We start from the raw sequence: 142,958 nt of genomic DNA, 5'->3' as shown, positions 1-142,958 counted from the left end.
CTTCGCATTGCATTCTGGGATGCTCCTGTCTACCATGTGATCGCTCACGTGACCCCAAGAGCATGCGCAGGACAGGTCCCAAAGCAGACGACGGGAGTCGTGATTGTCTTGCAAGTTCAGATATCTGCACTGTGATGAACGCCGCACGTCCAGTTTTATTTGTGTGTTCGGAGGTTTACACTAGGTTTACCCTTATACCACAAGATCAGTCACGGTCTGCAGGACAAGCACGCAGGACTAGAAACATCATTCGTGGCAGCTATGACGACGTGGACACGTTTTGTGTGTTTGTTGCTGAAGTGGTAAAGCATGCCAGTAATCGAACTTGTACAACAATGGAGGTAATCAAATGAATCTGCAGCTGTAGCACAGCGCCAGCTTGCAAACGAACGGTCCAAAATGACTCTCACAGACAGGGGTACGAAACAACCGATCAAGTACGTACTTACGAATGAAACGTTATTCCCGTGACAGAGCTGCTTTCTGTTGAACGACAGCCGCAACCGCGGTAAGAACACGTTATCAAAACGTTGTTTCCGCAATGGTGCTCACATTTTAAGAGTAAATGACTTTGGAAAAGCATAAAAGCACGAAAAGCAGCGCGAGCAACAAAGCGTTGCTAAACCGAAAGTTTAGAGAGGATCACGTGGTGGACAGGAAGTAATGGCGGTTCCTCCATGCTCTGAACGAACGAACTCACCCGCTTCTGCTCGCCGCTAGGGTGTCTCTGCCCAGAGAAAATACGCCGTCCGCGCGTTCCGTAAACTTTTGTCCAACACTGTACAATCAAACCATGGTCCTTGTGGCCAAGGTGAATGCACTTTACTTTTTGTTATCCCGCGCTCCGGAGGGGGTATATGCGTTTATCTCGAAAAGGTCAGCCTGACCGAAAGTCGGATTGCTATTCCTAAAACAAAAATATAGTACAAAGATGCAAATCCCTTCACAGTAATGGCGATTTCAGGTGATGCACCTGGTAATCCGAGCGAGAGCGCCCAGGGCCAGTGCATGCTCTACACGGGAGTCGCTCTGGGGCAGTCATCACCCGAATTTATCGGACGCTCTTCTGCCAGGGTCGCAGCGCTCTCTACGCATTGTGCGTAGTCGTGTTCGTGAACTTCCGGCATGTCGTTGGCGTCGTCGCGCACTTTCACCTAGGGTTGCCACCTTTCGTAGTGAAAAATACCGGCTGAGGGAGAGGAGGTGGAATAGATGGAAAGGAAGAAAGGCTCGTGGAAAAGGGAAAGTGGGTGAGGGGTGGACGAGCACACACATATATATAGAGAGAGAGCGTGCTCGCTCAAGATAGTACGAGGAAACATATGTTCTGTATGAGGAAACATATGTGGCTGTATCATGATAATAAGAATGAATAACTAAGAAAACGACCTGGTGAGCGCGGAACTGGGTTTGTGTTCCCGATTTATTCAAGCTGTAGTGGAATGTTGAACTGAAAGCCCGCAGAAGCCCCTATGAAAGGTCTTGAGCCACAAATACCGGCAAAAGGCTGCCGGTATCACCTTCCTACCGGCAACAGGCAGAGCGCCCAAATAACCGGCCGTGCCGGTATAATACCGGCCTGGTGGCAACCCTATCTACACTTGACCCACCTTCGTTATCTTATATTCGGTTTTGCTCCGTCTCTGTGCTATATTTTTGTTTTAGGAATAGCAAGCCTACCTTCGGTCAGGCTGACCTTTCCGAAATAAACGTATATCCACCCCCACCCCCTCTGCAGAATGCCAAGGCGTTAACATTTCAGAACAACAGCAGACAGAGCACCTTTAACCGCCATCGTTACAACAGCAAGGCGCGTGGGGTCGAAATTCTTGTTTCTCTTTTTAAATTGTATTTGTTCACCCTTAACAATGTGCTCTCGTGCGCACTCACAAGGCTTCCCATGCATTTTAATCAAACTATCATGTCAGGTCATGCACGTCCCACGGAGAATGCGGATTAAGCATTACAGTGCTTCCGACGGGTGAGAGAACTTGTACTTGAATCCGCGTTTTTCCTTACCGCTTCTCGCATATTATAAAGTGTCTTCATATGCGACTGCGATAACTGTCGTTGCTTGCTAGTTGCAGTCTCTTATTTCAGGTTATCAATAGCAAGCGCATAAAAGCAGGTTTAGCAGACCGTTTGTAAGGTTATCATGCTTGTCGGTGCCAATTTGCAGTTATGTAAGGCTCAGAGTCTTGTCCACTGGCAAGCCACGTTCAGGCAAGCCACGTTATGAACCGTTTGCTAAAATTTTCTACCATGTCCACCCCATTCCACAATAAAGCGAATAGGACGCCCACAAAAATACAAGGAGAAAGGCGATTATCTGCGGGAAACATCACGGACGTTTGCGCGACTCTACTCTTGGTGCGGCGAAAGGAAACTTTGATATGACGACCGTTGCTCCCTCATCTTATCACCACAGTTTGCGATTGCACCTTTCTTCCTTCTTGGTTTTTCTCGGGTTCTCGTATTTGAGCATAGTTTACCCAACACCTCCAAGATAAGGAGAAGGCCCGCGCCCTACGTCACACAGGAAGGCCCGCTGTTACTATTGTGGATGCTGCTATGAAGTAAATGAAACAGCGAACGAGAAGAAAGCTCGAAGCAGATCGCAAAGTATAGGAAAGGCCTCCATAGGTGACGTAAGCGCGCAGCCCGCCGCTATCTAGGAGCTGTTGGTTTACCAATCACTTTTTGTTCCGAACGTGACTCTGCTGCCCCCTATACAGGGTGTCCGAGAAAACGTGTCATTGAATTATAATAAAAAAACTACGCCACCTAGAATCCTGCGGTCAACAGCATTTGTTCTTATTAGGTTTTTGCCACCTCCTAATGTGAATGTCATGTACTCCAAGTTTAATTATGTAAATATTTGCGAACTGAACTCGGAAATTTGCCAAGTAAAGGTCACTTTTTTACCCCACCAATATGAAGAGCGGGCCGAATTCACTCAAATTCATGATAATTCACAGTGATATTCACGAGCTATCCCATCGGAAAAAATAGCCGAATACCATGCTATTCGGAGCACCGGACCATAGCGCGCGATGACTTTTTGAGCGCAATCGCTCTCAGTGCGACGAAAGGAGGTTCCGAAGCCAGCCCACAGAGTGATAGTAGAAAAAGTAACAGTTCCTAAAATTGGGAAAGGGAAAGCATTATCCCAGCGAAAGTCGGACGTGATAAGCCATGCCTGTTTTATCTCTTTCTGCGACGTCGGGGAGGGCTGGGTTTCCAACCTCCTTTCGTCGGACTGACAAAGATTGCGCTGAAAAATTCATCGTGCGCTATTCTGTGCGACGTCCGTAGAGCATGATGTTCGGCTATTTCTTCCGGTGGGATAGCTCCTGAATATCCCTCTAAATTATCATTAACTTGACTAAATTAGACACGCTCTTCACATTGGTGGGCTAAAAAAGTGACCTTTACTAGGCAAATTTCCGACTTAAGCTCGCAAAAATTTACATAATTAAACTTACGCTACACGACATTCACATGAGGAGGTGGCAAAAACCCAGTAGGAACAAATGCCATTGACCGCATGGCTGTAGGTGGTGTAGTTTTTTTATTATAATTCAATGACACGTTTTCTGGGACACCCTGTATAGATGTTCTGAAAATAAGCACTCTTCCGCTTGCTTGTTTGTTTGTTTATTTTCATTTTTTAGGGGAGGGCGTTGGTAGCCAACAAGCCTTCTTGATGGTGACGGGAAGAGACCATAACACGCAAAATTTGGAACTAAGCATTGAAAGGTCCCCATGATAAGGCCGAGAACAAACTGAACTGTATGATACAGTGATAACGGAGTAACAAGGTACAAGTAACAAAGTGAAGTGCAGTTACTGAATTCGTCTTAGTAGCCTATGGAGTTTTTTTCTTCTTTTTTTCACCATAATGTAGGGTAATTTCTGAGGTTTTCTTCCGACTGTGACACACATACGCAGGCACAGCCCCTTAGAAGTCGCCCCAGGATGCACATTTCTCATCGTCGACGGCATCCCCATTTCCCACAGAGAGAACAAAAATGTATATTGACCAGCCTTACGAGTGCCGGTCATCCCGTTCCACATGCTACGAGTAGCAGCCCAGAATTATGAGCAGCAGTACAGCAAAGAAAGGATTGGAAAGTTATCAGAACTGATTATCACGTTTTCATTCTGCGTTAGGAAATTGCTGCTTATAGCCAGGCTCCGCGCGCGATGTCTGGTGTTCCCTTTCTCGTCTGCCCACGCCTCTTTCCATCTTCCTTCTTCCTCATCTCATACTTTTCTTTCAAGTTGGATTTCCTACATGTTCTTCTGCTATCAGACAGAACCTGCATCAAAGGAGGTGTCCCTGAATTCTGGTCATGATCAAGCGGGAATGTAATTAATGTGAATTTACGATATCGGCAGTGCGAATGAGCGTTTTCTTTTCTTTGTTTACAGAGCTTTTGATGGCAGTGAGAGGGGGGGGGGGGCGGTTCACGTTTACCCTGCTCCGGGCGCAAACTCGCCTCGCGACGGCTCTAGGTGTAAGTGCTTGTTGCATATTCGAGACGTATCCATCGGGATGAAGTTCTCTCTGCCATCCACTCTTTGGGCGTTCTCTTAACTCTTGGGAATCTGTAGAACCAAACCGCCCATAACTTGCGCAGTGCGAGAACGCGATAACTTGTGCAACAACGCACAGCACTGCGACATTTCAAATAGTTTGGAAGCAAACGACAAAACGAACGCGAAGGCACATCGCATATGCCACTGGCCGTGCGAATACGAAACCAGCTACCGTTCTGGCACAACGAACGCTTGTGCGGGGGGAACCGGAAGTTGTGAAAGCGGATATTATCCTACAGAAATTACCTTTTAGAAAACCTCGCTCCAGTAGACCCAGTGGACACCGTTATTCGAATCGCAGTGCAGCCACACTGGTGTTGCAGAAAAACCCTTTCGCGACGCCAGGGTGCTCCAGCGCGCGTCAGCTGGATTTGTACCCCGTGCGTGAGCTTTCGGGTTTGCGCCTGTTCACCATTTCGCCGGTTCCGCGCCGCTAGAGTGCGCCAGCGCCGGTCAACGGAATTTGTACCCAGTAATTAAGTCAGCAAGTGAAAGGGTGTGAAAAGCGAAACAGTGAAACAGAAACAGAATATATTCTTACCGAAGTTTTTATTACTGACATACCACTTGCAGTCGACTTTGCGGTCGACACTATGCATGTTCTTGAGTTCTGAACAGACAGCATTGCGTGTTCAACGAACGAACGAAATTAGGTAAATTAGTAACGTCGGGTCAGTTGAACCGGTATTTATGTCCAAAAGGTACACTTGCGGTTGGGGTTCATCGTAGAGCTATTCGCACACTGAAATGCCTCTGCGAAGTCCCTAGACTGTTGCAAGGCGAAGTTGCACCCGGCCTTGTTTCTGACAGAATAACGGTTGTATCCGGTGTATGAGCACGCTGCGAAACAGTAGGCCACGAAAAAGAGCTGAGAAGGGCTATAATGGGTGAAGTTCACCAACGTCTGCAGGTGTTTTTCCCAGTTTATAGAGTCCTGAAACGCCTTGTAAGCTGCCTCGAGGCCAATTGAAGCCCACATCGCATGAGTATTCTCGGCATCCTGGTAGCACTTGAACTTTTTATCGATTGTCTTTAAAGACTCGTCGGACATCCAAGACACCAGGCGATTCTCGCTGTCGAACATAATTCCGGAGTAGTCGAAAGCATGTGCAATTGTCTCGGCATACACAGCGCCCAACCCTGCATAGTTAATGGCACCGGCGAGATCCTTGTGGTACATCGGTTGGAAGGTTAAAGTCACAGGCAGCTGTACACCATTGATAGCGTGCAGGTACCTGAAACCTCTTGGGTCAGATGTAACAATGTACTGCACATAGTCGAATGTGTTCGACTTACTCCACAGAACCTTGTTGCATTCGATCCAGTTGAGGGTGAAACTGCCTTCCATGTAGGGGAACTGCATGTAAAATCGGTCGAGGGTGGAAAGATAGTTGGTCAGTCCACGAACCCACACCCAACGAATCATAGCATCCAGCTTCCTCCGAGCACCAATAACTGTGTCTGGTGTCCAGTAAGTGTTCCGTAGCATGTCTTTCACCGATTCAGTAATATTTCCCATAAATTTGTCAGTGGTGTTCCGCTCGCTATCCTCGGCGATATTCATAGTGTAGTTTGCCGACAGGGCGAAACCGTATATTTCTTCAACGAAAGTGCAACAGTAAAAGTTGATATCGTAGGCAGTTTGGATCTCATTTATGGACGAGGACAGAATGAGACCGAAGCGTTCCACAAACTTCCACGTGATGAAGCTGACTAATTGTGTGTGCGGTAGTTGGAGTAAGTGGTCTAACGCTATCAATAGTCTTTTGTCAGTCACGAACAGAATAGCATTTTCGTCTATGCTTCCGTCGATGACGAAGTCCCCCTTGTTTACGTGCTTCTCCAAGAACGACGCCCAAGTAGCTCCGTCGATAACGGACAGGTTCCGTTCCTTCACAAGTCTCATTGGAGACAGTACACTTGGATACTTAAGTGGAGATGTCAAGGACGTCACGACACGTTGCACTTCGTTCTGCGTCGTCACCAGCTGAGTTATCGTCGTGCCACTTACTGACTGATCAAATAGCTCAGCGTGTTTATTGACATAAGTGTCGAACTCGTCCAAGGGAGCATGCGTCTCGTTCAAGTGAGAGATGTGTGCGCCGGGGTACAGCATAACAATGGTTGATCTGTTTCTGGAAGTCAACATTATCCTGAAGATGAACTCCGTTCTCCACTTGGCTGCTAGAGTAACGATGAGCTCCAAGGGATGAATCTCCACTTGTGGAGGAACCGGCCAGCTCATATTGTTTTCCGCCATAAACCTTTTGAGGTAAACCACATTTTCTTCAGTTCGTGTATGAGCACTCAAGCACGCTTTCAACATGTCAGCCGCTTTATTCGTCGCCCTGCCGCGGCTTATCGTTGGGTGATTCTTGGCCTTCGAAATGATGCCTCGCATGATTTTTATGTACAAACCATCCCCCACAGAGACCTCGTGTTTCGAAGTTGGAAACCAGGAACCACACACGTACTGGTAGAAGTCGTCGCAGGGACTGGTTTTGATGTTAATAGAGCTCTCTAAGTAATAGGCGTATCTAATGCACGGTGACGTTTTGCAAACCAGCGGTTTGCCCTTCTCATCAGCGCCACTCCACGAAGGCAGGAAAATGACACCGAGTAGAAGGGCAATAATTATTGCGCTAGTGGCCATGCCAAATATAATGATGAGGACGTGCGATCTGGACGTTACTGGAAGCCGACGGAAGAACAGAAGCTGCAGGGAAAAAAATGCAACAGTCATGTTGACACCCTGTTACACCAGATATTGTTTTTAAAGCCGCAGCAAATGCATTATCCCATTCTAAGGCAATTAAATAATATCGGCGCCACTTTTGGCGAATTAGGGTGGTCATTTCGTGGCAACACTTTTTCTGCGAGATCCCGCCTGCTCTCGCAAGTTTTGCCACATTTCCCATGTTCGCGTGGCGCTTTTCGAGCGCCACGAAGTTGCCAGGTAGCACTTTTTTCCCCAGCCTGGATACATCTGTCGGGGGTTGCCCAACTATATCCCATACCGTCACGTCTGCACCAAGAGCGTGGCGAGGGCCTGCATTGGCCCGCACGTCGAAGATCGTGTAGGTTAGCAGACGACGAGCGAGACGAGAGCCCGTGAAGCCCCTAGCGTGATCCATGCCGCTAAAACAGCTAGTCCTGACACTCATGTCCAGGTGGCAACGGCCACGCGATCCATCGCTGGCGCCTACCTAGCAATTTTCGAACGCTAGGCCGTGTTGCCATGAAATGACCACCCCAATTTGCCACCATTCGAGTCTACGTGGAACACATATTATATACATTTCTCAATGTCATGTACAATCCAGAATTCTTTTCGTATTTCGATTGTTCGCAAAGGGACGTCCTTTTGTTAGTGCGGCTTTTCTCAGTTTTGCATTCAGGGAAACATGTCTGACGCGTTCGTAACAATGGCGCATTTTCGTTGGGTTATGTAGGCCAGTCGTTTGTCAGAACCCCCGCTACAACCCCACACACCCTCATGTTTTTGTGCGCCCCCTACAGGGAGCTTCTGGTATTTTAGCTTTAGACACATGTTGCCAATGATACAGTAAGCCGTTACAACGTTACTGTATTAATCTTGTATTTGTGTTCGAGGAACATGGCTGTGATCCTGTCCCAATGTTGCAGCAGCATAACACAAATGCTGCCTCAATATTGTATTTGTGCTGGAAAAATATGGCTGTAACGCTGTCTCAATGTTGCAGCAAAATAACACATGTGTTGCCTTAATATTGTATTTTTGTTGGAAAAGTATGGCTGTACGGCTGTCTCAATGTTGCAGCAGCATAACACAAATGTTGTCTCAATATTGTATTTGTGCTGGAAAAATATGGCTGTAACGCTGTCTCAATGTTACAGCGAAATAACACAAGTGTTGTCTTAATTTTGTATTTTTGTTGGAAAAGTATGGCTGTAGGGCTGTCTCAATGTTGCAGCAGCATAACACAAATGTTGCCTCCATATTTTATTTGGGTTGACGGAATACGGCTGTGACGCTGTCTCAATGTTGCGGCAACATAACGGGCATGTTCATTGCATGTTTTATTTGTGTTGAAGGAATGTGGCTGGGACGCTGTCTCAATGTTGCGGAAATGTTCTCCAGCCTCGTTGCTGGCAACAAATTTTCAAGGGAACATTACCCACGTTCGCGTAATGTTTGAAGGAACATTTTCACAGCTGCCTTGCAAAATGTTGTGCGACTACAGGGTACGGTCAGGCGCTTGGATGAGTAACGTTGCTCAGGAACGTTCAGACACTGTTCCCTAGCAACACTGGAGAAACATTGCACTGCCATGTTGCAGGAACATTGTAAAATGGATAATAACGTCGGCTCACTTTAGGTAACATTATTATTACAATATTGGCGAATGTTGCAAAACGTTGCTCCACATTGGACAACATTTGCATGTTGCTTCAACGTCACGGCAACAATGTGTGCTACTAGTGCGATAAGCTATGCATGTGCGCCTGAAAGTAGGGTGACATGTCTAGGGAAGCGCACTAGATGTTAGAGGGAACATCGGGTGGCTGTGCCATGAGCAAATCGGAGACATGTGAGTGTTACACATGTTTTCACAACAACAAGGTGTTTTTAAAAGATGACGCCTTGATGACGCAATGACGGCCGGCACCATGGATTAGTGCCAATAAAAGTTTCCCAACAGGTTTGTGAAGAGGTGAGAGGGCAACGGTCGGGAAACGGTCCTTGTTATCCTCAGGGATGGGCAGTATTTAAATACATTGTAATTAAAATACTATTTAAAATATAAATACACGTATTTATATTTTGTTTTTAAATACAGACTCGAAAAAATATATTTGTAATTGTATTTAAATACAAATTTTTGGGTATTTATTCTTGTAAATACTCTGTAAATACTTCTAAATACCGAATATACTGACTCATGTCTTAAAGTTGCCGTACATTTGACCTTCCGGGAAGAAGGGAGAGTTTGAGGCGCAGTGTTTGAGCTAGTATGCATGCGACAAGCCATTGTAGACGGCGAGTTTCTCGCTGTTGTTGCGACAATGGTCGCGGCTGATTACCTTGTTGTACAAAGCATCATCTTCAAATTTAATACGAGCCTTTGTTCACCGGCACCTGTGGAGATGCTCTTCTCCTTTGCAAATCTGATTGTACGGCAGAATAAAAGACGCCTAAAAGATTGCAGTCTTCGAGAAAATTCTAATATTAAAGTTGCCATGATAAGCTAACAAATAAATGCTATTGTCCCTTTCTGATTTGTTGTTATGATCATCGTCATCTATGTAATTCCAGATGACATCCTCCTCAGAGTATTTATGGTAGTAGTTACGGTATTTAAATACTGTATTTATATTTTGTATTTAAATACTCACACTGGAAAGTATTTATGAAGAGTATTTAAATATCCCTTTCAATAAAGTATTTTGTATTTAGATTTAAATACTAAAAAAATGTATTTATGCCCATCCCTGGTTATCCTGTGGTGTTCACCTCCCCTATTCTACTCATTCGGCGCTATGTAACAGTTTGTGCACCTCAAGAACTACCCACGAGGACACTGCATCACGGACACTGACACGGACATCAAGTAGACTGAAGCAAACACGACGTCAGAACCCACCCAAAATCTACCTACCGCAGGGTCTTCAATTACTAGCAAGACACTAGGTCACGTTGGATCGAACTGCGTTGTGCCACATCGAAAGCGACGAGGACCGGTGAAAAGTGAGTTTATAAAACTTTGTTCCTGTGTTTTAGAGACACGCATTGCGTTACAGGTAGTCACGAGGTACATTTACTACAGCTGACCACCGACACACGTCGCGGAGGTCATGCACACTGGGCGACATATATCCCATATGTCCCAGTAAACCACAAACGTCTGCTGGACGTACCAGAAATATACAAATATCTACGGTGGAGGGAACCTCCACAAAACGGTGGAGGAACGTGCATTGTACACATGTTTTAGACGTCCTCTGTGCATCCATGTTAGTACTGTGTACAATGAACGTGTCACGGATGCTGTACAAACTTGAGACGTTTATGGAACGTTGTTCAGACTGTCAACTTCATAGTTTTTTGTTTTTTTTTTGCATTGTGCTAGAAGCAAGCGAATAGAAATTTTGAGTGCTCGGGATATTGGGGAGCGAGTAAAAGCATTAAAGAAGCACTGAGGCGACCCACAATTGTTTTTTTTTTTTCGGTGCAGAGTGTTCTCCAACGAATAAAATGAGTTCCTGCGAAAGAACGATGAGCGTAGGTTGCCTACAGAGCGAGCGGGAGGGCGTTCTTCCGCACACCTTTGAAAAATTATCATCGTGAAAAAAGCGCATCGCAGAACAAGAGGACGTCGTGACGTATGCTACCTCCCTCACGTGACAAGTCACGTACAGCGACACGTACAGCTCCAACATGTATAAGCGACGCCTGAGCTGCGAAGAAAACAACAACAACAAAGCAACAAGGCACGAAGCTTTCACAAGAGCCTCGTGTCGGCCGTCCGCGGCTGCTTTCTCGGACTGTTTTTTGCCAAAGCATTTACATAACATTATTCAACCAGCACACGATACCTATCAATTCTACAGCTCCACCCAGCCGGAAACCTCATCATGGACGATAACCTGAATTATAAACACAGTATTTGGCAGGAACGGACGTCAGAAATGTTAGCGGGTAGTTTCACTCGTTGCAGACCTATGAATTAATTGCAGAGGTGCATCCGTGTTACCATTACCAACGTATTAGTCCCCCACCATACTTAACGAACGTGCCCAAACTATTGGTGTTTTAATATATTCTCCATTCAGTGCGCCAATAGAGGCTGCAGTTTATGTTGGACGCTTGAATTGCGTAGACCTGCTTCGATATAGTTGTATTCGTGCTACACCTTTATTTATTTTATTTTATTTATTTACTATATATATATATATATATAGTAAATAAATAAAGGCGCAAGTGCAAGTAGATAAAGGTGCAAGGTGAGGTGCACGTATATATATATATATATATATAAGGCAACAAAAAATAGCAGCAGGAGCTCTTTGGCTGCACGTATAGCATATGCTTGTAAGTCAAACGTCTCCATGCCAGTACTGGACAGCTGTTTCGGCCTTCTTGGGTCTCATCAGCAGTACGCAGGCAGGCAACGTTTGAGCGGATGGCGTCAGAAGGTCACGTGGCACGTGATGCCTCCCGTCAGGGTGTCCTAAGGCACCTCTGAAAGCCCAGTGCAAAGCCAGTCAAGTGTATAACGGAACAAAAAATAGCTCTATTTTTTGTTCCACTGGGCTTTCGGAGGTGTCTTAGGACACCCTGACGGGAGGCATCACGTGCCACGTGACCGTCTGACGCCATCCGCTCAAACGTTGCCTGCCTGCGTACTGCTGATGAGGCCCAAGAAGGCCGAAACAGCTGTCCAGTACTGGCATGGCGACGTTTGACTTACAAGCTATATATATATAAGTATATATTTACTTTATTTTATTGTCTTCAGACGCAATGAAAAATATTCCCTGTATCATACTGCATGACATGTACAGAGGCAGACGTATTTGGAACGTCCGATGAGCATCTGTACCTGTGCTTGGGACGTGCATCCAATACAGGGGAAAACATCCAGCCGAGATATCTCCGCGAAGTACCAGCAAGCATGGGCGTTCCCAGGACTTTTCCCAAGGGGGGGGGGGGGAAGGTGCTTCCACGGGGCCCCACCTCTTTTTCTGGAGGCGGACTTTGGGGGTGTTCAGAGGTTCGTATTATGACATCTGAGAGTATTCATTACGACCTATAACTAAAGAGCGCACTATTTCACAAGCAACCCTGGAGCTCCAGGGAGGGGGGGTACATGGCCCCCCTTGCCCCCCTTCTCGGTACGCCCATGCCAGCAATGGGTTCTGATGGACAAGCATTCGATCATCTACAGTACGTCTGTTCAGCCTATTCTGGACATCTAATGAACATACTAAATGTCCCAACTGAAACATCCTCTAGACGTCTAAAGGACATATGTGGTATACTGGGGTGATAGTCGAATAGCATGTGTTCTCTAACGTCTTGCACAGTGTAGCTATGCTGTGGTGTTGAACATTAGTCAGAAACTGTTGAACAACATATGAACAACGCTTACTCGCTTTTCTTCTGCCTCCGTCGACGGCTTATGATCTTTCCGTATAAAACGCATCTTTCATCAAGCAGGACCCTTCGAAACCGATCTGCACTCCTCTTCTTCGTCCTCTTCCACCTCAGACAATGGCCGTTATCCACCAACGGAGATTGGCCAAAGCTAAGCTAATACATTTTTATGTATGTATGAGGTATCCGGGTTCGAACCCGGGTGCCGGCTGTGCTGTCTGGGGTTTTTCCTGGGTTTCCCTCAGAGCTTTCAGACATAAGTATGTCAGCACAGTTCCATTAGAAGTCGGCCCAGGACGCACATTCCTCCAGGGCGTAAGTCGTGACGTTGCCCACCTCTGTGCGGCGGACAACGGCTAGCCCTTTCACCACATTTATTTTTACACATGTCGGCACAGTTCAATTAGACCAGCTCCCGTGGCTCAGTGGTTAGCGTGCTGGCCATGTCACGTCGAGACTGGTGGGTGCCTAGGTTTGAATCCCGGTGTCGGATGTGGTGTCTGGGTTTTTCCTGGGTTTTCCTCAGACGCTTTCAGACATGTGTCGGCACGGTTCCCTTAGAAGTCGGCCCAGGAAGCACATTCCCCCAGGGCGTCAGTCGTGACGTTGCCCACCTCTGTGATGCTGGCAACGGCGAGCTGTACACATTCGAGTTGTACACTGTCTAGGGACATTTCATAGAAACACCGAACAATAAGAACGAACGAAGATTCCGAACCTAAGTGTGGACACTCCTTTCTAAAGCTCGAGGTCAACGGATATCCTAAAAAAAAAAGAAGGTGGAATGAGTTGGTTCACTGAAGGTCAGGGAGTGCGCAGGTCAAGCCAACTTTAAGAGGGGGTGTCCCGCAATTCTGGGTAGTGCAAACGTCCTTTTGAAGCTAATGACTTAAACAGAGGTGAAATAACACACTACTAGCAATGTGACCTACTGCGTCGTCCTCAGGACACGCTGAGGATTTGGTTGACAAACTGGGGATAGCTTATAATAGCGCTCCACCAAAACGCATGCAAAAAGGGCATATCGGCTTTCAGAGAAGTCTCGCTGCCAGACTTGCGTACTGCATCTCGAGCTGAGTCCGTTGCCGTATCTTCAAGGGTGATGTCGCGAGCTTTTCGCAAACTTTAGGTTCGCAGTCGAACCCCGCTGGTTCGCGAGGTTCGATGAACTTTCGTATTTCAAGCCAGATTCGCCGAGCTTCGCAAAGGTTTGCAGACTTGGCCCTTGGGAAAAGTTCAAAATGCTGTGATTGATATAGCTCTTCAAATTGAAATATATGTGTGCCAAACATGACAAAACATTGGGTAGGCTTGTCAGTATACAGGATCACGCCCAAGCAAAAATCTGGACTGGTCCGAGAATGGTTCCAGTTGAGTCTGCACTGGTTCCTGTTGAACGTGGGTGGTCCCGGAATGGTTCCTGTTGAATCTGGGTGGTCTCACCTAGATTACAAAGTGAGGTGGCTGGTTCCACCTTGGTGTAATCAGTGGTACGGCTCTGGCCTCAAATGGCTCCAGAGGTCCCAGTGGGAGCCTCACAGGTACATTTTTGTTCCCAGAATGGTCAATTGAACTACTTGAGATTCCAAGCTTTGCAGCTTCCCCAAGCTTGCGGCTTGCCATATACCCTTCTGGTTTTGTTTGATCTATCACTTTGATCTATTTTAGCACTACTCGTTAGGCTTGTATAGCTTTTAATACTTCGTCCGGAACACTTCCAGAACGGTCTGTCAGTAGCATTATTTGAAAAAGTTAGCTGTAAAAAAGTGCTTTGAGGCGTACAACTCCAGGTACATTAGCACAATCTTTTCCATCACGTTGCACACGCAGCTCGACAAGCTAATTGGCCTGAAGGATGCCATATCCCTGGGAGATCTCCCCGGTTTCAGCAAGGCCGCCACTCTGGAGATTTTTCATATCGCAGGAAGTTTGCCCTCATTCCAGCTCTTATTAATTATACTTCATAAAGTCTTTTGAGCGTTGATGTGTAAGCTACCTATATGCTTGTAGGTAACGCCGTCGGGACCTGGAGACGATGTGCATCTTCTTGAACTTGAAGCGGCGTCAAGTTCTGTTCAAGTTCTTCGGCTGAAATCAGCATCCAAGGCCGCGCACCGCGCGTTATCGGTCAACACAGTACTCCGTTTGGCATTTCCCACTGACACATGATATGCAGTTGTTGTGGATAATCGAGATGGCCTAGTAAACAGTTTGCAAAATTCATTTGCGGTAGACTTCTCATCAGTATCGTGATGAATAGCCAGAGCCCTGAAAGGGTAAGATTGCGAGTTTGCTGCCCCAAGCGACCGGACTACCTGCCATGCAGGCGTCATGGGTGTGAATGGGGAAAGTGTAGAACAGAAAGACCGCCACTGTTGCCGAGACAATCTTTGCAGGTGACAACGTATTATACGCCAGTCGATTCCCTATAGTCGTCTGGGTTTCCGGATCGTCGGAATCTCGAAATGGACAATTTGAACAGGTTGTATAGCTTAATATAATAGCGATATAAAATTCAGAACGGTATCATTTGTATGTTACTCACTCAACGCAAAGTTGTCCATTCTGTCAGCCCTTTGGAGTTTCGGAAAAAATGACCGGCCACCTTTCGAACTCGTTCAGACCGGCCGTACAGTCTCAGCCCATGCTTATTACGACAATACTGGGACTTGATCCGTCGAGCGCCTAGGAGGGAAACCTTGTCTGATTCGGAACTTTGAAGGCCCTGGGTGCATCAGGATTCACACTCACACGTCGTGCTGTGGTTGCTATGTAGCCTGGAGCCCCAACTGACTAAAAATAGGCGATGACATTTCCAGAATTTGACTGTCCTTGTCGAAAAATCGTAGTCCAAACATGGGCCCTGCGCGAAACTCGACGGAATCCCCATAGGCGCAATGCATTAAAATTCATTTGGCCAGGGTGCACTAGGTTTATATTCTGCTACTGTCTTTCATGTCTTCAGGGGTTCTTTGCATTGTGTTCTTCTGTATTAGACGATGACATCTTAAAATGTTTATTCTGCTTTGCTGTTAATTGGCATAAACGCTGTCTCCTGTAGAGGAGGTGTTGTCCCTCTACATGAGTCCAGACCGGCGATGATGGTATGCCACGGAGAGGCGATGACGGTGGCCTATCTCCATAGCCGCGCTGGTGGAACTGAGGCAGGTGCTCCAGGCGCGTGGCCATCTTCGTCATTGTCCACGGCCCGCTACATCACTCCCCCCCTCAGACGCGGAGCGGCGATAAAGCAGATGATGTCCACGACTTCACTAGAGGAGGGCAGCGAGGGCGACCGTGGTTAACATGCACGGTTGAACAGGATGACGGCACGGCACATGGTGGCGAAGCATCACAGCTGATGAGGCATCACGATGCGTTACTGCGAGAAGAGCGGTGAAGAGAGTGAGGCGCTGGCGAAGTGGTGGTGCTGGGGTGCCGCTACCGGCACGGGAGCCAAAACTCCCAGGGGAGTCCCAGGGGAGGAGAGGGTGAGGCTGTGCGAGTCGTTGAGAGATGCCGAGACGCCGGCTGAAGCGTGCCGTGGCGTCGGCTGCCGCGACTGCCGCGACCGGCAGGTGAGCGCGAGGCTCGAGTGTCGCGGCCGGCAGTGAAGGAGCGCCGGGGTGCGGTGAACATCGGGCAGAAGTGATGGTTGATGAAGCTGTGAGGCGCGTGTGTGCCGGTTGGTCGTGCTTTGTAGGAGGGAGTCAGTAGGTCGGTATGCAACAGTTCGTTTGCCGAGCCCAGGAAGCAATTCAGGAACGAGAAGAGGATGTTGAGGACGGATGAGAGCGGTGTCAGTGGGTCTGGACAGTTGAGGTTGAGGATACGTAGAGAGCGTCAGGCTCGATCGATTGCCATATCACAGAGCCACCACAGCGGTCCATTGTAGCGTCGGACAGTATTGTGTGTGTGTGTCGGACAGTGTAATTGTTACAGATACATTTTAGAGGGGTGGAATGGGTAAAAAATGTTTAAAAAATGAGCTTGGTTTGCATTTTATCTTATACATTTGCGAACATGTGGCATCATTGCCGGCATTGACTTTCTTACATTTGCTTCGGTGCTCGCTTTATTTTTTTTAATTTCTCTTTTTTATTTTGTTCTCAGGTGCTTCTTGTAACGTGTTTTCAGAAGACAAATAACTGGTGCAAGCGGTGAACAGATACAGGGCACACCATCTAGAGTCAGCCGTGTGACCTTCAGTAACTAGGACTTCCTTCCCTGTCTTGCGGTCAACACAGCGCGATGATTTTGTGATATGTTCTGTCTTAAAATGAAGATCGCAAACTGATGTAGAGATGTTGAATTTTCACAACGAATGCCTTGTACGCAGTGCTGTACTTCATGGACTAAATACGTATTGATATATGTGTGCATCTCCTTCTTCGATAGGCAAGGTCGAGCGATAGTTGAACGGCAAAGAAAATATCATGGACACAGTTGACAGCTTTTGTGATTACTTTAGTCCTTGAGGGCTCAGAAGGATTTAAATTCATCCGTTCATACTTGTCGGTCAAACGTGCTACATTGCTAAGAAGCTCATTCGCTACAACAGCGGTTTCAGTGTGTATGCATTAAAGTGTTGAAGGCCGGCTCGAAAACTGTGTCGGTCATCTCGGTGTACCACTGGGGTTTTGCTCAACCGAGTGCTGAATCCCTTAAGAAACTTCGTGCTTCTTGTTCTGGACCTTTGATCATCTGCGGAGACTTCAATGCCAGCCACACTCTGCGGGGCAGCCACAGGAATTGCAGAAGGGGTAACGCCATAGCTAACTACCTCTCTACCAGTGACCTAGTTGTCATCAACAATGATAATCCGACGTACATAATCCGTACATATGAATGCCATTGCTCTCGCACTGATTACCCTGGTAATCACCTTAAAGTGGGAAACTGAGCCCGACACATGGAGTTCGGACCACTTCCCTATTGTGCTGTCGCCCCCACGTCGGAATAATGTGCCCAGGGAAACGAAGAAAAGTTACGAACTGGGAGAAATACAGACAGAGATTGGCCAACTCCACGGCAGATGATCTGCTTGACTGTATAAAGACGTCCTTGGCAAATAGTACGAAGACAGTATTTTACCCCGCCTCAATGCCTATTCCTGACCTTAAGTATCTCAATCTCCGAGCCGTGCGACGTCGGGCACAGAGAAGAACAATAAGAACTGGGCTCGAGGTCGACTGGATCTCGTACAAGCGGATCCCGGCTACACACAGAAGACACGTATTAAAACTGAGGCGCACACAGTGGAAGCAGTTTAGTGAGTCCCTTAATGCTCACACCCCTGTCACAAAAGTATGGAGTACTCTGAGAGCCATTGAATGCCTCCCTCAACCGTCAAACCCTTTGGTCACGCTGTCCGTTTCATCCAAAAGAGAATTAAAGACCCTGCAGAAGAGTTTGCCACAGAACTAGCCCAAGTGGCCAGCACCAATGATCCTCGTCCGTCGCTAAGGGATTCAGCTTCCGATGGTTCCCCAACGGATGATGACATTACCATGACTGAGCTACATGAGGCTGTCAAGGGTTTAAAACGACGCAGCGCCGTTGGACCAGACGGAATATCGAATCAGGCCCTGAAGGACCTAGGCGACGAACAACTTGTCTCTCTCTTGCTTTTCAACAAGGTCTGGTGTTCGGGAAGCATACCCCCTGATTGGAAACACGCCCGAGTCATCCCTATATTAGATAAGGGCAGACCGCCTGAGTTGTCCTTGTTCTCTTTTTTTTTTCAATCATCATCATCATCAGTTGTCCTTGTATCGTCCCATTGCTCTCACTTCGTGTGTTGGCAAGCTACTGGAAAGAATTGTTCAAAAGAGGCTGTCATGGGCTTTGGAGCAAGGTCACCATTTCCCTGAACATATCGCTGCCTTCAGGAAAGGCAGAGGTACATCGAACGCAATTGCTGAAGTGGCCACAGGACTAAAGCAGGCGAGGGAGTCAAATGCATTCGCCCTTGCCCTGTTCTTAGATGAGAAGAAAGCATACGATTCTGTAAAGCGCTCAGCCTGTTTATCGGCGCTAACTGAAGCCAGGATCACTGGGCGTCTCCTGAGATTCATTGTAGATTTTTTGTCAGACAGAAAGTTCCACGTGTCTGTTAGCGGCCACATTAGTTCCACAAAATCTTTTCAGCGAGGGGTTCCGCAGGGCAGTGTACTGTCCCCCACGCTGTTCAACTTAATCATCACTGGGATCCACAAACGAATACGCCCGACACCGTATGCGCCAGAACTGACCATACACCCCGATGATATCTGTCTCCGCATAGCAGGAACGAACAAGGAGAAGATTCTCGACTCAGCCGACGTAGCACTAAACGTCATCAACGAGGCCTTATCGGAGAGAGGGCTGGAGATATCACCAGAAAAGTCCCAATGTCTTGCTGCATCCCCTCAAGGAAACACGTTGGTAGGGACTTCCCACGTCTAAGCATCAATAACATCCCTGTTCCAAGATGTAAAGGATGCAAATACCTTGGTGTCACTATTGACAGCGCTTTACGCTGGACGAAGCAGGTGAACGAAACCATTGCTAAAGGGAAAAAATCCCTAAATTTGCTCAGACGAATCAGTGGCAAAGCATGGGGCTGTAATGCACGATCCATGCTCACTTTGCACAGAGCTCTTATTCTATCTCGGATTCTGTATGCGACGCCGTACGTTGACCTGTCGCCAACACAATGGCTGAACCTCGAGCGTCTCCATCGGGCAGGTATACGAACAGCGCTTGGTCTACCCCTTCTCCAGCATTACCTATACCTATCTGGAGTCAAAGGAAAAGCCCGTCAGCATCCATTCAAACCTCAGAGGGCTCCAGTTCATAGACAACGCAACACTTCTGGGCAAGAAACAACTCCTCACCTGTCTTCAAAGCAACCTCACCACGTCCCTAGACCGCCTGGCGAGGTCGCACGCCAATTGCCCCCTACCGTACGACGAATCTATCCCACAGCCTGCTACTCCATGGCGTGAGGTAATGCCCAACATTTCGTTGCACATCCCAGGGCTAAGAAAGAAGGGCGAATCCAGCTCACTGGAAGCCAAGGCAGCTGCTGAGGTTCTAATTATAGTGACATTCGTTACGCTCACACTCTGGTGTTCACAGACGGCTCCGTTGACGCAGAGCGTAGGAGTGCTACTTCCTCCTTTTATATACCATCATTAAATGTGGCATGGCAAGGAAAATCAGTTCGATACCCAATATGCTCTACGACGGCTGAGCTTCTCGCAATATTACATGCAGCAGCTGCGGTACAGGTCAAGGGAATCACCAAGGCTGTCATCCTCACGGACTAGCGTAGCGCTCTCCAAATGGTGATGAACCCCACAATAGCATTCTAGCAAGGTGTATCAGAACGTCATGTGCACAACACAGGACAATCGGTGGAGACATCTCCCTGCAGTGGATCCCCTCCCACGTCGGCATAAGTGGCAACGAAAAAGCGGACCAACTTGCATCTGCTGCACACCACAGCACTAGCCCTAGTTTGCCAATTCCGGGAGACAGCGACAGAAAATTTGTCATCAATGAGATAGTTCTTATGCAGCACCCTGGGATCCGGGACATCCTGGAAAATCATCGACTTGATCTCCTGCTGAAAGGACTTTCCCGCTGTACACAAACCCTGCTTTTCAGGTTGCGAACAAGAAGCGCTTTAACTAAATCACAATTATTCAAGATTGACTCTCTAGACAACGCAAACTGCATACATGTGTGGGAGAGATTTACTGAACGAATTTCGCATGGGGTATCCAACAAGCACAACACACACACACACACAATATCAACGATACAGGACGATGCAAAATGCGGCTATTAACAAATGAGAGGCAATGAATGATAAATGATCATGAATGGGGGAAAATATGGATGGGGAAAAATATGTACAAAATATGAATACGCTTATGACGGGACACCAGCGATGGTGACGAGACCGCCGACAGCGCGGACAGAAGGGTGATGGCTCCAACGGCGCACAAAACCACCCTCCCCTAGCGCAAACAGTTCCCTCTGGAGGACGCTGACGACACGTACCCGCAAAGATCGCACGAGCAGGAAGATCGAGACGTCGCGCCTACGCTGCGCCACAGTCATACATCTGGCACCCCACAAGACCTGGGCCCCACAAGCCGTCACAAGCACACTGTACCGTTGGCTGGCACGTCTGCGGTCAAGGGGTATTGGGCACATAATGTTTGTATGCTGCCTGACTAGCTGCCAGAATATGCGGGCTATGTGGCAGTCGAAGAGTACATGACGGTTGGTCTCCCCACACACACCCGGCGCAATATGGGCAGATATTCGTCGGAGTGATGTTCCACACGTGGAGGCGATCACGCGTCGGCTGTATGCTCCACGCAAAACTCCATAGTGTGTCGAACACGGAAGGAGGGAGCCACGAGCACACAGACCTGCTCCACGCGATGGTGTCCACTTGTCGACGGTAGTGGGCCCCGATTGCGCTGCTGCACACCTCGTCCCACAAAACTGCCGGCGACATATGAGCGGTGCTGGTGGAGTTCGGGTTCACAGGGGGAGTAATCCGAGCCAGCATACGATGGTAAGCGTGAATGACAGCATGGAATCGCCGTGGTGATCGTGCTGCCGGGCGTGACGGTTCAAACAACTCCGGTGTACATTGCCAGCAAACTGAAACTATTTAGCACATCCTACTGCATTGCTGTGCATATGCTGCGGTGCGGGAGAAATACCTTGGCTATTGCAGGAACTGTGCGGTGGATGATGTCCTACATCCCAGAGGCTCTTTCACGGAAAGACACTCCAAAATTCGCAGCCTCGTCTGCTTTCTCCAGGAATCTGGCCTCGCTCAAAGGCTATGAGTACTGTTCGGACTTCTCGGCAAGTCTGCAGTGACTGCCCTAGATCTTAACTTTCGGCCGTCATCATTCCTTCATCCGCGATATCTCATCCTGGTTACAGACGTGACGCAGCCCACATACGTGAGGCCAACATCGGCAAGCCGGTTTCATCACCACCACCGCCACTATTAAAGTGTCGAAAGTAGCGCCCTGTGTGTGTGTGTGTGTGTGTTGTCGTCTTTTTAGTGAATGAAAGCTCATTCAGCCATAAAATAATCACGCACGCAGTGGGACGCGGGCACCTAGCAATGTAGAATCTCGCGGCAGTAAACGAAGCAGCGAGACGGGTTTGCGTGACGTCAGGGCGCAGGAGAGGGAAGCATGGAGAGGCCTTGTGTGTCTAGGTGGTGTTGGCTTTCCTCTCTCACTTTATTGTTCGAATCCACTAGTTGGTCCTGTTTGTTAACTAAAAAGTTTCTGTACTAACTCTGTGGTGTACTCACGCTGCTTGCTTAGAAAATGATTGCCTGAATTAATTACTGATTTGACTTTGTTTCAGATGTTCACTCGATTGATATTAATACAAATATTCTATGAGTTGGGAAAGCCTCGTTTGCGGCTTCTGATTGCAGAACTTTCTGTTGCAAAGATATCACAAAAAATTGATGTAATTAAATTTGTTTCTCGTTTTCTGGTTGAGTATTGTTTCTATCATTGAATAATTTGAACTTTCTCTATATGTTCAATAAAAAATATCGCATCTGTACAAGCTCAGCCGACTTGTCCTCCGCTTTGAAGAAAAACTTTCAAGGAAAGAATGTGAAAAAATAGTGATCCACGCCTGGGCTCAAGGAAAAAGCTGGAGATAACTAGCCACGGTTCGTTATTGTATCGTATGTATTTTCTCTGTATTAGTGTGGATACCTCCATCAAAGTCGTCCCCATATCATCGTCATCATGTATCTCTGTCTGTCTCCATCGAAGTAAGGTTTATAGTGTCTGTTAGAATGAAAATTGCATTTCATAGTGTTCGCCTAGCTAAGATCACGAGGATGATTTAATGGTGCTTCAGGTGACGCATTGTTTCCCTCTGTTGTTGTGCCGCTTAGAGAAACCGGTTCGCTCTGATATTGTTGACCGTTCTCTACTAGTGCTAGCTGTTGGTTGTTTTCCTCTGTTCCTCATCATCAAATTATTTTCTTACATTTGCGCTAGTTTATTAAAGTCGTAATGTTTCTCGTTTTGATTGAGTATTGTTTCGCTAATGTTAGCATAATATTTCTCGCTTGCTTAAAAATGCTTGTCTAAAATCGGTTTGTTCTGATATTGATGTCTGTTCTTAGATTTTACTGGCTATTGATTGTTTTGATAGAATTCTCGTTGTGTTCCTCAGAATTGACTACTGCTAGCGTCTATTTACGATAATTGTACAATAAAATATATCGCCGCTGTACAAACTTGGCTGGCCATGAGAAAATCCAGGTTTTGGGGAAATGGAATGTGTAAGACAGCTAGTCACCCACCCCTTGCTTGGAGTGACAAAGCATGGCAGTTTCTTCGCTTTGGCTGTATAGGAAGAGAGATAATGTCTCCCCGCTTTGAGCAAAAGGAGGGAAAAGCGAAATATAGATGGCTTGGTTTTTTCTCTCTCTCTCTCTCTTCGTAGCATGTCTATTTTCTGTGTGTCGGATACCTCCATCAATGTCAGGTTTGTACTGTCTGAAATGAAAATTGTATAGTGTTCGATTAGATTAGATCACGAGGATGATTTATGGTGGTTCAAATGATAGATTATTTTCCCGTGTTGTTTACGTGCCGGAGAATGCGCTGCTTAGAGAAACCGGTTCACTCTTCAGACTTGTAGGTATCTTGAGTACCGTATTCTAAATACTGTATCCTAAATACTTTTGTTGGTATCTTAGTATTTTACTGAGTACACTTCACGAAAAGTATTTGTACTGTAATTAAAATACTTTCTGCAGTATTTAGTACTCAGTACTCAGTTTTTTTTTTTTTTCCTTTTGCCGCGTCTGACAATAGCTGATCTTTCCAGGTCGTTTCGACTTTCCAGGGAAGTCCACGCTGTTACCATCTGGCTTAAAACACGCCATGTGGTTTGAGCTTAAACCGGCCTCTCGGTGCAATGACTTCTCTTTTGTGCTGATGTGCCCGATGTGTCCTCCAAAAGAGCTCAGTATTTCATTGTCCTATTGCACTGCGTTCCTACTTCAACTTCTAACCTACTTTTTTGCGTGTTACCTTCTGGGAGGCGGGGGCCTCGCGGGCTCTTCACCCACTGGCTCCTGGCACCTGACTCACTCATGACTCACAGTTGCTGCAGATTTTTGGCAATTTGTCATTGGTGGGTTTTCTCACCATTATGTCTGTGGATTTTTCGTGTGGAGCATGTTCTTGAGAGATTCCCTCAAAGCAGTTTAGTCCGTCAGCGCTGTAAGATTGAACTGTGATATGGGCAGTAAAGACGTTCCTCTCCTTCCATGGCCGTACCTGAGGCAATTTTTTGAATGCGTCCCAGAGAGGGACCATAATCTTTCCGTGCTCTGCAAGCTATGCTTGCCGAAGGGAAATGTCATGTCCGTTGGAAAGACGTCTAACTCCAATCGAAGGAAGCACATTAAGATACTTTTTGTGTATTTTTTTAGTACTTTAAAAATATCTTAAATACATTTCATAGTATTTACTACTCTACTCTAAATACTTTCATTTCTAACTATCTTTACTCTATTTTAGATACATTTCTAACTAGGTATTTAGTAATGTATTTTAAATACTTTGTTGTTGTATCTTCTACATGTCTTGCTCTGATATCGTTGTCTGTTCTCTATCAGCGCTGGCTGTTGTTTGTGTTCCTCTGCTCTTCAGAGTTAAGTTTGTGCTAGTCGCAGTTGGGAGTTATTAAATTTGTAATGTTTCTTGGGGGGTTTTGATATCGCAATTATTTTCCTGCATGTATCTGTTGTTTACGTGTAGGATGATGCATAGCATTGGCTCTCTATTAGTGCTAGCTGTTGATCATGTTTCCTTACGTTTGTTTCCTTACATTATTTCCTTACGTCTGTGCTATTCAATTAATAAGAAAATGATCAATTAAAAGTTGTATCGTGTTGGAACAAAACATATGCAAACTTAGATTGTGCTCGAAATTCCTTACTGCACTTAATAAGAAACAAGATAATGAGGAAATGATTAGTGTTGCAATTATGGTGATCACGAATCATACTTTTTATAATAACACAATTTTGTTTATAATCGTATTGATTAAGATTGTCTTCATTAACGAAATGTAGTGTCCTCTGTTATAGTTTCTATTTCCTCTTGTGTTCGTGTCGTCCCTCTGTGTCTCCCATGCTCTTGCAGGGTCTCTGTTGTGCGCAATTAATTACTTTCATCTAACGGCACTCGTAATTGAAATTAAAACCTCGCTATTGCAAGGACTGTGACGTTTTATCATGAAACTTGAAGTTTCGATTGTTATCATATTGATTAAGAACATCTTCTTTGATTAAAAGTCACGTCCATTTGTTGTTGTGATAGAACATTGTTTCGCTATTATTTTCCTACGTGTAACTCTTGTTTGCGTGTTGGGGGATGCGTCGGTTTTGTTTCTCATATAGCGCTAGCTATTGATTGTGTTGTGTTGATTCGAATTATTTCTTTGCGTCTATACTATTCACTTAATAAGAAACTGATTAATTAAATTTACGTTTTGTTGGAATAAGGCATATTCAACTTAGCTTCCCTATTATGCTCGAAATTACTTACATCTATTAGAACTTGTAACTGAAACTGTAACTCTTTCTGCTCAAGAGGTATTTATCGGAAGCTACATTGGTACACGGACCTTGATGGCAGAGGAAGCGACCACGTACCCATATAGGCCTGTTCGGCTGGAGTTTTGGGGGGGGGGGGGGGGCGACAGCAGCGCTGCTTTTCCCCCTGGTGGGCCAGTCTTGCAACTCTGCAAAGTACACCAGCATTCGCTTCAGCTACAGTCGCACGTGTTGGTTCAAGTTTTTCGCTTAATCACTACCGTTCGTGCCACAAGCGTTCGTAGGATGAGCGAAAACGTTCCTCCAAGGAAAAAGAAGACAAAGCCAGTTTACTGTTGCGTTGTAAGCTGTACGAACAGTACACTCAACACAGTCGGCGCGTCACCCCCCGTCGTTTTCCACCGATTCCCGGGAAGGTGGTACGAGAAGAAACGGCGGGAAGCATGGGCAGCTGCTGTCCGCCGTGCAAAGTAAGTAGTTGGACACATGATTGCATATCGCTTTAGTGTAATTATTATGACTGCTCAGTCCAGATGGAACTCCGTGGCAGCCACAACCATGGTCGATGATTTGCAGCCAGCACTTCGTCTACAATACTGTCAGCAATGTCGAGAGTGATGTATCGTACGTTCCGACGATCTTCCCATCAGTTTACAGGAGGAAGAACGTTGATGGCCAACGTCACAAGAGGTGTGGTAATTTTCAGGAATGTGTTCAGCTTTATGGCAGTTTGATAAGCAGCGTCAATTTTTCATAATTTTTAATAACACAGGTGGAAAAACCGTGCAGAACACCAAGCCTGCACGGCACTTGCACCAGCGGAAGAACCCCCTGACCATGTGGAATTCCATGTCGAGGAGGAGGAGCAAGATCTGACAAGTGAATTTGACCTGTCGTCTGCAAATGAGGGCGGCTTGGAACTTCTTGCTGATGTCGCATCAGAGGCGACAACCCTGGCATCGTATGCAAACATGGTAACCAAGATATTTTGTGCTTCAACTGTAGCACCACTTACATACTGTTAAAGCAGCAGCCGGCAACAAAAAGTGCACAGAGATACTGCTGATGATATTCAAGGCACATGAAACTTATTTGTGAAATATTCGTCAGACACGCGGTATACGTATAGTTATACTGTACGTCATTTAAGTTCCCTTTCATGCACGGCAGGATACTCAGACAGATGACCAAATGGACACTGGTGACCTGCAGCTCTTTGTGTCTGTCACTGCTGGATCTGATGCTTCTTGTCAGGTTAGCCATGCCGAGAAGCCCCGTAAGGTATGCACTCTTTTGTTACCACAATATTTTTAGTGTATATGTGTAACATACATCCACATGTCATCATTATGCTTAGGAGTGTGACTAGAATGTGACCTGGAGGAGGGAATGTGGTTTTCGCGGCTTTGCCACGCTTCAAACTTCTGAGCAGGCACTTCATGACCTCTGCGGGGTCACCATGTCAGTGTTCACTCTGCTGCTCTACCTGCTTCCAAGCCAACGACAACGGTCCTCAGGTGTGACTCGAGAGGACAGGCTTGTCCTCTTCCTCATGAAGTTGAAACTTGGAGTAAGCCTGACAGCACTTGGGGCACTTTTTGGTGTTACAAAATCTACAGCTTCACGAGTGTTTCGTCTCACGCTGGACCATCTCAGTACGAAGCTTGAAAAGTGGATTTTTGTGCCCCCTAGGACGACCATCAAAGAGACAATGCCGGCATGTTTTACTGCTAATTACCCAAACTGTATAATTGACTGTACCGAAGTTAGGACCGAGACTCCGTCAGACCCTGAGCAGCAACATTACCTTTATTCTCACTATAAGGGGGGATACACTCTTAAGTGGCTTGTGGGTATCATTCCCAATGGCATGATTGCGTTTGTTTCTGAGCCCTATGGGGGACGGCGCTCAGATTCTCTCATAACAAGGCAGTCTGGTTTTCTCACACATGTTCTGCCTGGAGACCTGGTAATGAGCGACAAGGGCTTCCCAGCCATAAAAACTACAATGGAGGAACAGGGAGCTGTTCTCCTGATGCCACCATTCAACACTGGGGGAGGTCAGCTTTCTGTAGAGGACATGCATGAACTCCACATTTGTCATAGCACAAGTAAGAATCCATGTAGAGCGTGTGATTCAGAGGTTGAAACTGTATAATGTCTTGAACAACCGCGTACCGCTTTCCTTAATTCCCCACATGGGTAAAGTAATGAAAGTGTGTGGGGCCCTTGTCAACCTCCAGGCACCGATCATAAAATCATAGCTATGTTAAATGTCCTACTGCCTTGCAAATGTTACCAAGGCCTGCTAAACTTCCATGGAAGTGCGGTGCTGAGAGACGTGAAATAAAACATTGAGAACATCTTGGTGGACCCTGTATTTTAATCTTCAAGTGATGCATGCAATTTATATACAAGTAGCTCTACTGGTTGCAACTAGCGTGTCCCACTGTGCTGAGCAAGCTCATGCAGAAGGAATGTAAAATAAAAATATTCTAGCTTCGGTACCATCTCTGCCAGGAAGCTCTCGTCTTTAGTAACCTCTATGGTCACAGTTTGCCTCAGAGAAAATACAAAAAAAATCCCTTGCTGACATTAAGGATGTACAGCTGGAGCTGCAACTGTGTGAAGTAGCAGTGGCTGCTGTGAAGAACTAGCCGGTTGCCGACGAACTTCAAGTAGTTGACATTCGACGCTTTTGTTTCATAGTCCACAATCGTTGTGTCTCTGCATCTGAAGGGGCACTTGATTTCTACCACAGCAATGGTATCGCCAAGCTTCACGACGCCGTCGGGGCTACAACATAGCCATGGCTGTTGGCCTGTGACAACCAGACCAGTCTGCAAAGGCAAATTATTTTTAAAAAACGTCCCAAAATTTTTCATCGTGTCCCAAAATTTGTCCTGATTTTTCCAGTCATGTTAAAATTCCCCGACAATTCCCTGTTTTCCAGGTTGGTAGGCACCCTGAATAGTCTGTCAATCACTGCAATTGCCACTAGCCGTAGATCCCTCCCAAAATATTTCTCTCTATGGCAGTGGCAGTTGAGCATTTTCTTTGCTCCACCCTTTCACTGGCCACTTCCTCTTTCCATTTCGCTGCTGGACTTCACCTCATGCAGCATACTTGGCCGACACAGGTGTAGAAAAAGGCTTACGTGTGGTGGTGTTATTACTCACACAACCAATCGTAATGATGACATTGTTTCAAGAGACGAGAAGCAATAGAGGATGTACAGCACTGACACCCCAAGGTCCTAGGGACAAAGAAAGCATGCAAATAATCACTACAGTGTTATAACATGCACCACATCTCCTATGTCATAAACAACTCCGCAACTCAGCTGTGTAATTGGTACACCTAGCTGATTCTGGAGTACGTCACGTGCACGGCTTTCATTTGCAGTTCCTGCAGAAAAAGCAATAACGCTCTCTTATTATCCAGCATTCACTAGATTCAAGGGCATGCTGTGCACGCTACAAGCACACCTGTCCTGCATCACATACCATATTGAGTTGCAGCAGTTGAAAATGCTTGACGTGTTGCCATGCTCACAGCCAGTTCCTTCAACTTTGTCCGTCTCGTTTTGATTTGGTGCGCTGTAGAGCTTGTGATCCTGCATCTACGCTCCTGGAACCACCTGCAGATAACGATACCTCATGTATCTCTCAGCATGTTTCCTGTGTAGCTGGAACAGCATCATTTTGTTCGGCCTATAACATGTTTCTAGTGTCCTGCACGAATTAAAGATGACCACATACTGCCTGTTCTGGGGTTGACCAAGTGTGCTCGCTGCGATATGTAAAACGTCAGATTTCAAGAGGTCATGATCACGGTAAAACTGTGTGGATTCCGTGTCCAGCAAGGCCAGGAAATCCATTGGTGCGAGGATGAGCCGCTGATTTTCGCTGGCTTTCCATTCCATGAAATGCCACGTTGTCGTACGCTGTCCCATGGCTGAAAGGTATCGTGCGAGGCTCTCTTTCACTACATCCAGGGACACCCGGGACACCAATTCCCTGATTATGGCTTCACACTCCCTCTCTTCTTCAGACTTCTTCATGGGGTCCAACACTTGCAAAAGTGAGCACTCTATCGAGGGAAAGTGCTCCATAACAGTTGCTGGGCACTCTGCCGTCTCTGCGCCACATTTCAAGGGTCCAGCTGATGATGAAGTATAGGTGTTATTGCATGAGACAGCAAAGGGGAAAACAGAATGTGTATATAAATGTAGGAGTGAAAGGATATACAGCGTGGAGAGAGAGTATGGCAACACTTGTGCAGATGGGAGAAACAGAAGACAAGTTATGTAGTTATGTATTGGTAACTAGCACACAAGTACATCACATTCGGGGGAACTGCGTGGACTAAAAAAATGTATGTATTGTATTGTATTGTATTATTGTACGAATTCCAACTGCACACAGATCTTGAAAACTTTGCCCGTAAACTGCGCCTGAGGGAATTTTTCCACGATAAAGAGAACTCCAGACAGACGGCTTCCCCTTTCAAAACAGGTTCCAGCTGGTCACCCCCTGAACACAGGGACCGCCATCTCGATGATTACATCCAAGCTGTGCAAAAGGATATCCTCAAAGTAACGTCCAAAAAAGGACCCCCACGACACAATCTGTCAAGTGAAGAACGCAAAGCACTCAGCGATCTTGAGAAGCGAAAGGACATTGTCATCAAACCCGCGGACAAGGGAGGTGCTATTGTGGTCATGGACACTGACGCATATATTCGCGAGGGAGCCCGCCAACTGGAAGACACAACGTTTTATGAGAGGCTTGATCGCGATCCCACACCAGACTATGCGTCAAAGATCGAGAGGACCCTAACCGACCTCCGTGATAACAAAAAAATCACGCCTGATACACATAAGCAACTCCTTCCACAATCTCCGAAACCTGGTCGCTTTTATCTGTTACCCAAGATTCACAAGCCGGACAATCCAGGCAGACCCATCATATCTGGCAACAACACAGTGACAGAGAACTTGTCAACGCTTGTGGACTACCTCATCAAGGACATCCCCCCCACCCTTCAGTCATATGTGAAAGACACCAACCATTTTCTAAAGACCATTCGCAACCTCAAACTACCTGAGAACTGCTTCCTTGTCACCCTTGATGTAGCGTCCCTCTACACTAATATTCCCCACTCTGACGGCATCGAGGCGGTCGTGGAAGCCTACACGAAATCACCGTCGGACAGTCCCTACCACGTGGACAGCGCCACACTGAAGGTACTATTGGAAATTATACTAACGCTGAACAACTTCGAGTTTAATGGCCAACACTACGTCCAGATAAATGGCACAGCTATGGGCACAAAAATGGCCCCAAACTACGCGAACATCTTCATGGGTAAATTGGAAACATGTTTTCTGTCGCGGTGCCACATCAGACCATTTCTCTATAAGAGGTATATCGATGACATATTCATAATCTGGGACAACACTGAGAGTTCACTACTGGAATTCATTCGGGACTTCAACAACGCGCACCCCAGCATCAATTTCACCCACAACTATTCGACCACAACTACGAACTTTCTGGACGTCACAGTAACAGTCAGGGACCAATCACTGGAAACTAAGGTGTACCGAAAACCAACTGACAGTCAGCAATACTTACACTTTAATAGCTCACACCCCCGTCACTGCAAACTCTCTCTACCTTATAGTCATGCATGCAGATACCGGCGTATCTGCACAGAGGACAGCGACCTCGAACAAAACCTAGGTGATCTACGGCACGCATTCACCGATCGCAACTATCCTCCCGATGTCGTTAATGACGCAATTGAAAAAGCTCGGCGTTTAGGTCCCAACCAGCCCACAGCTTGCTCAAAAACCGATGAGTACTGCGCGCCGAGCTTAACTTTAACCTACAATCAAAATGTAGCTGGCATCGGATCCATTCTGAAACGCCATCTCAATATTCTGCACCAATCTGAACATCTTCGGGAAGTCTTCCCAGAGGCTCCCAAGATTGTTTATAGACGACCGCGAAACTTACGGGACGTACTGGTGAACTCAAAAGTCACGAGGGAACAAAAAGAATTCCTTGGCTGCAGGCCTTGCAAAAAACCCCGCTGCAAAATTTGTCCCCTCATGTTGTCAGCACGGGATGTTACCAGCACCACCACAAACTTCAAATTCCATATCAATGGCACTTTTGACTGTGGGACTTAAAACGTAATATACCTTCTACATTGCACCATATGCCAAGCTCAATACATTGGACAAACCTGCACATCATTCAGAATTCGCTTCAACAACCACAAGTCCCACACCAAAACAAAACCGGAACTCCCGCTGTCTAGGCATATGGCCCTTCCAGAACATGCGATTGAGAAACTCTCTATTGCCATATTACAATCCGGATTCAAGAGCGATAGGGATCGTGAAATGAAGGAATCATTTTTAATACATAAATTCAATCCGGCACTAAACGAACACCCGGGATCGCTGTCCACTGTGAAAAACATGAAGAAATAATAACGCCTACAACACAACAAGAAGCTACACCCGTTTACGCGACGCAAACGAGTCCTTTCCACACAAATGCGTCTTAGGGAAAGACCCCCCCCCCAAAGCCCCCACCCACGTGCGAAACACACTCGACAACCTCAACGCACTGCGATTTCCCTTCCCCCACCACTGTCGAAGCACACGAAAGTGAGTGTTTTCTGTTTGACCAACTCATTATATCTTTTCACTTGAAAAAGAACGGTCCACCGTTCGAAACGTCGTGTCTGTGTAATTTCAAAATGAATTAAATGAAGTCATCTGAAAATATTCCTTTGGTGGTGCTCTGTGCGAACTTATTTCTTCTGTATATATATATATATCTTGAAAAGTTGTAGTTGGATCGGACGGCTACGTAATTATAGTTGAAATAAATGGGAGACAGAAGGCGAAAGTAGGGGAAGTAACAAAAAAGGGGTTTATTAAAACTTAAAAATCATAAAAGTTAGGGAGGATGTCTACGTTACGGCGGAAGCTCCGCCTTCTTCGGGACAAAAGAGCTAAATGTGGCCACGAGGCTGATAAGGGGCTTGAGAATGACGTGGTCAGTTGGGGGAAATTCCCGCCACCTGGCGGTTGTCAATTGGGGAAATTCCAGAGCGTTTCTGTGTCAGGTCCAGGAGTGGGGTCATCGTCCTTGTGGGTCAGTGGGGACCTTGATCTGGCTGAAACGAGAAAAGGCAACAGGGTCTTATCTAGGTTGTTAGACTTCTTATTGTTGACAGCCGCTTTGACAACCGCCAGGTGGCGGGAATTTCCCCCGACCGACCACGTCATTCTCAAGCCCCTTATCAGCCTCGTGGCCACATTTAGCTCTTTTGTCCCGAAGAAGGCGGAGCTTCCGCCGTAACGTAGACATCCTCCCTAACTTTTATGATTTTTAAGTTTTAATAAACCCCTTTTTTGTTACTTCCCCTACTTTCGCCTTCTGTCTCCCATTTATTTCAACTATATATATATATATATATATATATATATATAGCATCTTTTTAAATTAAATTCTGATCTTTTCACAAAGAAGACAGTATGTACCAGGTGTTCCAGCTAAGTACAGACAAGGTATCTTACAGAAAGCTCTCCCATGACGTTTGTGTGAGAAACAGGCTCCTCTTACAGTGGAGCAGACGTTTGCAGCACAAGTCTCGCCTGTAGGGCTACTTCCATCTGAGGTACTGTTCGCACTTGGCTGGGACACACTGTAGATATGTGTACCATTCTCTGTTTCCGCTTAATACATTTGCGGTTGTAGATATAATTGTCAATTGTGCGGTGAAGACGGTCGTCTTAATTGTTACCTGGAAACAGGGTCGGAATCATCTTGTATGGATCCCGGCGCGGCTTCTCGCTTGGTTTGCCCCACGCCTGAGGCCTACTGGTTCGGGATTCGACCTCGGCACTGTTAACGTAAACACACAAAGCGGCTGCATGCTTGCACTTCCCTTGTATTCCAGCTTTACAGGTGGACCGTCCTTCCGACAATGTACGCGATACATTGTCCAGCTGAAATACGATGTACGGCATTGTTGACGGACTGTCATTCACCAACGGCAGCGTACAATTGCAACGTGTGACAAATAAAACATGCTGACCTTTAGAACAATGTCGTAAACAACGCTGTCTTTAACCTGAGACACGCACTTTCCGTGGAGGGTGACATCATCACCTGAGATCCTTTCTTCTGTTGCAAAAACATGCTTGACGAGTAGCGTCCCTTTCTTGACATTTGCAGGAGAGAAAAAAAACGTCAATCCCGCGCACTTCAGAGAACGAGCAAAAGAGCCGAAGCATATCCCAGCCGTACGAAATACTGTGTGGCTATGCTAGAAAATGCAGCTAGAAAATGCCAGCTATGCAGCTAGAAAATGCCATTGTCGATGCCCTTGCCTCGTCCTCTAACACAGTCGACGGGTGTTTGGCCACTTAGGTTCTAACCCTCGTATGGAGCAGCTACGTGCTGTCCGAAGACGCGCTGAGCGTAAAGCTCGACGGACAGGAAATCTTTCTGATATACAGGAAGCAAGATGCGCGAGTAGGCTTGTACAGAAAGCACTCCGAGACCTTGACCGTCAACAGTGGCGGCACTACTGTTGCTCCTTATCACCGTTTGAGAACACTGCTCGGGTATGGAGAGTCGCAAGAAGTTTAAAGGAGGACCCTCCAGTTAGGAACCCACTTGGAGCTCTTGCGCTCCTAACATCTACGTCTGAGAAAGAGGTGGCCAGAGAATTATGCCGCGTCATTACGAAGGGAGCCAATGTGACCAGCACCGACGAGTACCTGACCCACACAGCCCATGTGACATCTGTTCTCGAGCATGCTAACCCATCAGCAGTCCCGGCCTTGGATATGGACTTCTCCGTGGCAGAACTTTCATCGGCCAGGACGGCGTCTCCAGGCCCGGACGCCATTACATACACGGTGATTCGAAACCTTGACCCTACTTCCCTTCAGGCCCTGCTGAACATCTGCAATCACTCGTGGAGGCACGAACAGGTTCCTAGGTAGTGGAAAGTCGGCCAAGTGGTACCGTTGCTAAAACCAGGAAAACACCCATCCCAATTGGCACCATTCCGCCCGGTAACTTTGACCAGCTGCTTGGGGAAAGTTATGGAAAGAATGGCCTTGCGTAGAATTGAGTGGTGGTCCGAAAGCCCTGCCTTCTTCCCTCAAGAGCAAACTGGGTTTCGACGGCACCGCAGTTTGATAGATTCTGTCCTCGACTTGGTCACGTCGGTGGAAGAGGCACGACGAGGCGGGAAGATCTCGGCCGCGGTATTTCTTGTTTGAGAAAATTTATTAGATGACTCATACTATAGAGTGGTATTTCTTGACGTTAAGAGAGCTTATGACACCGTCAGTCATCCATCAATCTTACATGCTTTATACGGCGCTGCGCTCTCACGTACAACGTTGCTTTGGATAGCTGATTTCCTCAGTCAACGATGTATTTTCGTCCGGTCAAGACAAGGCGACACAGAGAAATTCCCCATCTCTCAGGGGGTACCACAAGGAAGCGTCCTAAGTCCGCTTCTCTTTAATGCCGTTATGACGGGCATTGGAACCTGCATTCAGTGGAAAGTCAACTTGTATGCCGATGACATCTGTATTTGGACTACAGGCACTTCTCGTCCAGCACTCCGTCAGCGTCCTCAGCGCACGTTAGATGCCATTCGCCTCTATTTACTCCAGGCAGGAATAAAGATATCGGTAGAGAAAAGCGCAGTTCTAGCCTTCACGCGCAAAGACATGCATAGATGTCGCCTGTATATTGGTGGAAGCCCACTGGAGCAGGTGACACATCACAAGGTTCTCGGCGTCACTCTATCATGGAATTTGTCGTGGAAGCGCCACATAGACGTTCTTGAAAAGAAAATCCAACGCTGGGTCAACGTCATTCGTCACTTCGCAGGTATGAGATGGGGGCGAGACGAGAAGGATCTTCTCATGCTGCACAATGCCCTGGTTCGTGGCTCAGTAATGTACAGTCTTCCCGTCCTGCACGGACTTCCTCAGATACTGGTACAACGGATTCGAGCCCTGCTCGCGCGAAGCCTTCGGGTATGTCTCGGGGTCCCGCGAGGCGCTGTAACCAGCCTAGTAGTGGCTGAGGCCAGGGACATCCACATTGAGGTTATCCATACTCGGGAAACTGCACGCCACTATCTGCGTCTACGTGCCTATCATAAACGTCACTCTCTGATTCGCAAGCTTCGCGCTAGACGGAACGCGACGGTTCATGCTGCTGTAACATCATTCAGACCTAATATCCCCAAATTCATAGTCGACCCGACGGCACCCAAAGTGCCTCCATGGACGTTGCCATCGCCGCTTGTCACTGTCTCCATACCCTGCCTCATGAACAACAAAAAGAGCTCTCCTGATGTCATCGTTAGGCAACTTAACCTTGACTTCATGGAGGCTCAATACTGCACTGTTCTGCACATATATCTGTTGTTGTTGTAACTGAAATTAAAGCTGCACTATTGCAGTTATGGTGCTCGCATATAGGAATATTAGACATTTTATAACAAAAGTACTGATTGTTGTAAATTTTAATTGTAATCGTATTGATTAAGAATATTTTCTTTGACAGTTAGTTAGTTAGTGCTATTATGCTATTATAAAATGTGCTATTCCATTTTAATTCTGATTCATTGAAAACTTGTGTGCATGATTAGCAGTAATAATAAAAAATAATAAAATAATAAAAAATATTGTGTTTGATTCTTTCTGTGTGACACCTCTTCAATACTATTGCATCATACCTGTAGTAAGTATATCCTTTATTATGTGAATTGTATTGTATTGTGTTTCTTCTGTTTCAGGTTTTTTCGGCTTGATTTTTCCACTTCACAGATTGGCATTACGCCATTGGCATTAATAAAAATATTTCCACTTGTACTTTTGTGTATGATTGTCCTTTGCATGTCTGTACTTGCATGTAAACCGCCCACTGCACAGCTGTTATAACGAAAAAAAAATTGTGAGTGATGTCAGCCCAGTTGCGATGGTGGCATCGCTTGGCGGTGTTGCCAGCGTGCATGTGCCTACTTGCATGTAAACCGCCCACCGCACAGCTTTTGTAGAGGGAAAAAAATACGAATGAAATCGGCCCAGGCGGAAAAATTGTGAACGAAGTCGACCTAGGTGTGACGGTACCATCGCTTGGTGGGGTTACAAGTGTGCATATCCCTACTTGCATGTAAACCGCCTACCACACAACTGTTGTAGCGGGAAAAAATTACGAATGAAGTCAGCCCAGGCAGAAAAATTGTGAATGAAGTCGGCTCAGGTGTGAAGGTACCATCGCTTGGTGGGATTACAAGTGTGCATATCCCTACTTGCATGTAAACCGCCTACCACACAACTGTTGTAGCGGGAAAAAATTACGAATGAAGTCGGCCCAGGCGGAACAATTGTGAATGAAGTCGGCCCAGGTGTGACGGTACCATCGCTTGGCGGGTATGGCAGTGTGCATGTCTATACATGCATGTGAACCACACACGCGCCACCGGAAAAAAAATTGCGAGTGAAGTCGGCCCAGGTGCGATGGTGTCATCGCTTGTCCGGGTTGCCAGCGCGCATGTCCCTACTTGCATGTAAACTGCCCGTCAGCCACCAGAAAAACAAATTGCGAACGAAGTCGGCCCAGGCGGAAAAATCGCCAAAGCATCCGAACCAGGTTGAAAAACGCGCGACGGTAAGACCACGCGCGGCCCTCCGCATACGGGTAAGCACCCGGACAGCCCTCCGCCCAAGCGCCGCACACCGCGCGCGGGACAAAAATTCACGATCGCGAGTGAAGTCGGCCCAGGTGGCTATATTGCTAACTCTCATTGTTTTTCTCTCCCAATATATCTATACTACTGATCCCCCAGGGCATATATCATAGGCTCATCATAGGCTGTGCACTGAATGTAATTTTCTTACGTATTGCTTTCGCTTTTCTTTTTTCCCCGTACCATCAGCGAGTGGAACCAGTTAATATCGTCTGTGAGAAGCTGTTCAACTGGTGATGCCTTCATGGTAGCTGTAGACTGTTTTCTTCAGTAGATGTATTTTCTTTCCGGTTCTACCACTCCTATTGTAGCCCTTGGGCTAATAGTATGTCCTAAATAAATAACAAATATAGTGTAAAACAGTATAAAATGAAACACTTGTTTTCGCCCTGACGAACGCAAACCTTCCACCGTAACGACCCCTAGCTATGGGGTAGCGTTCCACTCCTAGAGTGGAAAACCTCCCCAGTTCATCATCACAATATATATGTTGTTGTTGTTCCACCGTAACGTAGACTGAATGTAATTTTCTCTGAGCGCTTTTTAAGCAACTAGTTTAATTAATAATAATAATAATAATAGCTTATTTTCTGTTTCACATGCATACGGGGGTAGGGCAGGATGGCCTATACCTTTTCGCATGTGGGTCAACCCTACATGCGACAGTATATGCCCTGTCAGACAGTATAACCAAACAACTGTTCAAAGAACACTTGCTATGATGGAGCGTCACTGTAGCAGCACTGCTATTTTCACTGACGGACCGACGACGGCATAAGGCTCAGCATCTGCTTTTGTGGTTCCACTGCACAGGAAAGAGAGAATGGCACGACTGTCGCACAAAACATCTTCAACAACAACAGAATTGGTAGCCCTCCAGCTGGCAATACAGTACGTGTGAATACATCAACGTCCATCAATACGCATTGGATGACGCAAACTTTCTCGTTGACTCGCAAGCTATTGTTTTAGTTCCCGCATTAAGTGGCGTCCACAGTAGATACGCCATAACACGCCTCGATTGAGTCAGAAAAACCGGTATATTTGTGAACAGTGCGAGTACAAGGATATTTCCATCATACTGCAAACTCCTGAGACTCCACTCTGATAAGGTGTCACCCACTTGAAAGCAAGTAGACCGGATATTTGCCATCTGTAACCATCACGTATTTGTATTCACAATCATTTGCTTTCTATTGTTTATTCGATTCTATTGTTAATACTCTTCTTAAACTGTTCGTTACAAAGAAGACTACCACTGATATCATTGAATAGGCCACAACCGGATCAGAGTGATAAGAGCTCTGGACAGCGAGCACGGGCCCTATAAAACACGATGCACACTCGGAACACATCATTACTCCTCCGGCCACAGCAACGGTAAGCGGTAACACTTTTTCTTCAATCATGAACAGTCCAAGGTCTAGTCAGCAATTCTACGACCTGTGTTCACCAATGAATTCACTAATGCCCTTGTCAAGCAGCCTCGTGCTGCTTTTTGGCTTCCCCCCCCCCCTATTGCTTTTTTTTCCGTTGAAGTTGCAATAAAGTATCGTTTATCGTTAATTACTACAACACATCCTCAACTTCTACCACTTAGTTTCTGTATACTTTTTTTTATATATTTCCGTTGTACGTTCGTGCTCCCAGATGTCAGAATAGGGACAGACGAAAACATTTGAGTCAAATATGCTTTCATGATGTAAGTGCAGGCGGTCGGAAGGTGGGGGGCAGAGGGGGCAGTTCGCCACACCCCTCCGAGTTTTTGCCCCTGAACCTTTGCTCTGAGGGTCGCACTACCCACTTTTCATCTGCACGTGTCGTCCGGGACAGACTGACTTTCAGCTCTGTTACCGCGCAGAGTCAATATAAAGACCCGTCTAAAAAGTAAAAGACGTGATTCACCCGAATAGGAACTATCCTTCGGCTCCCCCCCCCCCCTGCCCCCTGCCTGCTCCCGTTGATCACACCTGTGGCACATCTGCTGTCTGTGCCTGCGCCATGGCCAGAACATTCGGCAGAGTCTTTTTTAGTGCAGCAATAATGACGACTTTTGCAGACCGCGCCATTGCTCTTTTGAGAGAACAAAAATCATAAATAAAGGAACACGCCAATGGAACAATCAACCAACCAATATTTCAGTTTGTGCTCTTCAAACGCGAATTTCATTTTCGCCTTACGATACGTCATCAAGAACGCAACGTTGCCTTTTCATATGTAAAGATGAGTGCGGGCGGGTATACACGCGGGTACCTGCGCAAGTTTGTTCTTTGCGGGTACACATTTCGGTGTCATCGCGGTTCGCGGGTAAGGTGCGGGTAAACCCGCACTACCTCCGTGGATTGCGCGGGTATGCCCGCAATACCAGCAGGCGCAAAAACCAACCCGTCGAATTTTCGTGTATTACCCGATTCATGGCGAACATTTGGCCCGACTTTCCAGACGTTCCATATCCAACTCATCATCTCAAACTAAAGTTGTTGTTGTTTTTATGTGGCAAACTAAAGTGTTTGCCACATAGGGTTGCCACATAGTTAAGTTTGGCTATCTTTCGACATCAAGACTGGCACACTTCGATCAGTAAGCTGGCAACCATGTCAGCAGTGGCCACAGCGTACGCGTTGGAAAAGTGTCTCGCTAACGGACAGTGTCCTTAGCATCAATAAATCATTTCGTGCTGTCACGATCATGGCATAACTGAAACATGCGTACGCATTTGGCTGCGGGTATATCGGTGGGTATGCGGATAGGCGTCGGGATGTGCGGGTGCGGATGCGGGTTGAGCCAATGACAATGCTGCGGATGCGGGAGCGGATGCGTGTTGTGCTCCCGCAGGTGCGGTGCGGTTGCGGGTACGAATTTTCATACCCGCACTCATCTATATGCGTTACGCCCTCCACAGTCATCAGGTTGCATGGACGAGTCGTTTCTAATAAGTACATGAATGACTCCTATAGGTTAATCATGTTAAGTTACGTTAGGTTGGGTTGGGTTCACCCTCGCCTATCCCCCCTTGCCGTGAACAACTCCGGACGCCCCTGTTAGCAAGTGTTGCAATCGTGAGGCACATTTTAAGGCATTTGAACATGTGTGCTTCGTTAGAATGGGAGAGTGCAGACATTCTTCTTTCTTGCAGCAGGTTTGCCTTTGAAAGTCATTCAAGGAGGATCATAAGAGCCAAGATGCATTTTGCTCTCACGTTCGCCGCTTTGGTCGCTGGTAAGTGAATGATCACTGTTCTTGGACTTCTGATAAACCAGCAGAGTATTCAATATGGATGTTTTAGGCTATCCCTGTGTTCGTCGCTAAGGGACACAGTCCAAGTAAATGAGCGCTTGTTTTCTTACATATTCATCTCGTATCAAGAACTAAATTTCAATTCATAATGCTTAGATCATATCCGAATCGTTTTCGTGCTATAGGGCCAGCGAACTTGTGAAACTTGTGAAGCTGTACAATTTCCTTATTTTATGCCTGCAGGTGCCTTGGCAGGCCCGGTGGTTGAACCTTTCGAGGTACTGGACCAGGACTCTGTCGCGCTGCCCGACTTCGAATTCACTGGCCTTGGACTCCACAGGAGGGACGTAAAGTTCACCCAAGGAAAGGTAGAGGGTCTGAGCACTGTCCTCAGGCCCCTTCGCGGTTGTAATGGACGTTACAAGGGCCAACTGTCTGTCAGCGGCCTCAACTTCACCTACAAGGCTGTAGCCACTCATCCAGATCAAGAGTTCGACGTGGTAGTGGAAGTGCTACATGGCCTAACAAGCGTAGACAGCGAGAGGGCTTACGGTATGCACTTTCCTGCCATTATATGTGAGATAAAATGGCAGTATCTAGTCGTGTACCAACGTGCGGAAAACTCATGAAAGGTCGCTAGTTTTGACAACTTAAGCAAGGCCAATAACGGGAGCCGAACCCACACATCTCCGACCTAATACGCTCGTTGATTCTTGAATACTCCCAACCTTGTAGCTAAGACATCGATGAAGCTTTCTTTGTCTTCTGTTCGTGGTAGCTGTATTCTATCGACCTCTGCGGCTCACAGTACTACCAGATTGCATTATATACTGCATGTGCGGGGTACATGTAGTCCGTATTCGAAATGGCGACACCTGAAAGGAGCTCGCGACGCAACCTGTTTATAAACTGTATCCCCGCATCAGTTGTGAAATTATGACTTTCTACACAGTCCACAGCTGCAGGTCTCCTCTGTACACGTTAGGTTTTCGTGTACCAGAGCTCGCAAAGACCCGCAATGGTAACACAAGTCCCCAACACATATCTTTGTTGCAGATGAAAGTTTGCCAGCGAAGGACCACCGTGTGAGGGCTCTCCACCAATACGTCAGGCAACCAGTGGAGTTCACCAGCGACAGGGTCGAGAACCGTGTGTTTGAAGAACTGCTCAAGCAGAAATTGGCTCAGCTTCTGGACCAGTTGACGCAGACCAAATCTTTCGAGCATTTCTTTAAGAATGTTGTCTAAGATCAAGGTTAAATAGCCTTCTCATTAGGGTTAGTTAACGCGCGAACTGCTTTCTGTTAAACGTGTTACAAATAAACAATATGCCTTATGGACCACCTTGAATCGTGCTGTACCGAGATGCACATAAGAGTGTCAATCTGCGTTACATGCATGGAGCCTATAAGAGGATCACTATAACCGAAAGTAATACTTGTATGTTCGATTCGAATTGCGAATCGAATCGAATGCCTCTCCCATATCGAATATATTTGAGTAGTCGCCCGGGAAAAAGGCCACAAAAGAACAGACAATTAATCTACAGCGCAACCGCCAGAGACACTGTTTAAGTGCACTAGTACACTTGTCCAACTTCTCTTAAGTCAAAAAGAGATGGTGCAGCACTCTGTTTCGTCATCGAATATCCCACCTTCTGAATGCATACTGACAGATTTGGCGCTTGTATACCGCTGCGAATTAAAATATATCTGTTGTCTGCTAACGCTTCCTGTACGTTTGCACTTTATTTCCACTCCTCCTATATATGCAAAGCATTCCATTTTGCAGCTGTTCTCGTTGAAAGAGGAGCAGACTCCGCAGAGCATGCGTGGGGCTCCATCTGCAGCACTCACAAGGACAACTACGCTATAACATGTTTAAAAAAGACACTGAAGGCATACTTACTATACGTTCTGGTTTGGCTGGTAGGTGAAGATTTGCGAAAGTCATTTTATGGAGACCAGTGAGTCCTCGTTCGGGGATTGAGAGACAGTTGAACCACCCTATGCTGACTTTTATGTACGAACCGTTTCGTTTGAAAACCGGTTACCGCTATTGCTTTTTCCGGTTTTGCTCCGTTTGGGGGGGGGGGGGGTTCAACAGTGTCATGAAGATTTCGGTTCGGGTTCGGTTCCGCACCCTGCTTACAAGATGTGGAAACAAGTGCGAATTGCTGGTACAACTTGAATTATGAATTGGTACAACTTGACCGCTAGTACACCTTGAACAGCAACTACGAATTGATGAACAAATGTGGTCCCGCTGCACAGTAAAGGGCAAAGTACACAGGAAACAAACTTCAAGAAAAGAATTAAGTACTTGCAAAAAATATGCAGTGAATGTATGTGCATAAGCAAACAACACGGAACAGCATGTTGAGACGTCACAATATGTCGGCTAGAATAGGCTCCCAGAAGGATACTTGAAGTACTTCATCGGAAAGTACAGCGAAATGTACTTCACGTCAGGGTGTCGAACCGAACCCGAAATTTTCATGACACTGCTGGTCCCGAACCGGAGCAGCACCGAAAAAATAACCGATAGCGGTAACCGGTTCGCAACGAGACCATTCGGACATGAAAGTCAGCATAAGAGTTCAAGAGTTTCTCAATCCCCGAATGAGAACACACTGGTCTCCATAAAATGGATTTCGGAAACCTTCACCTACCAGCCGAACGAGGACGTATAGGAAGTATGCTTTCAGCGTCTTTTTTAACACGTTATAACGTAGTTGTCCTTGTGAGCGCCGCGGTTAGAGCCCCACGCACGCGCTGCGGCGTTTGCTCTTCAGAGAGGAGGCGCCACGCGGACGCTTGTCAATCGCTGCGTTTCGAAGTAAGACGACGCGGTCCTCTGCTAGCAAATGGTATACTTTCTGAAAGGTGAATGGCCTGCCATCGTCCATCGCATAACGCAGGAATGGAGTAGACCAGTTGTTATAGGAAAATTTATTAACGATAACAACATACAACACACACCCGACACACTACCATACAACATGCAGTGTAGACCAGTTGTGTCGCTCTATAGAACGAAAACGTGATTAAGCAAGCGCCAAACGTTTCCCTTTACACGTGAGCAGTCAATATTAAACGAACTATGAAATGACTTTTTTTCTCGTTTTCATCAGAAAGAAAACATTTTTCTGTGTCTAGAACCAAAATGTTACGTTCGTCCTGCGAGGAATGTTCTCGGGAGTGAATTTAAACGGAGTGGCGAAGGGAGTACAGCTGGCGCCACGCCGTGGCGAGCTCCCGCGCGGCGACACGGCGAGCAACTTGACGCAACCATGGCCGGTTCCGCGATACGTCATCGTGACATGTCGTGGTCCTGCCAAGAGCATGCGCCGTGGGATCCCGCGTATGCGTCCATCGGGAGTGGAAAACTGGAAATCTCCATGACGCCAGCTTCCGCGCGATTGTCGCAGTCTACCGCAGTCGCATCCTGTGGTTTTTGCCGACATACCGAGACGATGTTGGATGGTTGGTTGCCCTAATTCACGTCAATATTCGCCGGGCACCCAATGTCATATGCTTCTCACGACGGGACGGACAGCTTTTGATGCCACGAAGCAATCGGATCGCCGGAATGGATAGACGGTGCGGTGCCATCGACTGCTCGTGTTCGTAGCGAACATTTCCATGATTGCGATTACGAAGTGGACGCTGAAGCTCTTCAACGTACTGGATACCGAGCTCAGTGTCATTTGAATGAAGGTGTAGTGCCATCACAATACCTGTCCACATAGGGGAAAGAACATCCACCTAAACGTCGCAAAAGTGTGAGTAGTTTTCGTTATATGGGCTAACAAAGATCTCTCAGTTCGTGTGGTCCTAATTCTATCACAGATTTCAGCATCGCATAAATGGGTTACTTCTCATCTGCGTGACTTGGAGCCTTGCGGCCGCTTGCGGCACACATGAGGGAGAGGGAGGGAGAGTAAAAAAAAAAAAAAAAGACAAAATAGAAGTTACCGAATCTCGTCACTAAACCCAGGTGATGCACTGTTGATAAAAATATAATTCGTTTAGCATGTACTTAGAAACCATACTTTAACAGAATATTTATGTAATATATTGAACATATGGTATCCGTCATGGAGGAAGGAAACACAAGGAGCGGCCCCTCCGACAGTTTTCTATCGGGACGAGCCTAGCCGGCCTCGCATTGCATTCTGGGATGCTCCTGTCTACCACGTGACCGCTCACGTGACCCTCCAGACAGCATGGCTCCAGCAAGCAGACGACGCGAGCTGTAGTTGTGTCGCAGTTCAGATGGCAGTATTACATTGAACGCGTGCTTGCACTTCATTTCTGTGTGTTCGAATGTTTACTGTTCTATTAGAAGACAAGTCACATTGTGCAGAACGCAAAAGGAGTACGCGGGACCGGAAACATCACGTGTGGCAACGGTTACTTCCAACGTATGTACTTTTCTTGACTAAGTGGTAAAGAATGCCGTCCCATTAATCAGATTTGTACAACAACAGAAGATATGAAACGCATCTGCGGCAGAGTTTGAGGTCCGAAATGAACAATTCAAGATTATTCGAAGACACACGGGCGACTAAAGCAAGTTACCGTGTACTTACGAACAAAACGCGTTCCCGTGACAGAGCTGAGCACTTTCAGTTCAACGATAGCCGCAGCCGGGACAAGAACACATTACCAAACGTCGTTTCTACGACGGTGCTCACATTTTCACAATAAATTACTTTCAAAAGGCAAAATCATACGGAGAGCAGCGCGAGAAACAAAGCCTTACAAAACCGAAACTTTAGAGGGGATCACGTGGTGGACAGGAAGCAATGGCGATTTTGACTCGAGCGACCGCTAGAGGGTGGCTACGCTAGTCTGGAGGGAAGAGCCGCTCCTTGTGTTTCCTTCCTCCATGGTATCCGTTCTTTCCTCTTCACTCATCTGCTTTCATGTTTACAGGTACTTTCCTCTGCAGAGCCGGAAACCCCCGAGTTGAGACAGCATGATCACTGCAACCCACAATTCAGAGTAAACAAATGCTGTGCAGCTTCCTTCCATATTCCTCTTTGCAGCATTGTCTTGCCTACCATTCGGGCTCTGTATATTGTTCATAAGTTCCTTTTTTTTGCGTTATATGATTTCTGTCTACTTTACCATGTGCGAAAATATGATATTGAGGGGGACATTCCTGTTTACACCTGAATAAACGTTTTTATTACTTTTGTTAAACTTTGCTTTTAAGAGGTGCAGACTTTTCTTCCTCATCTTATAATCAGGTGGATTATATCCATCTCCATTCACCGGAACTGGAGTTGCATACTGTGTTATTCATTTTCTTCTCTCAAACCAGGGCGGCCCATGTGTACGGCAGCTGAAGTCTTTCACTAGAGTAACATGTCGGAACAACTCCAGCAAGCGCTCTGCTGTTCACCTCTATAAAATAAAGAATCCTACATTTGATGCACTATATCCTCAGGAAATTTTGTTCCTGCTACAACTCTGCACTTTGTTTTACATTACCAAAAATAACCTTACCATCCATTACCATATCAGTGGTGTACTGCAGTGTGCAACCAGTTCAACTTGCTCTGGGCATCCTGTAAAGCCTGTGAAGCTACTTCAGCCCTTATTTGCTGGTAACATTGGTGTCAATACAGTTGTTAGATGAGCTGTGTGACAGTGTAAAATAGAATACATCCTGTGTTCGCATATGCGTAAAAATTATGCACGTGTAGCATGTAAATAATAATGTGAATAATGTAAATGTTTCAGTTATTAGCTCTTATGTATTTTAGCTTTACTATTTGAGCTAAATGCCGACATTTCAGCTGTTTGAGCCTGGTGCCCTCATCCTTGACACACATGCAAGTGGGCCCACATCCTCGGTGTAGCCTGCACAGCTGAGGACTCTCTGTTCCAGTGACAAATTGAACAGTTCTTTTACAAAGAAGGCAGATTTATTTTAAATAGCACCACTTACTTCTTTTTTTAATTGCAAAATATAGGGCATGTTACGTGACTACTGGGGCTTTCTCCTTACCTCAACTGGTGACTTCAAGCTTATGTAACACAATAGTATAAGGTGGCAATGAAGCAGGCGAGCTGGTGTCGTTAGTTTGTGTGTATTGCATAGTATTGGAAGCCTGACTGAACAATAAATGTGTTAAACAACAAACAGTTATGAGAAATAAATACGGTGTGCAGAATATTCACATTCTTACAGAATGCGCTGCAGTTGAGTTTCTGTAGCCATGGTTGTTGTTAATGCTAATTCTAATGCTAATGCTAACACAAATTCTTGCGTCAAACATGTTCTTAGGCAAACAATAAGTTCTTCGACTGAAGGAAATGCAGCGAGCTCGTCCCGTCTGTGGACCACGAAATGCAGAGTAAATCAGAATCGCTTGAAAGCGCGAAGCTGCTATGAATAATAATAGTAATGATAACGAAGAGCACGGAGTCGAAGCAAAGTAAAACAAAACATTAAACCACCCAGTCTTTACGATAATTCGTGCAAACAAATCGAGCAACAAAGCTGGACAGCTTCCAAATATCACAGTCGCACTTCCCAACGCACTTGCTTCGTTGTCAGATTGCCAACACGTAAATATAACTGCAACCGACGTAAATATAATCACCAACGCCGGGCAACCACCAAACACTTTCTATTGGTGAGGGCGATGCAACCAATTCAACGTTGCGGTGAATCGCTAGAGGCCCACGTAACGCGTCTGGAAAACCCTCATAGCCACAGAGATGGGTGCTTGGGTTCCCTGTTGTGAATAGCCGCCGAACAGAAGACGATTACATTCATTAAAAAAGTGCAGCTCACATGTCATCCAGCGCAAGTGTAGCAAACGATTCACACAAAAAAAGCTGTTCATTATCGCATATTATCCGAACGGATAATATAACGGAATATAACGGAAAATAACGGAGAGAAACGTAATGCTAGTACTTCTACCCTCAGACGCGGCCAGCGACCTTATGACCAGTGATTTCCCCAGAGCTTCACTACTGGGGGGTGCCGAGCTTTCAAGGGGGGGGGGGTCATGCTTGGTGAAGGTTCAACTTACGGAATTTTTCTTAGACACGGAAAGAATCGTGGCACAACAGTGACATATCTGCACAGCTTTCCCGGTTTATTTGTACATGTTATTACTTTAGCACACAGTACATTAGAATATAGATTCATTGTGAACGCCATTTCAACATTAAGATACATAACCACACGACCGACAAAGATCAGAGACTACCATCTTGTCAACGAACACCTAGCAGTCAACGGTGAAAACCTTAGAATACCTCGCTTGGTTGAGTTGGGCGGGAATGGCTCTTGATGATCCACATTGAGTTTGTGTGCCCGCACGCGTTTTTGCTCGTACATACGCACAATATATGCATTGCACAGTCACTTTCAAATGATTTTGGACAAATGCATGGTACGATCATCTGCATGACTGTGGTCCTACAGCCCAAGTTTGACAGCACAAGACGTAATTCGCTGCGCCGGACTCACTATCAGAACGTGTTGGTGGCCGAGCTGGGTGGGGTCACAAAAATTTCAGGGGGGGGGGGGGGTGTTGCAAAAATGCAGGGAGGGTGTACACCCCCCTGAGGGGGGTGTAGGGAAATCCCTGCTTATGACCTTGTCGACTAGCAGGCGCCAACGTCCAATGTCAACGGGCTCACATGGCGAGCATTACTTGACATTACGCAACACCGATGGCGTAACGGGGGCAGAGGTCGGCATTTTGGCTCACGATCACAATCATCTGATAAGAGCGCGTCGACCTTACACTCACTACCCAAGCAGCACAATGTACTGAAAGTCGAGTGCAATAGGGGTGGACGGGTGGGTGGAAGGCCTTGAACAGACTCCTGAAACTAAAGAACATTGATAAGACACATACCGTCCACCCCTATTGCACTCGACTTTCGGCACATTGTGCTGCTTGAGTAAGAACTCACGCGAGGGCCGATATCGCGCCCTGTATCGCAATATTGTGATTCCAATATTTTCGGGAGCTTGAAATAATCACACGGCTCTATGCGATAAAAGTTGACGATCACAGATGATCACGTCGCCAGACGGACTTCACACGAATCATTATGACTTATCGCCCTCTCGCGATCACGATATCATCACGCGATGTCAGTTATAGCGCATTAGTGCACTCACAAGATAATGTAAATAATCACACCCTGAAATGAATAACTGAGTTAGCTGGTGTTCCTAGTCTCTTTATCAGGTGTGTTCCTATCTGTTTATACTTGATATCAAAACTTGTTTGTGGCGCGGCTTTACCATAACTGAATGTCATGCAGGGGCGGTGTTCGACTGAATGTATCTCTTCCTTAGGCATATGTTCGATTTCGATTTTCGATTTTGATTTTATTGGGTCATTTCTTCAAGTTAAAAGGTCACAAAAACTGTGTGGTCCCTTAGCAGAAGCTAGTGATGGGTCCACTAAAGATGTTCATCAATGACATTGGCAACAGTGACAGCAAAAAAGAAAGAAAAAAAAAAGAAATGTCTAGAAAAATCACTGTAAAGTACAGCACATAACCACAAAGTGCAGCATATAACCACAAAGTACATTCACTGTAAAATAGAGCGACTATTGGTTGTAATCGGCATATTACGGATTTACCATATATGTACTTGATCTTCCGACAGAATGAAGTCCTGTAATGATTTTGAGAACAGCTGGGTGTTTCTTACTTCTATCGGCAACTGGTTCCAAATGCGCTCTCCCAGAGTCCTGGTACCATAGACATTATTTGCACTTGAAATGATAAGCTTTTTATCTGTTTGCATCCTAGTTGGTCTGCGCGGTTGCTGCAGGCTGGAGACGTCAATTGGAATGTTATTTCTGATTACGTTTTTCATTATTTGAGCCCATCGCTGAACCACTAACTGCTCCAAGGTAAGAAACTGCAGGGTATTCAAAAGTACCTTGGACGGGGAACGGTTATTGGTATCTGTTATAATCCTAACCACACGTTTCTGTAACGTTATTAGTACCCTTAAATATGTATGGTATGTACTACCCCATGTTTCCAAACAGTAGGTGAGATGATTCTGTATAAAAGAGAAGTACAACAGTTTCATTACGTGCAGTGGAAATATGTGCCTACACTTGATGAGTAAATGACAGCCATATGCCAATTTTCTTCTAAGTTACTCTATATGTGGCTTCCAACATAGTGTGTTATCAAGTATTATGCCCAGGTACCGAACCTGATTGGACTGTGTTATGGGACTATCACACACTTTCATTTGAAAGCTGCTGGTGTCTATCGGACTTTTAAAAGAGTGAAATATAAGAAATGTGGTTTTATTTGTATTTAAGGTTAGCTGATTACGAAGCAACCATCTTTCTAGTGCACGCAAATCTCCTTGCATGGTGTCTGAGATATCCTTAAGTGTTGGACTCGATATAAATAAGCATGTGTCGTCTGCATAAAGGTAAGAAGTAAAGACTTTTAAGCTCTTTGGGAAATCATTTACATATAAGGCGAACAGTATCGGCCCCAGCACAGAGCCCTGCTGTATACCGACATTTATGTCCAAATACGCAGATGATGTCCCATCAATAGTTACCAGCTGTTTACGTCCTGACAGGTAGGTACGGAAGAAGCTATTTATGTGTCCTCTAAATCCGTACGAGTTTAATTTATGCAACAGTATAGCGTGATTGACCGTATCAAAAGCTTTTCTAAATCTAGAAACAGCCGCAGCACAAGTTTTCTGTCATTGAGAGCAGTGTTGATAAACGTCGGATGAGCGATGGACCACGTGTGGTTCCGGACCCTGATAAACAGGCTAGGAACATCAGAATTGTTCTATTTTCCTTTATTTTGAAAAGCCCTATTGCCAATTATAGCTGCCCGAGTGCGAAGGCGACAAGGCAAATAAAATTGGGTGCATAATACAAAAGTCACTACTGTCTACTAGAAAGGCGGAGGAAAGAAGTGCTGAACAATTTGAAATATCCTTGCATTCAGGCTAAGTCAGTAGGTACAGGGTTTCTGGTTTTCGGCATTTAGCGAAAAGCACCACAGATAAACGTAGACCGCCACAATCTTCACACGGCGGATGGAAATGATTAGTACACCATTAATCTCCGGAATGAGCACTTCAACTTGCACAGTTTTATTTCCTTTGGCTTCATGTGGAAGTACAATGAACGGAAGAAGTGAAATCATTTCCAGCAAAAATAGTAAACAACTACGCTCCCACCTCTCACAGGGTCAGGTTACAAGGGCTATGCTTAGGATATGCCCAGGTTAACCTTAGTCCTGCTTCATCGAGAAGCGGCCTATCTAGAGCCCGGAGCAATGCGTTCACTTTGTACATGGGACAGTCCTTTCCACCAACTGTCTTCCAATTTAAAATGCCACCATCAAAAGCAGGTAGTGGCCGGGCGAAATAATCACCGATCAGATCCAATTTTGCACGCCGAACGTGTGAAAACCAGAATCAAACACCACAAATCCTACCAGTAATCAGTGCACAAGCATGTCATTTGAGGCTCACTTCACAGGTATAGTTCACCACAAATCACCAAACGAAGTTCCGCATGCATAATCCTCATGTACGTTGTTGCTGCCATAAATTACTGCAGCAAATAATCAAATCCAAACACACGGGTAGAGTGAACCCCTTCGCAAAATTATGATGCATGTTACTGAAAAAAAAATAATAATGTGCGAGTAAGCGTCATGCGCGGTTGCAATACCGAAACACAGTACCCCATCGGTTAGTTTTACAACGTGCTCTCTTGCCTCTGGCAGGGAAAAATTTCAAGATACACTAATGCAAAACGTTCCAGAAAGCAAGCGCGAATGTGCAGCAGCAATTTGAACATCAACGTCAGACTGCCCTTGCGACGCAAGGACAGTGATCGCGGACTCACGCATTAATGGCGTTGAAGCGAACGATTTCGTTCGAAGCCGTACGCAGTGGTTCCCGTTACTACCGCTGAGAGACGTGTCAGCATAAGAGCACTAAGCGAGCTCACGATATCTGAGTGTAGCGTGAGTGCGGTCACAATAATCGCGGTGTTTCACGTTTCCATGCCAACGTGATGGCAGATTATCGCAGAGGTGCTGCGAGGCGGTGTGAAATCACGCGGGACTCACGCAATCAGGGATCGTGATTGTGCATATCGTGAGTTATCGCGATCATTAGTTATTTTGCCGACCTCTGAACGGGGGACAGTAGAAGAGCTCGTATAATTACCTGATCTGCAGGAGAATGCGTGCGGGAGAGGTCCTCCTCTCATACGCAGAACGGTGCCTGTATGATTGATGGTGAGTTTAAAAATAAATATGGTCCTGCTTACTGGTACTGCAATTGTGTTGTGACACATTGCCTTTGTGTTGTGGATTAACCGGTATATTGCTGTGAGCTCGGCAGATCAAGGCTGGCAGACTTATTTTCGACATGCTTCAGTAGGTTTTAGATCGATTCACACTGCGATAGCAGTGTGCCGAGAGGGGGATGGGTATGTTTATTAAAAAAAGAAAGAGAAAGGGAGGAAAGGTTAGTCAGGCGTAGGCCGACTGGCTATTATTTAAGAAATAAGGAAAGAAAGAAAATACACACACACACACACACAAAGGGGCCTTAGAGGCTAGACAAGAGGCCGGTGGCACGAAGAGAGCTCAGGTCTACAGAGCCATTTATAGGGACAGTGGCGACCGGTTGACGACTGGATAACAATGGAGCACGACGAGGGAGGTCGTTCAGCCGTGACGTCGCATGACGCGCTTTAAGTTAGGGTCCTCCTAATGGCCAAACTCTCTCCATAAACGGCTCTGTCAGTCCAGTATGGTCTGATAAAGCTGCCAGTTGGTTCGCTTGATGGAACGTGATCTAGCAGGCTGACGCGATCGTCGGGTGCCGATTAGAACGGACAAATGATAATTTCCAAGAATGTCAGCATCTACACCACATGTGAAGAGACGGACCACTAATGTTGACATAGAGGTAAGTGTTAAAGATTGAGAACGAAGAGCAGAATGGGGGCGCGGGGGTCTCGCGCTTTGGTCATTCGCTTGTATAGGCTGAGCTACGGTTCAGTTCACTTCGAGTAAAGTCAGCTGCTGGTATCGGGTCTGGTCTCCTTTGTCTACATTATTTTGGTCCGTCGAGCCGGATATCATCGTCGATCCAGCCATGAATCGACCAGAAGGCCCGAGGCATCGTCCGCGCCGCCATTACGAGGCTCATTCATCGGCTCCCCGAAGTCGAAGATACGGCGCGCCTCCTTGAGCAGAAGTCTAGTGAGCTCAAGGATCTCGACACAACCGTTCAAGCAGGAATAAGCGACGAGCAGTTCGAGGAATATTTCACAGCGGCCAGTCGGTATCAGGACGACATCTGCCTCGCGGTTTCCAAGTCCCAACGCCTCATACGAAGCTCTGCGGTTGCTCCCACAGCTCTCTCCGATCAACGGCCGCAAACTGCACCTTCAATAGCCGCCGGTAGCCACCAGTCAGCCACGGTTCGGTCCGTCGTTCTTCCCAAGTTGCACGTGCCTGCATTCTTGGACAAGGTGGATGATTGGCAGGGATTTTGGGACCACTACCGGGCAACGATTTATGAGTGTGCTTCCCTGCCAAAGATAGAGAAGTTTAAATATCTTCTCTCTTATCTGTCCGGACGTGCTAGGCGAGCCATCGAATGGATTGGGATTTCTGATTCCAATTACGATACGGCCATCAGTACACTGCAACAAAGATTCGGACAACAGGCAGCACTCGTGGACGCACACATGGACAAGCTCTTAAGTCTTCATCCTGTAGCAGCTGCGAAGGACGTCGAGAAGCTGAGGGATCTCTACGACTCAATCAAGTTCAGAACGGGCTGCCTCAACAACCTCGGCGTTCCCCAATCAACTTACGCGGTGATACTGCATCGCGTTGTGATGTGCTGCCTTCCTGATGAGCTGGCCGTCGAGTTTCGGCAACGGCAGATCGAGCGCGCTGAGTCGACCGGCCCCACCACCGGGTCCACTGCCTCAGTCTGTTACGAGCGACATCCTTACCGCAGAACGGATCAAAGCCGTCGAAGACGTAATGAAGTTTTTTTGTAGTCACATAGAAAGTCGAGAAGACTGCCGCCTCGCCCATCGCAAGCCTCCCGCACGTGAATCTTCAGACTCCTTCAGTGATGCTCCCCCGACAGCCTTGTCCTTAACCGCACGATCGACACCGACAAGCAGTCCTCCACGGAGTTGCCCGCTATGCAACAGCACTGCCCATGGGATAACGAAATGTCATGCCACGCTTCCTCCGTCTGAGAAGCGAAGGCTTCTCGCGGCCAATCGCTGTTGCTTCAAATGCGGCAAACGCAACCGTTTAGCGCGGGAATGTCGATCGTCGAGATCACTCACATGCATGACATGTCGTGGGCACCACCTTTCACTGCTTCACGACATTCAACCAAGCCGTCCTGATCGCTCTCCGGCTGCCGTCAACGCCGTCCATACCCCCGACCCGGGATCACAAATCCAGATACCCAACCGGGAGCACCGAGACAGTTCAAGCGTATCCAATTCACCGGTGACCACAGCAGCGTGCCTCCGACGAACTTTTTGTTTTGTTGCAAACTGCTCGAGCTTTCGCCATCGGAAACACCGGCACTAGTCCTGTCCGGGTGCTCTTCGACACTGGTAGCCATCGTTCCTATATCCGTCAAGACGTCGCCACACAGCTCCAATGCCCAGTTCTTGGCACGGAGAGCATAACCGTATACACCTTTGGGCGTAGCAAGACTCCAACAACGTACCATTGTCGGAGGGTGGCCTTGACGCTCAGGAGCCAGTACCATCCAGAAACAATTACTTTCGAGGCACTAGAAGTTCCAGAGGTCTGTGCGGTTACCAATCACTCCTTGGACGCAACCCTCTTGAACGAGGTGCACGACCTGGGTCTGAACATCGACGATGCATCGTCTCCCGCAGACCCTGTCGATGCGGTCATCAGCATTCTGATTGAGTCGGACGTTTACTGGACGATGGTAACCGGCAGCATTCGACGTCTCCGACCGGATCTAACAGCTGTGGAAACCTGTTTCGGATGGGTGATTCACGGATCCTATCCTCACTCCACATCTGCTCCGTCTACAGTAGTCACGGCACTCTCGCTTGCGTGCGGGCCAATAGAACCCTGTGACCTCGACCCAGCTGAGATGTGGAAGCTGGACACCCTTGGAATCACTGACCTTGTCGACGGGAAAACTCAGATTCACCCAGCGCAACAACAGTTCGAAGATTATGTCACGTTTCAGGGAGACCGGTACCAGGTACCACTCCTCATCAAGCCCTCTTGCTGTGGAGTGTTGGCTGATAACCGCAGCATCGCGCAGACGAGACTACTCCCGCAGCTTCGGCGTCTTCGAGACCATCCGGATCTCCTAAAGCAGTACCACGACACGATTTCCGAATATTTCCTCGAAGGCCACGCAGAGAAAGCCCCGGATGTACCTCAGGAGAACCTCTACTATCTTCCTCACCATGCTGTAATCCGGAAGGAAGCAGTGACAACAAAGGTTCGCGTGGTATTCGACGCTTCGTCACACGTCAGCGGTGCCCCATCGTTAAACCAAGTACTGCAGAAGGGGCCCAACATCAACGCAGACTTACTGCGTCAGTTGGTGTCCTTCCGTTGTTATCCTATCATTCTCACCGGGGATATCCGGAAAGCGTACCTGCAGATCTTAATTCGTCCCGAAGACCGCGACGCATTGCGTTTTCTGTGGCCAGAAGACCTTCCATGTCCAGAAAACCCATGCCCCCAGATCCAGGAATGGAGAATGACGCGTGTCCCCTTTGGAGCCGCATCTAGTCCGTTTCTCCTAGCCGCCACACTCCGTCACCACTTCGATAGTGTACAACATAAGTACCCAGCGGCTACAGAGCGCCTTCGACACGCTTTCACCGTAGACGACCTCATCGTAGGAGCCACATCAGAAGAAGACTCGTTTCAGATTTATCGTGAGGCAGTCACGATGCTGCAAGAAGCTGGCATGGACCTCCGCAAGTGGTGCTCCAACTCGCCGACCCTCAGCCGTCAATTCTGCCAAGACGGCATCGCGTACGATACAGTGAGCAGTCAGGAGACGGTGAAGGTCCTCGGGTTGCACTGGCATCGTCCCACCGACGAAGTTACATTCACTATGAATGGCATCTCGTCCTATCTCGCCAACCAGCCCATCACGAAGCGCACCATTCTTCACGGTGTGGCACGGATATTCGATCCACTCGGATATATCTCACCGTTCACAATACGAGCCCGCTTAGTCTTCCAGTCGTTATGGGCACGCGATCAAGGATGGGATGATGCATTGCAAGCCCCGCACCTCATGCAGTGGGTGGACTGGTGTTCCGAGCTACCGCTCTTAAACTCGATAAGTCTGCCGCGCCTTCTGCCTTCGTCGTCGACTTCATCGGACGGCAACGGCGAGATCCACGTGTTCGCTGACGCCAGCCCCCGCGCGTATGGAGCTGCAATCTATCTACGCACGTTCGATCCACAGGAACAGTGGACCGCATCCCTTCTCCTTGCCAAGGCACGTGTAGCACCGGTCAAGAGTGTCTCTCTTCCGCGCCTGGAACTCCTCGCGTGCATCATCGCTGCGCGGCTGGCTGCGCATGCACGAAAGATGCCACTACTCTCTCCGCTGCGTACGGAGTTCTGGACAGGCTCCACCGTCGCACTCCACTGGATCACAAGCGCACAGTCCCGGACACCTGTCTTCGTTCAAAACCGTGTGACCGAAATTCGCCGGTTGACAACAGACTCCGCATGGCAGCATTGTAAGAGCCGGGACAACCCAGCAGATCTTTTAGCTCGCGGGATTTCTGCTCATCGCCTACAGAACGAGTCTCTCTCTGGTGGCATGGACCTCCATGGTTAGCTCAGCCCCGCGATAACTGGCATTCCGAGTGGTCCGATCGTCCTCCGTCACCACCACCGAGCACTGAGGACGCTCCTCTACCATCGATGTGCAACGCTGCGTCAGCAGTACGTCCTCCGCCTGTGTTCAGCTTAGGTCGTTACGGCACTCTCAGCCAAATGCTTCGAGTCACTGCATAGGTTGCCAGGTTCATCAAGAGCGCCCATCCCAGAAAATCACACAACCGCGGCCCGTTAACTGCATCCGAGATCGCCGAAGCGGATCTATACTGGATTCGGCAACTCCAAGAGGAAGTCTTTCACGAAACTCTCGCACTTCTTCCCCGTGCCGATCCACTGCCCCGCTCCTCACGACTCGCGGCACTGCGGCCTTTCCTGGACAGCGACCAGATCCTGCGTGTCGGGGGTCGACTAGCTGAGCTTCTTGATTCAGACAGCTTGAAACATCCTATCATCTTACCAAACACGCACCTATTCACGCATCACACCGTGATGCACACACATGTACGCTTGTGCCACGCAGGGGTCCAGACGACGCTACTTGACCTGCGCAGTCGCTTTTGGATCCTGAAGGGGCGTCAGGCAGTGAAGTGTGTCGTCGGTAGGTGCCTCGTATGCCGCCGCATGAAGCTTCGACCAGAGCACGCTCCATTCGTTCCACTTCCGCGTGACCGTATAACCGAGTCCGGCCCATTCCATGTCACCGGCGTGGATTTCTGTGCCCCCCTTTATGTCAAGCAGGGTCGGACTGTCACGAAGAGTTACGTCGCACTTTTTACGTGCGCCGTCACACGAGCCGTCCACCTGGAACTTGTTAGGGACATGACCACTTCCTCGTTCCTGCTCGCCTTTCGGCGCTTCATCGCGCGACGCGGCGTTCCATCCGTAGTCTATTCGGACAACGCCCGGACCTTCCAAAAATGCGCCGGTATCCTCACTCTCCTGCCCGCCGAGGATGTGCAAAACTTTGCCGCCAACCTTCGCATCACCTGGAAGTTCAATGTTCCCTACGCACCTTGGTGGGGCGGGTGGTGGGAGCGGATGATTCGGACCATGAAAAGCGCACTGAAGGTGGAAGATGACTCAACACCACAGCTCCTCTGGAAAACTGCAATCGTAACCGCCAGCCACCCAGGTCGAGACGGCGTCGCAAGAGCATTCACGCTAAGACTGCCGAACAAACGACATATCGTGCGCCCTGCGCAGCGGCTCTACCTACTCGAACCTAGCGTGGATCCTGGCCCCGGGGAGGATGTTAAAGATTGAGAACGAAGAGGAGAATGGGGGCGCGGGGGTCTCGCGCTTTGGTCATTCGCTTGTAGGCTGAGCTACGGTTCAGTTCACTTCGAGTAAAGTCAGCTGCTGTTATCGGGTCTGGTCTCCTTTGTCTACAGTAAGATCAAGACATGAGGAGAGGTACGCGGCTTGAAGAAGGGTAGGGGAACCGTCGTTTAAGATACTTGGAGTCCTGTCGATGAAGTGGTCCGCAAGACGCTGCCCTCTTGTATCGGTGTGTGTGCTACCACAAACGGCATTATGCGCGTTGAAATCATCACAAAGCACAAGCGGCGACGGGAGGCTGGCAATAAGCGTGCCCAATTCAGCAATGTAGCAGCAGGGAACACCAGCGGGCAAATAATGGAACACACTTCGACGTAAAGGGAGTGCAGACGAACAGAGTGTGTCAAGCTGCATATATGCTTTGTTTTGTTTGTTTTTTAGAAAACGTGATATAAATCATATAAAGTATAGAAGTCAACAAGAAACCGCTCGCAATGTTCGTAGCAGACGGTTTATCCTACCAACGAATGAGGGGGCTCTCTACCACAAACGTCACACTTAGCGTGGGTGATTTGAGAGAGTGGGTGGGTGGTTTTGTAAATTAAGTGCGCCGCGGTGAAACAACTTTGGACAAAAATATTTTGGGGGAATGCTTTTCACATACTGCCTTACAAGATGACAGCAGTTTTTTGATAGCAGTTAGATATCACTTTAATGCTCATTTAAGAAAGAAGACCGGAAGCGTTGGCGTAAGTTTTGTCAACAGCTTTCACCGTTTGACCCGGCCACGAATATTTGCAGGACAATTCGAGCTCTGAAGGACGCGCCCCCACAAAAGAATCCTCTCGCGGCATTCGCTATTATTAAGACTGTAGACGAAAACGCTAGCGACAGATTTCTCCGTCGTACTCGACACCGACAGCTGCCTCGACGACAGCGGTACACAGCAGTTTTGTCCTTGACGACCGAAATTCACCTAATAAGACTGGCCCCGTCTACCGGAAGTTATGAACCGCGACTTCAGTCTAATCGAATTGAAGACAGCGTTGAAACTCGTGAATTTGGGCTCGTCCCCGGGAGCAGACAAAATCACGTATGCCGCACTGCGTAACTTGACGGGCGTTCACTCCAGGCTCTACTTCAAGTTTACAATACGTCTTGGAGGCAGAAATCCCTACCATCTACCTGGAAGGAGGCATTAGTTGTTCTCATCCTGAAACCAGCCCAACCTCCACAAATGCTCTATCCTCCTTTCGCCCTGTGAGCCTGACAAGCTGTATGGGAAAACTGATGGAGAGAATGGTTTTGCATCGCCTCGACTGGCGGCTCGAAAAGCAAGGTGTGTGTTCCCCCAAGAAATTGCTGGATTTCGTCGCTACCGAAGCCCCATGGATCCAGTTCTCGACCTAGTCTCTTCTCTACAGTCCAACGTGCTCGTGCTCATCGGCGAATCGTCGTATCGGTTTTCCTGGACATTATGTGCGCATTTGTGTGCTGCACGCCTTGCGCTTTTTTGGAGTATCTGGTCGGCTCCTCAGCTGGCTCCACGATTTCCTTACAGACCGAACTGTCGCTGTCCGCATATCCTACGGTCAGAGCCCTAAGCATCCTGTTCATCAAGGCCTAACCCAAGGAAACATTCTGAGTCCTACACTCTTTAATGTGGTAACGGCAGGCCTAAAATGGATAATTCCTCGCAAAGTAGCATTCTCTGTGTAGGCCAATGACGTTGCCCCTTGAACAGTAGGCAAGTCACGACAAACCATTCAGCGCCGTTTGCAGCTCGCCTTAGAGGAGTACAGGGGGCCATCCAAACAATTTTCAGATAAAGACGTCTGATGAAAGTGTGTGTGTCATTTTACCGAATAGCGCGAAAGGTTTTGATGTGTGCGATTTGTTTCCCAGAAGCTCACATAAAGATGGCTCCGCGCCAGGAAGAGAAGGTATGATGCCACGTCACCGATGACGTTATAGGGGGAACTCGTTCTGGTTGGCCGGTCAGTGGGGGTCAACGCTTTGTCCCTTTGCCGCCGTAAAACAGCTTTGCCAGTTCTCCCGGAGAACTGGGGATAAAAGGAGCGGCCGAATCATGACCGAGTCAGGAGCAATGCTTTTTCAGAACCCCGAACAGCCGAGTAGCAGACAACATTTCTCTGGATCAATGAGCGACCGTGATCCTGTATCGTCAGCGCGAGGTCCCAGACAGGCCACAGGCTGGTACTGTCTTGTTACTTCGTGCAGAGGCAACACACGAGACAGATGCGTACAAAGTCCGTGCCTGCTGGCTCACAGGCCAAGACCAAAAAGAGGCTCTCTCTTTATTCAGGTTCGCTTTTGTACATTTCAGTGTGACCCAGCTGTGTCACGTGTTGTTTACAGTTCAAGTGATATCGCTCGCTTGAGCTCGAAGAGATAGCGCTTAACACTACAGGTACTGCTCTCCAACGCCGTGGTGCACGGTCGCTTTTTGCGACGTACTTTAAATTCAATTTCTGCGATATTATGACTCTGTGGTGTGAGTTACTTCGCATGGTGCATCTTACTGGACTAATTAATAGTTTTATAGGAAGAAAGAGGGTGTTAAAAATGACTTCCGTGCTACTTTAAATAATGTCCATCTGTACTTCACGCGATAGGAATGGACCTTTCACCCGAAAAGTGCGTCGAGCTCCCCTTCACCCGAAAGGCTATGAGACATTCCGCCCTTTGGGTTGGTGCAAAGAAGCTCCAGTCTGTACTTTCCCATCGCTTCCTTGCTGTGGTCATGGGCTCGAAGCTGCGCTGGGTTCGCCACACACCTTGAAACCAGAGTGCAGCGATGGCTTCCTGCAATTCAACATCGTTCTGGATTAGGATGGGGCTGTGATCAGCGCTCCCTTCTAGCCCTTCACGCAGCTTTGGCGAAGGCGACTGTGCTTTACAGCCTTCCAATCTCTCACAGGATTTCCACAATATCATTCAATACCCTTCGGACCCTGTCTGCCCGAAGCCTTCGTCGCTGCCTTGGCGTTCCTAGAATGGCTGAAACACGACAAGTCCTGGCTGAAGGTAGTGAACTCCCGGTAGAGGTTCTTCATGAGCGTGAAACGGCTTGACACTTCTCACGTTTGCGTGTGCACATTCCCCGTCGACCACTCCTCAAGAAAATTCGATACCGTACTGAAAGTGATTTCCATCGCGTAGCGCAGAGGACACACTAGGGTCTCACTGGCTTCATAGTTAAGGACGTCACACCGCCGAACGCCCCCTGGTCTCTGCCTGTGCCATCCACCTTCGCACGTCTTCCGGACCTCCAGGAACGAAGAGATCAGGTTCGCCCTCAAGTCCTTCGAGCCTATTTTCATGCTCTGGTAGACGAGAAGTTTTCTTCCTTTGCCGCAGCATACACCGATGGCGAATCTCGAAATGGCAAGTCCGCCTCGGCATTCGCCCTCCCATCCGAAGGTGTAGTGGAAGGATGTCGCCTTTCACATCAAACTTCATCCACAGCTGCGGAGCTCTATGCTATACTTTTCTTTCTGGAGTACATAGTTGATTTTACCCCACGGGAACGTGTCGTGTTCACTGACACACTGCGCTGCAAGCACTTGAAAATGCTGGCATACGAGGCTCATCCGCACCGTTGGTGATGAATGTGTTAATGGCTTACAACGTTTGCTACGAAGCAGGGCACAGGCTGGTTCTCGAATGGGTTCCAGCCCATTGCGGTGTCAAAGGGGATGAACATGCTGACAACGCTGCAGAAGCAGGTCTCTCGCATCGGAGACGGACACGTATTATGCTGCTGAGAGGAGATTGTCGTTCTGTACTTCGCCCAACGAAGATAAGACATGCGGTTACGGGCTTCCCAACATTCCGATATTGCGCTTGCAGGGATCGTCGGCTAGGCAGACGTGACGGTATAGTGACGGTAGCAAATACCGCATAGTTTCGTTACAAAAAACTGCGGACGCAACTTAACGCTCGGTAAAGCATACCAGCATAGTGCGGGACCAAATATATTCACTATAAAAATAGTCAAACATACATACATCGTCAAACACGGGACATATTGGTCTAGTTCAACGAGAACCCGCTTGGTTCGCAGAGAGCGCGTAGTGCCAGAGCTCAAGATCTTGGCTTCAAAACAGGGGCATCGCGCATTCCATGTATTGAATGTGGCGGTAAGCACACCAGTCTTTCTAGCCCACGATAACTCTACTTCGAGGAATTAGAGGTGTCACATATTCGGGCAAAGTTTGGTCTCCTTACTTCTCCTCCGTGTGCATCTGACTTATGGCGAATTTGGGTAGTCATTTCGTGGCAGCACGGCCTAGCGCTCCGAAATAGACATATCCCCGTTTGTAAACAAATGACGTCATAGTGTTCAGCAGCGCCACCAACTTGGTAGAGTTGAACTACTCTCGAAGCTAGGGGCGAACAAGGTCGCGCCCGAAAGCCACGGTCTTGAGGGAATTACGACGGTCTCTGAACGCGGGACGAGGGACGCGGCCTTCGGTCCTACTTTTCTTTTAGTACACTCTGAAAACTGAACGTTCTACGGCAACCGTATTGACATGCCTTTTTGTGACAAAAAGGCGTACGTCTTCCTCTCTCCTCGAATCGGAAGAACCCTATCATCAGTGACAATGGTTGGCGCAGAGCGTGCAATGCGGTGAAGTTCTGTTTTTAGAGTGTAGTTAGTTAGTTAATAAATTAGTAACATATAAACCTTGGAGCTTTCAGCAACCCACCATGGGTGCTACCTCCTCCATTGCAAGAGCTGTATAGCCTTTTTGTGACAAAAAGGCGTACGTCTTCCTCTCTCCTCGAATCGGAAGAACCCTATCATCAGTGACAATGGTTGGCGCAGAGCGTGCAATGCGGTGAAGTTCTGTTTTTAGAGTGTAGTTAGTTAGTTAATAAATTAGTAACATATAAACCTTGGAGCTTTCAGCAACCCACCATGGGTGCTACCTCCTCCATTGCAAGAGCTGTATAGCTAATAAACCCTCTGAATCACCCTCAAAATCCTCACAGCAATCAAAACATATCACGAGCAGGCCGACCGCGCCGCAGAAGCAGCACTCTCGTATCGGAAACGGACCCGTATTGTTCTGCTGAGAGGAGACCGCCGTTCAATTCTGCGACGCCTAGTGACACCCCTGGCTTCCCGCCAAAGGACAACCGACATTCTTCCCCCCCTCTATGTTGAACAGAGTTGATCCCACGCTCGGTTTCCGCATGCCACGAAACACCCCTCGTCAAGATGCTGCATTAATCCACCGAATGCGCCTCGATGTGGACTTTACAGCTCAGTGGCGTTACCGCTTGAGACAAGTTGACTCTCCCACCTGCTGCCACTGTGGTGCTCTTGAGGATCTGGAGCATATTCTTCTTCATTGCCCTCACTACGAACCTTCCCGAACCACACTCTCCGAGTCTCTTCGTCAGCTGGACTCTCGCCCTTTCTCCCTATCGAAATTGCTTGGTCCCTGGCCCAATCCAGCCCAGCAACGCTCTGCGCTCAAAGCTCTTCTGACATTTATGGACACCATCGGACTTCGATCATTATTGTGAAGGGGCTCGTTATTTTATTCCCCCCATTCCATCCAGCAATGGGGTAGAGTATCGCCTGTGGCGATTAAACTCCCCATTCTCCAAGGTCGCAAATAAAGTTGTTGTTGTTGAGGTACCCAACGTTGCTAGACACGATCCGAACTCCAAAGTGAGAGTAGCAAAACAACAAGATATCAAAACACGAAAGGAAGAGTATTGATCCCCCCTCCTTCTATAGCATGCAAAACGTGATTTGCGCTGAGATGGACATATATGTTCATGACGCGAGTAATTTTCACTTTTCACTGATCCAAAGGAGGTCACGTGGGATTGCTTGACGCTTGCGAAATTAACAGCAATGAAAATGGCGAAACGAAACTTGTGAATCGTGCATTTGCTCTTCATGGTAGCTGCCAGAAAATCGAATCAAACTTATGGGACACTGGATTACAGGTATGTTGGCATCTTTTTCATTCCTGCATATCATTTCACATTACACTATACGTGAATACATGGTGTCATGTCATGGGTGTCATGTCTCACGATGCTGGGGAAGTAGTTGCATGGGGAAGTGTGCATGGTTCTAGACTTTTAATTTTCGATCGCGTAATCGAAATATCGGCACCGCTCGCATTGTGGCTTGCATGTGACCAACCAAGTGCTGTTCCCTTACTAGCGCTTCCTGCAAACGACAAAACGAAACACGTGGGAATGTATATTTTTGAATACTCATATATAACAAGAAAATGTATCGTTTTCAGGTTGCTGCCACTACTCCATGTGCCCGCAATTGTCTTGCGTGTATGATTACACTAACGACGTCGCCGACCACGGCGGAAGTGTTTTGCGTACACGCGTTTCAGCATGAAGCCTGCAGGTAACATCTGATGCTTACCCTTCGGATATTCTGAATTTACATATTGTAGCTTAGAGGAATTCCGAATGCCCAGAGTGACACACACTTATAACATTGTGACATCAGTGCAGTGGCATAAGCTCTAATGTAGTGCCCCACGAAAATGAACAAGGGGCAGTGGTTTATCCAGAATCCCAAGCACGAGAGGGGTGTTGGAAAAAATTGTGGGGGGAGGTCATCATTATAGTTACGTCATTACAGCTTAACATATCATTACAGACGTATCTGAAGTTGAAATCGCAAGGGCACCCCCTGTAGGGGGTGCACAGGCAAAAAAGTTAGGGGGGCCTGGATAAAGCACTGACGCGGGGGACTCCTCCACCCCATGTCAAACCTCATAAAACACCTCCTGAAATATTTTCCTGGCTATGCAGCTGCATCATTATGACGTAATTGTCATTGTAGTCCATAATTCTTGAATATGTTTTGAATATATGGAAAAAAGTCTGCTTGACAGCACATGTCTTATGGTCATCATCAAACAACAGCATATGTCATTTTGTTCAGTGCCTTATGTACTTTTTTTAAATTTCAGGTGGACGTAAATTGTAGAAGGCAGCTAGTGGGGGAGAAGATCATGGTCATGGGTCATGTGGCTCCTGGAGCTCCCAGTGGGCTCCCTTGTGGAGTACTTTTCAGAGCACACACACACACAGTTTGCTCACAGAACCAACGAGTAGGATGTTGCTTGAATACTGAGAGAAAATGGCGTAACACATACAAATATCGTGTGACACATACGACAATAAAAACATTTTTCACGAGGGATGCACGAAACACTGTCGCAATATTGTGTGCATGAACCATTGTGTGTGACACAAGCCGTGGGGGCACACCGCCTCGGACACATTTTGGGAAGCATAAAACACAGTATATACAGAGCTAATACGGTGGATGCTTCTTTTTTTCTTTTTGGCCGTTATGAGACATCTTCGGCCGTAATGAGACTACCTTCGGCAGTATTGAGACTTTGACCGTAAGAGACACTTGGGGATTAAAGGATTTTCGGCCGTAATGAGACTTTCGGCCGTAATGAGATGTTACCCTTGCGTCCTGGAAAAAGATTAAAAGAAAACAGAAAATGCAGCCCAAGATAAGGGCAGTCGCGATAGAGTCACCCGATGGATTTGTGTTTTTGTTTTGTTTCCGCAAGTTAAAGCTAATCTTCGACGCATGAGGCGGCACTGTGCTCTTTCACTCTCTCACACTGGGGGTAAAGGAAAGCCGCTTCTTTGAAGATGCGCAATAAACCAAATAAAGAAAAAAATGGCGTTCCTTCACGAATTTTTTTGCGGACGATCTACCGAACGGATTTTTGTTCTGGAAACGGTTTTGGTATCTGGTGACCGAAGAGATCAGATGTTCTCATTGGAGCAACTTCGTAGCTTTTATAATTAAAAAGTTGATTATTGAAAGTTAATTAAGACATTGCCTTAGGAGTCTGTTAATGCCCCCCTAGGGAGTGCCCTTCAGCATATGCTATATTGCAATTGATTTCATCTCGGAAAAAGTGATTTATATATTTTTAAAAAATCTGTTCACACTTAGCGTGGACACCCTGTATATATGACCTAACGAAGAAGAGACCGAACTCACGCTCGTGCATGGACAGGGATATTCATTAAACTAACTAGAGACTACCCCGCACGAAACCCTGGCCAATCGCCCTGTGTGGCTGGTGGCCACTGTTCCTAGTGACGGAAGAAGAAGAAGAACTAACATTGCTCGGGACAGATGATGTCGCCTTTTTTGCCTCGGCACACTCCTTGCACACGCTCTACACTAAGCTCCAGGGACATGTTGATCGCATACTCGCGTGGACTCGTGAAGTCCACCTCTCTCTCAAAATCCCAAAGTGTGCGGTGCTCCTGATCCCTCCTCCTGGCTATCGCGGCGTGACGCCCCACATTGAGCTGATGATCGGCAACCAGAGCATCGACCAGACTACCACACTGAAGTACTTAGGTGTATGGTACGACGACCGTTTGACCTGGGGACACCACGTTGATTACATCAGTAAGAGGGCCTCTGTTGCCTTAGGTTGTCTTCAACGGTGCGCTAGCGTCCGTGTGGGTATGCGTCGGAATGCGTTGCTCTATGTATACAAATGTTACGTTCGCCCTATACTGGAGTATGGATGTGTCATCTTCTCCCATCTTCCCGACTACCGGCTGAGGAAATCGTTTATCTTAGAAAGGAAGGCGATACGCTTATGCTTGGGCCTTCCTGGGTTCACTGCCAACGATGCTCTGTATCTTGAGTCCCATGTCCTGCCGCTGAAGGATCGCTTCCGCCTGCTAACCGTGAACACTCTGCTCTCATTGTTGCAGAATCCCCTTGCTTTAGAGCATAATGACTCTCTTAAATATACGCGATCCTGGATGCCAATGCCAATTTCCGTCCAGGTTCTCGATATATTTCGTCCCGGCACGAAGCACTCCTCCTTGAATCATCTCCAGACTGTGTTGACTTGCCATTTTTCTCGGTTCTCCGATCACCTCATCATCGCAACTGATGCATCTGTCTCGGACGAGCGGGCCGGTGTGGGTATTGTCATCCCGCAACTTGACGCCCGTTTTCCTATTCGCTTGCCCGACTATACACCTGTTTACGAGAGCGAGTTCCTGGCAATGGTCCTCGCACTACTCAAAGTGCCCCCGCTTTTCTGTAAGGCACTTCTCATATCCGACTCCTTATCTGTGGTATCGGCCTTGGACTGTCGCGATAGCTCGTTGTTCCCAGTCCTGGCCTCACTCGCCCCCTCTCACATATCACACCTCATTGTAACCTGGGTTCCAGGCCATTGTGGGCTCCCGCTCAACGATCAGGCCGCTGACACCCAGGCGAAGATGGCCCTGTCCGGCCCCGTGCTTCCTATCCTCCCGCCGGTTGCTGCCGTTGTCCGTGCCCGTTACAAACGCTATCTATCCCTTGCTCGGCCTCCTCCCCGCCTCGGCTATGAACACCTCTCTTTTGCTTGGAACCCGCGCTATTGCCGCTCTCGACGTGCAGAAGTCTGTCTGACGCGTCTTCGGTGTCTTGCCCTCCCGCTTAACTTTTACGTCCATCGCAGTGGGGTGCAACCTTCCCCAGGGTGTCCTGAATGCGGTCACGACGAAACCCTCCAACATTTTGTTCTCGACTGTAGTACCTACTGCCGCCTTCGCCTACAGTCCCTCACCCTTCCACTGCTAAGGTTTAGCGTGCCTCTCTCACTATGCGCATTACTCTCGTTCGGTGCGTCCCATATCGGAAAATGGAATCCCGTCATCGCAGGTAATCTCATCTCATTCGTTGCCGGCTCCAACCGGTTCTAGCCCTTAGTGTCACTGCCACACTCATATCATACTGAATTAGCCCTGGCCAATCTCCCTTGCGGATCGCGGCCATCTTCCTGGGGAGAAGAAGAAGATGATGTTCCGATGTTCATCACACGAGTCGACAGGATACTACCTAAGTGTGGACCCTCATGCCTCACCAACCTCTCATCATTCCTAAGTATCATGGCGGCGCCAACGACGTACCCGTGGGAAAATGGCTCCGCTTGTTCGAGTCCAAGGCCGACACCAACGGCTGGACAGAGCAGGACAGGATCAACAACTTAAGCGAGTACATCGAAGGCGAAGCGTTCCGCTGGTACCCGACCGACATTTTCGACAGCATGAAGACTTGGAAGGATGTCATGGAACGTATGAATGTCCGCTTCGAAAGCCCAGTTGCAGACGGCCATTTCGCTCCTTTATTAACTGCCGACAGAGGAAGGACCAGTAGGTTACTATGAGGAGAAACGAAAACTGGGCGAGTCGGCTGGGCTCAAGGCCGGTCACGTTGTGTCCGGTCTGACCGATGGTCTCCTCCCAGAGTTGGAACTAGCGCTTGCCGGACTTCGGATTGAATCTCCCCCCGAATGGTTCGCCTCAGTTCAGAGAGTGGAGATCGTTATGGGGAGACAAAGGCAAAGAACCGCCTTCAAATATGAGCAACCACGAAGAACCGAGCATGGAAACTATATGCCAACCCGTCAGCCTGACGACCTTGCGAGGAATGAGTGTAGACACTGTTCCTCCGTCGGTCTGGCGCAGCAGTACCACTGGCATAGCACGTGCCCTAACCGAGTATCTACCTCCGCCCTCACGGATGAGCAGGGAAACGGGCAGTGCGACCCAAGGCTTCAATAATCCATTCCAAGGCTTTCATCAATGTGACTCCTGTTACTGCCTTTCAGAATCCACAATTTCATGTATTAGAGAAGACATCTAGAGGAGGCTTCAGCTACAACTCATCAATAATTCAGTCATCACAATTCGACAAGTTACCTCATCAACGCAAACCTAGGGTCGCGTCTCCATTAACCTGAAAATTGGAGAGACAACGAAGAAGGTGGAAGTTCATGTCCTGCGAGGAATGAAGGCAGAACTTCTGCTTGGCCTTGATTATGCCTCCGATTACAACCTTGCCCTCGATCTCTCAACCATGCAGCTCACGACGCTACCCCGCACTATCCCTTCCCAACCTATGCCGGCACCACCGCCACCGGGTGTACAAAGCCAGAATTATCCAGACGGTGATTCACTGATGCCGACACAACAACGGGCACTGGAAAAATTACCGAAGAAGTATAGTTCAATTTTCTCGACATCCCAGACGGATATAGAATCCATCACGACGGAGCAGGGATGGGCAGTAATAGTAATACTTTGTATTATAATACTATTTCTGTAATACTTTTGAGTATTTGTATTAATACTCGTTTTTGAAATGTATTTGTATCTGTATTACAATACACAAAACGAGGTATTACATGTATTATAATACTTTTGAATGTGTAATACTTTCCCAGAGTTCGTAAGTTCGGCCTGCAAAGTGTCACCGGTGCACTTTATCAGTAATTTTTCGTGTCCCACAAACATTTGAACACGAACAAGGCTCCTATTACAGTGTTCCCCGGCCCCAAATTATCCCAAAGCGAGTGACTTTGGGGCCAGAGGTTACTGGAGGTTTCCTCGCATTCCTTCCACTTCAGAATCCGTAAGGATGAGTCATACCAGTGCAAGCCCTTTGTCTTATGAAAGAGTGCGTCCAGTGCAGCCAGTCACCCCTGTACGCGGTTGCACTATGGACAGTCACAGGTTTTTGAACGGCCCGCATTTTATCGTCCAGAGTGGATGATGGATGTGTGGCTCTGCCACAGTGAGAGCAAGTTGTTCACTGCTATCGAATTCATCAGCGCTATCTGATCTTATTCGGAAAGATCAGGCCATGTGTAAAAATGTAAGCGTGAGTAAAACGTCATTGGAGAATGATTGTCTCGATAAGTAATGGGCATATATCTAAGTAATTCTTCTGTTCTTTTCCTTTCTCCCCAAGTTAAGTATATCAATGTATTACAAGTATTACTCGTGTAATACACAGAAGTATTAGTATTATGGATTATATTACTCATTTTTGAAATGTATTTGTATCCGTATTATAATACCGATTTCTAGGAAGTATTATGTATTAGTATTATAATACAAAATATGAGTATTACTGCCCATCCCTGCGACGGAGCAAGATTCAATCACACTGCTGAACAACGTACCAATTCACAGACCACCGTATGGAGCGTCCCAGGCGGACAGAGCAGAAATCGACAAGCAAGTAGAATCACTCCTTGGTCAAGGGTTCATCCGTCCGTCTCTGTCCACATACGCATCCCCCGTAATACTGGCAGAGAAAAAGGGCGAAGGCAGGACACGGACGTGCATTGACTATAGGAGGCTAAACGCTTCAACTGCAGCCGATCATCAACCCATACCACGTATTGACGACGTACTAGACTCCCTAGGCCCGTCACGCCACTTCAGTGCACTTGACATCACATCTAGGTATTGCCATGTGCCCATGAACCCATGTGACTTTTCTAAGACCGCATTTGTCACTCCTACCGGGCACTACGAATGGCTTGTCATGCCTGTTGGCCTTAAGAACGCCCCAGTTACATTCCAGCGAGCTGTCAAGACCATTATTGCGAAGCATAACCTCCGGAATGTCGTCAATTCTTTCGACGACATAGTCGTGCACGCACCAACTTTCAAAGCGCACCTGAGGTCTCTTGATGCCCTGCTCGGAGCACTGCAAGCTGAAAATGTCAAACTGAAACTAAAAAAAATGCCAGTTTGCACGCACCACCATCGACTACCTGGACCACACAATTTGCAATGGCACCACGAGACCGAAAAAAGCGAACGTCGAAGCAATTCAAAAATTTCCACGTCCAGCTTGTGTCAAGGATCTACAACGCGTTTTGGGTACAATAAACGTTTACAAACAGTACATCGACCACTTCAGCGACATATGTCTTCCTTTAACAGAATTGTTAAAAAAGGACGCGTCATTGCAATGGTCCGAGGCATGTCAAGCTGCTTTTAAGACTCTCAGGGATCGCCTCACCGAGGCCCCAAATTCTTCGCATGTTCGACCCTTCAAGACCGTGTACTCTCTTCTGTGACGCTTCTCTCAGTGGAACTGGTGTCGTCCTCAAACAAACCGGCGATGACGGCAACGAACATCCCGTGGCATACCAATCCCGCAAGCTCCTAAAACACGAAAAAAATTACAGCGTAACCGAACTGGAATGTCTGGCCATCATTGAGGCTGTGGACAAACGGCACAGCTATCTCCACGGCAGCGCTTTCACGGTTGTGACTGACCACGCGGCTTTACAGTGGTTAAAGACAATCGAGCGCCCCACCGGCCGCCTTTTTCGCTGGTCCCTCAAGCTCTCTATGTATGACGTCACGTTTAAGCACCAGCGAGGCCTGGACAATATCGAGGCCGATGCATTGTCTCGTTCACCTTTGGTCAACCTCCTCTCTATTGTTGACTTGCAGAACACTCCGTGTGACCTCCGTCCTGGAACCTACACGCTGCAAAATGGCATTCCCATTGTTCGCAAACGCGGAGTCCCCGAGATATACGTAGCCAGTCCGCTCAGAAAGTAAACCCTTCGCAAAGCTCACGAAGAGTTTGGACACGTCGGAGTGTAGAAAACGATCAGTCTAATCTCCCCGTACTACTACTGGCCTGAAATCATCACCGATGTTTCGAGTTTCATCCGTCATTGTGACACCTGTCAGCGGTGCAAAAAGAGCAAATAAAATAAATTTAGGTTGCTGGAGTCATTGCCGCCAGCCGAAAAACCATTCCACCTCGTCGCGATGGACACCATCGGTGGACTCGCTGGCTACGGGTCTACTAGGAAATTTATCCACTTGGCAGTCGACCATGCCACGCGCTACGCCTGGGCCTTTGCGCACAAGGGTGCAACCGCCGAAGTCTACATCTACTACGTCCGGGAAGTCTTCGCAGCAGGGACATCCCGTCGCTTTCTTTCCGACCGTGGCACGGGTTTTACATCCAACACATTAAAACGCTTTTTGAAGAACCACAACGTTCACCACCTATTCACGTCAAGCAGCCACCCGCACTGCAACGGCCTGAACGAGCGAACAAATCAGGCTATTGCCCTCACCTACCACCAAAAGAACAAGTTGATCTACGGCAAGAAATTCATGCCAGGTGAATTTTCCACCGAAGACGCCGTCCTCAATGAGACCCCATGGCACCTTAACCGAGGAAAATTAGCTCCATGAAAGGACCATACACAGTGCTCAAAAGGGTGTCACCGGTAAACTACGAAATTGACCGTTCAGTTCTTCCGCTCGGAAGGCAGACCGATATTGTCCACATCAGCAAGCTGCGCCCCTACCACCCACCCATCCGCTTCACTCTTGGAGGGGGGGGGGGGGGGGGGTGACTTAACCAAGAAGTGACCGAACTCACGCTCGTGCATGGGCAGGGATATTCATTAAACTAACATTGCTCGGGACAGATGTTCCTGTGTTCATCACGTATATATACATAAGGGTGTCCCGGCTAAGTGTAAGTGCAAAAAATTCGTGAAGGAACGCCATTTTTCTTTATTTTGTTCATTGCTGTTCTTAGAAGACGCGTCTTTCCTTCATCCCCAATGTGAGAGGGAGAAAGAGCACACTATCGCATCTCGCGTCCTGGAAAAAGATTAAAAGGAAACAGAACATGCAACCCAAGATAAGGCCAGTTCCGATAGAGTCACCCGAGCATTTGTTTTTGTTTTGTTTCCGCAAGTTAAAGCTCATCTTCGACGCATCAGGCGGCACTGTGCTCCTTCCCCCTCTCACGTTGGGGATGAAGGAAATACGCGTCTGCGAAGATGCGCAATGAACAAAATAAAGAAATAAATGGCGTTCCTTCACTAATTTTTTGCGGGCGATCTATGGAACGGATTTTTGTTCTGAAAACGGCTACGATATTAGGTGACCGAAAGGAACAGATGTTCTCATTGGGACAACTTTGTAGCTTTTATAATTAACAAGTTAATTAATGAAAGTTAATTAAGACATTGCCTTTAGACTTTGTTAATGCCCTCCTAGGGAGTGCCCTTCAGCATATGTTATATTGCAATTCATTTCATCTTGGAAAAAGTGTTATACTGTATACACTTAGCTGGGACACCCTGTATATTGTATATATTAATACCTGCCCTGAATCCGACTTTGTGGAACTACTTCATGTAGCAGTTGCAACTTTTTGAATAGTATAATTTTCATGTCTTGGTGGCTTCAGATTGTGAATTCGGCCATTCGATAGTTCGGTCTTTCTACTTTTCGGCTTTCTGGGCGTTCGATGTTTCGATTTCTCGGTCTGTTGAGTCTTCCGGTCTTTTGATAGGCCTACCTCGAAATCCCCCTTGCAAAATTAACTATGGAAATAGGTGTTATCTGACTATAAAATGCACAGTCGCGCGGCAATATGCCAGCGATCATTGGACGAACCCAGGGCCGGCGTCTACGGGGAGGGGGGGGGGCTACAGGGGCAAAAATACGCGTTCCCCACTCGACCTCCCGGAGGCGAAAGATAGACGCCAGTACTGGGCTAACCCAATAATAAAAGAACCAACAGGCTCTTCCGTCGTGTCCGTTTTGCTAAGCCTAATGGCCGCTAAGGCTTTCGTTCGCTAAGACGATTTGGACAGACATCGAAAACCCGTGAACTGGAGTGGTTAAATAGTGATGTCTGATTTTTAAACACGGCATGTCATCTTGCGAAGCAATAGAGCATTTTCTTTTGTTTCGAGGCCTTGAAATCGGGCATTGAAATCGGACAACAGGGCGATGTGGGCGGTGTGTGTGATGTAGGCAAGCTTTCGCATGTCCCATTCTACAGTAGCCAACACGACAACTGGATGAAAGTCGTTTATGCTCACGTGATGTCGGCAAGTATTGCGCTCGTTCTGTTCTGTTGGCGATACAAACCCCCCCCCCCACACACACACACACACCCACACACACACCGCCACAGCGTGCTGGCCATGTCACGTCGAGACTGGAAGGTACCCGGGTTCGAATCCCTGTGCCGGCTGTGCTGTCTGGGGTTTTTCCTGGGTTTTCCTCAGACGCTTTCAGACATATGTCGGCACAGTTCCTTTAGAAGTCGGCCCAGGATGCACATTCCCCCAGGTCCTCAGTCGTGACGTTGCCCACCTCTGTGAAGCCGACAATGGCGAGACCTTTCATCATCACCACAGTGGATTACGTTCGCCTTCCTGAGGTAGAGTATGGCTGACAAAACGTCTGAGAGAAAATGTGGCCGATGGACGGATATCAACATGGAACGCCGCCTACTCCAATGCGGCTAAAGCTACATAAACGAGTAAACATAAGAGAATACGAGTAGTAAAAAGAAACTGAAGAAATAAACTGAAATAAAATTTAACTGAGTATATGTTATAGAACGATCATCAACAAAGAGAACGAAGAATCAATCAAGAGAACGAGAAGGAAGAGTAAACGATTACACCCAGTGAGCTTGAACTAGCGGTGCAGGAAGGAGGCTTGGAGCTGCACAGCGTCGCAGTCAGGCACTGGCGTCATCGAATGGTTCTGTAGCATTCGCTACAGTTCCACAGTATAAAGTCTGCGTCCTGAACAAATATAGAAATAGTTTAGAAATAGTTTTTGCATGTGTTACAGCGTGTCTCTTTTTGCATGTTCTTGCCTATTTAGGTGTTTTTGAGGGTCTAAATACCTGTCTATTTTCATGGTTTTAGCACGGAAATTTCTACTTATAAGGGGAAGTAACGTTGTTCTTGAATGCCTAAAACGGTGGGCAAACAGAAATAACTTGAAAACCAAACATCCAAAGAACGAAGCCAGTCATCTTCCAGACCGAAGATTGAAGAACTATAGGAGCGAAAATGCGTAGAGCATGTTGGATGGAGTTCCGGAAAAAAATAGTCCCGGAAAAGTTGGTCCCGAAAAAATTGGTCCCTGGATGCGTGGCGGAAGAAATTGTCCCGCACGGTTCCGTGCGTCGAAAAATACAGGAGCGTCGTTGTGGACATCTGATGAACCGGATCATAGCCAATCAAGTGCTATAATTCGCCCTCCTAATCTGTTCGAAACTGGAAAACATGCTTTTTTAAATTAACATTAATCTTAATGAACAATAAATGCTGCATGCCATTTAATGAGGAATATAAAAGCGGTTCCATTTGCTGCACCGCTTGTATTGTAAAAATTGCGCCTGTTCTTTTGTTCCTCTCTTTATTTTGCTGAGTACAGACAACGCGACAAGATCAGGAAGCAATTCTGCAATGCCTGGTACCTTCTCCCAAAAGTGACAAAAAAAAAGAGTAAGAGTCGTCTTTCTGCGGAACAAAAATTCAAATCGTAGTTCTTTCTTATTCTCACTGATCAGGCCACATCTTCATGTTTTGTCGACCAACTCGTGGAGAGGTAAACACATACAAACAGCCCGATGATAACCACAGCTAAGGGCAATGCCGAATCAACTCGAGTTACTAAATAGGGGTGGTCCCTATTGATGTGCGAATAGGGGTGGCGAATAGGGGTGGTCTCATGACATGGCGGACACCCGCACAGCAACTGTAGGACAGTGGAAACACTATTCGCCCTTATTCCTCGTAACAGCCGCTAGGGTTCCTGTTAAACGGGAGATGCGTGTCCTTTGAAGTATCCCGCTTTCGGTGGTTCTGGGCGCTCGGATGAAAAGAGCATTTGAGAGATATGGGTCACTGCCACCAGCATGCCCTGATCAACCGAAAGCCCAGAACCTCCGAATATTTTTTCGGAGGAAATGAGCTTTAGGTTGATTTGGGACGTCGGTGGAAATGGGCGTTTGAAGGATATGAGCTGCTACCGCTTATGAGCAGCTTCTCCCCTCCTGCTCATTTTCACCAAACGCTCAAAACCACCATTTTTTTTTTCGGTGCATATGGGCGTTCAAGAGATCCACCGATGGATATCTTGACTCGGAGGATCTCTTGACCCGTTGGATTTCTTGACCCCGTTGAATCTCTTGACTCGTCTGAGGGTTCGCCAGGCTCGGATCTTTTTACCCCTTTGTGTTACTCGTGTCGAAATACGAGGGACTCGTTTTACGTGCGGTATAAATAGAATACAAATGCAGGTGGCAAATCAACATCTCATTTTTATTGACTTAGTTACTTACTTTGTAACACATAGCGCAGTCAAAGAAAAGCCCACAGTTCTCTTATGTCATTTGTGTTAAAAACAGGCGGTTGCATTGTAAGATGAACCTGTTTGTATAACACAGGATTTATAGGAGTGCTGTCTTTTTTTTTATCTTTTTTTTTTACAGTGCTTTGTGTTAGAGATTATTTCTACAGTTAGCGTGGGCTACGTACACTCACGTTGAGTGGGCCGGCTGCTGTTTCAAACACGTTGATAATAATCAACGTGTTTGAAACGGCAAACACTTCTCGTATGACAGCAGGCTCGTAGTCAAAAAGCCAAGTCGCTGTTGCGGACAGGCCTTCTACATGTCGGAACCGTCTGATCATGGACTCTCTCAGCGTACGAAAGATAGCTTTGCCCGAACATCTGTTGTTGTTGTTTTTGTGTGTGTGTGTGTGTGTGTGTGTGTGTTTTCTGTATCAAATTGTCCCTTAATTTTTCCCGCCGTCCACAAAAGGACAAAGACAAAGCACTTTGCGGCTGGGTCTATTATTATTGGTAACAGACTTCAGTTCTGGCATAACCTGGGGAAGGCTGCCAAAATGGACACAAAAGTACAAAGACAACTCTGAGTGCGGCAGTATACCCATTTTGGGTTTGAGGTCCATAAACGTGACAGGTCAATGTTGATGGGAAAGCACAGTCACACAGTATTTTCCCGCAAGGTCAGTAAAAGAATAGACTAACGTGATAAGGGTGGGGGCAAATGAAAATAACGCAACAATGATAAGTTTTAAGCCCTGCGGCCTACGATTCTTTGTAAGTTGAGCTCAATATTCTTGGTAAACAGCATCAGTTCCGGCATAGCGTATTGCGGCGCTAGGGGCAATGGACATAAGCGTACAAAGGCAAAGGGGGGACTCACCGCCGCAACCTACAGCACAACCTCATGATTTTCTCACTTACTTTTTTTTGCTCGTGTGCGTGTGTGGTAAGAAGAGAGAAAACACCGAAAAGTCTTCACCGTTACCGTGCAGTATCCTATATATCCTTATCCTAACTTAATACTACGTACAGAGCAATCGTTCTGCCAATGAACATAGTAAAGGATAGACTTTCTTTTCTGTCGAGAATCCTGACCAGTATGACGCTTTGATTGGTTGGATCTCTTAACTCGCCTGCCACGTGACCGGTTAGATCTCCTGACTAGAGATGCGAAGCCCCGGGAAAAAAAAACGAAAATTTTTTGGGAAAAAAATTTATTTTTCGTTTTTTTTCTGCGTCTCCGGAAAAATAGCGAAAAAAATTCTAGGCGATAAAATTCAAAAATGTAAATTTTCGTGCCTTCAATACGTTCCAACCCGCCAACAGTGCCTTGTGTGCCTCTAATCCGTCAACAACCACCATAGCTTCGTCTGGATGCTCCACGCGATCGCCGTCGCATTCACATAATGTCGGCGTTCTGGTCGGAGTGGACGGGTGACGGGTTGTTCCAATTACCTATCGCTGAGTAGACAGCAGTCTCATAGGATGCTCTGCTCGGCATTTATGACTAGAGGGTGAACACTGCTAAAGTTTCTAGATCATTGTATGCTGTGGCTTGGCCGGCAATGCTTCGACTCAGCAGTAACCGCGTTTGCTTCTATTTTTTCAAATTCTTCGAAAAAAAAAAAACCCCGAAAGAAACCCGTTTTTTTTTCGAGCGATTCAAACTTTCCAGATATTTTGCATCTCTACTCCTGACTCGATGGATACTCTTGACTCGTTGAATCTCTTGACCGGAAGCGATGGCGCACTATGGGGACGACAGAAGTGGGGACCAGTGGGGAGACCGCACGAATGGCGCGACCTTGTCTGCCCCACTCCGGACCGGTTTTGGTCCTTTGTGCCATCCACGTGGATTTGTTTTGACGGGCGCCGAGCATGATTCGTTGGAGAGCCGCTTGGATACGACGCGTATGTGAACAAGGGGAGGTCGTTCAGCAGTGACGTCGCATGACGCGGCTCAAGCTAGGCTCCTCCTAATGGCCAAACTCTCTCTATAAACGGGTCTGGGTAAACATTGCTTCCAGCGCAGTCTGTCGGTGATTTCCGGGGCACGTCAAAAGAACGCTAGGTGATAAAAAATTATCCGCAGTCCTAAACTGAGGCACGTGCAGCATGTCGCCACACAGAGGGTGGCCTGCTGAGCTCTCAATTTTTGCAGCAGGGGAACAAAGTGCTACAAGGAACACAACGAAAGAGGGTGGACAAAAGTTACATCTGAAGAAATCAACAGGACTGAAATTAATGACTGAAAATAAAATTTTTAGATTCAGGAAGTTTGAGTTTTAGTTTAGGACAAAAGTTACCGGAACCGGCAACACGGCACTGGCGTATTTCTTCATCGGCACGCGGCCCCCTGATGCTAGATATCATGATCCGATAGAATAAGGAACAGGTGACCGCCTATATACAGGGTGTTTCAGTTAAATATTCGAGCTAAATAATTCGCGAACGGGTGCACCGATCGGAGAACTTTCTTTTTTACAAGTACTTGTCCTATACCAACTACAAGCCGCGCACCCTGTGAATTAGTGGGAGGCGCTCGTTATTTAAATTAAAATTCAAATGAGCTTCGTGAAAAAACGTAGCATCTAAAGCCCTCACAAACGGCCGTAATTCATTGGTGGACAAGGAAGTGGAAGAGCGTCCCTTTGCACTTCTCCGCGACCAGCCACGACAAAAATATGTTAGCCGAAACCAATTAATTACTGCAACAAATGACCCGCTTCGGTGGCACATTTTGCTCTAAAAGGTGTCCACTGAATGTCTCAAAAGGGATAGTACCCATTTAATGCCGACGGTACCCTACTTTAAAAGTTAGGTTTTTTTTCTCACTAAACTCATTTCAATTTGTATTTAAATAATGAACGCCTCTCACTCATTCAGATGTTGCGCCGCTCATAGGCGGTATCGGACAGATATTTGTAAAAAAGAAATTTCTTCGATTGTTGCACCGGTTCGCGAATTATTGAGCCCGGGGATTTAACTGAAACCACCTGTATATATCCTATCCATCTCTTCATATGTGTCTGTTCCTGTTTGCTGCTAGAGGGTCACTCCAGTGGAGAAATAGAAATGCGTCTCAAGCATATGGGCGCCTTCACGGAGGGGGGGGGGGAGGGGCAAGGGAGCTGTTGCCCCAATGTGGCTTCCATAAACGTAGGGTTTCTGAGCCAAGACATCGTAGTTGCGGGCGCAAAAATTCTGCCAGAATGCCAAACATTCTGCACTGCCTCCTGTCCTGTAATTCTGTCCTATATTCGCATGTGTTCTCATCAATCTTTATTCTTAGCGTGTAGAATCAAGTTTGAGAATGACGAGAAAGTACACGGAAAATCAGTCTTGATCACCACACCTTTCTTTGCACAGGATGCTGCACATAGCTGGCTCACCCATCTCTTGCATGAACAGAACAAACATATCACTTTTATCAAGTTCGGAACCGTGACACGTTTTTTCAAAAGCAGTCTCCACTGCACTGCTGAACGAGCATGGAGCAGCATGGAGATCTGCCATGTTTGCCCGTAACACCGTGCTCGCAGTGACCAAGCGGGAGCCGAAAGACGACAATTCTTTCGTCTCTGCCTCACGACGACCATATGGTTACGATGAGACTGTCGTATTGCGATGGACTGCGCGCAGCCACAAAACCGAAATCGAAAACGAAGAAGCGGCAGAGTAGCTCAGGCGCGAGCAGCGCCACCTAGTCGGATGGGACAAGTCGTGGGACAAGTACAAATTTGACAACAAGAGCGAGGACTTTGCAAGATCGGTTGGTCCCCTAACCAATGTAAAATTGAAAATCACAGCGCATTTGTGACCCTGTGACTTCAATCTGAAGTCTGCCCTGCATCAAAAGGGTGCCCTACTCTAGTTGCGATATGTGAACAAAAGTTGAAAGTTCGTCGTCTACTGATGGTACAGGGTATCTCCATGTTTCATTTACAAAGCAGTTCTTTTCTGTCCGGTTGAGGGAGAAGAATGGATAGCACGAATGCTGTCCAGTTTATCTACATGCATACACTAGGATCGAACTTCAACATGGCCTGTGTAGGGAATTCAGACAACGGCCTGTGAAAAGCCGCCCCCACTGGGCTCCTCCGCTTCAAAAAACTATAAAATAAGTATTCGTCTTAAAACGATGCTGTGACCACGCTTACAAAGTACAGCTTCAACCACCACGTCTGCCACCACGAGCCGTACTCTGCTGAAAGGAAGTTGCAGCAAAATTTGGTGTTGCGGTAGCTCTAGCTTCCCGAGACTCAAGAATGCTAGTGTGACTTACATCACACTCAAAAGTTCCAAAACCGCACACACACACAAAAAAAAGAAAGAAAAAAAGAAGTGGTCAACGAAATTCCGATGTCATGTAGCACTGTTTGTGTTGCGCTATGTTACGAGGGTCGTTCACAAAAGTTCTATGCGTCATCCAGAAAGAAGAGCCATAGCTGAATATCTTTGTTGTTGTAACACACTACCACTTGTCATAAAACTAGAAAAACTAATGCAGATTTCTCTGCAGGTGATGCCCATACAAAGGTGAAGCGTAGTGCGATAAGTCTAAAAATTGACAAAACAGAGGGCCGAGCAGTCATACGTATTTGCAAAAGAAAGATATGACACCCAAGGAAATCTTGGAGGACATGATACAGACACTTGCTGAGGACTTCCCTCCCTATGCAACTGTGAAGAAGTTGGCTGCTGAATTCAACAGGGGCAGGGTGGGCACAGAAGATGACCCTCAGTCAGGTCATCCAAAAACACTCAACCACTGATGATCAAGTTGATGCAAGTTGATGCTCAGGTTACAGTAGCTGAAGCTTAGCATTACAATGCAACACACTGTTGACACTGTTGACAAGGCACTCCAACAGAAAACCACCAGATTAGCAACCAGAAATGCATTACATATCTCTTCACGGTCCCCTTCATTTTGACCAAATGCCTTGTGTGTCAATGATTGATTTTGTTAATACAGTGGCATGCTCAAACTATGTGCCTTTGTGTTATTCTACATACGTTCCCCTCCTACTCGTAATATACTGCAAATAAATTAATAAATAAACTGATTAACCCATGTGGTGGGAAGCTTGGTGGCTTTTCACGAACACGCTGAGAATTCTATATTTACACATAATAATCATTGAAATAGAATTGTCCACCAGCTGGGCAGATGTTATATTCATTGCACATTACTTCCTGATGGGGAAGAGCTGGAAAGGGGGAGCCTACACTTTAGTTATTGCCATTTACATCTTCCACATGTCACATGTTGGAACTATAGGAAATATTCTAATAGCACAAGTATGGTACTTTTTTCTACAGAAGAAACCATGGCTACACGAGATTCCGTCAAGAGGCGGCACCTATTCAGCCTTACTGGGACACAATGCAGACACAGACAAACTAAACATGGGTGACCCCCCCACATGAAGAGTGAGTGGGCATCTTAATCGATACACCATCATGCATTTTCATACTTTGTGAGCATCAGACAACTGACGATATATATGTACAGGAGTGACACCATTCATACCATTCACCTAAGTGATAAAAAATTCTAATTGGCGACGTACTCGCCGGATAATTGTGGGACTTTCGGCATTCACCTCCTGGAAAGTTGTGCCGCCACGTAGGAAGGCTTTGGACAATTTTTAATTGAGAGAAATTTATTTTGTTCAATTGAACTTCAAAAATTGCCAAGTGAACCTCACTTCTTTTTTACAGAAATATGAAGCCCTCCACAGAAAACCACAGTCCCAACAGAAACTATGCACAGTATTGTAACAGAAATAGTCGAAAGAAATTAGTAAAAATTCTGCTTGATGGTCACCTGCTTGATGGTCGCAAACAAGGGTGCAAGGAAGGTGCGGGGAGAGGAGGAAGTGTCCCTGGAAGTGTGTTGTTTTACATGTATTTCCCCCACTTTGTCCGTGATGCTGGTGATAATCGTGTTATCACAAAGAAAACAAAACAAAACTGTCTCATCACGAAGAAGGCAAAACAAATGAAGGTGGGGACGCTTTCTCTTTCAGAGGCACATTTCCCCTGCGCTCCTTCGCGACAATCTAGCAGGCCGGACTAAAGCGGAATTTTCACTAATATTTTTGGACTGTTTCTGTTGCGAAACTGTGCATAGTTTTTGTTGGGTCTGCAATTATCTGTGGAGGACTTCATATTTCTGTTAAAAAAAAGTATGCTTCGCTTGGCAGTTTTCAAAGTTCAATTGAATAAATAAATTTCCTGCAATTAAAAATCATCCAAAACCTTGCTACATGGCGGCAAAACTTCCCAAAAGGTAATTGCCGAAAGTCCTACAATCCTCCTGTGAGTACGTCCCCAGTTAGAATTTTTTATCACCTTAGGTGAAACACCCCTGTAGATATATTGTTTTATTTTGTCACCCGCTTCTCTCTCTTGTGTCATTTCAGGGACAGAGGCTGGCATCAGTTATTACCGAAGAGCAAAGATATACTTGTGCATTTGAGTCGACGAGTGCCAGCCCTATGGATTCGCAACTGCAACAAATGCATCTGCTCCCAAAGTTCAGTGGCCAGCTCTCAAGAGTAAAATTGGAACCTCCCGATGCCGCTTGCCTGCACGAACAGGGCCAGATAGAGCAGCAGTGCTGCAGCGAGTCTCCATCAAGAGGCAAGAGCTGTGGCAAAAATTTTTTAAGCTATATAGTCAGGTGATGAATGTGTTAGGGAGTATTCCCAAGGAACATCTCATAGCAAGGTCTCAGTAAACCATGTCCTACTCAGACAGTGAAAATTTACGAAATGATTGGATGAAAGATTTCGGTAAACTCTGTATATGATGGGAATTGACGTTCTGAGGCTGGAACACATAGAAAGGAAAAATACATACAAAGCCTCAAGTGCCTAAGTAATTAATGATGAACACAAACTTTGTAGACTCAGGTGACAAATGCTTTGTGGTGTTGCCTCAGTAACATGCCATTGTAAGGTTCTGTACACTACTTGTTCAGATGGTAAATGTCCCACAGGATGCCCAAAAGGAACCTGTCACAAGCCGTGTTTACATGAATTAGACAAAAGTCGGTCAAGTTGGTCTATCCCAGCAAATCCTCTCCCATCAGGCCGTATCAACCAATCTTCTAGGGAGGTTTGAAGTGAGGAGGTGCAAAGAGTCAGCTGGACCTGTTTCTGTCAGGCTCATGTAACCGTAGTTTATAGTAGCATTTCAATAAACTGTGTACTCAGATTGTGGATGTTTTAGTGAACGTTCCTGAGGAACATGTCATAGAAGGAACTAGTAAGGGTTAGGAAAAAAAAAAAATCATTTAAACAACACCTCTGTGTAGCAGTCTACACTTCATCAGGTGACATCATTTTTGTAACCTGATGAAATGTAGACTGCTACACAAAGGCCGTGTCCAAATCATTTTTTTTAAATGTTTCTAATTGTTACTGGTTCCTCCAAGAAACCCCTGTCACAGGGGCTAATTTAGTGTAATTTTCACGAAGTGCACTCAAACCTGGCGAATGTCACTTTCATTACGTGATTGCTGCACGTCTTGCTTCAGTGTCACTTAAGCAATGACAATATATATAAATACTTGGGGGTGACAATCAATAGTAGACAAACGTGGTCTGATCACATTTCTGACATCTGTGCATTAGCCCTGAAGAAATTAGGATTTACACAAAGGAAACTTAAATATGCACCGGCACAAAAAAGCTACTCGCATATAACACATTTGTTAGATCAAAACTTGAATATCCAGCAGTAGTTTGAGACCCTATCAGAAAAGGGATATTACACTACTGGAGAGGGTACAGAGAAGAGCGATAAGATTCATTTTTGGGAAATACGGAAGAACTGACTCACCTAGTAAGCTGATGCAGGTAAACAACATTCACACTTGAACTGCGCCGAAAAATTAGTCTGATATTATTTCTTCGTAAGGGTCTGATGGGAAATGTCGCATTAAATTTACCAAATTCTGTGAAACCGTCCTTGTTGAGAAGAACACGACACAGTCAGCGGGAACAAATGCTAGCACCAATTTTTGCAAGAACTAATGCATTTAAATATAGTTTCTTTCATCGAACGATAGAAGATTGGAATTCATTGCCCGGAAGTGTTTTCGAGTCACGTAATTCTATAAGTAATGTGGAGCAATTCTATTTTTGTTCTCAGTAGAATGCCTTGCGGTGTTGATAAAAAGTTGATTTAATAGATATAGTGTATGATCGTGTTTTGATGGGTCAATTTACTGAGTTCTGTTTAGTTGTCCATTGTTGAGTATATGGTGTCAAAGATGTATGCCACTCCTGTTTGGGCCATATATTGGCTTACAGTATTAATAACAAAAAATTAAAAGAACAATTATGATAGATAAGAAAGAATAAATGGTGGCAAAATTTTTAGGCGTGCCCCGCAATACCTTCTTGAGAATGCTTTTCTTTGATTTAGAAACACCTCCTTCATCTTCACATCTTATTCCAAGATTAAAGAAATTGGCCTCAAACATATGCCACAACAAAAATGGTCGCTGCCGGATTGCTGAGACTGCGAAGTTCATTAAATCCTTAGTGCACTTTCTGCCGAGTGTCACTAAAAGATGTCATGTGACAGCACATGAATGACACTGAGTGCAGGTGTCATTCGTTGAAAGTGACACTAAATTAGTCCATCTGACAAGGGTATAATTCATCATGCGGTCGAGTGACATCGTTTTTAAACATGTCATAGTAAGGTTCTGTAAACTATGCACTACACAACAACGAATGTTTTATGGGAGGTTTCCAAGGAAACTGTTGCGCATCTAGATATTCCAGATCATTTAAAATGGGACTCCGCAACACAATCACCACAAAGGTTGTGGCATACCCGTAACCTTTGGGATGTCAGGAACATGTGTACGAAACGCAGGTTTGCGCAGGTTTTTTCCAAGCGAATTTATTACGAAGCGAGCGCTTCGCCCCTGTGAGGGCGCTGAAAGCAACACGCTGTTGACATCATCCGCCATCCAGGAAGGGAGAATGCAGGTTGCAAAGCAGACGACACTGCTGGGTGACGTCATGGTATAGTACAGAGCTGTGTTTTCTGCTGTATTTAGGTTTCGGTCTGCTATTGTCATCATTTAGGAATTAATTACTCGCGCAAAATGAATGCGAATGTTGTATTCGGTATCGAGGGGGTGATTCGTGCGCGGTATGATTCTTACCTAATTTTTTTCGAACACTTACGAAGTCACCCTTTAAGAACACAAGATTTCAAGCAAGGTTTCGTGGACTGACACTTTTGTATTCGATGTGTACGGATAAGTTGTGGTAGACCATGACTAGATTCTGCAAAAGGTCGGGGATGACTGTCACTTTACTTGAACATTGGCAGTGTGTCTTACTTCACTCATCTTTACTTTACTTCAGGGATGACAGCTGGGATGTGCCACATTAAAGAGGAACCCCCAGATGACTCTTCAAATGATCGTCAGATCGTAGAAGTGAAAACGGAGCCTTATAACACTGCAGTTTTGGCGGAGCAAGACCATATGGGACACAGCCATCACTCAACTTCAGAAAGTAAATACAAAATGGTCAATTCACGTATCACGAAAAATCTGAGTTGGAGGGTGTGCACATACACACACACACAAAAAAAAAAAAGGAAGAAAGAAAAGGATGCAACAGAAATGCTCTTTAGTTTTCTGCCAGCTTTCAAACACATGCTCTTTCTGCCAAGGGTCCTCACATGAGGCAATATCAACACTGGGATTCGTCGTACAATGTTGCACTATCGCAACTCTTGCAGCATAAATGCAAACATAAACCGAAGTGTAGGTAATGCTTTTTGTTAACACATTTCTTCACAGAAAATAATGCGCCTCTTCACACAAACCCAATGCAAAACAGTGGTGGAAAATTTGTAATCCATCCACAACTCAAACATAACCTACAATGCACTACATGCATGAGAATGCACAGCGCATGTGCAGCTCTCGTTCTGGCTGAAAACAGCTGGAACCATTACTACGCCAACGTTACTGTATATAGTAGTACCATTTTCACGATCCTGGAATCCTGCCATCAATGAGTGAGGCAACGCTTTCCGTGTTTCAGCACCCAAAATGTGGGGACGATAACGAACAGCTTTCATGCAGAATGGTTGCACTGCACTCAACAAGCACAAGAATCTTCTTCTTCCTCTTCTTCAAAATAGTGGTGCACAGCTTATTGGTCTGTCATGGAATGGCACTGCGGGCTCCAGGGTCATGTTGCATGCATCAAACGGACACTCAAACTTAGTACAGAGAGAAGCAGCAGAAACAGGGCTCGAAACCTTGGAGAGTCAAAAAGGGAATGCACGCAGTACGCTGGAACGAAAGACACGGAAACGAAACCGCGGCGACTCCTCGCGTCCATTTGTTTTCAGCCGCTAGCGGACGATATTCAAGAGGGTGCCACATCTCGCACAAATGGTCCATTAGGTGTCTACCAAATTGTAGCCTTTGAATTCCCTGACCTTTCCAAGTTTCCACTGACAATTTCAATCAAATTCCCCGACCAAAACAAAATGAAACTTGTTCTCCGCTCCTACGTTTTGATACAGATGACTCATCAAACATATCATTTATTTAATAATTGAATAATGATCATACAGGTCATTTATTGAATTCAAACAAACAGAATACAGCTACATGTTTCTCCTGATTATTGATGGGAACCAATTTTTTCATGTACTCGGGAGACCCTGTGCTGCGCCTCATTTATGACACTCCTCTCTCTCTTTTTTTTTTAAGGTCACCTCCACTCAACTGCATTGGTTGGCACTAATGATTAGCTAAATATTGCTAAAGATTGCTATGTGTATTGCTGTGTTGCTGTATGTGATTTTCCCGGACTTCAGTTTCTCTTCTGGTAACTTCCCTGACAACCAAAAATCCAACCCCAACCAATCCCCTGACTTTTCCAAGCACATATCAAAACTCACGGTTTTCCAGCTTGGTAGACACCCTGTAACAACGAAACGTGTTACAATGAAATTCGCGATATAGCAAAATACTTTACGTCTTCTGTCATGCTACCATATATGGAACACTGCATTTGAACTCCCACAAGCACAAGATACAATGAACATTCCCAAAACAGCATTTAGTCAATCCCTAACATGAGTCCAGTGGTCAAAGAAACAAGCAGTAGGCTCATATTCCTTGTACAGTGTTTCTGTTTTGCTTATTTCAGTTGTTCTATTCCGGTTGTTTATTTCAATTGTTCTGTTTTGCATTTTTCAATACTAGTTCACTGAATTGTAGCCCACATCTGTTCTCGCAAATGTTCTACTGACAACATTTCTCTTCACGTGCTTCGGACAGCGATGCCAGTCCGTTTCACAACGTGCACTATATTTTTCACCGTAACTGTTCCATGGTGTGCAACACTGATGTGCACACTGATGTGCAACATGGTGTGCAACACAGACAAAAAACACTGATTCACGAGCTGAAACAACGTTCACTGCTTAGCACCAAAGCAAGAAAGAGCCCAGTATAATTGCAATTGTATCTTCATAACGGAATCAAAGTTTTGAATTATGATAACATTTACGGAATTAACATCATGTGGAACTTAAGTTGAAGTGTTTTTGCATTTTAATGCCCCTTTAAAGTAGCACAGAAGTCATTTTGAACACCCAGTTTTCTTGCTATAAAACTGTTAAGTAGGCCAGTAAGATGCACCATGCAAAGTAATTTACACCACAGAGTCATAATTATCGCAGTGAATTTAAAATACGCCGCAAAAAGCGACCGTGCGCAACGGTGGTGAAGAGCAGTACCAGCCTGTGATCTGCCTGGAACCTCGCGCTGACGCTATAAGGAGAACGCTCGCTGATTGGCCTAGAGAAATGTTGTCTGCTACTCCGCTGTCGTCTGCTACTCGGCTGTTCGGGGTTCTGATAAAGGTTTTCTCCTTGCTCGGTAATGCTTCGGCCGCTCCTTCTATCCCCAATTCTCCGGGAGAACTGGCAAAACAGGTTTACGGCGGTTTACACAGGTTTACACACATCAAAACCTTTCGCGCTATTCGGTATAATGACACACACACTTTCATCAGATGTCTTAATCTGAAATTTTTTTGGATGGCCCTCTGTACTCCTTTAAGTGTAAAAAAAGTGCATTAATTATATGAATGAATACAGTGAACACTGGTTAGTATGATCCCGGTTGTGAAATAGTTTCTCTTGGGACGGTTTCGCTGCCATATAAATTCACCTCAGTATAATTCAAAAGTTGTGCAAGACGGGGTAGTTTGTGTTGCATCCTAACGTTGAGATGCAGGCAGAAGACATGGACAGGGATTAGACAAGTAACGTAGAGGATCGAATATCTGCAAACTCATAACTGAGCATTTAATGTAGGAATTGTATTGATGATGGCTTCTGCAAGCAGATGGCAAGACTACACTGGGCAGGCTACTCGTATCACTTACTGACAGTGGTGGCCGAGTCAAAAGGATCACCCTCCAGATCGCCCGGTTTCCATCCTGTGTCTGCACAGGTTTTCTCGCAACATCAAGAGAATGGGAGCAAAATACGGGGTGAATGTGATTTTCCCCCCAAAGTTGCATCCTCTTTGCGCCAAGGTTGATCACCCAGACACAGAATTAATTGCAGAAAGGACTGGATGCAATGTGCGACATCAGATATCATTTCTTGATTGTGTGCAGGAGATCATTTACAACATTGTTTTACACTGTGGCATGTTTTACAGCAGGCAGTCTGGCCATATGGCGTATCAGACCTTTTGGAGCATTTGGCCTCAACCAAACGCACTCCGTCGGGCCACTAGGCTGTATATGTCCGTGACTGCGCATGTAACTCCCTCCTCGACCAAACGTGGGTTATGGCTAACCACATTGATCCGCTAGTGAGCGAGATTTTGAAGGCCTACTTCATTGAAACCTGCGAAGATGACTGTGTCAGTGCACCTACAGTTCTGTTGACTTGTCAAGGAGTTGATTATCTTTGCACGGGTTTATATGCAGCGGGTACACGTTCGTGTCGGAACTTAGTCGGACGGGTTTCAACTGATTGGCTTATGGTACTAATCAGGAGATTCAATTCTTCAGGAAGGGGCGACCAAGTGTATATATTTCATGTTTTCACACATTAAACGCTCAGTTGCGAGTTTGCAGAAGTTCTGTCCTATACGTCACTTGCCTAATCTCTGACTGTGTCTTTCAGTTGCATCTTTTGGCACTTAACCGACAATGGCAGAGGTTTGTGTCACGAGTACGAGAAACACAGGTATTATCCTCTTGTTATTATGACCATGGCACTTGTCCCTCAAACTAGCCCCAAGGCTACCACGTACCTCAGGTAGAGTGCGCCACGTGTTAAAGTTAGGCTGACAAGGTTTGGGATGACTCATAATGTTCTTGACCTCGGGATTATGCATAGCGCTTTTGGAACTGCCAGTGCACCGAGGTGCTCGAAAAGACCACAGAACCAGGTCACACAGTGCTTTCTCAGAGTGACATACTGGGGCGTTCCAGAGCTCGCCCAATAGAGCTGCCGATGGGGTGCGTGATGGTGAGCTGAGTGGGCCCCCCGAAACGTCACCGTGAAGGAGCCAAGCGAAGCACTAAAGGTTGCACCGTTGTTCTTTAAGCATGGAAGAACTTTTATAACGAATGTGCAATTGATGGTGCTCTTGTCCATTTAGAAAACTGGATTACTGATAACTGCTCTAAGTAGACAATGGTAGCAGATTTCGTCAGAAAATAAATCATCATAACTACATAGGCCTTTGTTATGCCTAGTGGTCTGTCCAGAGGTTGTCCTCTTTAGAAATGAAAATTTGTTCTATGACCAAAGTCCGCAGCAACGGCGATGGTCATGTATTAACGTGTTGCAGATTAAGTACGCAGCAGGTAACGATAAGCTGAGGACACGTCCACACTCTACCTCGTGATGGCTTGGAATGTTCCGAGCTTCAAGCTCTTCATAAGCCAAACTTTATTTTCCTCTGGACACGTAAAAACGCAGACGAAAAAGACGAAGACGTACAGGTTTAACGCGCAAATAATAATTCATATTAACACAGTCCCACTCGCGTTAAATAGTTCTTACTGTATGCTTAAACCACATCTGTTCGCACAAAACAAGTTCTTCCCTCTTGGGACTGGTTTCGTTAGCCCATCTGCAATCATGTCCTGTGTTGGTGAATATTCCACAACAAAATCTCCGTTCTCAACCTGGTTCCTAATGTACAGGTATTTGAGGTTGATATGTTTAGACCGTTGGTGTTGGACCGGATTTTCAATCATCTTGATTGCCGACTGATTGTCACATCTCATGGTCATAGCCCCAGCACCGTAACTTTCGAAACCAAGTTCCTCCAAAAAGGTCTTTGGCCACTTTCCTTCTTTTATGGCTTCAGTTAGAGCGACATATTCTGCCTCGCTGGTGGAAAGCGCTACCGTTGGTTGTTTCACTGACTTCCAGCTAATCGCTCCTTTGGACATTGTGAAAACATAAGCACTTCTTGATCTTCCTGAGTTACCCTCGTTCCAGCTCGCATCTGAATATCCGATGATAGGTTCTTGACAAGCAGTGTATGTGATTGCAGCATCTTGCGTACCTTGTAAATAACGTAAGACTCGTTTAGCCATCTTCCAGTGCTGTATCGCGAAATCTTTGTTAAACTGGCTTAAGTAATTTACAGCGAATGCAATATCAGGACGAGTTCCTTGCACGAGGTACATAAGACTGCCTATGAGGCTCTGGTAGGGTAGATTATCTCGACTTATGGTCTCTTCTTCTCGTGAAACTTCATTTCCGTTGACATGATCATGCTCCATTGGCATCGAAACTGACTTACAGTTGTCCATGTTGAAACGTTTAAGAATTTCTCCAATATATTTCTTCTGGCTGATAGAAATACTTCGATCTTCCTTCTCTTGGTTTACTTCTATTCCTAGGATATACTTTGGCTCTCCAAGGTCCTTCAACTCAACTTTCTTCCCAAGAGCGTCGATTGCGTTCTTCAGTGCTCGTTGACTGGTTCCCAACATCAACATATTGTCAACGTAAACTCCTAGAATTACTTTGTCATCTCCGGTTTTAAGTACGAACACACACCTGTCAGTCTCTAGACGTCTGTATCCTTGTTGTTGTAGAATAGCATCGAGTGTTCTGTACCACGTCCTTCCAGACTGCTTCAGGCCATATATCGCTTTGTTTAGCTTGCATACGTGTTCTTCCTTTCTACAGAAACCTGGTGGCTGCTCCATATAGACTTCCTCTTCTAGTTTCCCGTGAAGGTATGCCGTCTTGACGTCTAATTGGCGCATCACCATTCTTTCTTCGTTTGCAATTGCTAGAAGCAATCGTAGACTGTTGAGCTTAACGACTGGAGAAAACGTTTCGAAATAATCGATTCCATGTACTTGTGAGCTTCCTACAGCAACCACACGAGCCTTGTACTTTTCGATTTCTCCGCTTGCGCCTCTTTTGACTCTGTAAACCCATTTCGATTTTACTACCTTCATTCCTGTCTTTTTCGGGATAAGTGTCCAAGTATTCATTTGGTCATGTGAGGACAGCTCTTCTTTAATTGCCTTCTCCCACTGAATTCGTTGAGGGGAGGACATTGCCCCGACGTACGTCGTTGGCTCCACGATGTGTTCCTGAATTTCCACGTTCTGACAGTAGCTTTTCTTACTTGGATCCACTTGCAGGCGATCAGGCTGTGCTCTGATCCTCGCCGACCTGCGAAGTACATCTTGGTGCTCGACTTCGTCTTCGGACGGCATCAACTCGGATGCGTCCGCCATACCCCCATCTGAGACGTCGTCTGCGGTTTCGAATTCACCGCTTCCGCTACTTGCTTGGCCATCTTCTGATCCTAATGAATTTTCATCCAGATAAACGGTATTGATGGCGACATAACTGACAGAATCGTAGCATTCCGTGCGGGCTTGTTGCTCCAACAACGTCGATCCCTTGTGGTCCTCAAGAAACTTTAAGTCTCTGCTAATGAAGACCTTTTTTGTGATTGGATCGTACAATCGATAACCTTTGGTGTTCTCACAGTACCCCAGAAAAATTGCTTCCTTGCTCTTTGGTTGCAGCTTCGTTCGGTAGCGATCGGGAATCCAAGCATAAGCCAGGCATCCGAAGATGCGAAAATACCGTACAGATTGGACTCTGCCCGTGTAAATTTCTTCTGGGATTTTCCCACGGATAACTTCTTTTGGACATCTGTTACGTATATAAGCTGCAGTGTTTATAGCTTCAGCCCAAAATTCCAGGGGTAATTCAGCTTGTTTCAGCAGCGTTCTTCCTGTCTCGACAAGCGTCCGATTCATTCTCTCCGCCACTCCGTTTTGTGCTGGCGAGAATGGCACAGTCCTTTCGTGGACGATCCCCTTTTGCTTGAAGAAGACTTCGAGTTGTCGATTTGTGAACTCGGAACCGTTGTCTGTTCTAACCCTCTTCAAAATGCTCCCGGTCTGAACTTCAGCTTCATTAATATACTCAATCAGACACTCTGTAGCTTCACCCTTATACTTTAAAAATTGTGTTGCTACTCGACGGCTGTAGTCATCAACGATCACAAGCATGTAGCGACTCCCTCCAAGCGAAGTTACTGGAAACGGCCCACATATGTCAACATGTACCAGTTCCAGTAGTCCAGTCGCTGGTCGATCATCCGATGTCTTAAAGGGACTTCTTGTATGCTTTCTCATAGCACATTCCTTACACTCCAGTTGCACTGAGTTCAAGTTCGGGATCCCTCGAACGATTCCACTTTGTGACATTTGCACAAGACGTTGAACATTTAAGTGGCCCATTCGACGATGCCATAATTCCGTAGTGTCTAGGCGTGCTCGCTGAGCTTGCCGACTCTGTGGAATTATTTTGGCATGCAACCTGTATATTCCCTCTTTGACAGCGTCGAAAACGAAATTTTTGCCACTATACACATGAGAGCGGTCGCCTTTGAACGTCACGTCCATCCCATTTTCCGTCAGCTTAGACACGGAAAGCAGGTTATCGGCCATACCTGGGACATACAGGACGTCCATTGCAGTCAGAAAATTCTTGCCCTGCCCATTTTTTACCTCGAACGTGACGTTTCCAATGCCATCCGTTCGTATGGTTTTGCCGTCAGCGAGTGTAACCACCTTCTCGTGATCTTTTCGAAACACTTTCAGAATATCCCGACACCCTGTCATGTGGCTGCTAGTCCCGGAGTCGACGGACCAACCATTCCATCCGCTACTGCATGTGCCGTGCTCTTTAACTTCGAAAGCGAAGGAATTCAATGCGTGATCTACCTCTGTGTGCTGATTCTCCTTGACTGAAGCAACCCTTGCGTTGTATTTCCCTCTGAAGGAACTCCGGTTGGGTCGCGTGTCGCTTCCTCCTTTGTTGCTGGGCGATTGACTAGATGATTTTTCTGGACAGCGTCGAGCGATGTGTCCTAACTTCCCGCAGCTGAAGCACTGTACATTCCTCTTGGCACCATTTCGTCTCCCGGGGCCAAGTCTCGCTTCATGCGCTGCCTCGCTGCCATAACCGTTTTGGCGTGTCTCCTCCTGGACGAGTGCGTACCTAACTTTCTCGGTGGTGAGATCCGCTATGGCACATATGTCGAAAGCTCGGGCAACACCGTGGTACGTTCTTGGCAATCCCTGAATGGCTATTGACGCTATCTCCGGGTCCTCAATAGACTCACCCAGGGCTCGTAACTGTTCACCAATGGCCTCTACGCGTTGCATGTACTGAGTAGCAGTCTCATCCTTTTTCCACTTTATGGCGTTCAACTCACGCTTCAAGGTGATCTTCCGTTCCAGGACTCGACCTCGATTCGTTTCCTGCAGTTTCAACCAAACGCCTTTCGCAGTGGCTTGGTTGATGACGTAACAGGCTTGACTTGTGGATAAAGTCTGTACTATAGCGTTCAGGGCCTCTTGATCCTTCTTCTGCCAAGCTGTTCTCTGCGCATCATCTTCCGGCGCATTATCTTCAATTGCGGTCCAGGTAGACTGTAAGCTGTACCTCCATGTAGGGTAGTTGCTTCCCTCCAACTTCTCGAAGTGGGACGTAGGTAATCCTTCTGCCATCTTCTATGATTAGGATTGACGGTCATCTATTTTATGCTTGCCGTAGCAGAGCTGATACCTGGGCCCATAACCTTTGTTGCAGATTAAGTATGCAGCAGGTAACGATAAGCTGAGGGCACGTCCACACTCTATCTCGTGATGGCTTGGAATGTTCCGAGCTTCACGCTCGTCATAAGCCAAACTTTATTTTCCAATGGACACGTAAAAACGCAGACGAAAAAGACAGACGTACAGGTTTAACGCGCGAATAATAATTCATATTAACATAATGAGGGTTCACTGTATCACAATTATGTTAGTGTACTTCCTGCCCTTCTGCACTCTCACTGTACCATTTTTACGATTTCAGAAGCAACAGCAAGCACTGGAGCACTTCATCTTGACACTTACAACATTTGTGATCCCGTATCTACGAGCCGCAACTCTTCAAATGCGCAGTTCAGCATCAGTGCAGCAACAGTTCAGCTTCCATTTGACAACACTATCCCAGTCACTGTGAACGGTAGACCCACAGGTTCCGTACCCAGAGACATTTCTCCACGCCAGAGTGAGACCCAAAAGACGAGCGAGTCGTCAATTTCGAACCACAAGAATGACAAGCTGTACAAGGGCATTGACATTGGCCACTTGCAAGTTTGCCTCGAGGCTCACAATGCAAAGACACTTACTTGCAATGCATGTCCTGCGACGTTCCACCACATGTCAGCCCCGAGAGTGCACACGAAACGGCATGCAGGTGAGGGGTCATACAAGTGCACACTGTGTACACTTGCATGCGTGTCTCAGGTCAGCCTCGAACGCCACATGCTTCTACACGGTTGCGACAAGTCCCCACAGTGTCCCGCTGCATCAGAGGATCAGATGGGAGAGAAGAGTCTTGAGGCTCACTGCGACCTCTGTCCTGGTACACCCTCTCTGTCACAGAGTGCCAAGAACCACATGCTGAAGCCAAATGGCAAGAGGCCACACAAGTGCAGCCTTTGTCCTGCAGTGTTCAGCCACAGCAGAGAACTGCGGCGTCACGGACAGACACACACTGGAGAGAAGCCACACAAGTGCGGGCTTTGTGCTGCCACGTTTGTCCACCGTGGACACTTGACGAACCACATGCGGATGCACACAGACGGGAAGCCGTGCAAGTGCAAGTTCTGTCCCGCTGAATTCATCAACCTGCACAACCTGAAGGACCATGAAAGAACTCACACCGGCGAGAAGCCATTCAAGTGCGACATCTGTCCTGCAGAGTTCAGCCAGAGCACAAACCTGCGGCGTCACAAGCGGACGCACACGGGCGAGAGGCCATACAAGTGCGATCTCTGTTCCGCAGCGTTCAACCAGAGCACACTACTGTGGCATCACAAGCGGACACACACGGGCGAAAAGCCATACAAATGCGATCTGTGTCTTACAAGGTTCAGCCGGATGCACCACTTGAAGGATCACGTACGGACTCACACCGGCAAGAAGCCTTACAGTTGCAACCTTTGTCACATAGGGTTCAGCCGGAGGACGAACCTGCGGCGCCACAAGGAGATGCATACGGAGTAGAAACCTTACGCGTACAGGCTCTGCAGTGTTACGTCTATCTGCCAGGAAAGCCTTCCGCACTGCGAGCACTTGCAACACTTATTGGGGAGTAGCTATAGGAGCGTAACTAGAGCACTGCACAGGCCGTATCTTTAGGCCCAGGCCAGGCCTGAGGCCAGCCTTCCTTGGATTTATCCACCAGGACCCGACCGGATGGCTGCAATACCTAGCTTGGCCCAAGCCCGAAGGAGCCCATAATGGTCCAGCCCAGCCCAGGCCCTCAACAGAAATCTTTACCCGGCCCGGCCCATGGCTCGGGTTTCGGAGTACGTCCGAGCCCGTGCAGTGCTCTAGGTGTAACCTCTGCCCTGCAGCATATTAACACAGCACAGATGTGCAGCGTCACAGATGGAAACACGTGTGAGAGACTGCGCAACTGCAAACTCTGTTCCGTGCCATGTCCTCAATTCAGAGACCTGAGGAAGCACACAGGTGCTGTACAGATGCGAACTGTATTTCACCTTTTTTCATTCCCTTTCTACGTCTAAACTCACATGCATGGACAGAGTCGGGTGAAAGAGTCTTGAGTGATTGATGGTGCACCCAAAGCCCGAAAAGAAAGCAGTGCTGCAAACATAAAGACAAACACAAAAATTATGTCCTTGCACGGGCTGTTATGCCAACCAAGGTTTATTTTCGTGAACAGCACAAGCTTATATTGTCCCGTCTTTTTTCTTTCTTGTGACTGGTTTTTCGTTCAACTGAAATTTGGAAAACTTTGTAAATTGTGTTGAGGGGTTGCAACTAGAGGTGTGCGGATATTCGAAATTTCGAATACGAATCGAATATTTGCGACATTCGATTGGCATTCGAAAATTTGATATTCGAAGTTTTCGAATATTCGATTTTTTTCGAATATCATAGCAGTTTATTACAAAGCTGTCGCATGCTGCGCGCTGGAATTTGTACGTCGCGGTATCTGCGCAGAACAAGAAAAAAAAAGAGCTGCAAAGCGACGCGCGGAGCTTCCGATGGCCTCACGCGTTAGAGTGAATGAGTTTCACACAGTGAAACTCTGCAGTTTCTCGCTTACACAACAAATGTGGAAGGCATTGTCAGTGCAAGCAGAAAGCACTTGCCACCTTCACTTTCCTTCTGAGATGTGCTCATCACTAGACCATCCTGCATTCAGAACATGTCATTGCTCTTTAGTTCCACTCTGTCTGTTCTACCAGCACAGGTGTTCACTGTTCATGAAAGATTTTTTGAAGTGTAAGTTTTTTTTTAATGGTTTTCAGCTTGCCTCATGAGAAAAGCACATTGTTCCACTGTAAAAATAATTTTACTGTACATGTGCATATAAGCATCTACATTAATACAAGTAATGGAATACAATAATACATATTCTGTATTGCCACTTGGGACATTTTTCTAAGGATAACATAACTGTGACGATGCTTGTTTTCGGTGCTTAATTAACTTGTCTTAACTTAAATAACCCTTAACTTAATTAACTCTTAAAAGCCTTTATCCTACGACACAATATTCGATTCGATATTCGAAGGAAAATTTTGTAGATATTCGTATTCGAAAATTTCAGTATTTGCACACCTCTAGTTGCAATACAATGTTACTTGTGTGTGTGAAAAATGGGACAGTAAAATGGACAAGATGACCCGTAACTTTGCTTTCAATTCTTTCGGTCAGCATGCCCAACACAATCTCTGCGGTGCAACATCAAAGTGGTCATTCTTCAGCGTTGGATACATGCTAGGCCTCGAGGCAATGAGCCACAAATCAGGTGTCAAATTTCTTGATTCCACTTCGCCCCACTGCTTATTCTATTTATAATGACATTGAAACTTAAAACACATTCACTGCTCAAAGTGTACAGGATGGTTCACCTGTCGTAAAAAAAAGGGCATATTAAGATATGTACTTTTCGAACACTTTGGAGTCAATGCTATTTATCGTGGGGGAGAGTTTTCTACGAGTTCTGATATCACTCTCATCAAATTTAATTTGCGAGAGACGGAAATTTGCCAAGTCTACCTTACATATAAAATGGCAGATTGGGCCAGTTGGTAGGGCGCTGGACAAAACTTTACGGAACACACTCCAGCGCATTCCTCCCTCAGAGTGACACGCTCGCAGCGAATGGGACCGTACGTACTTAGACTTGTGCCTAGGTAACCCAGTCACCTGTTTGTAAGTTCGTACAGTACCATTTGGTGCTAGCATGTCACTCGGAGGAAGGTATCCGCCATAAACTTTTGTCCAGCACTGTACATGACAGACGATCGTGAACTTGGATTGGAGCAAACACAGCACACGACCCCTCCAAGACATGTGCCATCCTCCCGTCAGTGTGCGTTTGCTCAAAGTTCACAATAGTCAAGATGATGATGATGATTGGTATATTTATGGCGCAGCAGCGACAAGGGCTATAATGCACCAAACCATTGTTAAAAGTGTCATCAGTTAAAAATGGAATGATTAGGTTAGAACCAGTGTGTGATACCATTTAATTAAAGTATTCTGCTTTCAAAAAATGGTTTCCTTAAAATTACGAGGCATTTAAAGAACCGGTGTCTCTAATAAAATTATAGATTCTACTAAAGGGTAAAAGAGCTTCATCACCCAGAAGTAAGGCTGGGTGGAGCGGTAGGTGATTTCTATAAAACTCACGGAAACAACAATCAACTCGCAGTCGTCAACCTTGCATATTTTTTTCTTTTACGGAAACAAAAAATGCATATGGCACATGTACAGTGGAGAACGCTGTAACATATGTCGCTGGAGCACCGAAAATCCATACATATATGGACCGGTACTTTCTAAGCGCATTCTTTTCACTTGCACTGGACTACACTACCTTGGACTCCACGCAAGACGGGTTTTCGGGAGCTGCACTTTCCAGGTGAAAGGAACTTCATTAGTAATGCCTTTCTTTTCAACAGGAAAGTGCAGTACGCAAATAACCCAGTTCAGATCTGGTGCAGGAGGTGCAAGCGAAAAGAATGCACCTTCTGTCTCCTGAGTGTACAAATGGCTCGCGCTTTTGTAATTTTCACACGCGACAGGCCTCCGCGTTCTCCACGTGATGGTCCAAACTTTGTGCAAAACAGAAGACACGTGCTGGACAAGATGGCCGACAACGAGGTGAGCGTGCACATCGAACAGCAAATTGTCATGAAGTTTCTCGTGAATGAGGGCGTAAAGTCATCTGAAATTCACAGAAGACTCCAGGTTCATTATGGCCACGATACATTAGCCGCAGCAAAGCCTTTGAGTGGTGCAAACGGTTCCGAGACGGCCGTACCCCCAACAACACACTGTCATCCCAGGGATATCCTAAGAGCATCATGCATGGACGGGGGTGACATCCGCAGGACGGTGAATCCCTGTTAGAAAATAAAGGAGAGTCAGCAAAATTTTACTATGGAGAGACTAAAATACCATCACCTGATAGAAGTTCCACTGGTCGGAATGTGCGTGATGTCCTCAGGCAAGTCTTCGAATGTAGAGCCTTCAGATGCTGATATCCAGATAGTCAATGTCCAAAGATTCCCAGGGTCTGCAGTTGGTGAAGAGCAACACATTGCAGACTTCGCAGCAGTGATGCTTTTGTGAGTCCATGAGCTGTACATGTACACCAATAGAGCACATCGATTTGGCTTGACAGTCTGCTTGTGGGCCTTAGTCGGGATTGGCATCCCTGTTAGAAAATAAAGGAGAGTCAGCAAAATTTGACTATGGAGAGACTAAAATACCATCACCTGATAGAAGTTCCACTGGTTGGAATGTGCGTGATGTCCTCAGGCAAGTCTTCGAATGTAGAGCCTTCAAATGCTGATATCCAGATAATCAATGTCCAAAGATTCCCAGGGTCTGCAGTTGGTGAAGAGCAACACATTGCAGACTTTGCAGCAGTGATGGTTTTGGGAGTCCATGAGCTGTACATGTACACCAATAGAGCACATCGATTTGGCTTGATAGTCTGCTTGTGGGCCTTAGTTGGGATTGGCATCCCTGTTAGAAAATAAAGGAGAGTCAGCAAAATTTTACTATGGAGAGACTAAAATACCATCACCTGATAAGAAGTTCCACTGGTTGGAATGTGCGTGATGTCCTCAGGCAAGTCTTTGAATGTAGAGCCTTCAGATGCTGTGACATCCAGAGACTCAATGTCCAAATGTTCCCCAAGGTCTGCGGTTGGTGAGAACAATAGATTACGGACTACTAACAGCTGTGATGGTTTTGTGGGTCCGTGAGCTGTACATGTACACCAACAGAGAACATCGATTTAGCTTGATAGTCTGCTTGCGGGCTGTTGAAGATTGGTTGATTAGAGGAGGAGGAAGACGGGGACGAAGCGAGCTCGCGCTGAGCAATAAACGAGGCATTCGATGTCTGCTTCTCAACCTGAACGGAGGCTAGTTCTTCTTACTCAACATAATTTTGGTGCCGAAACCCAGGAGTAAAACTGGCCTCGGCAACTGGGATGGACAAGCTACGTAAGAATCGGTCTGTAGTCCGCGGCGCAACGACTCGATGGCTGTCGTCTGTAACCGACCTTTTGAAACAGGAGATACTGTCTACCAAAGAGTTGCAGGTGGCCCTCGATTACCTTTTGGACAAAGATGCGATGCTTGCGGGCTTAAACGAAAAGATTGCGGACCTCATCAACGACAACAGTTACGAAGAGGAGGTCAGTACCGCCTTGGATTACCACGAAAGGATTCTCAGCTGCATCAGCAGGATTCGACTTCGCACGCGCTCCTGTTCCGACGCCACTCTGGTGCAAGCCGCCGCCACCGTTTCGCCTCAAGGCCCGCCAGGGGATTGCACCGAATGTGTTACGAGTGTGTCGCGGCTCCTACCGCTCGGACTGTTCATGATAATCCTCCGCCTGGGAGGGTCCCATGACACTCGACGATGCGGGCTGCCCTTCCGAAGTTGCAGGTGCCCGTCTTCTCCAGAGACCTCCCACACCCGGCTGAAGAACCTTCAGAAAGGTGGAGGCTCCACGCAATTGGCTTTTCAGACCCTGGGGAACAGCCCATCGACGAGCCAACGGCGGTGGTACAGTTCCGTGATGCTGACTACAAGGACAAAGGGCATTATGTCGTGCCCATCATGCTAAAGTCGCAAGGCCACTTGCCAAGCACGAATCGGACAGTTGCTGAAATGCGGCTAAAGCGTCGGCTACAACGTTTCCTGACCCAACACGAAGTACTTCTGGAGTACGACAGCGTCATCAGGGAGTACCCGAAAGAAGGCCATGCAGAGAAAGTGCCAGCGAACAACGATTGGAAGATGGTATACTGTCTTCCACATCACGCAGCCGCACGTCGAGAAGCCGTCACCACGAAAGTTCATGTCGTATACGATTTGTCTTCCCATGAGCTGGGGAGTTCTTCGCTGAGCGACGTGCTGGACAAAGAAGTGCACCTCTGGGCAGAGTTGCTGTACTTCTGTTGCAGTTCAGATGCAGCCCAATAGTCCTCATCGCCGACATCTGCATCAGACCGGACGAGTGAGATCTTCTGCACTTTGTCTGGTTTCACCACTTACCTGCAGCGTCGGGACCTGGTCCTCCTTCTGTGTCCTCCTTCCGAGCGGACAGCGGGTCCGACGCCCGTTACAGCGACTGTACCCTTTAGAGGCAGACGCAACCAGTGCCGCGGGAGGATGTTGAAGATTGGTTGATTAGAGCAGGAGGAAGACGGGGGATGAACCGAGCACGTGGTGAGCAATAAACGAAGCATTCGATGTCTGCTTCTCAACCTGAACGGAGGCTAGTTCTTCTTACTCAACACAGGCCTTAGTGTGGATTGGCATCCCTGTTAGAAAACAAAGGAGAGTCAGCAAAATTTTACTATGGAGAGACTAAAATACCATCACCTGATAGAAGTTCAACTGGTTGGAATGTGCATGATGTCCTCAGGCAAGTCTTCAAATGCAGAGCCTTCATATGCTGTGACATCCAGAGAATCAATGTCCAAACGTTCCCCAAGGTCTGCAGCTGGTGAAGAGCAATGGATTACAGACTACTGGCAGCAGTGATGGTTTTGTGAGTCCATGAGCTCTACTTGTACACCAACAGAGCACATCGATTTGGCTCGATAGTCTGCTTGCGGGCCTTAGTTGGGATTGGCATCCCTGTTAGAAAATAAAGGAGAGTCAGCAAAATTTTACTATGGAGAGACTAAAATACCATCACCTGATACAAGTTCAACTGGTTGGAATGTGCATGATGTCCTCAGGCAAGTCTTCAAATGCAGAGCCTTCATATGCTGTGACATCCAGAGAATCAATGTCCAAACGTTCCCCAAGGTCTGCAGCTGGTGAAGAGCAATGGATTACAGACTACTGGCAGCAGTGATGGTTTTGTGAGTCCATGAGCTCTACTTGTACACCAACAGAGCACATCGATTTGGCTCGATAGTCTGCTTGCGGGCCTTAGTTGGGATTGGCATCCCTGTTAGAAAATAAAGGAGAGTCAGCAAAATTTTACTATGGAGAGACTAAAATACCATCACCTGATAGAAGTTCAACTGGTTGGAATGTGCATGATGTCCTCAGGCAAGTCTTCAAATGCAGAGCCTTCATATGCTGTGACATCCAGAGAATCAATGTCCAAACGTTCCCCAAGGTCTGCAGCTGGTGAAGAGCAATGGATTACAGACTACTGGCAGCAGTGATGGTTTTGTGAGTCCATGAGCTCTACTTGTACACCAACAGAGCACATCGATTTGGCTCGATAGTCTGCTTGCGGGCCTTAGTTGGGATTGGCATCCCTGTTAGAAAATAAAGGAGAGTCAGCAAAATTTTACTATGGAGAGACTAAAATACCATCACCTGATACAAGTTCAACTGGTTGGAATGTGCATGATGTCCTCAGGCAAGTCTTCAAATGCAGAGCCTTCATATGCTGTGACATCCAGAGAATCAATGTCCAAACGTTCCCCAAGGTCTGCAGCTGGTGAAGAGCAATGGATTACAGACTACTGGCAGCAGTGATGGTTTTGTGAGTCCATGAGCTCTACTTGTACACCAACAGAGCACATCGATTTGGCTCGATAGTCTGCTTGCGGGCCTTAGTTGGGATTGGCATCCCTGTTAGAAAACAAAGGAGAGTCAGCAAAATTTTACTATGGAGAGACTAAAATACCATCACCTGATAGAAGTTCAACTGGTTGGAATGTGCATGATGTCCTCAGGCAAGTCTTCAAATGCAGAGCCTTCATATGCTGTGACATCCAGAGAATCAATGTCCAAACGTTCCCCAAGGTCTGCAGCTGGTGAAGAGCAATGGATTACAGACTACTGGCAGCAGTGATGGTTTTGTGAGTCCATGAGCTCTACTTGTACACCAACAGAGCACATCGATTTGGCTCGATAGTTTGCTTGCGGGCCTTAGTTGGGATTGGCATCCCTGTTAGAAAACAAAGGAGAGTCAGCAAAATTTTACTATGGAGAGACTAAAATACCATCACCTGATAGAAGTTCAACTGGTTGGAATGTGCATGATGTCCTCAGGCAAGTCTTCAAATGCAGAGCCTTCATATGCTGTGACATCCAGAGAATCAATGTCCAAACGTTCCCCAAGGTCTGCAGCTGGTGAAGAGCAATGGATTACAGACTACTGGCAGCAGTGATGGTTTTGTGAGTCCATGAGCTCTACTTGTACACCAACAGAGCACATCGATTTGGCTCGATAGTCTGCTTGCGGGCCTTAGTTGGGATTGGCATCCCTGTTAGAAAATAAAGGAGAGTCAGCAAAATTTTACCATGGAGAGACTAAAATACCACCACCAGATAGAGCTTCCACTGGGTGGGACGTACACGATGTCCTCAGGGAAGTCTTTGAATGTAGAGCCTTCAGATGCTGTGACATCCACAGAATTGATGTCCAAACCTTCCCCAAGGTCCGCAGTTGAAGAGCCACGGATTACAGACTACTCGCAGCAGTCATAGTTTTGTAAGTCCATGAGTTGTACTTGTAAACCAATAGAGCACATCGATTTGGCTTGATAGTCTGCTTGCGTGCCTTAGTTGGGGAACATGTCACTGTGTCATAGGACTATTGCTACTGCGCATAACAATCAGCATACCCTTTGATTGCTTTCTTGGTGTACACGTCTGCACGTGTTTACTTTTCATCACAGGACACCAGTGTGTTGCCACGTTCACACACACTGTAGGATGATACATGTCCTGCTGTTCCTATTAGCATACATGGCTTTGAGAAGCTAGCTCACTTGTTTACCAAAATCAATGTGTGCACAAACAACAACAAGAACGTTATTTGAATGATGATGAATGGGGAGTTTGATCGCCAGGGGCGATTACGCACAAACCTTTTCGGCTGCGCTGGTAGAGAGCATGTGCTGGCTCTGCACTTCCATGTCTTGCATCGCAAATGTTGGAGATCTCATGTCCTGTTTCAGTACCTGTACACATATAATGCTGGTATGTACACTTTTTACTTTGATGCATGTTATACAGGGTGTCCCAGAAAACGTGTCACTGAACTGTAATAAAAAAAACTACGCCGCCTGGAATCATGCGGTCAACGGCATTTGTTCTTACTAGGTTTTTGCCACCTCCTTATGTGCATGTCACGTAACCTAAGTTTAAGTATGTAAATTTTTGCGAATTGAACTCGGAAATTTGCCAAGTAAAGGTCACTTTTTTACCCATCAATGTGAAGAGCGTGCCGAATTTACTCAAATTAATGATAATTGACAGGAATATTGAGGAGCTATCATATTGGAAAAAATAGCCGAAAATCATGCCCTACGGAGAGGATAGCGCGCGATAAATTTTTCAGCAAAATCATTCAGTCCAACGAAAGGAGGTTGGCAGCCCAGTCCACACCGGCATGGTAGAAAGAGATAGCACAGACATAGCTTATCGATGAAAGATGAATTGTTCCAGCCTCAGAACATCAGTTATCTCATAGCTTATCGCGTCCGGCTTCGGTTGGGACCATACCTTCCCTCTCCCAATTTCAGGAATTGTCACTTTTTCTGCTATGACTCTGTGGGCTGGGTTTCCAACCTCCTTTCATCGGGCTGACAGTGATTGCGCTCAAAAAGTCCTCGCGCGTTATACTCAGGTGCCCCGAGAAGCATGATGTTCGTCTATTTTTCCCTACAGGATAGATCCTGAATATCACTGTCAATTATCATGAATTTGAGTAACTTCGGCACGCTCTTCATGTTGGTGGGGGAAAAAAGTGACCTTTACTTGACAAATTTCCGAGTTCACTTCGCAAAAATTTACATAATTAAACTTAGGTTACATGACATGCAGTCATGTAACCTAAGCTCAACTTAATGGATTTGAGACAGCTTACTAATTACCATTATACTTTTTGTGAAGAATTAACAACAATTCTTCAGAAGTTGTAACAGTTGTATTGTCAGAGCTCCATGCCTGCAAGGTTGACATTGATCTGAGCCATCTGTAGGAGTTTCTCTCTTTCCACGTCTCTGTGTCGTCTGCTCGCTGCTTTTTGCAAAACCTCGTATCCACGTCTGTCTGGTCCACCATGTCTGGTTTGTGTTCTTGTGTACCGGAATACACAAACCATGCTCCTTCACCAGAGTTCGAGGTAACTCGTTACAAGTAACTCGTTACTGTAACTAAGTTCCTTTTTTTGGTAACTTGTAACTTAACTCGGTACTTTTGCGGCGTGGTAACTTTCAGAGGAACTCGTTCCTTTTACAGGTAACTTTGTCAAAGTAAGTTAAGTTAAGTTCCAAGTTACTTTTAACTCGCTTTTCACTCACGTCCACATATTTTCTTGCTTTCTCTCTGGTTTCTTCATGGCATTTTTTGCCATAAAACGTGATAATCAATCAATGACAGTATTTTATTGAGGAAGTAAGAACCGCTGCCATTGCAATCAAGCTGAACCATTGTGCGCCCACAGGGAGTAAGATGCAAAGCGTTCGAATAGACCTTCACCAGAGAAACGTCATCATGACATTGGTAGACAGACTGAAACCGTAACAGATCGGAAGGAGAGGGCTGGGTTCCACAAACGGGCACTTGTTCGCTACCTCCCATTGAAAGAAAAGTAGGACCGAGGGTCGCGTCCCTTTAAGGGATCACATCGTAATCCCCTCAAGGCCGTGGCTTTCGGGTGCGACCTTGTTCACCTCTAGCTTCGAGCGTAGTTCAATTCTACCAAATTTTGACGCTGTCGAACACTATGACGTCATTTGTTTACAAACAGGGAGAGGTCTATTGTTGGATATAAAGGAAAACGATCTATAAGCGTGTTGCACTCCTCCGCTGGCAACTCCAGGTCTAACTCAACTGCTCACGCGCGCTGCACCTGCGTAATGCTGTTTTGTGGCCGAAGTAACTTGGAAGTAACTCGTTCTTTTTTTTAAGTAACTCAGTAACTGCGAGTTACATTTCAGGCTGAAGAACTTCGTTATTAACTTAGTTACATTTTGCACACGGTAACTGAACTTGTAACGAGTTCTTTTAGACGGGTAACTTCTCAATCTATGTCCTTCACAATGAAGTGCTTACTGCATTCGAGCGAAATGCATTACCTCGTCCCATACACCAGAATCCCCTGGAGATGAAACTCCCCATCCATCATCTTAAAAATAACGTTGTTCAAACATGCAGTAAGTGATCAAAAAAACGAAAATGGCACTTTTCAGATTACCAAGGGCAAATAGCAAATGCGAGCATGCCCTTTTGAATGCACTTTCATAAAAACGAGTAATATTTGCGTTATCAAAAAACCTGATATCATAAGAAAGGGCCTTTTACGAGCTATCGAATGACACCAGTCTGTTGTGTGACAAACTGTTGCAGTGGGAAGTTTGGGTCTTTCTGATGTGCGTGCCGAGTTTCTAATTTTTTAATAAAGTTAACGATGCATCACAGTTCAGTGTCAGGTGAGCAACACAGACTGTATCATTTACTCTTGCACAAGTAAGGAATCTCATCTCGAAAGCCAATACGGATCAGAAAGCGCTTAAAGTCTGCACAAGAGAATGTGCGCAAGGCTTTTGAGTTTCCCCCCCTCCACTTTCAAAGCTATCGCCTGCACAGGCTCGGTACAGGGCACGTTTTACATTTTTCGTTCGAATTTGAAGACGCTTGTTCAATTTAAAATGAAAGTGCCCCTCAGCAGTTTGAAAGACGTGAACCTGCTTTTCCATTCACAGTACACTCACCACTTCACAACATAGCACGCTCCTAGCCAACCATCATCCCAAACGACAACGTTCTCGCCCAATTAGTTGAAAACGCGAGGCGGAGCCTATTCTGTGCCGTGCATAAGGGACAGAAAATAGGCACCGCCTCCCGTTTTCAAGAAATCAGGGGCGAGAACGTTGTCATTCTGGATGACGGTTGGCTAGGAACGTGTTATGTGGTGAAGTTCATTTTTAAGAGTGTAGGAAAAGTTAGGAATGAAGCAAATATCCGAAGTATGAACAGAGTTCTTGAAAAAACATGTGCAGAAGAAAAAAACATGTGGGTGGACATGACGTTGACGACGTCATGCCCAACAGGATAGCGGGAGCACTAATTTTGCGGTCCAGTCGATCTTGTCCACAGGTAGACTAGTCACTGCGTGTGATAAACACATTTCCTTGGAAAGTATTCCACCAGCCTCAGTCTGCTGACTCGTCGAAACCGAGATACACTGTCCTTTGCACTAAGTTTCAAACAGGTCGCTTAGTCAGAGAGCACTTACTGTTGCCCCTGCTTGTGTTCTGAGGAGTGCGATATCGTGCGAGATCTGTTTACCCCGCGGAGAATATGAATATGTCAGTAAAAGTTGAACACGACTCAAAAACACTGAGCAAAATTGGGTCTCACCGTTTGTCCAATACTTTCATATAACGGATTCTCAGAGGCGTCGTGCGAGGAGCTGCCAACCTGCGGGATATGAGAAATTGATGTTCTGAGGCTGGAACACGGACAAATACATACAAATTTTACAAAGCCTCAAGTGCGAAAGAAATTAATAATGAAAGATGGAGGTCACTGAAAAGGCTAGCCAGCTATAGGACTCGAACCGACATCTTCTGGATTACCGGTCCAGGGCTATACCAATTGAGCGAAGCTAACACACCTCCCCAGCAACTTCCAAGGGTGCGTCATCTGAGGAGACAAACCAACCACTCTCTCTCACTCATTCCCCTTTCACTCTTACATTTTCTCACTCGATCCCATCGTATGAATGTGTGTATGAGTGAGAAAAATGTAAGAGTGAACGGGAGATGAGTGAGAGAGTGGTTAGTTTGTCCCTTCAGATGACGCACCCTTGGAAGTCGCTGGAGAGATGTGTTAGCTTCGCTCAATTGGTGGACTCTAGACCGGTAATCGAGAAGATGTGGGTTCGAGTCCTACAGCTGGCTAACCTTCTCAGTGACTTCGATCTTTCATCTGCGGGACATGTTTCGGGATCTTATACACAGACACAGTTACGATTGTCACACAGCACGTACCGTTTCACCTTGCGCCACATCGATCCCAAATTCGTGAACCTCGTGGGAATTCGGCTCCACACTGTACTCGGGGTAAGCGTCAATTCCTGGCCGCTGGCTTAGCTGACTTGTGCCCGGCAGGTTGAGTGACGGCAAAGCGCCCAACTTGAGACGGCTGAGACCGACTGACACCACACCGACGGAGTTCAGCGCGATCGGGTTATGCTCATAATCACCTGCAACGAAATGAAGACTGCATACACGTGCTTTGGAACTTGGAGGAAAACCGTGCCAGTTCAGCAACTCAAGCCACTTGCTTCTTGTTGGCTCGCTCCGTGGAAATCTATGTAAGTGAATGCCTGGTGGTTTAACTTTTTTTCCATGATTTACACAGCCCCAAACGCTGCACTGCATGAATGCTGGCATCCTGTACTCGTCGGTGTCGCCACAAAGTACTTGGAACGACTGTTCTTGCGGTATTCCGGGCACAAGTGAGAGCACCGAGCAAGGGACTTTCGAAACAGGACGCTTCGCAAGTTCACAAAAGAGTGCGCGAAATGGTGGCGATGTCGTTTGATGGAGCTAAGTATAAAATTAAATTCTAGCTATAACTTAATTTTTGTAACTTTTCATATGCGAAGCAGAAAAAAAAATATAATGCCAGCGGTGTTAGCACCGCGTTAATGGCGAGAACTTTAAAAATCATTACAAATCTAAAAGTGAGAAGTCGCAGTGTACGACACGCATTTCAAAGAATTCAGTATTAGATACAACTGAACTCAAGTGAATATTTACACGCACAGCAGACACGTCACGTGAATTTCCCAACAATTTTCAGGCGAATTAAGTGAATTTTCATAGACGCAGTAGATGCTGACGACGGACAGCGTCGTCTGCTATTGTCATCGTCTGCTGCGGCGACAAAACGTGTCCCGCTCTTTTGTTGTTACGTAAACGGAAAGTTACATAAGTTAAAGTTGGAATTTAAAACTTCAAAATGCGTGCATAGTCTGCGGATCTTTTATTCTTGGATCTATCACATTTTCCACTTCGTTCCATCCAACGACATCGCCACCGTAGTTCTACGCACTCATTTTTTACTTTTGTGTACAAATTACAAAGTTGTAAAGTTCTGCACAGTGCTTTGGAAACGCGGATCCTAAAGCTTTGAAGGCTCTGCAATGTAAGCAGACTCAGGGTTTTTCTTTAAAACATTCTTCACAATGGGGTATTAGAAAGGTGATGCTCCGTCAGCGGAGACACTGAGCAAATATGTTGGGGTCCTCGCTGTTTTGGCAGTGATTGATTGATTTGTTTGAATTCCATACACACTGAATGAAGGATTATATAGCGTGGAGGAGACAGAGGGAACCACTTCCTGTTTCCTAATGGACATGTAAGAGTTGGTACGAATATGATCATTATTAATACATACCTACTGTGTCATAGGGTTGATAGAAAGTTTAGTTGGGAATCGCGTATATTTCGAACGAGGACCGTTATTTTGTTCAAAATTTCGTCTTATGTTCCATGCTATCTGTCTCTGTGTTCTAGGATTGTCCAGCAAGAAAAATAATTGGTGGTGGACCTAGAACAGCATCTGAAGGGAGCAAGACAGAAACCCCAGGCCACTGAGTAAGAAGGATAGCAGGTAAAATTTCACTTTCTACCGCGACCAGATAAAGTGGAGACAGGAGGACTACTAGATGATAACGACCACATCATGGGCACCTCTTCCCAGTGCTGCATTTGGAAGCTAGCAGCAGCACTACTTATCGGCCCGGTTATTGCTTCCTCAATTTCTACAGTACTTTGTACTTCAGCGTACCTTAGCATTTTTGTACAGGCGGTGGGGATGTCTCACAGATGATGCTTCTTTCTACAGTGGATCATAATCATTCTACGCATTTTCATGGAAGCTGTTGCTGCCATCTACTACGGTAGTTATACGTCTGCTTCTGCTAGTCCAAAATTCAAATTTCCATTCTCCAATCATGATGGAGATCTCGGGGGTTGATGTGTAACGCTCCTATTAGATCATGCAGACGGGCTTCGCATAGGGGTTGCCGACTATGACATCGTCGTTTTAATTTAGTAGGTCATGGACCAGAGTAGGGCGCCCTCTGCATAGGGTGAAGACAAGCACGTCGTCTGCTACGAATTTCTGCCATCTTGATGCCCACGCGCAGCTCACGATTCGCTCACAAAACTGTAGCTACAGTCGAAACTCATTATAGCGAAGTCTCACAGGAACCGCAAATTTGTTCGTTGTATCCGCATTTCGTACTAAAAGAATGCCTCCAGAAAACGCAGGAGATTGCCGCTAAGCTACGAACAAATGCGTGCACCACGCTGTGATACGATACAGTCAGGCTACAACACAAAATGAGCACTCAAAAAGGCATATTTATTTGAAAAAAATCTTTTATCGCTCGTTGCCTCGTCGCGATAGCGCTGCGCACGACGATGTCGCTCACCTTCCCGAGACAACGAAGTCCATTGCAAACATCTGCTTCTGACGCCGTCGGGTGTTCCAAGAGGATGTCCTTTAATGTCCGCACCATGCTAAGCACCTCGGCACTGGTTTCTGCAGCGAGGCGCCTGTTTCACTTTTAGTGTACAGTTATAAATTTTCAAAGTTAGCTGCAACCATTTGCGAGTTCTTGAACTGGCAGACTGGTGAATCGCGGTAGCAGACAAATTATGACTTTATATGTCCACATAGCAAAGGAGGGAGAGGAGGCAATAAGGTATCTAGGTGGCGTTGCCCGGAAGCAGCATTTCTCTCTCTCCAAAATTGACTCTATCCGATCGCATTCTGCTGCTTTCTTCACTGGGGAGTTTCCTGCCTTCCTAACTATGTGAACCAGGCTCTAGTAAATAGAGAAAAACAAGGCTTCGGCTACAGAAACCACATAGCTCTATCCTGCTATATTATAACATAGTCTGCAGAATTAACTTTGGTTATACATAGGGTTGCCACCAGGCCGGTATTATACCGGCACTGCCGGTTATTTGCTCGCTCTGCCGGTTGTCGGTAGGAAGGTGATACCAGCAGCCTTTTGCCGGCATTTGTGGCTCAAGACCTTTCATAGGGGTTTTTGTGAGCTTTTCCCTTCAACATTCCACTACAGCTTGAATAAATCTGGAGGACAGACCCAACTTCGCGCAGTCACCAGTTGTTTCCTTAGTTACTCGTTATTATTATTATCATTACACACAGGAACACGTCTCCTCATATTGTCTTGAGCTCTATCTCTCTTGTGTTCGGTGTGTACTCTTCCATCCCTCACCCACTTCCCTTTCCCGCGAGCCTTTCCTCCTTTCCCTCTATACCACCTCCTTTCCCTTAACCGGTATTTTTCACTACGAAAGGTGACAACCCTAGCTATACAGGTTGTTTATCAACTTGAAAAACTGGGAATTATCGGGGAATTTTGATGCGACTGGAAAAGTCATGGGATTGTCAGGGAATTTGCGAAAAAGCAGCTGAAGTCGGGGGAAAATCGCAGGCAAGAGCGGCGGCGTTGTGCAGCAATGAGTGCCTATAAGTGGTTGAGCGGCCATGCCGCAGCAACGTTGCTGCGAGTAGCAGTTCGCTAATACGACAGCCTCAGAGGCAGAAAAGAAGGGCAGCCTCACTAATACTCGATAGATGATCTGTTTACTATGAGGGACCGGTATCAAAACGTAGCAGCAGGCACCAAGTTCCCTTTTGTTTTGGTCAGGGAATTTGCTTTAAATGAAAACCTGCAAAAGTAAGATATTTGAAAGCTACAAAGCTACTCTTTGTCATTGCTGTTTACATGTACTGAAGGTCATGTGTTGAATCTAGTCTTGGGTACTAACTAAGATAGAAGTAACTGTAACTAGTTACTGCTTTTGGTTGAAGTATCTGTAATTAAGTTACTCAGGTATAGCAATAATGGCTTCCTAGTGTCATTTTGTTGAAGTTTCAAATGCCCTACTGCTCCTCTCAAATAGGAACTCCACATAGTTTGTCATCTCGTATGCAGGAAGGATGGCCTTACAGTGGACCAGAGGAAATCACATGTTAATAACACCCCAGTCACATGGCAAGTTGAATTACGTTCCCAGCAAATGGCATTCGTTGCCGCATATAACATGGGCTATTATGATGCAATTAATAACTCCCTTCGAAGTTTTGTTGATGTCTTTTTTGGACGACATTCAAAATTGCTCAATCCGGAAATGCTACAAAGCAAACATACTGTCAGGTATCAGGTATGCTATCATGCTTTCATGTATCAAATATATGTATATAAATGTATAAATAACTAACTAAAAATAAATAACTATGCTGGTACAGCACAAGTGCACCAGCGGCGCGGCCGAGTGGGTTAAGGCATCCCGCTTGGTGGTGGTAATCAAGGTCGTGCTAAAGACTGGGAGGTGGTGGGTTTGAATCCTACCACCGGCTGTGTTGCCTGAGGTTTTCCCTGGGTTTTCAGAAGACTTTCCAGATGGATATCCACACAGTTCCACCTGAATTCAGCCCAGTATCTATACTTGCCCCCCTCCTTCCTGCTGTCCTCTCTCCATCTGTCCACATCTGTTTTTGTGCTGCTCATACCCACAGCTGCTTCGTGGCCCTAACATGGAACTAAAAAATAATACTACAGTACAAGTGCCAAAATAAATTTTCTGAGTCACATTTATCTGACTTTTCAAAAATGAAACCATGACTGTAGATGTAACTGTAAAGTAACTAAGTTAAAGGAGCACTGAGGTGACACACATTCTTTTTTTTTTTCTTCTGATTGTCCTGCTGTGAATAAAGTGCACTCCCGCGAAACAATGATGAGCGAAGGAGTCCTACAGAGTGATCACAAGGCCTCTGTTCCACTCATCTTTCAATAATCCTCTTCTCGTGAAGAGAGAGCATCACGGACTGAGGATGCCGTGACGTAACGTTATCCCCTGGCGCATGATTCGTGACGTATAGCAGCACAGCTTAGACAGAAGCAGCAGGGCTTGCAGTTGTAGAGCAGAGTTCATTCTGAAGTAAGTTAGACGTTTTGACAATCAGTGCGAAGGTAGCGGGACACCAGAAAAGGCAGCATTTGCGGAAGTGCCTCTCTAATTTTGCGATATGACACGGCATGGCGCCATCTCCGGTCTGCACTCGAGGTGCAGGTGGTGCCCTGTAAACAGTGGCTTATCGTCTTCTCTCCAGTTTCGACTCAATTTGATACTCTTGTGTCGTATTCACGTAAACATGGCTTATTCACCTCACTGCTCCTTTAACGTTGAATTAACGTTGAACGTTGAATTAACATTGAAGTAACTGTAGCTGTAGCTCAGTTACTATTCTTGCAGGGTATCTGCAACTGTAGGCAACTATTTGCAACTGTATCTGTAACTCAGTTACTTTCCTTTAGTAACCTACCCATGACACGTTGATTCTGGGAGGTATTGAAATAGACGTATTTCTTTCTTCAGTATAAGCCGCAGCTCTGCAAGTGAATCTGTCGAGAGCATCTCGCCAGCACCTCTTCTGTCTTTCTGGGAACCCGTGCGGACACACAGGAACTGAACAGTAGTGAGTCGGCACTTTAGTAGTGCACTGTGCAACGTCCTCACATTCTGTGAGCAGCTTTGAGCAACTTTTTGTTTCAGGACACACTTATTCCTTTCTTGTGACTTACACAGGAAGAGGGCAGCCTACGGATCACCAAAGAGCCAAGTTCCAAGCCCAACTGCGAGAAATGCAGCCGTCCCCAGGGTTTAGCAGCTGGGTCTCCAGAGTAAAATTGGAACCACCGGATGCTGAATGTCTACAAGAACAGGGCCAGATCCTCCAACAGCACTGCGGCATGCCTTATGCATCAGGAGATGATGGTTGTGGTAAAATCTCTAAATTCATGTGGTGAATCTTTTACTTGGAATGTTGTTGAGGAAGATGTCATACACCTGTAGGCCCTGATTTTGTAGGGTTATACCCAATTACGGCTAATATTTACCCCCGATATATATCCGGATATATATATATATATATATGTATAGCCGGATACTTCCCTAGAACTGCATGAGGGGATCTGAAGACATCATGACTGTCATAGAGCTTTAGAAACTCTGTTGTAAATGCGTAAACATGCTCGTACAGACTGTCAAAACAGAGACATTGCTACCTGTTAGATGCATGGAGTAAATATTACTGTCCACTACTGATACTGATACTACAGTTGAACCTCGTTAATTCGAACTCCACGGGAACCGTACTTTTGTTCGAAGAAAGCGGAGTTTGAACTAGCAGTAGGCCCACTGAATAACGGCAGTAAGTGCGGAGTAAGCGCAAATCACGTCAGACGCGTTGCAACCTGAGGCTAAAGGCTGGTTTACACTGTCACGTTTACGCTTGCGTCTACGGGATACGGGCGCTTACGGTGGGGGTTGCCATGATGAAGAAGAGACGGCGCCCGCAAGATCGCTTCCGCAAGGAGTTGAAGCAACTTCAACTTTTCTCCCGCAAGCTCCGTAACCGTAAGCGCACTGGCCAATAGGATGGCAGGAAAGTTTGAATGCCGCGCAAGCGTTTTGTCTCGCGCCTCTCCTTGCAAAGATGGCGGAAACATTGGATGTCTTAGAAGCTCTATTCGACTAGTTGAGAAGTTTCCCTGGCTATACAATAGCAAAAGAAGCGACTACTGGGATGCCACGAAAAAAGAAAACTCATGGATGACAATTAGCCTAGCAGTGGGTCTGTCAGGTGATATCTTTACTCAATGAATCTGTCCGAAGTAGGGAGTTGTACGTTGCACCGTCAACGATGGCGTTAAGTTAAGAACATTAACAGTTAAGAACATCGTCAAGGAATGTCTGATTGTCTTCCAAAGCAGCCGGCACCGGGGTGCTCGACGCTGGACGCCTTGCTACTCTGTGGCTCTATTTCACTTTTCTTCCAAAGGATGGCGCTCTAGGAGGCCGCTCCTCATTGGAGGAACGGAGCACCGAAACGTAGTAATGTGAACGATGGAGGAACGTAGCCGGCAACGAGATGGGTACTATGTAAGCACAACCCGTAGCCCGTAGGCACGAACGTGGCAGCCTTAAGCCTCACGAGTGTGCTCTTCGCTTACGTTCCTCGATGTTCTATCATGCAGCACAGTCCACATTAAATCCCCAAAGCCATAAAATCTGCATTTATTCAGAGAAGAGATAACATACCATTACATCAGGAAGTAATCTTATCTGCGTCTGCACGCGCTTCCTGAAACGCGACTCAGTCAACATGGCTTGCAGCTTCTGTAAAAGTTCGAGGCGTCCGCGTTGTCCTCGCTGGAAAAGTAGCGCCGTGTCACATCTAGTGCCGATGCTACTTCCGATGCACTTGGTATCGGCACTGGCTCACTGGTTTGTTCACCGAAGTCATCATCACTGTCTGTAGCAGGGTCTTCAGGCTCAGTCCGGTCGGAGCGCACAGACTTGATGATTTCTGCGGCAGTCAACGGTCCACATGTGTCCTCGCCTTCGTCCGTGTTGACATAACTTTCGAAGGTAACTCCCTCCAGCACGTTGAAACAAGCTTCATCAAGCAGGTGGTTGTTGTAATAGGAAGAAATCTTTTCCATGCTCGAGGTGTCCTCCAAGGGTACGCCGAAACCGCACTTTCGAAAGCAATTGGCGGTACTTTCGGGTTTCACGAGCTTCCACGAGCTTGCCAGAATATGGACCGCTCCCAGGAGATCCACGTCATATGGCCTGTCATTATCCAAACACAGAATGATTCTTTCCAGCAGGTGTCTCCTGTACAGAGTCTTCAAGTTCTGAATAATTCCTGAGTCCATCGGCTGCAAGACGGCTGTTGTGTTTGGCAAGCGGATTGCCTTGAGTCCCTTCACATCACAATGTGCAGAGCAGTTGTTCACGAAGAGCAGAGTCTGCCTGCCTTGGGAAGCAAATTTTCTGTCCAACTTGTGTGCCCACTCGGTAAAGATTTCGGCCGTCATCCATGAGCTTTTATTCGGTTTGTAGTCCACGGGATAGGTTCTGACTCCTTTAAAACACCAGGGTTTGCTTGCTCTGCCGATAACAAGTAGCCGACATCGTTCTGTACCCGTTGCGTTTGCACACACCAGAACAATAACTCTCTCTTTGCTCTTTTTCCCTCCGGCGCAGGCGTCACCTTTGAACGTGATTGTCTTGTTTGGCAGCAGTTTGAAATAGAGTGCCGTCTCATCGGCGTTGAATACGTCGTCAGGCGAATAGTTTTCGAGGTGTTTCTTTAGAGGGCCGGACAGCCATTCTTCGCACGTGGCTTCGTCGATGTCTGCTCTTTCGCCAGAAAAGTTCTTGAACGTTAGTCCGTGACGCACCTTAAAACGAGACAGCCAACCTTCTCAAGCACTAAAGTCTTCAATGTCCAACTGCAGGGCGAAGTCCCTTGCTTTTGCAGCGATGATGGGCGTGCTGAGCGGAAGGTTTCGGCCCCGAATGTTCATAATCCAAGAATTGACGGCGCTCTCGAGGTCTGGATGGGCTGAAGTTCGCTGGCGCTTTCTGGATGACTCCACATTTTCCTTTTCATATGCAGCGAAGATAGCGTCTTTGTTCTTGATATAAGTGGACAACGTACTTTTCTGGATGTCGAACTTCTTCGCGATTTCGATCTTGGATATCACGTCGCGTTCCACCTCTCGCAGAATTTGTACCTTGGTCTCCAGGTCTTTTGCCGACGAGTAGTTCACCCTTTTCTCCATAGTGCCAGTGATGGTGACGAAAAGATGCGGTGGCAAAAAAATTCTTCACGTCTGCAAGGTCATGCACACCAACCTTCTCAAGCACTAAAGTCTTCAATGTCCAACTGCAGGGCGAAGTCCCTTGCTTTTGCAGCGATGATGGGCGTGCTGAGCGGAAGGTTTCGGCCCCGAATGTTCATAATCCAAGAATTGACGGCGCTCTCGAGGTCTGGATGGGCTGAAGTTCGCTGGCGCTTTCTGGATGACTCCACATTTTCCTTTTCATATGCAGCGAAGATAGCGTCTTTGTTCTTGATATAAGTGGACAACGTACTTTTCTGGATGTCGAACTTCTTCGCGATTTCGATCTTGGATATCACGTCGCGTTCCACCTCTCGCAGAATTTGTACCTTGGTCTCCAGGTCTTTTGCCGACGAGTAGTTCACCCTTTTCTCCATAGTGCCAGTGATGGTGACGAAAAGATGCGGTGGCAAAAAAATTCTTCACGTCTGCAAGGTCATGCACAAAAGGAACTGACTGCCGCTGGGGGAGGAGGAGAGAAAGGCAGGGGGGAGAAAGGGCAGAGAGAGGCAAGGGGAGAAGGAGAGAAAGAGGGAAGGAGGGTGCCCAAGGATATTATGCCAATTGCGCGTCCCCTGCCTTTCAGTTCGGCTGCTGTAAGGAGGTCAATGCCTCTGGAACACGTGGGAAAGGGTCGATGCGTAATAGGTAGCGCTTGCGGGTCAAGGTCAGCGTTCAGGGAGGCGATGGGAGTTGTAGACTGGGCCGGCCACCTGGGAAAATATCGGTTCAAATTAGCCGTGGTGTCCGTTCACCAGTTCGAATTGTCTTAAGTTTTTTGCCATTGAAATACATAGGAGTTGGATGGGATCTATGTATAAATTCGAATTATCCGGAATTTCAAATTAACGAGGTTCGACTATATTACTAATACTATGTGTCCACTGGTGTGTCATGTGTATTATACCGAGTAAACCAAATACTTACACCTGATTCAGTCTGAGCTGTAACGTACAGCAGCACAGCTTAGACACGTAAAAGTGGAGCGTGAGCTGAGAAAAAAAAAGAAACATAAGAAGAGGCTCTGGGCACTCTTCTCGTTACGCCAAGATCAGGTTAGCTGTCCGTGGCCGCTTTCTCTGACTGCTCCCGTAAATTCGATGGCCAAGCTATGATACACCGCAGAGCAGGAATATTTTGTATGGTGCACGGCGACTCCTGGTGGACAGCTTAAGAGATGAAGCAGGGTTTTGAGACACTTTAAATAGCCGCGTTTACATGAATGCGACACTAGCATATTGTATCCAGTTGTCGAATTGAATCCACCCATGCCAATTTGCTATAAGAGCGTATCATATTCAATCCGCTAAACAGAGGTGTATTGAGACGGTGGATGCGCATTCAGATTGTGCATGTAAACAGACGATGCGCATCGAGGGAAGAAGATTGGATTATGGGAAGGGACGTTCGGCTGCGGGCTAGTTGGGTCGTCTGCTACTTCTAGTTGGAATGACAAAATGGTGATATTAAGTAGTTCCCAGCTATGCTCCGTTTTGGAGATGTAGGTTACGGCCAACAGTTAATTACGGCCAATATTTACCCCCGGTCCAAATCTGCAAAGAACGGGGTTTAGCCCGATACTTCCCTAGAACTGCTGGAGGGGATCTTAAGACTAACATAGATCTTTAGAAACTGTTGTGAATGCATAAATATGCTCGTGCAGACTGTCAAAACAGAGATATTGCTGCCCGTTAGACGCATGGAGTAAATATTGATACTATGTGTCCACTGGTGTGTCATGTGTATTATGCCGAGAAAACCAAATTTTTACACCTGATTCAGTCTGATTCGACAAGAATTGGGCTGAACCGCGTTCAGTTGAACCCCACTACACTTGGATTATTGAAGCAAAATATGACCCAGTTGTTATTCTCCGATGTTGCTGTAACATATCGCCCGAAAAAGCCATTCTCTATGCATCTGGCTGTATCTGGACTGATGTTCTTGTATGCGATGTGTAGAGACTAGCTAGAGAATAATTAGATTGAGAAAGGGGATGGCAATGACTATCACTTTACTTGAAGCTTTGCTGTGTGGCTTACTTCTTCTTTTCTTTTTTTTCACTTCAGAGGTGACTGCTGGGATAGGCCACATTAAAGAAGAACCTCGAGAAGATAATCTCACTGTAGTAGTGGAAACAGCGCCTTACAACATTACAATTTTGACAAGACAGGACCAAACGGGACACAGCCATGAGTCAGCATCAGAAGGTGATACAAAATGGTCAATTGATTTAGTCACAAAAAATCTAGTGGCTGGGGGTGCGCAAGAAATGGGATTCAGCAGAAGTGCTCCTTTAGTTTTCTGATCAGCATTCGAGCACATGCTCTCTCTCTCCTGCCAAACTCCCTCAAAGTAGGGGAGACCAACGTTCTTCCATATTCAACCTTGCAGGCTCATTCACACACGCTGCATCAGCTTTTGCGGCCCTCCCGAGAGGGACCTCGCCGAGCCGCCAGCCTGCAAACGCACTTCGTTGTTGTTGTTGTTGTTGCTGCTGCTGTTGTTGCTGTGTCATGATCGTACTGACACTTCCAGATCTCTTCCTCAAAATTTACGTCGTGAAGCATGTTATCTGTTTTATCATTATTGTGAAGCATTTCTGCTGGAATCATCAATCGTTGGAACGAAAGACGTGACACTGTATAGCACAGATGCACAGAAGGAACAGCTGAAGAAGCGAGACACATGGTTACCTACAGACGACCAACACACGGTCACATACAAGTCGTATTTATCACTGTCGATTCCGTGGTTTGCATAAATTCCCAGCTCATCGTTGATGCAAACAACTATTGGTGACAAATAATTTATTTACACGGTGGCACCAAACACACGCACACACACACACAAAGGACAAAAGATCCCGATGCGGTATTGGGAGGCCCCTCCCGCGCCAAAAGGAAACCACTTCCACCCCTCCGAACGCTCCGATTGACTGGATGTAACAGCGTTTGTGGAACAGAGCTGCGAAGATGCAGCACGAAGTGGTTGTCGAGAAGTGTCCGGAAACACAGCGTGACAGCTACCTCGCGGTCCCAGAGCATGCGGTGTTGCCTCAAGAAATGCATGTGTGAATCCAGCTTGAGACTAAGTGACACAAAACGAATGACACGACACGAGTCTCACTGACTGAGACTTGTGTCGTGTCATTTGTTTTGTGTTCCATAGCCTCAGGGTTGATTATTGATGGATGTACGTCATCAATTGCTCGCCTGCGTCGTCCTTGCCATATTGTATGTAACGTTGCATTATCACCAATTTTGCAGCACTAAACGAGCACTGAGGTGATCCCCCAAATGTTTTAGTTTTTGGTGTAGAGTGTTCTCCAATGAATGAAATGAGCTCCTGCGAAAAAACGATGAGTGTAGGTGACCTACAGAGCGAGCGTGAAGGATCTGTTCCGCACACCTTTAAAAAATTCTTCTCCTCGTGAAAAGAGAGCATCGCAGAACGAGAGGAGGTCGCGACGTATGCTACTCCCATCATGTGACCGGTGAAGCACAGCTCTAAGCATGTATAAGCGGCGCGTGAACTGCAATGAAAAAACAAAGAAACGAGGCATGGAGCCTCCAATATATCACGTGAGAACCATGTGGGGCACCTGCGGCTGCGACCTCCAACTGTTTTTTGTAAATTCGATTGCGCAGCTAACGCACCGCAAAGCGAAAATATTTTGCATGATGTGATTTTTGCGTGGCGTTAAATGTCACCTCGTTGCTCCTTTAATGCAAAGAAGCCCACTGTGTAGCTACTGTTTCTAGTTAACCTATCTACTGGTATAGTTAATGCACATTTTTACACAAAAGTATGGCACAAGACAGGCAGAGAAATTGGAACCCAACAACAGGGTAGTTTCATTTTAAATCGAACAACGTGTGAAAGTCGTATTTTTTAATTCGCCCAGAAAAAATATATGTTAGAGGACAGCTCAAACGACGCAAATTGCGCCACGTGCGACGCTCGTGCGTGTAGTAGTTTCCGCGTAGGAGAGGGGGAAAGTCTGATGCTGCTTGAGCACGCTTTCTTCTGGACCGACTTTGACGTGATCTAGCTCCGCTAATTTTATGTCTACGAACTGGAGGTTTTTTGTGAATATAGGCTGCACCATAGACACTGTCTACAGTCACCCACAGAACTCTGAGAGCCACAGATTTTCTGTTAAAAAATGCCAAACTTGGCGTAAACGTTCAAAAAGGCCAAACTTTGTTACCAATTTGCTTCATGACGAAACCTCTGGGAACATCGAGCTTAGTGCCATTCGATAGGACATTGAAAGAGCTTTCGTGCTGTATAGAGCTCATTTTTCTCAGCCCAGTTGTTTCTGTGTTATTAGCTTGAGAATCACACATGGTAGGCGAAAATTGCCAATGTTGCATCTCAGTTTTCTCAAAAATGCCATCTTCGATTTCCTTGATTATTTTTCAAAAGGTGGCGTCATGTCTCTACTTTAGACGCCAAGTGAGACAATCTTTTATTATTGCCTGAGAGATGCGCAGCGATTTTTTTTTGTCAGGCAAGGTGCACGAGGCTGCGGTCTTGCGCGCCCCACCCACGAGCACGAGACCTTCAACCTCTTCTTTGCTACAAGTGTCCCGCTGACGGACAAATCAATGACCACACTGCGTGAGCTTGTTGTAGTGTCCCCAGAGCATCACTTTACGTTTACCCAATGGCCTCCCAGTTCCGTCAGGCTCATTCAAACCGTGGGAGAGTACATGAGTTGCCTGTGCGCCCTTGACGAGAAGCCCCAGTTCGACAAACATGCCGACAAAGCAGTGAGAGGTGGTGGCTGCCACCATTGGATTAGCATCATCCGATAGCTTTACACATGTCCTTTCACATGATATAAAGTGAATGGGTTCAAACGCATGGATGCCAGAAGGACTACTGAAGACCACACCCAGGGTTTAAGGTACCTACGGCTACCAGAAACGAGGGATTTTTGTTGTGCATTGTTCTGTCGGAAATTTTGATTCCCACAGTGACACTGACACATCTCGGTGAGGGCGAACGTGTTATACTTGAGAGCAGCAACTGTCATCACAGCTGTCTTACGGGTTTTGTACCACTCGTCGTGGTTCCGAAATAACGCTACGGAGCATAAAACTAATTAAAGAGAGCATGCACACCTTCGGAACTATCACTTGTTGCGCCCAAGCTAAGAGTCGACTGCAACCACGCGAAAACAAGTTTGCATTCTCAGATGTTGTAACTTTCTGTCCCCTGTGGCCGTAGTTCTGCCTTCTTAATATTAACTCGCACGACAGCCTCATAGCGTGCTTATGTGTATTGCCTCAAGCACATGTGCTGGAGAATAGTGAATATGCGCACACGTCGTGCGTGCGACTCTCATGAAAGTGCGTAATAGCAAGTTCAAGTCGCCCACGAAAGTATTGCCCTGCGTCTCCAAAGGAAAAAATAAACATACGTACCATAAGTGCAAAATAAGTACATAATGCAACATCTGGGCATTAAATTACAAAGCAAAGACTACGAAGCAAAACGTGCTCGTAAACATACGAAGAGCGCCTTTGTGTGGAAAAATCGCTCCGTGGAAAGGTAGACCTACGTCTCAATCAAAAAGAGAAAAGGTACTTTACCAGCAGCGCAAAGTACCGGCATAATTCTGCCCCTGTGGAATAAATGGTCAAAAATATTCCGGCTTTTTAGAAATAATTAAGATCAAACATGCAAAATTTTCGCGTACCACTCGTGGTTTTGCGATACTAGGCGGACAAAGAATGCGCTTGAACCCAGTCATTTTATATCATGTGAAAGGGCATGTTTAAACCTATCGGATGATGTTAATCCAATGGTGGCAGCCACCACCTGCAGGGGTCTTGCAATGGGCACATTTTACGTTTTTCGAAACTTTGGATTTTCGTTCTTTTACAAATGAAAAGGATGTGCCTTTCACACTGCCTGGGGGACTGGCGGCAACCTGAAACAAAAGCTAAGATGTTACCAGTGGATGTTATCTAAGATCTCTACGAGGCGCTTCGTTTCTTCTCACTGCTTTGTCGTCAGCAGGACACTTGTAGCAAAGAAGAGGTTGAAGGTCTCGTGCTCGTGGGTGGGGTGCGCAAGACCGCAGCCTCGTGCACCTTGCCTGACAAAAAAAAATCGCTGCGCGTCTCTCAGGCAAAAATAAAAGATTGTCTCACTTGGCGTCTAAAGTAGAGACATGATGCCACCTTTTGAAAAATAATCAAGGAAATCGAAGATGGCATTTTTGAGAAAACTGAGAAGCAACATTGGCAATTTTCGCCTACCATGTGTGATTCTCAAGCTAATAACACAGAAACAACTGGGCTGAGAAAAATGAGCTCTATACAGCACGAAAGCTCTTTCAATGTCCTATCGAATGGCACTAAGCTCGATGTTCCCAGAGGTTCCGTCATGAAGCAAATTGGTAACAAAGTTTGGTCTTTTTGAACGTTTATGCCAAGTTTGGCATTTTTTAACAGAAAATCTGTGGCTCTCAGAGTTCTGTGGGTGGCTGTCGACAGTGTCTATTGTGCAGCCTATAATCACAAAAATCCTCCAGTTCGTAGGCATAAAGTCAGCGGTGCTAGATCCCGTCAAAGTCGGTCCAGAAGAAAGCACGCCCAAGCAGCCTCCGGCTTTCCCCCTCTCCTACGCGGAAACTACTACACGCACGAGCATCGCACGTGGCGCGATTTGCGTCATTTGCACTGTCCTCTAACATATATTTTTTCTGGGTGAATTAAAAAATACGACTTTCATACGATGTTCGATTTAAAATGAAACTACCCAACAGCTTTGGACAGGAGTTTACGGAACATGGCCCTGGCGTATTTGTTCATCGTAGCGAGCCCTGTTAGCTTATCAGGAAGAGGTCGATTAAGAAACAGGTGACCGGCTTTTCTATCCATATCTCTGTATATGTTCCGCTCCTGTTTTCCGCTAAGGTGTCAGTGGAGAAATGCGACACCCTGGTGTTCTGTAAAGTTTTGTCCCACTTTGTACCACTTTGTTCTGAGGCAGGCTGAAACACACAAATAGATGGACACGTGTTTGGAGAGGAGGTGTGTGGGTTGATTCCTGCTGCTGCCACATGTTAAATGTTCATGTTCTTAGGCACCTTGAGACTTGTGTTCTGCTCATGGGTTTATGTTTCAGCTTCGAAACAGTTACGTTCCACTATGTTCACTAGGTCACGCTGCCTCATACTTGTGTTCAGAGCCATTTATAGAGAGAGTTTGGCCATTGGGCGGAGCAGAACTTTCAAGGCGTGTCGTGCGACGTCACATCAGAATGACCTCCTCTGCCAGGTTCTATTGTTGCCCCGTCGTCAGCCGGCCGCCAGTGCCATTTTGATGCTGAATTTTGTTTACGATGCAAGGAGGGAAGACACCTTCGTACTTCGCCCTTGGCCCTTGAACGCTTTCATTTTGGCAACAAAGCCCTCCATCTCACAAGAGGCTGTGGGCCATAAGCCGACGATCTCTGCAGATTACACTGAGTGCGACGAAGCACCTGTGGACCAGGTGGCGGACAGCATCGAAATGGTGAGCCCCAGATGGCTGGCAAGCGGACTCTGGATGGATTACGCTTGGATAAAGGCCTTTTGCGCGGCGCAACAATGACTCTGAGGTTAAAATAGGCTCCACCCACAATGCGGCAAAAGATCAAAGAATGGCCAAACTCTCAACATAAACGGCCCTGCTTGTGTTTAAAGCCCTATACTTTGTAAAAGTAGTGCGAATCATTGAGGGTCGTCGATTTCCTCCTCTCTCACGCGCTCTACGTAGCCGCCATTCCGACTGCAGAAAGCAGGAAGACATAGGGGGTGCCATTGGCAAACTATATGACCGCGCTGGTTTCTGAGTTTTCCTGTCAGTGTTTTGTGCAAAAATTAGTAGCTGTGTGTTCGGGTGCCATAACCGATGTGGTGAAGGCAAGGACTTTTTGCATTGCCTTTCATTGCAAGGGTATTTATAAGGGAACACCACCATCTCAGCTTAGCGAGAGAAAGGCTTTGCAGGCCTTTCAGTTTTGTCAAGCATACAGGGTTATTACTTTTATCCTTGGCTTACCCATGCTGTCGCCATGCCTAGCTTTCATCGTCACCGCGTAGCCACATTTTTGCATCTGGTTGCGCCGCTGTAGTGAATTTTTGTTTTTGCTCAGTACCATTTCACAGATGGGTCACGCTTATGCGTTCAGTGAATATGGCATGCATTCTCCCGTCTTGAAGGGATTACTACGGTCATAAAGCAATGTACAAAGGTACATAAAGCTACCTGATGGCGGCATTCTATGACGACCAGTGCAACACCTTCACAGGCTGGAAATCTGAAATGTGAGCATCCTTGATTGAACAACGCTTTGCATTCAGCACAGCCCGGGAGTCTTTTGGAAAACTATGAAGCGGGCGCGAGGTTCGGACATGATCTGTGTGAAATAGGGGTGTGCGAATCCGAATATTTTAAGTCGAAACGAATATCGAATCGAATGGGGGTGACACGATCTTGGGTCGGCGCTAACAGTGCGACCCAAGATCGTGTCACTTCCCTACGCCAGGCTGACGAGTCCCAAGTAGGACGAAACAGCTGTACTTGGCTGGGAGTGCACGATCAAATTGTAAACATATACATACAGTCAACCCTCGATTTATGAACACCCTCGGTTCCCTGAAAAATCGTTCATAAATCGAGGGATTCATAAATCAAAAATTCCGTTAAGTGAGTACTATCGAGCAAATGGAACAGTATTTCCGAGTTGGGATTGTGTTTCTAATGCAATATACAGTATTGTGTAATTTTGCTTTCGACCATGCCTTCTGCTGTGTCAATCTCACAAAGAACATGTGTTAGCGCATTCACACTCTGTTTGTTATGCGATACTAAATTGTTTAATTTCGCTTTGGACCATGCCTTCCGCTGTGTCAATCTTCGAAAGAAGAGATGTCAGCGCATTCGCACTCCACTGGTCTCGGATTTCCTCTGGGGTTTTTAACCTACGTTTATTAATCTCCGGGTGACAGCGGATTTCACCAATTGAGGTCAGGAACATTTCTGGAAAACCCGTTTGTTGTTCGGATTTCGAGGGGTTAGGAACCCAGGGTGCAATACCTGGAAAACGTTTTGTCGGTTCAGGCGTCATTCAAAAGACCACGAATAATCCCTATGAAGGTTTTCGTTGGCCTCAGAACGATCCGTTCATAAATTGAGGGCAAAAACGCTGGGCAACTCCTAGTTGGTTCCTAGAAATTCCATTCATTATTCGAATATCGAGGTTCACAAAACGAGGGAAAAATACATGTAAAAAGTTTGGTTCCTCGTGCTAGTGTTCATAAAACGAGGGAATTCATAAATCGAAGGTTCATAAATCGAGGGTTGACTGTATATATATATATATATATATATAGTATATGTAAGGTCTCACTATCTTTAAAATACTCGTGGGGAAGGAAGGAGCGTTTTTTAAGGCTGATAGGAAGTTATCTTCCCTTCCTGCTGTCCTTAACTCTAAGGTTTTCATCTCTCTTGATAACTATCACAAAGCATAAGAGTAAGTTTGTAGAATGTTGTACTGATGTGTAGGTTAGGATGTAGAATTATGTGTATGAAATACCCTTGTCTTTATTTGGGTCGTTCTGGGAACACAACATTACGTTAATATTGGTATAATGTGTCTGCGAGGTCATCAACATATCACATAGGGTATTGGTGTAATGGAACACTCTTTTGGCATTGTCTTCATAAGAGAAATTAGTTCCAAGGCATTGAGACCTTCTACCATTGGCTGCACATGGTCTCCCATGCTGCACACTGTTAGCGAAATTGTCTTCAGATTTGCTTCTACCATATTCCATGCTGTATGGCCCGTTGCTCGCAGTATCAGCGTCCATCTGAGTAGCACAGCAGACTACATCGTGGCAGTCCCTGCAATGTCAACAAACACCGCAGTGCCATTTGTATCAGAACAAAATGGCAGATAAGTTTTGGGTTTCAATCTTCTATAAATAATGTGACCTCTTTATGACACTATATTTTTGTGCAAAATCGTGCCTTAATTCTGTAAGCAAATATTATCCTCGCGTTAGTCAACTACTAAACTGTTTTAACTCTCAATGTCCGATTTCTGCAATTTCAGGAGCAAGAGGAAGCACTGGTACACTTCATGTTAAGGACCAACCCAGAGGCACTTGTGATCAGGCATCCTCAGGTTGCACTTCTTCAAGTACACAGCTGAATGTGAGCAAAACAACAGTTGAACAGGAAGACGACAGCACTGCAGTAGTCACTATGACAGGTCGACCTGTGGAGCAACCTCCGGTCCAGAGCGAGCCATATGCACATACGTGCGTTTCAGAAGCCAGCCTGAACAGTAGCTTGCGGATTCACAAGCAAATACACACAGGCGAGAAGCCACACAACTGTGATCTCTGTCCTGCGGGGTTCAACCAGAGTGCAGACCTTCGGCGCCATAGGCGGACACACACAGGTGAGAGGCCATACAAGTGTGATCTCTGTCCTGCGGGGTTCAACCAGAGTGCAAACCTTCGGCGCCATAGGTGGACACACACAGGTGAGAGGCCATACAAATGTGATCTCTGCCCTGCAAAGTTCAACGACAGCACGACACTGCGGAATCACAAATTGAGACACACGGTTGAGAAGCCATACAAGTGTTATATCTGTCCTGCAAACGTCAGAGAGATCAAGTGTCTGCTGCATCACAGGCGCACACACAAGGGCATGAAGATATACATGTGTGATCTTTGCCCTGCTGAGTTCAGCAACAGCAAGGACCTACGGCGTCACGTCAGCTGTCTGCGGCATCAGAGGCGCGTACAGGAGGGCGTGACGATTTACAAGTGTGAGTTTTGCATTGCGGAGTTCAGCCAGAGCGTGGACCTACAGCGTCACATGTGGATACACAAGGGCAAGAAGCCCTGAAAGTGTGATCTCAGTCCTGCAGAGTTCAGCCAGAACACAAGCCTGCCGCGTCATATGCGAACACACACGAGCGAGAAGCCATACAAGTGCCATCTCTACCCTGCAAAGTTCAGCTGTAACACGAATCTGTGCAATCACAAGTGGACACACATGGGCGACAAGACATAAAAGTACGACCTCTGTCCAGCAGAGTTCATCCACACACAAACTCATGGTGCCACAGGCAGGCATACATGAGCTAGGACCCCGCGTGTTTCACACAGAAGTGGGAAACACGCGGGCGTGAAGCAGCACAAGTGCTCATCTCTCCCAGCACCTGAACACCCAAATATGGAACCACACTGGTGAGAAACTGTACAAGTACGATCTCTATCCTGTAGAGTTCAGCAAGTGCATGTGCCTGTGGTACCACAAGCAAACGCTCACAGTCTGGAAGCCATACACGTGCTATATCTGCTGCGCGGAGTTCAGCCGCACCTGTAGCGTCACAAGTGGACACAAACGGGCGGGAAGACATGCAGCTGCGGTCTCTGTCCTGTACAGTTCAGCGAGACCACAAAGCTGTGGAATCACAAGTGGACACACATGGGCAAGAAGTCATATAGGTGTGATATCTGTCCTGCAGAGTTCAACCACGGTATGTGCTTGCAGCATCACAAGTAAACACACAGGAGTGAAGTCATAAAAGTGCAATCCCTATCCCGCAAAGTTCAGTCATGGCAGTTTCACAAGTGGATGCACATGGGGGAGTGGACTCCCTTTAAGACGAACACGAAGGGACCATGAAAATTTGTTAGTCTTATCAGGAGTTCAGCCTAAGAGAAGTGCACAAAATCATGGTAGTTTTGTCTCAGTATCAACTGTATCATAACCACACACTAAAAGGAGTTCATATCACAACATCTACTTAATTCACAAGGATGAAAAAAGCATTATTGTGTGCTTTTTAACGAACTGAACCAATCAGTCAGTTTTGCTTGCCTCTGCTGAGAGAGGCGCTGTGTTGTCACAAAATTCGACATTTGCCCAATGTTCCTCACAAACACGTCAGTACCCTCGCGCTCCTCGAAAAACTGCAACAGCACATTTAATGCAGCGTCTGCAGCATCACAGGTCACCGGTGTAGGTTCTACATTCTAGCCTTCTTCCTCAATGGCTTCAGCTTCAGTCTCTGATGGCTTCTCAGTGCATGTCTCTTCAATCAGGGCTTCCATTGTGTCATCTCGACAAGTGGCAACATCATCATCAACATTAACGTATGCCACCATGTCCATGGAGATGCCAGCGCTCTTGAGATCAGACAACAGGTTGGGATCGTCATCTTCTGGCAGCTCCTCAACACTGTTCTCTGCAAGGGTTTCTGTAGGGCTGCTGTGTGTCACAAACCCTGCATGGTGGAAGCAGTTTGCAATGGTAGTTTCGGAAACTTTATCCCATGCGTACGAGAGAAGATGAATTGCACTCAGCAGGTTCACTTGGTACTCCTTGCCGGTTTCCATACACAGCAACATTCGCTGAAGCAGAGACCGCCTGTAATGCCTCTTGAGGCTACTTATTACTCGGGCCCTCAGTTTTCGGGTTTTATTTTTTGTGAAAATCGGGGGTAAATTTCAAAATCAGGACCTGCAAAACAGGGTAAAATCGGGTGATATACTGAGAAGTGATGTATTTTCGGGTGAAAAAAAAAAAGATACTTTTATATGTCGAAATTAATTAATAATAATTGGGGGTTTACGTCGCGAGACAACTGAGATCATGAGCGACGCCACAGCGGTCGGTCTGTGGAGTGTTGAAATTAAGTGAAAGAATATTTATTAAGAGACTGGTAGATAATTCACTGTATAACCACTAAGGCTTGCACTGGCCCCTGTTTATAAAACGAATAAGTTGCATGTTCAGTAAAGCATCATCCATCGATGAGCGTTGAGAGCATGCTCGCGCTCGCGTTGGTATGCCTCGGATATTGTTCGCTGTTGCTGCATCCTCTTTACTACTCCGCATACTTTGCTGATACAAGAGAGTCCCTACAAGATTTGAAAGTTGGCTTCACCTAACACTTCCGTGTATTGCGGGCAAACCCACTTCAAGGAACGCCAAGCGTTGCTTAACTCTTTTTTCTTCGCTGTTTAGCGTGATTTTTCCTGATTCCTTTGCTATTTTTGGTAACAGCACAAGAAAGGGTCTCCTCAACGTCCACGGAATGCACTAACAGTACAAAAATCTAACACTGAAGTCTTCAACTTACTCATTGACACAAGCTTTCATGATGCAGACTACATTCCTTCGGGCGTGAAAAACACGGCATTTTTGGTACGAAACCAGGGTATTACTTTGGTTGGCGTTGCCATTCTGCAAGGCGGCTTCACCTCATTATTGAAACAGATTTTGAGGGACAAGGGAAACTGTCATGGCCCCATTAATCTGACTTATCACTAAACTAACCAAGTTGATGATGTTTTAGGTTAGTTTAGTGAAGTTAGGTTAGAGATGCGTATACGAAGAGGGGAGTCAAGTCCTGTAGATCACATAAACAAAATACAGAAGCCGACACTGAAGATTTTTGCTTAAGTTTAATTTGTACAAGCTTTCGCGTGGAGGTCCACGCTTCCTCAGGTACAAAGTGAAGTGGTGACACACATAAGTATATATAGTATAGACACTGCTGTACAAAGAAAGGGAAGAGGAAAGGAGATATGGTGCCACATGTCTGTGTACAATGAATATTCATTGTACACATATTCATTGTACACAGACATGTGGCACCATATCTCCTTTCCTCTTCCCTTTCTTTGTACAGCAGTGTCTATACTATATATACTTATGTGTGTTACCACTTCACTTTGTACCTGAGGAAGCGTGGACCTCCACGCGAAAGCTTGTACAAATTAAACTTAAGCAAAAATCTTCAGTGTCGGCTTCTGTATTTTGTTTATGTGAAGTTAGGTTAGATTAATAGGGCTATGGCCGCTTCGATAATGAAGTTGGGAGTGCGGGGCAAGCTGCCACAGCCGCACTAACCTAACCTAATATATCACTAAACAAAGTGTATGATATCATAGGTTCAAGATGGCTTTCCCATAACACAAATAAATGAATCGAAAAGTTTCGCTAATTTTCTACAACCGTACACTTAAGCAACACTAAGCATTCGTTGAAGTGGGCTTGACCGCAATACACGGAAGTGTTAGGTGAAGCCAACTTTCAAATGGTGACGCCTACCAAAGGAACATTTTTCACGGTAGAAATATTGCCTGCATGCAAGCGTCCACAAATCCAAACCCGGCGTGTTTCGTTTACTTCACCAGCAAGACGCGGCGCGGTCGGGAGCAACTCGGGAGCGGTCGCGCGATTGCCGTAGTTCGCGCGTGTGCGGATCAAGTCCTTGGTTTGCACTTTCGCAGGCCCGATTTACGGGTTTTATCGGGTTAAACCCGAACTATTTTATGTAAATCGGGGTGTAAAAACGGGCTTTATCGGGTTTTACCCGAAAACTGAGGGCCCTACTTATTACCCCGTGGTTCATTGGTTGCAGCTTCGCAGTTGTGTTTGGGGGTAGAAATTCCAGCCGAATGGAGGAAAGCCCGCTGACGTTCCCATGACCTGGGCAGTTATCGACTAGGATCAGAACTTTTCTGTTCTCCCTCACGAACCGTCGGTCCATCTCACGAAGCCATTGTCCGAAGAATGATGCTATGTGCACTACGGAGTGCGCGCATACCGGAAGTCGCTATTCGCACGATGTGGCGCAGCGCCATCCAGGGAGCACTGCCGGAAGGATAATGTACTCGTCTCGTCTAGGCATATGCGCAATCTCCTCTCAGTGGTGGTCAATTTTCGTGGTGGCGGCATTGAAAAATGACTAACTGCGCGGCCTTTCGATGCTGTAACCATACTTTTGGTAAAAGGAAACGTGAGAACGACAATGATGAAGTGTCTCCGGGAAAAAATAAGGGCATGGACGGCGGCAGCAGTATTTGACTTCACGTATTCCCTGTACCGAAGCCTCCCATTAGTATATAGACGGCTATGCCTGTGCGTATTAGCATTATTAGGTTGCGTGCGTCTTTGTATTCGTGTTTGGAGCGAGAATGATGGTGTGCTGCACGACCTTTATTAGGCCACCGCGAGTTCAAGGTGCTGCTGTGCGTCGTGAGACATGTTCTCTTCCCTGTTTTCTTGTGTCTGTCTCCATATAGTGTTTAACTGACCATTGACCTATCGCGTATCACGCATATTGTCCATGGTGGGCCTGCTCCTCAAAAAAAACAAAAAAACTCGATATGCCCCTTAGGTGCACTCGACGTCCGATTATTGTTCTGCTACAACGATGACACCACACCACCATTAAATCTATACCTATCCTTTGAAGTTCTGTCTGCTGCAGGATCGTTACTGAGGTATACCCATTGACATTACAATTTGCAGACCATCACCAACTATTGAGCACATGACTTGCGTGTCCTAATTAACGTGGCAGAAGAATACAAGCGGGCTGGTGGATGGACGAAGTCTGGATTCGTTCTCCCTAATGTCCAAACCCCCTACCTCAAACACAAGGAAATGTTGCTCGCTTCACTCATTAACAACTTTATTGTATGGACACATTCTATTCTGTGGCTGTGTCATCCACACAGGAGCTGCAAAACCAGAACTTCTTTTTGACATCTGATCGCTTTACTGCAGCACAGGCCCTGCATTGAAATGGCGTTAAAGTGTTAGCAGAGATAGAATTTTCAAGCAGTAGTATAGCTCTTACCACTGAAACCATTCAAGGCAGCGGTCACAGCAAACCATCTTTGTCTCTCCATCATCGTTTTCGTGGCAGTGGCCACACAGCCACAATTTGTGTTTCTTCTTAATTTCCACTAGAAGAAATGGTAGTCGAAATTTGAATCATGCGTTTGTGTCGTCCTGCTATTGTGCCCAGACACAGGCTTTCATATTACTGAGCACAATGATCTGTACCTGAAGACGTGAGTAGATCCCATGCATCCTCCGAGAAGTATGGCTGCAGTTGATGTAGTCGCACCCTGTAATCAAGGAGCCCACTTGGCAGGAGCTCTGGCTTGACCTCAACTTCTGCCTCTTGTACTATGTGGCTGCTCTCCAGGACCTTCACAGCTGTGCTGTTCCCCACAATTCTTGTCAGAAGGACTGTATAACAAGCGACAAGCTTCAGTAAGAATTTGCCACTGAAATCTAAGTTGAAAATGACTTACGCTTGTGTTGGAGCACTTCAGGAAGCTGTTTAAATGGCACCACAGACGTTGCCTCCCTTTGTCGCTTGCTGGTGCGCGTGGGCTTGCTCTTTGGCCGTCCCCTTGGTTTAACAAGTGGGAGCATAAGCTGTGGCTTGCTGGGCTTGGTACTTGAATCACTATTAGTTTCTTTGAGTATGTTTTCGAGTTGCACAATAGGCACGTTGTTTTCAGTGTTGGTTAGTTCATTGTTCAGCTCTAGAGCAGTGCTGACACAGTTTACAGGGGTTCCTGCACTTGATTTGTCACCAAAGTCTTGAAGCACATTTGCCAGTTCTTGTTGGGCAATAGCACTGTTGCTTGCAGTCTTGATGTTTCCACTGTCTACCGCAAGTGCAGCATGGCTAGCAGAGTTCAAAGAGATGTCTGCAGAGTTAGAGGAAGCTCCTGTTAGCCAGTTCGTGTGAATATCTTCAAGGACTTCCAGTCGAGCAGCAAAAACATCTGGTGAGCAGTCTGCTAAATAGTCTGCAATTGCTTTAAGCGTCCGCATTGCAAAGTTGAACCTCCGGTCCCTGTTCATCTTGTGGAATGCTGGCCCCGGCATAGTAAACATCTCGGGACCTGCGTCTTCGTGTGCCTCAGATGCTTCAGCGTTTGCACCTCTGGCATCTGCAGCAACAAATGAAATGTGGTACAACTTGAACCAGCGTTGTCTCACAACCTTGCTCAAGTCTGGCACCCTCTCGGTCTTCCGACAAACAGCTAGAATGTGCCGACAAAGAAGTCCCATCTTTGAAAACATGGTGCAGCTGCAGGTGTGTTCAGCAGCAGATACCTTATGCACTGCACCAGTGGAATTGGATTTGACAGCATAAACATGTGGATCCACAGTCTGCTCTATTTCCTGTATTCCCTTTGCCTTGGCTGCCTCCTTATATATCACAGAACATGCATATGGTGTGAGCTGCTTTGCACACATTTCTTCAATTGGTCCAGAAGCGCTGTACGAATAAAACGTGCACGTCTTCATCAGGCGTGCACGGTGCTGGGCCTCTCGTGTCAATGTACGTGACAGTCTTAATACTCCACGCAATGCATCATGAAGCTTCTCTGTGGAGGTCAAAACATGCTTGATCTTTGCGTTGTGGGACTCCACCCTATTTGTTGTATTGTTTCCTGTAGTAAATTCTCTGTCACAAATGTGCCTTGCCCACATATGAGAAATCCCAGCCCAGTTCTTTTCAAAGTAACTACAGGCTCGTCCATTTGCTTGCTGTAGAAACTCTTGCAATGCATCGTGGAACATATGTGCTGTCGGCGCATGGACCATTTGCCCAAAGTTGCCAATGAGTTGTTCCCGTTCCTCTGCTGAGCTCGAAAATTGTCCAGCAGCTGTTCTGAATGCCTTCATCACATGGAATTGGCATAACTGGATCGCTGGCTGTGATGCAAATGTCTCCCGTATCGCCCCAATCTCAGTAAAATCTTTGTCGACAATCACAACGCCTGTGTGTGACGCTTTCACATTCTCTTGAACAAAAGTCTCAAGCAGCCTCATTATAACATGTTGTTGTTCCGAAGCAACGAAGGCGTATGCCACGACGTGGCTTGACCCTTCTCCATCCTCCACCATGAAAACAAATAGTGGCATTCTGTGCTTGTTAGTACGATACGTTGCATCGAGTAACAGCACTTCAGGGTAGCCTGCGAACATCTTTTTCATCTCTTTTGTTTGCACAAAAAGTACTTGTAGCACATCATTCTCATCCTTCACCACAACAACACGTGCGCCTTCATTTTTACGGAGTTCATTGATAGTTTGTATGAGCTTGTCGGCGTCATCTGTTTTACTCTTGCCCTTTTGCTTCATGTTTTGTAGGTCCTTTGAAATTATCACCTTTCCTGCAAATGACAATTGAGAAGTGAGGAAACAAATTAAGTTATGATTTGGGGGAAAAGTTACATGCCCTTGAAAGAGAAAAAGTTACCCGTATCATCTTCCAGTTTTTGAGCAATGAGGCTCGGCCGGACCTTCATGTCAAGGAGCGGCTGCACAAGGGTTGCTTCATCATTGTTCAGCCGCCTGCACTCTGGGTACGAGGCAAAGATGTCTGGCGCAGTTTCATGGTTGTGCTCAGTGACCAGGTCTATAACTTCAAGCTCCTGGGTGGCCCTCCTGGCTGCAATAACAATTCGAGCAGGGCATTCGTTCTTCATTGTCCTGAAAGGACGAAAGCACGGAAATTTGCATGTGTGGCCTGGTGGTGTATTGTGTGCTGCAGTATTTCAAGATTCCTTTTTCTCCTCAGGAATCTCCATACGGGCGCAGGGGCGGTCCCAGCGAAGTACTTCGGAGGGGTCGGGGTGCGACGTCTACGAGCCTTTAGCCAGTCGCTATCCATTTGGATGCGAGGGGTTCTGGACACGGGGTCAACCTTTTCTCGCACAAAATCCTATCACTGGTAACCCATTTTAGGTCTTACGAGTAACAAGTTTGGGGGTGCACCTTCTTCGCTCTCCTTGAGAGTGTCACAGGAAAAGAGACAAAAACTGGACCAGGCTATGCTTTTAGGGGGGGGGGCGACCGCCTCCCCCACCCACCCACTTGGGGCCGCCACTGTACGGGTGTCGTCATAGCATCCCATGAAGTCCCCCCACCCCGCTCTGGAGCGAACAATACTCCACCACAACAACAAAAAAAAAAGGACACAGGAAAAGACAGAGCAATACGCAGTTATGAAACAAGGGAAAGGGTGCAGGCTAGCTGGTATAGATCCATGAAGAAGACGGAGAGACACGGACACAGAAGACGACACACGTAGGTTGTCACTTGAACTGAGAACCTACGTGTGTCGTCTTCTGTGTCCGTGTCTCTGTCTTCTTCATGGATCATACGCAGTTGGCATGCAACACCATGTGATGACATGGTGGTGTTACGTTCATCGCTGTCGTACTTTTGGTTCGGGCGAATCCCGGCTCCTGTCTTCCTGGGGCGGCCGCCGTGCTTGCACGTCAAGGTCGCGTTGGCGAACTTCAGTTTGGCTTCCAACTTCACCGCCCCGGATGCCAAGTGCGCGTTGACAACATCAACAGACTTTGTCGTCTTCTTGACAAACAGTGTGTTTGTTTGCACCTCAAACTTCCGCAAAGCATTGTCAAACTCGTCATACGACGAAAACTTCGCGCCACGTTCAATTCCCATGTCGTCGCGTGCCATAGACGAGACAAGACAGACTGGACAAAAGATCACGTGGCTAGACGAACTTTTTGGCAGTGCTCCCTGGATGGCGCTGCGCAACATCGTCGTGCGAATAGCAACTTCCGGTATGAGCGCACTCCGTAGTGCACATAGCAAAAAAATAGCATAGCATCGAAAAGTGCCGGGGTCATCCACGACTTCGAGTTGGATGCGTAAGTTACCGATAGAGTCTTTGTGCTCTTAAAACAGCGCGGGGACTTCGCCTTCCCGATCACTAAGAGCTTCAGCTTGTCCGTCCCGGTCATGTTGGCACCGACAAGCACAGTGACACGCTGCTTGCTGTGCTTACCTCCCGTACACGTGTCCCCAGCAAATGTGAGCGTCTTTTCTGGGAGAAGCTGGTAATAGAGCGCGGTCTCGTCGACGTTGTACACATTTGCTGGCTCGTATTCCTCGAGCAACTTCTTCATCCTCGTCGATCGCCAGTCCTCGCACACTGACTCGTCAACTGCCGCAGCTTCCCCGACGATGGCGTGAAAAATCAGACCATGACGTCTTCGAAATCTATCGAGCCATCCATCGCTGCACGAAAAGTCTGTTCAAACGTAAGGCTATTTCCTCTGCCTTAGCGCGCACCACAACACCGTTCACTGGCAAGTTGGCACTTCGTGCTCGCTGGATCCATGCGACAAGGACGTCCTCCACATCCTTATGGGCAGCTGTCCGCATCCTCTTACATTTGGGTCCAAATTCACCACTGTTGAACGTCTCCAGTATACGAGAGCTGTCCTTCAGGATTCCCGACAACGTGCTTTTGGCGATTCCGAACTTCTTTGCGATGGCAGTCTTCGAGAGCTTGTCAGCATTTATCTCCGACAGTATCTCCACCTTCTTCTCGAGCTGAAGGGACTGGCACGTTCGCTTCGACATCGTCGCAACTTCCTGGCAGTATCGCAAGCCAAGGTTTTGAGAACAGCGACTTCGAACCCAGCTTTCGCTTTACTTTCCGTTCTCGTAGCCCGTAAACCACGCCGTAAACTCAACTGACACGAACGCGGCCTGCTTGGGAAGCCGAGGCCTATTGGCTTACGTTAGCGAGATTGCCTAACTAAACAGCCAATGACATGCCACACCTTTTTGTTCTCCCTCACTTTTTTTTTTTTTTTTTTGCGTTGTTTTCTCTCTCGCCGACTCCGTGTTCGTGAAAAAGCGTTCGCCCGGCTCGCCGCTCTTTTGGGCTCGTCGGGCTCGCGTTGTTCATGTTAACCGAAGCGACCGGTCGACGTAGTTCGTGCTAAGCGAATCTTTTTGCATGTGGTATATGAGAAATCATCCAATTACCCGCAGATTGTTCAGCTTATCCGGAAATTCGGTTTAAACGAGTTCGGCTTAACGGGAGTCCCCTGTATTATTTTGGTAAAAAAAGTCAGCCAGAAAGATCTGCCTGCTATTCCTTGGTCGCTAGTCAAGTTCCCGGGTACAGTAAACCCTCGTTAACTCCAGGGTATGATGCATTTATTTACACTACTACGTTATTTTAACTCCTAACGCCGTCGGTCACCGACAACCGTACACCACCGATCCACACACAAGACGCGCACACCTCCAACCGTCCCGCTTCACCCTGAGAGAGAGAGAGAGAGCCCCCTCCCCCAAGTCATGCGCGGGTTTCCTCTCTCTCCCAACTTCTCTCCACTCTCCAACTGAACTCTCCTCTCCCGTGGACGCCTCTCAGGTCTCCTGGCTGGCCCGTACATCACAGCCTCCCCCCCCCCCCCTTAAAGCGTGCAGATGGTCAAAGTTCGTAGTAGGGTGTTAGTTGGTCGACATTTGCCGTTCCGCACTAGCGACGTGACCGTGGATCTCGCAGTTTGTATGCATTGGGTCCCACTTTGGCTGAAATCACATATGGACCATTTCTTCTCGGAGCCAACTTGCTGGCGATACCCTTGCTTGCATTGCTCAAGGTATGAGAGTCACGTAAGACGAGGTCCCCTATTGCAAACTGGTACGGCCGACGACCGGTGTTGTAGTGCTTTTCCTGCAGAGTCCTCATCTGCTGTTGTTGTTCCTGGGCAAATGCAAGAGCGTCCTGGAGGGACTGAGAGAGTTCCACACCATATTCATGAGCAGATGGTACCTCTCCCAGCTGTGGGTTTTGTGGTGGCATCCATGGAGTACGGAGTTCTCTTCCGTAACATAGAAAGGCAGGGGTGTACCATGTCACCACACTCTCGGATGTTCGCATGGCGAACGCAACTTCGTGCAGGTGCTTGTCCCAATCTCGGTGATTGTTGCAGTAAGCCATGATGCCCTGCTTTACAACAGCATTATGCCGCTCCACAGTCTGTCCTGCTGGTCTGTATGGCACTGTATGTCTGTCGACAATTCCCCAGCGTCGCATGAGTTGTTTCCACGTGTTGCTGACGAATGGTTTGCCATTGTCACTTGCGATACTTCGTGGGACCCCATGTCTGCAGAAAACCTCAAGGAGTCTACAACCTGTCTACAATGACCTTAGATGTTTGTGCACGAAGCGGAAATAGTTCTATGAACTTTGTAAACTTGTCCAGGATTACTAGGATATACTTCTAGTAACGTGCGTTGCTGTAAAGGGTCCGATTATGTCAATACTCAATTCCTCCATAGGTACCCTAGCCCAAGAACTGCTCATCAGACCTTTTGGCTTCTGCTGCCGAGGCTTTGTCCTTTGATATATTTGGCAAGCTCGAATGTAACGTGAAATGTCCGCTCTCATTCCCAACCAGAAGTACTGGTCTCTGATGCGTCGGTAAGACTTGAAATAGCCCATGTCTTACTTACTTCACTTAGAGGGTGGTCATGTCCCAATTGCAAAACCTGTGTTCAAAGCTGCTGTGGGACCCATGCTGCTCTTCTTTCACCACTGATGTGCCACAGTACACCGTAGTCATCTATTTCACAGCCTTGTGCCAGTCCTGGACCTTTTTGGCCTCCTTGTAGTCGTCAGGAAGGCTTTCGCTGTTGATGTAGCTGCAGATATTTTGCAGCAGGGGGTCACTTGATTGTTCCTTCACAAAAGCACGGGGCTCAGAGAACACAGATACTGGCACGTGCTGCACTGCTATCGTCTCTTCAAACTCCACACAGCCCTCAGCTGCAGGCACCTCACAACACTTGGTAACGTGACGACGCTGGGAAGCGGCTTAAGGCGTCTGCCGGGATGTTTTCCTTGCCTCTGCAGTGTTTTATAGTACATTTGAAGCCCTCGAGGCGGAGAACCCACCGTCTTACTCTGCTGGAGGCTTGCTCCGTGCGGAACATCCACGCCAGAGAGGCGTGATCACAATGTACCTCGAACTTGGTGAGTTCTACATGGGGTCTGAATTTGTCGAGCGCCCACACCACAGCCAGACACTCCCACTCCTGCACTGTGTAATCAACTCGGCACCTGTTAGGGTTCTGCTGATGAAGGAAACCAGACACAGTACACCATCATGTTCTTGCAATAGGACAGCAGCAATCCCCACTCCGCTGGCGTCCGTTTCAACAATGAAGGGGCGATTGAGGTCAGAAGACTTAAAACTGCTTCTATTAACTGGTGCTTAAGTGCTGTGAAGGCGGCTTCTTGGCTAGATTCCCAGCTCCATGCAGAGTCCTTACGCAAGAGCAACGTTAGGGGTCTGGCGGTGTCGGAGCAGTGAGGGAGGAAGTTCCGGTAGTACCCTGTTAGGCCAAGGAAGGCCCGCAAATCCTTGACGTTTTGTGGGCATGGGTAGTCCTGTACTGCTTGGACCTTCTCTGGGTCTGGCCGGCATTCTCCCGGAGAGATGATGTGACCAAGGAACTTTAACGTGGTCCTACATAGCTGAACTTTCTCCGGGTTGATAGGGAGGCCTGCTGCTCATAGTCTGTTGAGCACATCCCGCAAATGTTCAATGTGGTCCTTCCGGGTTTCCGAATATAAGAGAACATCATACAGAAAAGCCATGCAAAACTTGTGTTTGATGCCCTGCAGAACTCTGTCCATTAATGTCTGGAATGTAGCTGGTGCTCCGGCCAGGCCAAAAGGCATCCGCCGAAATTGGAACGTGCCTTGGGGACATAGAAAAGCTGTCTTGGGTATATCATCTGCCGCGAGTGGGGTTTGGAAGAAACCTTGTGAAGGGTCCAGGCTTGTAAACCAATTTGATTTGCCCAGGTGGGCGAGTACCCAGTCGGTCCTTTGGCATTGGGTACACCGGAATACGGGTCTTGGCATTCAAAGCCCTGTAGTCATTAGCGAGGCGGTACCCCCCAGTTCTCTTCGGAACCAACACTGGTGCACTTGCCCAAGGGCTGGTGCTCTCCTCTATCAAGCCCTCGTCTAACATCTCCTGAAGGCACGTATCCATAATCTGCATTTTTTCTGCATTGACAGGACGGAGCTTACACCGTGTTGGAATGTTGTCTGTGGTCTCAATCTTGTGCTCAGTGATGTCTGTACATCCTGGCACTGTGGTAAAAATATCACCATATTCATCTAACATGCTTGATATACGAACATCAAGGGGTTCCTGGTGTTCCACTTGATTTATTTCAGCAGTACATTCCACTAAAGGTTCCTGGAACAGGTCGTCAAGGGCATAGATGTCTGTCACAGGATGAACATGTTGACTGCTGGAAGCCCGCACAAACTTGACCAGTTCTTGCGGTTCGGTGCCCAAAGTCCAGCCCCCACGACCCATATGGATGGAGACATCAGATGCGACAAGGAAGTCCCTACCCAGAACCACATCCCTACACAGACCCGGCATATGAAGGAAATGTTGCTTCCTGTAGCCTCCAGCCCACCGAATTCTGCATCGGATGGACTCTGTTGTATCCGTGAATCCTGCTGCCAGGCAGAGGGAATGTGTCTCCTGCCATGGGGGACGCTCCTGCTAACTGCACTGCAGCCATTGCACTGTCACCAAATAAACTCACACTTGAACCAGTGTCCAGCAATGGCTCCCTGCACCCGGCCGTAGCTGCTACTTGTAGCGTTGCTTCGTAGGTGCTTGCCGGGTCAGCCCCTACCGGCGGGCATTTCCAGGACAGTTTGCCTTGATATGGCCGACTTTGTTGCACCTGTAGCAGCGGGGCTGGCTCCTCGATGCTCCGGTCGCGCAAAACCTCGCGAGGTGTCCGACACCACCGCATCGGAGGCAAACTGGACCTGCCTTGCGGTTGCTGTGGCTTCCTTCTGAAGCCTGATCTTGCAGGGAGCCGTTCATTTTAGAGAGCCTCGTTTTAGAGATCCCGTTTTAGAGAGCCTCGTTTTAGATAATAGCGTTTTAGAGAAGATGGCGGTAGGTTACATTTCAGCGAAAACCGTTTTAGAGAATAAAGCTTTAGCGAAATCCACCACAATTTTGGTTTAGGTTTCGCTTCCCACTAATCATCAACGATTTTTTTTCCCTTTTCTTGTATGCTCAGTGTAGAAGCCGGTGTTTATGTATGGTGTTTAGGTCTGGCTAGTTGGTGAGGTTTATGTATGGCTGCATCCTAACTAATTTTTAAGTAATAACAATTTTTAAGTTAATTAAATTTATGAAATATTATTTGCTAGTTTTTCTACACTGTGAGCAATATACAGCGTGTGTTGTTACTTGATTATTATTATTATTGATTTTCTTTCTTTCTTAACTGAACGCGCTGTGATGAGTTTCCAAAAATAAATAACACACCCTGTATTCTCACGGGGAGGATACCATGATGGGGAGAGCAAGCAAGACAAACACAAGCACACAACATAAGCTCAACCTGTACAAACTACTCCGTCTTGATACGCTTAGGGAGCACAGGGAGTTAGTTATTACGATGTCTTATGTGTAATAAAACTATGTAAGAAATGTATGCTTGCTGGAGTGACGGTTGCAAAATAATTCCTCTTCGCTCAAACAAGTAGCCAGAACTATATTCATCTCTGTGCTTCCCTCCTCTTTTATGTTCTTCGGAGCTAGCATACCAAAACCGAAATCTGTTTTCTCTAAAACGGCATTCCCTAAAACGTGCCCCGGAGTCTCTAAAACGGTGTTCGCTAAAACGAGACTCTTTTTCCCTAAAACGTAACTCGCTAAAACGTGACCTGTTCTCTAAAACGCAATTCTCTGAAACGAGGCTCTCTAAACCGTAGGGGAACCGATCTTGCAGGTTTATATTTACAGGTTCTGCTTGGCTGTGTCCACTGTTGTTGGTAGGTGTAGTAGGGAATTCTCCTGGCGGAGGCCCTTCCATTAGCGGCTGAGGTTGCACAGCCGATGGTAGCAGGGGCCATTGATATACTGTGCGTCCTGCATACTCCTGTTGGTTGTTCGATGGAGCTGCTGCCGCTCGGTGATCAGCAAATGCTGAGTCCTGGGCAACTTGGTGTAGGTGGTACGTAGCTGAGCCGCCTCCACGCCTTTTCTATGAGGGTCCCAGCTGCCTTTGCCATATCCTGAAGGTCTTTGAACTCCATGTTTTCTGCCAGGTCTTGAAACTGTGGGTGCATCAACCTTCGCACCGTACTAACTTTCTCCTCGTCGGACACCGGCTCACCGATGCGATCATAGAACTCCGCGATGATGTGAATGAAGTGTCTCAGGTTTTGTTGAGGGTGCTGAGTGCGTTGCTGCAGCTCTGCTTTGAGGCGGTTCTTGTAGTCCACTCTGTGCGAAATGTGTCCAGAAATGTTGTCCAATTCTCGAACTTTCGAACAGAACAGAAGTTTCTCGAACCAATCAACTCAAACCAGTCCAATTCTCGAACAGAAGTTTCGCGCTGCTCTCCATTGCTGCGGGGATTACTTGGCGAAGACGTTGGTCTTCTGTGATCCCGGATGTCACGCAAAACTCCTCCAAGCGCTGGAGGAACTTGTCCGGGCTTTGGCGGTCCTCGTACCCTGTAAACTTGGGTATCTCCGTGTACGCACCGCCGAGTCCCCATGGCGCTGACGCTGCGTTTTCAGGCACAACGGCGGAACCACGTGTCGCAACCGATTCAATGTTCGCTGGGTTGGCGTCCAGGAAGTTGGTGTTCATCGGCGTCTGCATCAGAAGATTTCGGACTTCCGCTGCTACCTTTTCCCTTGTCAAGGCAGAGCCGTCGGTCTGTGCGAGTAGGCTTTGGATGAAC

General features: G+C 46.8%; 7 protein-coding genes and 1 pseudogene across 10 annotated transcripts; 5 read left to right on the top strand and 3 right to left on the bottom strand.

The window, feature by feature from the left end:
- Nucleotides 1-5,148: 5,148 nt before the first annotated feature.
- Nucleotides 5,149-12,824, bottom strand: LOC135369470 (neprilysin-1-like). Its single transcript, XM_064603058.1, has 2 exons — nucleotides 12,735-12,824; nucleotides 5,149-7,318 (listed from the first exon to the last, which is right to left on the bottom strand). Exons 1-2 carry the CDS (start codon nucleotides 12,786-12,788, stop codon nucleotides 5,291-5,293), a joined length of 2,082 nt encoding a protein of 693 aa, XP_064459128.1. The 5' UTR covers nucleotides 12,789-12,824; the 3' UTR covers nucleotides 5,149-5,290.
- A 12,770-nt stretch (nucleotides 12,825-25,594) lies between these two features.
- Nucleotides 25,595-27,631, top strand: LOC135385648 (uncharacterized; annotated as a pseudogene).
- A 12,666-nt stretch (nucleotides 27,632-40,297) lies between these two features.
- On the top strand, nucleotides 40,298-41,757 carry LOC135369460 (uncharacterized). Its single transcript, XM_064603050.1, has 3 exons — nucleotides 40,298-40,400; nucleotides 40,662-40,970; nucleotides 41,475-41,757. The coding sequence occupies exons 1-3, from the start codon at nucleotides 40,364-40,366 to the stop codon at nucleotides 41,663-41,665; spliced, it is 537 nt and encodes a 178-aa protein (XP_064459120.1). The 5' UTR covers nucleotides 40,298-40,363; the 3' UTR covers nucleotides 41,666-41,757.
- A 10,585-nt stretch (nucleotides 41,758-52,342) lies between these two features.
- LOC135385641 (uncharacterized) lies at nucleotides 52,343-57,594 on the top strand. The gene is made up of 5 exons (XM_064615092.1): nucleotides 52,343-52,396; nucleotides 52,599-53,374; nucleotides 54,181-56,228; nucleotides 56,330-56,436; nucleotides 56,509-57,594. The coding sequence occupies exons 1-5, from the start codon at nucleotides 52,343-52,345 to the stop codon at nucleotides 57,592-57,594; spliced, it is 4,071 nt and encodes a 1,356-aa protein (XP_064471162.1).
- Nucleotides 57,595-79,332: 21,738 nt separating this feature from the next.
- Nucleotides 79,333-96,937, top strand: LOC135378635 (zinc finger protein 287-like). The gene is made up of 4 exons (XM_064611720.1): nucleotides 79,333-79,399; nucleotides 82,059-82,278; nucleotides 85,029-85,181; nucleotides 94,078-96,937. Exons 2-4 carry the CDS (start codon nucleotides 82,134-82,136, stop codon nucleotides 95,274-95,276), a joined length of 1,497 nt encoding a protein of 498 aa, XP_064467790.1. The 5' UTR covers nucleotides 79,333-79,399; nucleotides 82,059-82,133; the 3' UTR covers nucleotides 95,277-96,937.
- Nucleotides 96,938-97,968: 1,031 nt separating this feature from the next.
- Nucleotides 97,969-108,250, bottom strand: LOC135378636 (uncharacterized). Its single transcript, XM_064611722.1, has 16 exons — nucleotides 107,753-108,250; nucleotides 107,121-107,180; nucleotides 103,622-103,714; nucleotides 103,376-103,487; nucleotides 103,077-103,311; nucleotides 102,758-103,015; nucleotides 102,439-102,696; nucleotides 102,120-102,377; nucleotides 101,801-102,058; nucleotides 101,482-101,739; nucleotides 101,163-101,420; nucleotides 100,833-101,101; nucleotides 99,349-100,776; nucleotides 99,035-99,287; nucleotides 98,721-98,973; nucleotides 97,969-98,659 (listed from the first exon to the last, which is right to left on the bottom strand). The coding sequence occupies exons 1-5, from the start codon at nucleotides 108,155-108,157 to the stop codon at nucleotides 103,220-103,222; spliced, it is 762 nt and encodes a 253-aa protein (XP_064467792.1). The 5' UTR covers nucleotides 108,158-108,250; the 3' UTR covers nucleotides 97,969-98,659; nucleotides 98,721-98,973; nucleotides 99,035-99,287; nucleotides 99,349-100,776; nucleotides 100,833-101,101; nucleotides 101,163-101,420; nucleotides 101,482-101,739; nucleotides 101,801-102,058; nucleotides 102,120-102,377; nucleotides 102,439-102,696; nucleotides 102,758-103,015; nucleotides 103,077-103,219.
- Nucleotides 108,251-108,659: 409 nt separating this feature from the next.
- Nucleotides 108,660-128,384, top strand: LOC135378633 (zinc finger protein 239-like). 4 transcript variants are annotated; one of them, XM_064611719.1, is made up of 6 exons: nucleotides 108,660-108,914; nucleotides 109,286-109,382; nucleotides 113,195-113,294; nucleotides 113,405-113,593; nucleotides 118,581-118,721; nucleotides 126,637-128,384. In XM_064611719.1, the coding sequence occupies exons 4-6, from the start codon at nucleotides 113,461-113,463 to the stop codon at nucleotides 127,440-127,442; spliced, it is 1,080 nt and encodes a 359-aa protein (XP_064467789.1). In that variant the 5' UTR covers nucleotides 108,660-108,914; nucleotides 109,286-109,382; nucleotides 113,195-113,294; nucleotides 113,405-113,460; the 3' UTR covers nucleotides 127,443-128,384. The 4 variants fall into 4 exon arrangements, with proteins under 4 accessions (XP_064467789.1, XP_064467788.1, XP_064467786.1 ...); XM_064611718.1 differs by having other exon boundaries at nucleotides 108,661-108,914; nucleotides 113,195-113,291; nucleotides 113,405-113,599; XM_064611716.1 differs by having other exon boundaries at nucleotides 108,661-108,914; nucleotides 113,405-113,599.
- Nucleotides 128,385-128,578: 194 nt separating this feature from the next.
- On the bottom strand, nucleotides 128,579-131,849 carry LOC135385633 (tigger transposable element-derived protein 4-like). Its single transcript, XM_064615080.1, has 3 exons — nucleotides 131,846-131,849; nucleotides 130,880-131,141; nucleotides 128,579-128,990 (listed from the first exon to the last, which is right to left on the bottom strand). The coding sequence occupies exons 1-3, from the start codon at nucleotides 131,847-131,849 to the stop codon at nucleotides 128,579-128,581; spliced, it is 678 nt and encodes a 225-aa protein (XP_064471150.1).
- Nucleotides 131,850-142,958: the final 11,109 nt, after the last annotated feature.

This window comes from Ornithodoros turicata, chromosome 1, assembly GCF_037126465.1.
Source record: "Ornithodoros turicata isolate Travis chromosome 1, ASM3712646v1, whole genome shotgun sequence".
NCBI classification, from domain to species: Eukaryota; Metazoa; Arthropoda; class Arachnida; order Ixodida; family Argasidae; genus Ornithodoros; species Ornithodoros turicata.
This window is presented reverse-complemented; position numbering and strand designations above follow the sequence as displayed.

What these genes read in the sequence shown, in the direction of transcription:
- LOC135369470 (XM_064603058.1), bottom strand. Translation starts at nt 12,788, where the DNA reads ATGCGTTTTATACGGAAAGATCATAAGCCGTCGACGGAGGCAGAAGAA. An exon ending in CGGAGGCAGAAGAAAAGCGA is followed by an intron (nt 7,319 to 12,734) that starts GTAAGCGTTGTT and finishes TTTTCCCTGCAG; the next exon opens with CTTCTGTTCTTCCGTCGGCT.
- LOC135369460 (XM_064603050.1), top strand. Translation starts at nt 40,364, where the DNA reads ATGCATTTTGCTCTCACGTTCGCCGCTTTGGTCGCTG. An exon ending in GTTCGCCGCTTTGGTCGCTG is followed by an intron (nt 40,401 to 40,661) that starts GTAAGTGAATGA and finishes TTATGCCTGCAG; the next exon opens with GTGCCTTGGCAGGCCCGGTG. An exon ending in AGACAGCGAGAGGGCTTACG is followed by an intron (nt 40,971 to 41,474) that starts GTATGCACTTTC and finishes TCTTTGTTGCAG; the next exon opens with ATGAAAGTTTGCCAGCGAAG.
- LOC135385641 (XM_064615092.1), top strand. Translation starts at nt 52,343, where the DNA reads ATGTCAGCATCTACACCACATGTGAAGAGACGGACCACTAATGTTGAC. An exon ending in AGACTCCGCATGGCAGCATT is followed by an intron (nt 56,229 to 56,329) that starts GTAAGAGCCGGG and finishes CTCCATGGTTAG; the next exon opens with CTCAGCCCCGCGATAACTGG. An exon ending in TGTGCAACGCTGCGTCAGCA is followed by an intron (nt 56,437 to 56,508) that starts GTACGTCCTCCG and finishes GTCACTGCATAG; the next exon opens with GTTGCCAGGTTCATCAAGAG.
- LOC135378635 (XM_064611720.1), top strand. Translation starts at nt 82,134, where the DNA reads ATGGATTCGCAACTGCAACAAATGCATCTGCTCCCAAAGTTCAGTGGC. An exon ending in CAGCGAGTCTCCATCAAGAG is followed by an intron (nt 82,279 to 85,028) that starts GCAAGAGCTGTG and finishes ACTTTACTTCAG; the next exon opens with GGATGACAGCTGGGATGTGC. An exon ending in CCATCACTCAACTTCAGAAA is followed by an intron (nt 85,182 to 94,077) that starts GTAAATACAAAA and finishes TTACGATTTCAG; the next exon opens with AAGCAACAGCAAGCACTGGA.
- LOC135378636 (XM_064611722.1), bottom strand. Translation starts at nt 108,157, where the DNA reads ATGCCAGCATTCATGCAGTGCAGCGTTTGGGGCTGTGTAAATCATGGA. An exon ending in ATGAAAGTATTGGACAAACG is followed by an intron (nt 103,715 to 107,120) that starts GTGAGACCCAAT and finishes ATATGTGTACAG; the next exon opens with GTACTGAAACAGGACATGAG. An exon ending in ACCAAGAAAGCAATCAAAGG is followed by an intron (nt 103,312 to 103,375) that starts GTATGCTGATTG and finishes TCCCCAACTAAG; the next exon opens with GCACGCAAGCAGACTATCAA.
- LOC135378633 (XM_064611718.1), top strand. Translation starts at nt 113,461, where the DNA reads ATGCAGCCGTCCCCAGGGTTTAGCAGCTGGGTCTCCAGAGTAAAATTG. An exon ending in ATCAGGAGATGATGGTTGTG is followed by an intron (nt 113,600 to 118,580) that starts GTAAAATCTCTA and finishes TTTTCACTTCAG; the next exon opens with AGGTGACTGCTGGGATAGGC. An exon ending in CCATGAGTCAGCATCAGAAG is followed by an intron (nt 118,722 to 126,636) that starts GTGATACAAAAT and finishes CTGCAATTTCAG; the next exon opens with GAGCAAGAGGAAGCACTGGT.
- LOC135385633 (XM_064615080.1), bottom strand. An exon ending in ACCCCGATTTACATAAAATA is followed by an intron (nt 128,991 to 130,879) that starts GTTCGGGTTTAA and finishes AGTAATAAGTAG; the next exon opens with CCTCAAGAGGCATTACAGGC.